Source organism: Nothobranchius furzeri, chromosome 3 (assembly GCF_043380555.1).
Source record: "Nothobranchius furzeri strain GRZ-AD chromosome 3, NfurGRZ-RIMD1, whole genome shotgun sequence".
In the NCBI taxonomy this organism is placed as follows: Eukaryota; Metazoa; Chordata; class Actinopteri; order Cyprinodontiformes; family Nothobranchiidae; genus Nothobranchius; species Nothobranchius furzeri.
This window is the reverse complement of record NC_091743.1, coordinates 81055296-81180558: the sequence shown is the minus strand read 5'-3', so window position 1 is coordinate 81180558 and position 125263 is coordinate 81055296. Positions and strand designations below refer to the sequence as shown.

At 42.4% G+C, this 125263-nt stretch overlaps 5 protein-coding genes across 11 annotated transcripts; 1 reads left to right on the top strand and 4 right to left on the bottom strand.

Moving 5' to 3' along the window:
* Positions 1-4512: 4512 nt before the first annotated feature.
* Positions 4513-41534, bottom strand: plcd4a (phospholipase C, delta 4a). Its single transcript, XM_015957824.3, has 15 exons — positions 41510-41534; positions 41268-41426; positions 29901-30129; positions 29372-29501; positions 27727-27958; positions 27451-27652; positions 26511-26655; positions 24717-24869; positions 22213-22380; positions 11528-11684; positions 11329-11445; positions 10259-10437; positions 10021-10153; positions 6881-7030; positions 4513-5491 (listed from the first exon to the last, which is right to left on the bottom strand). The coding sequence occupies exons 1-15, from the start codon at positions 41532-41534 to the stop codon at positions 5400-5402; spliced, it is 2271 nt and encodes a 756-aa protein (XP_015813310.3). The 3' UTR covers positions 4513-5399.
* Positions 41535-49354: 7820 nt separating this feature from the next.
* On the bottom strand, positions 49355-53628 carry LOC107384527 (CCR4-NOT transcription complex subunit 9). The gene is made up of 8 exons (XM_015957823.3): positions 53464-53628; positions 53054-53233; positions 52012-52127; positions 51048-51157; positions 50864-50973; positions 50630-50728; positions 49953-50044; positions 49355-49839 (listed from the first exon to the last, which is right to left on the bottom strand). Exons 1-8 carry the CDS (start codon positions 53479-53481, stop codon positions 49671-49673), a joined length of 894 nt encoding a protein of 297 aa, XP_015813309.1. The 5' UTR covers positions 53482-53628; the 3' UTR covers positions 49355-49670.
* Positions 53629-60868: 7240 nt separating this feature from the next.
* On the bottom strand, positions 60869-74593 carry rcan1b (regulator of calcineurin 1b). 4 transcript variants are annotated; one of them, XM_015957820.3, is made up of 5 exons: positions 74486-74593; positions 73983-74125; positions 62274-62447; positions 61903-62062; positions 60869-61279 (listed from the first exon to the last, which is right to left on the bottom strand). In XM_015957820.3, exons 2-5 carry the CDS (start codon positions 74085-74087, stop codon positions 61098-61100), a joined length of 621 nt encoding a protein of 206 aa, XP_015813306.1. In that variant the 5' UTR covers positions 74088-74125; positions 74486-74593; the 3' UTR covers positions 60869-61097. The 4 variants fall into 4 exon arrangements, with proteins under 4 accessions (XP_015813306.1, XP_015813305.1, XP_070405688.1 ...); XM_015957819.3 differs by having other exon boundaries at positions 74339-74525; XM_070549587.1 differs by lacking the exon at positions 74486-74593 and having other exon boundaries at positions 73983-74235.
* Positions 74572-103045, top strand: LOC107384524 (chloride intracellular channel protein 4). Of its 3 annotated transcripts, none has more exons than XM_054737434.2 (6): positions 74572-74673; positions 99589-99698; positions 100311-100436; positions 100551-100657; positions 102386-102567; positions 102655-103045. In XM_054737434.2, exons 2-6 carry the CDS (start codon positions 99643-99645, stop codon positions 102814-102816), a joined length of 633 nt encoding a protein of 210 aa, XP_054593409.1. In that variant the 5' UTR covers positions 74572-74673; positions 99589-99642; the 3' UTR covers positions 102817-103045. The 3 variants fall into 3 exon arrangements, with proteins under 3 accessions (XP_054593409.1, XP_015813303.3, XP_015813304.1); XM_015957817.3 differs by lacking the exon at positions 74572-74673 and adding an exon at positions 78886-81354; XM_015957818.3 differs by lacking the exon at positions 74572-74673 and adding an exon at positions 87801-87960.
* A 4814-nt stretch (positions 103046-107859) lies between these two features.
* Positions 107860-112614, bottom strand: urp2 (urotensin II-related peptide). 2 transcript variants are annotated; one of them, XR_008561164.2, is made up of 6 exons: positions 112134-112614; positions 109961-110236; positions 109820-109854; positions 109327-109486; positions 108294-108416; positions 108096-108224 (listed from the first exon to the last, which is right to left on the bottom strand). XR_008561164.2 is itself a non-coding variant. In XM_054737439.2 (5 exons), the coding sequence occupies exons 1-5, from the start codon at positions 112228-112230 to the stop codon at positions 108385-108387; spliced, it is 600 nt and encodes a 199-aa protein (XP_054593414.1). In that variant the 5' UTR covers positions 112231-112614; the 3' UTR covers positions 107860-108384. The 2 variants fall into 2 exon arrangements, 1 of the variants encoding a protein (XP_054593414.1); XM_054737439.2 differs by having other exon boundaries at positions 107860-108416.
* Positions 112615-125263: the final 12649 nt, after the last annotated feature.

Below are 125263 nucleotides of genomic sequence, written 5' to 3'. Positions count from 1 at the left end.
TTGGTCTTAGGTGAAGGGTGAGACAAAGAACGGTTCAGAAGATCTTTCATGGATGAACTATCAAGGAGTCTGAGTACCCGGCCTGGAGGGTTACCGGAGTCCCACCCTGGAGCCAGGCCTGGGGCCCGTGAGCGAGCGCCTGGTGGTCGGGCTTTCGCCCATGGGGCCCGGCAGGGCCCAGCCCGAATCGGATACATGGGCTCATCCAACTGTGGACCCACCACCCGCAGGAGGAACATGCAGTGTGGATCGGGTGGCAGACCAAGGTGGGAGCCTTGGTGGTCTGATACCCGGACAAGGAAACTGGTTTTTGGGACATGGAACGTCACCTCGCTGGCGGGGAAGGAACAGGAGCTTGTGGCAGAGGTTGAGCGGTACCGGCTAGATATAGACGGACTCACCTCGACACATAGCATTGGCTCTGGAACCCAAGTCCTTGAGAGGGGGTGGACATTCTCCTTTGCTGGAGTTGCTCCGGGTGAGAGGCGGAGGGCTGGGGTTGGCTTTGTGTTAGCCCCAAGACTGTCTGCCTGTGTGTTGGGGTTTACCCCGGGGACGAGAGGGTAGCTTCCTTGCGCCTTCGGGTCGGGGAATGGGTCCTGACTGTTGTTTGTGCTTATGGGCCAAATATCAGTTCAGAGTACCCACCCTTTTTGGAGTCCCTGGGACGAGTGCTAGATAGTGCTCCATCAGGGGACTCCATTGTCCTGCTGGGGGACTTCAATGCTCACATGGGCAATGACAGCATGACCTGGAGGGGTGTGATTGGGAGGAACGGCCCGACTGATCTGAACTCGAGTGGTGTTTCGTTATTGGACTTCTGTGCAAGCCGCAGTTTGGCCATAACGAACACCATGTTCGAACATAAGGATGCCCATCGGTACACTTGGTACCAGGGCAGCCCAGGTCGCAGGTCGATGATAGACTTTGTAGTTGCATCAGCTGACCTGCGGCCGTATGTTTTGGACACCCGAGTGAAGAGAGGAGCGGAGCTGTCAACTGATCACCACCTGGTGGTGAGTTGGATCAGATGGCAGGGGAAGATGCCGCGTAAACCTGGCAGACCCAAACGCATAGTGAGGTGACCTGAGGGTGTGTTCCAACTATAGGGGGATCACACTCCTCAGCCTCCCTGGAAAGGTCTACTCCAAGGTACTGGAGAGGAGGGTCTGATCGATAGTTGAATCTCAGATTGAGGAGGAGCAATGTGGTTTTCGTTCTGGCCGTGGAACTGTGGACCATCTCTATACCCTTGCAAGGGTGATGGAGGGGGCATGGGAGTTTGCCCAACCAATCCACATGTGTTTTGTGGATTTGGAGAAGGCTTATGACCGTGTCCCCAGGGGCACCCTGTGGGGGACGCTCCAGGAGTATGGGGTGGGTGGCTTTCTGTTAAGGGCCATTCAGTCCCTTTACCAGAAGAGCGTGAGTTTGGTCCGCATTGCCGGTAGTAAGGGGCTCGACACACGGGAGGCGACAAACGACTGCGATCAGCAACATTCGTCGCTGTCGCTTTTATTACCTGACACACGGGAGGTGACCCGAGGCAGTGGCCAGCGGCAAAGCCGTCGACGCGTTCTGTTCAATGGCGAAATCAAAACTTCCGCTGTTTTGTTCGGCTGTGTCAGGTAGGAGAGAATTAAGGTTATTTAAGCGGTTCAGAGTTTAAAAAAAGCGGTAGATATGATGTTTCATAAGGTGCTGCTAGAGTTATGTGAAATCTTACTTCTGATTTTACTATATAAAACATAATAATAATCAACTTCTCCTTCATAATTGCTCAGAGATGTACGGAGCATCCAGTCCGCTCATTGGTCAGTGAATGAAACCTCCGTTGATTGGTCCTCGTCCGAGCGACAGCGATGAAAAGTTGAAAATATTTCAACTTTCTGGGATCGCGTCGCTGGGTCGCCTGTGCACGACACGTGCACGAGCGCAAAATTTCACACGCACGTTTTTCGCATTTTGCTTAGTAGGAGGGAGACCCGCGATTATCGCTTTATTGCGCTTGTCTCATTGAAAATGAATGGAGAGGCGATGTCGCCTCCCGTGTGTCGAGCCCATAAGTCGGACCTGTTCCGGGTGAGGGTTGGACTCCGCCAGGGCTGCCCTTTGTCACCGGTTCTGTTCATTACCTTTATGGACAGAATTTCTAGGCGCAGCCGTGGTGTGGAGTGTGTCGAGTTTGGTGGCAGGAGAATCTCGTCCCTGCTTTTTGCGGATGATGTGGTCCTCCTAGCTTCATCCAGCTCTGACCTTCAGCTCTTGCTGGGTAGGTTCGCGGCCGAGTGTGAAGTGGCTGGAATGAGGATCAGCACCTCCAAATCTGAGACCATGGTTATCGACCAGAAAAGGGTGGCTTGCCAACTCCGGGTCGGGAGAGAGGTCCTACCTCAAGTGGAGGAGTTTAAGTATCTCGTGGTCTTGTTCACGAGTGAGGGTATGAGGGATCGGGAGATCGACAGGCGGATTGGTTCGGCGTCTGCAGTGATGCGGACGCTGAGCCGATCTGTCGTGGTGAAGAGGGAGCTGAGCCAGAAAGCCAGGCTCTCGATTTACCGGTCGATCTACGTCCCAATCCTCACCTATGGTCATGAGCTTTGGGTAATGACCGAAAGAACGAGATCGCGGATACAAGCGGCCAAAATGAATTTCCTCCGTAGAGTGGCTGGCTCAGCCTTAGAGATAGGGTGAGGAGCTCGGACATTCGGGAGGGACTCAGAGTAGAACTGCTGCTCCTCCGGATCGAAAGGAGTCAGTTGAGGTGGTTTGGGCATCTGATCAGGATGCTTCCTGGACGCCTCCCTGGGGAGGTGTTTCGGGCATGTCCTGCCGGCAGGAGGCCCCCGGATCGACCCAGGACACGTTGGAGAGGTTACATCTCCAATCTGGTCCAGGAACGCCTTGGGGTCCTGCCGGAGGAGCTGGTGGAGGTGGCCGGGGAGAGGACGGTCTGGAGCTTCCTAGTTGGAATGCTGCCCCCGCGACCCGGACCCGGATAAGCGGACGACAACAACATATTTGTACAGGAAGTTCCACTCTAATTGAAGCAAACCAATTTCACAATGGCCTCCACAATTGTAAAAAAAAAAAAAAAAAGATTGACAAAAACCACACCATAGAGCAATAGACCTATTGCATGGAGGCAGTAACAAACATCTGCAAGATTTTGTTTCTTTCAATATTCTTTCCTCAAATATCCACCAGAAGAAGACCAAATCATCAAAATGATTATTTTTACTTTGTGGAAGTCTTTTATTTTCAACTGAAAGTGATAATGCAGTGGGTGTTATCCAATAAATAACAAAGTTAATTATCTTCATTGAGCTATAATATGCATGTCTGTATACAAAAGAAATGTATCAAAACACATTTATACAAACAGGTTTGTAATCAAATCACAAGTACACATAGAGGGGTTTTCTCAGTTGCCACATCTGTCACCAGACACTCATGGAAAACAAGAGAACACCTTTGATGATTATGATATATGTAGACAGTATAAATTTTAATGTAAAAATTTGTATAAAATTTAGTTTTTTCAGTTCAAATGCAATAGGTCATCAAACAGGCCAAGCTGGATAACATAAACAGAATTGAGGACTACCTCCACAGCTCATGGAAAGTGTGGCTGATGCCAAAACAGCCATGATCACTTTAAGTGAAGCATTCTTCATACAACAATAGAAACATATTGAACTATTGCACAATTCCTTTTGAAAGCAATAAGTTATGTTCAGACTGAAATTTAAATGATTAAAAAAACAATTAGATAGATAGATAGATAGATAGATAGATGATAGATAGATAGATGATAGATAGATAGATGATAGATGATAGATAGATAGATGATAGATAGATAGATGATAGATGATAGATAGATGATAGATAGATAGATAGATAGATAGATAGATAGATAGATAGATAGATAGATAGATAGATAGATAGATAGATGATAGATAGATAGATAGATAGATAGATGATAGATGATAGATAGATAGATGATAGATGATAGATAGATAGATAGATAGATAGATAGATAGATAGATAGATAGATAGATAGATAGATAGATGATAGATAGATAGATAGATAGATAGATAGATAGATGATAGATAGATAGATAGATAGATAGATAGATAGATAGATAGATAGATAGATAGATGATAGATAGATAGATAGATAGATAGATAGATAGATAGATAGATAGATAGATAGATAGATGATAGATAGATAGATAGATAGATAGATAGATAGATAGATAGATAGATAGATAGATAGATAGATAGATAGATGATAGATAGATAGATAGATAGATAGATAGATAGATAGATAGATGATAGATAGATAGATAGATAGATAGATAGATAGATAGATAGATAGATGATAGATAGATAGATAGATAGATAGATAGATAGATAGATGATAGATAGATAGATAGATAGATAGATAGATAGATAGATAGATGATAGATAGATAGATAGATGATAGATAGATAGATAGATAGATAGATAGATAGATGATAGATAGATAGATGATAGATAGATAGATAGATAGATAGATAGATAGATAGATAGATAGATGATAGATAGATAGATAGATAGATAGATAGATAGATAGATAGATGATAGATAGATAGATAGATAGATAGATAGATAGATAGATAGATGATAGATAGATAGATAGATAGATAGATAGATAGATAGATAGATAGATGATAGATAGATAGATAGATAGATAGATAGATAGATAGATAGATAGATAGATAGATAGATAGATAGATAGATAGATAGATAGATAGATAGATAGATAGATATACTCAAACTGCTGTGGAAGTGTTTTGCTTCAACTGTGGATGAAAAATCCATTGCAGTATTTTCAATAAAACATGTTCCTGAAGTACACATAATCACAAGAAATATACTGTCCATTTGGGTCTTAGATAAAACAATCTGGTAAATTTTGGAAATGAAATAGTAATCCTTATTACTGACAGTTCATCAGAATCAGAACTCCCAATCCAAGAAAATGTCCATTGTGAATAAAGACAGACCTAGTCAGGTGCTGGCTGTTAAAAACAAATAAAACAAAAGGAAAAAAAAAAGAAATTCCACAGAATCTTTACATAACTCTTTAGTGGCACATTCTCATCTACAACACAATGCTTCAGCAGAAATTGCATCGCATGCCAGAATTGATTGGGTACACTGAAGTCACAATAAATAAATAACACAAAATACACAGAAGAGAAGGAAACAAGTCAAAGCACAACTTTTCTAGAATTGCTCTAATTTTGGCATAGCATCAATTCACTGATGTAGTAATTATCAAGGAAGGTAGAATTCCTCTGTCTTGTACATGAAAGTGTAATATTCTTTCTATCTGGTGGGTGTGTGGAAACTTATTCCAGATCTTTGATCCTGACATGAACGAACAAGGATGATGGAGAAATGCTGGTTCCATCTCTGGACAAAAGGTGAATGTGGCGATATCCTGCAAACACACAACCATGTTTATTATTATTATTATTATTATTATTATTATTATTATTATTAACAACAACAAAAAACCAAAATGAACAAGGGCCTATTCTACACAGCTCGGTAAACATATTTGCCAGACTAACAATAACAAAATCACTACAAAAAACCTGCCTGAAAAAAAAGTGGGCTGAAATACTAAATTTGGTATTTTGAAGACATTTAATTGGATGCAGTAAAGTTTTTTTTAAAGCAGCAATAGCAAATCTGCTAAACAAGCTAACAGTAAACATAACACAGTCACAGAACTCTCACCATCTAACAGAACTTTTGTTTTCATCCCTAAGCCATGTGCGCCTGTTCCCAGAACACCCAACGCCAGAGGAAATGCGACAGAGCTAAACACCAGTTGCCACTTTCTCATTCCAAATGTCTTTTGTTGTCAGTGACTTCAAATGGTGTTTTTATTTTTGGGACTCTTGTAGTTTGTCCTAAAGTTGAATTGGTAGCAGTCGGCTGTTTCTCCTTTGATATTAGTGAGTGGAGAACCTCTCACACCAGTGTTCTGTTGCTAAATACGCGAGCGAGTAATGAATGGAGGACACAGGTAAATGAAGATGTGTGGTGGGCAAATTCGAGAGAGCCACTTCATTAATTATTTTTAAATCTCCACAACACATTTATTTCTATACTATGTTAGAACATTTTTAAAAGGCATTAAGAAATGCTTTCAAGTGACAATTTGTAATTTTTTACCATTAATCTCTGGAAATATCTAATGAAATGTTGTAGTAAATGAATTAAAAGATGCCCAGTTGTTGAAAAATATTGGCAGTTTCAGAACATATAACCGTACAAATCTGGTCTAAAACACATGGACCAGTTCTAAGTCTCTGGGTGACACCATATTGGATGTCATGTTTCCTTCTACGGAAGTCTGTGAGGACAAATGCATTTACTGATTTGTAACAAATGGTTACAAAAATGTCACTATTAATAAATATTGTTGCTTTACATATTTACCTCTTCACTCATTGCCAGGGATGAAAGGGAATCTGATGTTCTTGTTATTTTTCTGGAGGTTGCACTCCCAGGGATTTTTGACCCTAATGGCCATCCGTTGGTAAGATCTTATTTGAACACAAAAAATAATGCTTGATTGCAATGATTTAGGTATGTACTGCCCCCTGCCAGGGAAACTACACACTATCACTTTAAGCTTGTTTGTTTTGCAGATTTGCCATTGTAGCTGCAAGTTTTTTGTTTTCCTAAAATCTCTGCAATGAAAGTGAATCATATAAAATAGAAATATTGATAAAATCCCAACACACATTTTACATATCCTTTAAAAATGCTGCTAATCTAACAGTACAGCTGTTCCCCGGTAGAAAAAAGACCATACCTTGCTGCATGCAGCTAAGAGGAAGGGTATATTGCCCCACAAAGTCATTTTTTGATGTTTTGTCATAATCTTCTACAACAAAGCGTACAATAGCAAGTTCAGGGGCATGGATCGTGAAGTGGAGAGTGTCGTACCACACTGGGTTGAATCCTGTAAAAAATACCAAAATAGTGACTCCAGGTTCACAAAAAAGCAATAAATAAATAAATAAATAAAAAGCATCATCTGACATTTTACATCTAGATCGGAACATTGTTTGTCTGTTCTGAGTTAACGTAAAAACACTTATGCTGAAAACAGGTGCAAAAGTTCATTTATTTCAGCAATTCAACTTAAAAGGTGAATTAGTCAGGTCCATAGATATTGGGACATCAACACAATTCAAACATGTATGGCTCTAAACACTACAATTGATTTGAAATGAAACAAACACAATGTATATCTGCAGACTGTCAACTTAAATTTGAGAGTATTTACATCCAAATCAGGTGAATGGTACAGATATTACAGCAGTTTGCATATGTGTCTTTCACTTGTTAAGTAATGGGACAGTTGGCTACTCAGCTGTTCCATGGCCAAGTGTGTGATATTCCCCCATTATCCCAATTACAATGTGCAGATAAAAGGTTCAGAGTTCTTTTCAGGTGTGCTATTTGCATTTGGAATCTGTTGCTATCAACTCTCAAGAAGAGATCCAAAGAGCTGTCACTATCAATGAACCAGAGAGAAAGCAAAAACATTAGGCGTGGCCAAAACAACGGTTTGGAACATTCTTCAAGAGAAGGAATGCACTGGTGAGCTCAGTAACACCAAAAGACAACTGAAAAACAACTATGGTGGATGACCGAAGAAATGGTGAAGAAAACACCCTTCACAACAGCTGGCCAGATCAAGAACATTCTCCAGGAGGTATAGGTGTATGTGTGTCAAAGTCAACAATCAAGAGACTTCACCAAAGTGCATACAGAAGGTTCACCGCACGATGTAAACCATTAATGAGCCTCAAAAACAGGAAGTCCATGTTAGAGTTTGCCAAACGTCGTCTAAACAAGCCTTCACAGTTCTGGAACATTATCCTATGGACAGATGAGACCAAGATCAACTCGTACCAGAGTGATGGGAAGAGAAAAGTATGGAGAAGAAAAGGAACTTCTTATGTTTGTTAGCATTTCACCAAACATGGTGGTAGTATCATGGCGTGGGCATGTATGACTGCCAAAGTCTTGTATTTGTTTGGGATGTAACTGCTGACTAAAACAGCAGGATGAATTCTGAAGTGTTTTGGGCAACATTATCTGCTCATATTCAGCCAAATTCTTTAGAACTCATCGAACAGCACTTTACTGTGCAGATGGACAATGACCCAAAGCATACTGCAAAAGCAACCAAAGAGTTTTTTTTATTAATGCAAAGAAGTGGAATGTTATGTAATGGCCAAGTCAATCACCTGACCTGAATCCAATTGAGCATGCATTTCACTTGCTGGAGACAAAAATGAAAGGAAAATGCCCCAAGAACAAGCAGGGCCTGAAGACAGTTGCAGCAGAGGCATGGCAGAGCATCACCAGAGATGAAACCCAGAGTCTGGTGTGTCTATGTGCTCCAGACTTTAGACTGTAGCTGACTGAAAAGGATTTGCAACTAAGTACTAAAAATTGAAGGTTTGTGTTATGATTATTATTGGTCCCTTAACAAGTTGGGGGCACATATGCAAACTGCTGTAATTTATACACCACTCACAGTGTTTTGGATGTAAAACCCCCCAAATTAAAGCTGACATTCTGCATTTTGTTTCATTTCAAAATCTTTAATGATTCTCTCTGCTTTTATCTGACAATGCTGCATACATTGTACAATCTGATAGATCATGAAAATGGATTTGATCTGGCTCCTGATCTAATTTTCAACATTGGATCTGGAGTTGCCTGACATTCCCTCTTTTCCTGAAATGGGCCACAGGGACATGCCTACATTTCTTAAGAAACATTCTATAAAATGAATAAAATATTTCTTTGATGCAACTACCGTGTTTTCCGGACTATAAGCGGCTACTTTTTCCCCACGCTTTGAACTATGCGGCTTATACTGAGGTGCGGCTTTACTGAAGATTTTCCTTCACCTGCCAGGGGGCGCTTTAGCAGAAAGTGAAACAGGTGGAAGTCAAAAGTGGAAATCAAAGAAAGTGCTCATTTTAATTTAGCACATGCAAGCAGCCGGCACGACGAAGAATTTTTTTTCAAATCCATACCCCCTCATCATGGTAACTACACGTATGAGTTCATAAGATGCCGCATTTAAGTCGAAGGCCATCGATCTGGCAGTAAAGGAGGGAAACAGTGCTGCCGCAAGTAAGCTTGGCATGAATGAATCCATGGTTCGGCGCTGGAGACGGCAGAACTCATTCAAGCCAGCTTCACCCGGGGATGATGACAGTGACACGGACATCGCCACAGAAAAGGTATGTGACGAAGCTCTTCTGAGGCTGTTCAACTCCGACACTGAAGAAGAGGACATTAATGGCTTTAGTGCGCAAGAGTAAGATGAGAGCGAATGACTTCTTCTGGTAGGCAAGTGTGTTTTATTTACTAACCAGGCATGTTTTGTGTGCAGTTTTTATTTTCTAATCATCCAGGGCTTATTAATGCTGTGTCAGCGCTGTTCTTTTCTTCTAAACATGCATGCAAATTACCGGTAATAACGTGTCAGTTCTGTTTTTATTTTATAACCATCCAGAAATATGAATGCTATCAGTGCTGTTTTCTTTTCTAAACTTGCAGGCACGTTCAACCGTGTTTAAAATTTGTTTTGTTGAATTAAAACAACAACAAAACACCTCTGTGTAGCGTCTTTCTGTCTAATTATCTTATGTTATGGCCATACATGCGCTGTGCGCCGGAGACCTGCATGTGACTGCTGCGCCACGGCTTGTATTTGAGTGTGGTGTGTGTGTGTGTAGAAAACCTTTTTTGTTGGTGCGGCTTATATTGAGGTGTGCTCTATAGTCCAGAAATTACGGTAGTCAGATTTTCAGTAAATCTATGCTACTTTACCCATGTTACTTTAATAACTACATATGTATCCAGTAAAGTCCGTAATTTTGTTTAAAGTGTACAGAGCTTGTGCAAAGACTTGTCTCATACCATTGTTCTCTATATATCTGGTCTCCTGCTTGGCTTGGTCCATTGGAACTCCATGGATCTCCACTCTGACCAGTGGATCAACAATTGAGTCCTTTTTGATGTTGACTTTGGGTAGTTGCTGGCCGCTGATCACCTTCAAGATTCAAGAAACAAGATCAAATGTAGTAAAAATGAAGCCACCAGTGACGACTACTTGAAGAAACTTCATCAAAAAAAATCCTGTTGTTTTGATTTCTACCTGGATGGTGAGGACAACTGGTTGGTAGTCATCTCGCTTTTGTGGCATGTCAGGGTCAAAACGTTTCTCATTGTCTCTCATGAAACTGGGTTTCAGGACGTACCCACACTGGCCATTCTGGCTGAACAACCCATCGTTCAAATCCATTCCTTCCCCAGCAGTCTGGAAGTTCAGAGCAACTGAGTAGGAAAGTACAAAATAGATCATTTTATTTGAAATCATGTAAATCTAATTTTATAATATGTACCAAGAACTGAATTGAAGTTTCATGGGAAAATCCAACCAACATAGAGTAGATTTTAACTAAATGACCATTCAGAAACTAGAAGTAGTAAAAAAAAAGAAACAAAACAAAACAAAAAAGGAAAAGATATTAAACTGCCTACAAGTGAATTTGTTTTCAAAACCTTGAGCACATTCTCATCTTGCTTTCACATGCACTTTTAAAACATTCTTGTCTATCACTGCTCATTTCTGCAGGTAAAACACTAAAAGGATATTATTAGCTCAGAAACCCATTGGGCGTTTTACAAGTGTTTTTTTCTGATATATGGGATATAAATCTAGTTTATCTTGTTTGAATTGCAATGGTCGCAACAAAATTGCAGTCATATGCTAGCTGAAGCTGACTATGTTTTATAAACAGAACTTTTAAGAATTGTGAAACAGCAGAAACTACTGAGGGAATATCGTTTAAGAAATATCACAGGTGAGGTCCAAAAACGTTGGAAGTCTATCTGTTAATTGCAGGTCCAGGTCCATATTACCAGCGTTGCCCCATCTTTGTTACAAGTACTTCCTCCTTCACCTGCTAAAGCAACCATACTGCCAGATTGGGAGAATTACTGGGCTGGTTGAAAAAAAAATGTAACCCCACTTTTCTAATTCTGGGCAATGTGGCAACTGACTACATTTCCTTAGGGGTGGAATATCCCTTTAAAGAAAAAACTGTCATCCTCCGAAATTGAGTTCAATTCAGGACTAACGGTGACATTAAAACACAAAGTTTTGGTAATGCAAAAGGCAAGCTATAAAAGAGAGTAACATGTAACTAATTAAGTTACAGTCACCAATTTGGCATCCAGCATTCCACATTTCCTGAGGATTAAAATTGGAAGAGTCTGTTCGGAAGCCAGTGGGATAAATCCTGGTCAGCTGCCGGGAGTTATGACACACAAACTCTGCTCCTGAAATGAGAATGATATGATAAAATTAACTGGCAAAATATTTAACTTTCTGTTAAGCAAAAATAGAAACAACTGCACTCACCAGCTTCTCGTAAGTGCTTACGGGCTTTGGACTCCGTGAAGGAGGTAACCTCGTAGAACTTGAAGTGGCTCTGGGAGTGTCTGAAGCTTATGAAGTGGACGCTTTTACAGTAAACAACACAGTCTGACAGTTCCTTGGACAAACGCTGCTTTGATTTCTGTAGAAAAACAAATCGTAAAATAGGGCATAAATCAGGGTGACCATATTTCCATTTCCAAAACAAGAGGACAGAAGATCTGTCCCTACCGATGACGTCACACTAGGGCTGGGCGATATGGCCTAAAGTCAATATCACGATATATTGAGGATTTCACCTCCATAATGATAATTGGATGATAACTACAGGTATGCACAGAAACAAAAGTTGTCCACTAGATGGGGCTGTCACATGTATTACCTTGAGTCACATTTTCACGCCAACCTACACACATCTTTTCATTTTTTTTATTATCAAATTCATTGACATGGGAAAAATGATCTCGATAAGAGTCAGAAATTTCGATAACGATATATTTTCGATTTATTGACCAGCCCTACGTCACACTATGGCAAAACCATACAAACCATGTTGGGACCCATTTATTTCCCCAGGCGAAAAGCTAAAATTAATATCAGATTCTGCCAATAAAAAGGCTCTATAACAATTCATATGTAAATATTTAGCATATTTATTGCAAAATCTAATTTTTCGGCTGCTTTAGTGCTGCATCAACATTTTATTAATAAGAAATGATCATACCTTTTGTTTTACTACAGCATCGATAAGCTTCCTCTGCACAGATTATTAAGGTTGCTTGTTTCAGCTGCGAGATTAGGCGATCGGGTCAATGAAAAAAAATGTTTCTCATGGACTCCATGGAAACTTTCAGAGAATCCACAAAAAGTGGCTTTCATATGGTTTTGTTACTGACAGATGTGTGTGAGTTTAGAAAAGAAGCAGATGAGACGGCGTGCCCGACAATTTTGTTTTACGCCTGACAATATTAGAACATGTCAGTAATGTCTGACGTGTTTAGGTTGTTTTGCCTTGGCCCCGAAAACGCCTTGAAACGGCCCTGGGTGTGTGACTGAGTTTTGAAGGTGATCTGAATTGTATCAGATGTATAAATATTACATGTGTATAACTTATTGTTTTATACAGGTATAAACGTATAGTAGAGATAAATCTACCTACATTTTACTTTCAAACACTTTGCTTTGTTTTCTTGTTTTTATTTAACTATTTTACTGTCCTGTCTGTCTGTCTCTCATCTTCCTGCATCTCCTCTAAACTCTCCAGAAAAACTGCTGCTTGGCTTCTTACTTTTTCACCTCATCAGTAACTTTTGAACTAAGCAGATCAAAAGGACCTCCTGACCGCAAAGCGGAGTGCACGTTTCGATGCTGCGTCAGTGAGGTGAAATGACCATAGTACATGATGAGCGGAACGCGTCAGGAACGATTAAAGACAGAATACCAGAGGATATAAACAGATATGATCGATCATGTGTTAATAATAATGTTTTATTGCGCCACCTTGAGAATGCATTGTGCGCCGGACGCAGCGGGCGCACCAATGATCAGCGCTCTGCGTCCACTCCGCTCAACAGAATCCCGCTATGCTGAGAGTCCATAAATATTGTAATATAGGTAGAAACTAGATCTTTACCTGAAAGATCTCTAGCCTCCATAACTCGATCTCTACTCCTGGATGAAAAACTGGACATTTTGATCAATATAGGAAACCCCCCCAGATGCCCCGGACAGAGAGTGAAAAGTGGACATGTCCGGGGGAAAGAGGACGTATGGTCACCCTAGCATAAAGGAAAAATAAACCGATTTCTCTAGTTTTTTTTCTAGTTGTGACATAAATGTTGACCCTGGTTCAGTCAAATCTTTTTTTTGTCACAAAACCAAAAATCACAGTGCCTTCACATCATTTAAATCGAGCTGCCTGTGACCCTTTAAAACTCTGAATGATGTTTCTATAGAGCTCCAGGGGAGGTCGTTTTCTTTCTAGGCAATATCTCATTGTTTTCTATGAGGAGAATTTTTACAGGTTTTTACTAATTTTATTTTAGTCAAAAAATGTGTCACTATGAAAACTCCTGTAATTTATCCCAATGAAACAATCTGTCTTTAGGTCTAATTCGTATGGGCTTTTATTTGTAGCTGTAAGGTAAGAATGTAGTGAAACGTGTCACAAAAACAGCACCGAGGCATCGGCACTCCCTGATTAATTTGGGAAGGTAATGTAAAATTAAAAAAAGAGTTATAACAGGTGGATATGTAAAAAACAATGTTCTGTGTACAGCTAACAACTTGAGCTGTTCACACCCAACTGACACATGTTTAAATAATCCAGAATCAAAATTTTGATGCAATCAGGTAGCCAGAAACAACCAATGTGGCAACACTTCTGAGTATTGTTACACAGACATAGGGAGAGATGTCCAGACAAACTTGGTTATTTGCCATCAGGACGGAGATTTATTGTGCCTAAGTGCAGGACCAAGAGGTATAAAAGGAGCTTTATTCCTGAGGCAGTAACAATTCTCAATGAGAAATGAGTCTGGCGTGGCTATTTTACTTGATTTTATTTCTATTTATTCATGTATTGTTTTTATATTTTTATGGATGTGTGTATTTTTTGTGACTGTGTGTGTAACTGGGCACTAATTCTCATGTCACACGGCAAATCAAATTTACCTGTTGGTACTAATAGTTACCTTGACCTTGACCTTATTTTGTTTAGGAAAGAATGTTACCTCAGTGCTCACTGGTAGATAGACTGTGGAGTGGAAATGATCAAATGAAGGAAAATTGCACAGTCACAGAAGGTTTGAACCAGTGGACCCAGCTGACTATGTCAGCGTCAGCTAATTGTTATTTCAGTCACGAAAACATGATAGGGTGAACCCTTGTGCTGAAAACAAATCCCATTATGGGTGGAAGTGATACTCAACCACGAGGTTGAGAAAAAAAGAGCTGGTGTGCACCCCGGGTAGTTTCCATGCCTGCTCACATCGGAGGTGTGGCACAGTGAAACCAGCAAAGCACCTCTGCATGCATGCTTGCCATCCTTCAACATGAAAGCTGATCCACCTGGTTCACTCAGGTGCCAGGGCATGCCTTCTATCCTCCACCCACATCATCATCATCATCATCATCATCATCATAATCACCTTTACACCAGCTAAGGAGACAGACACATCAGCAACCAGGGCATTGCAGAGCTCACATCACTGCCAGACTCACGACTGGCCTCACCTCTGACCACCATGTTGACTAAAGTCCCAGTGTGACATTTCATGCTTCTCAAATGCTTATCAATAAACATGACTCTAACTACTCAGAGGCTCTTTTACACATTTAATTGGCTGCAGTAGACACAGAAACAGTAAGCAAGTTTAAAAGACCTATTCTCTGATGAAATTTAGTTAGTTTCAGTGTGGGGCATAAATATTAGTAGCAAGAATATTGTTGCATTTCAAAGAACTGGCCTTGTAACTCTTCCAGTTTGTGGGTCACAACGCTGAGTACAATAAAGACCACTGACACTATCAAGGATTTTAATATTTACAAGTTCTATACTTCATCTCTTCCTTTCTTCTCTTGATTGCGTTGTCAGTTGGAATAGCTACATCTATCTCTAAAGCCTTGATCTGATGTTTGTTGACAGTGTTCATTGATTAGCCAGCATTTGTTTGCTCGTTTAGATCAGGAAGTCTTTCTGGATCCTAGCCATGTAATTCTCCACCACCTTTGGCAGTGTCTTTTTCTTTGACTCTGGCTTTAACTTATACTCTAAAATAATGCTTAGTGTTCCTACACAATTTCAGACACGGTTATGGTACTCCATGCCATACTTTGCCAGCTTAATTCCAACTTTTTTATATTGAATTATCTCTAGTTTGACTTTGTATAGGTTGCATTTTTTTATTGTTGCCTGGAATAGTAGATCCTAGCTTGGATTCCTGTCTGGTGTGGTAGACCCCGTCTTGGGTCCTTTCTTGGATGGTAGACCCTATTTTGATAGACCCTTGATAGACCTTACATGATAGGGTCTGGTGTGGTAGACCCCGTCTTCGGTCCTTTCTGGGATGGTAGACCCTATCTTGATCTTGTCTGGGATGGTTGAGTCTAGTTTGAGTTCTGTCTGTTTTGGCAAATTGATTGATATTGCTCTCGTGCTGAAGGCCTGTTCAATAATTTAGGTTTCAATAGTGTCCTTCAGTACAGCCTTTCTTTAGCAACTGGTAGGATTCCTGGACATCAGTCACTTCCTCGATTGGCGATGGTACATGCAGTGCAATTCATAACTGAACCTGAGATCCAGTCTTGTGTCCAGTCTTTTTCTTTTGTGTTAAGCACCTGTTCTCAAACTGCTAATTATGAAATTTAAAGAAGAGACAAACGTTCTTTCAAATGCACACAAAAGCTTTTGTGAGCATGTTTTTTTAATCTTGTGCCTAAAAGACAAAAATTCTAGTAATGCTAAGAGCCCCAGTGAACCTTCTCTGCCAGATTGCCTAAACACCTTCTACATCCACTTGAGGACACAAGGACCATCACCAGCTCCAGACTGATAAGATGTCTTGATGATAGCCCCTTCAGTGACAGTGAGGAGGAGGAAGAGGACCCTCCAGAGGACCAACACATGCAAAGTTGCAGGCTCCAACCACACCTCAGGATGGTTACTAAAGTATGATCCAACAAAAAAAGAAGCACGGTAGGGTCCTTCCTGACCCTCCTATCCATAACAAGGTTTTGATGCCTGAGACATTCACCCAGGAATTCATCGATGTAGCCAATTTCCATATGTATTATTGAATCTTTGCTATTTTGTCCATGGAAATGCTTCAATAATCTGTTACATATCTCCTTGTACTTAGCATCCTGTCTGTGAGTGTTGGACATGAGGTGAGACCCTTTTGTACATGGATATTTCTTGCCTTGATTTTATTCAACTCTATCCCTTCTTTGGCCAGGCCGTTGTTCATTTGGAGTATCTGATTACTGGCAGGACATACTGTGATTAGACATTGTTCTTAATAATCAGGTGGCTCTTCAGGAACTGCCTTACTCTTTAAAGGTACTTGTTTGAGGCAGACTTCGGTGCTGCCTCATCATGATCATCATCTTCCTGTTGGACCCCATTCTGTCTTGAATATCTACACTGTTGACTTTTCATAGTTGTCTGGTGGTTTTCCTCATTGATACTATTCAGCCATGTTGACCCACTCTGAACAGCGTTTTAATATTCTCCCTAAATATCGTGATAAGGTGGAACAATGAGTCAGTGTCCTGTTCATTCTTGGCATTCAGCTTGATGTCGGGTGACTTGATAGGTTCAGACTACATGGGGACACATCAGCAAAAACCTAACCAGCTCTGGAACAGATTAGGTTACAAGCACAATGTTTTGGTGTAACAGACCCAGGTAGGAAGCAAACCAGCTTAATAACTCCAAAAGTCCTGAAACCTGAAGTAACTTTACCAAGCCACTACTCTTGTTATGAAGAAGAGGGACCTGATTATTCTTTGATGTTTTCCTTAGTCTTCAGCAGCTTTTGTTGAATAACCTGTAAGCCTGTTGCCTTTTGTAATTCATGGATCAGATAATATAACTTCAATTAAATGCAAATACCAAGGCCAGCATGTCTTAGATATAAGCAGATCACTCTTGATACATTTTCTTTAGGTTATGAATGAAGGTGCATATTCTTCCATTAAAAAAAGAGTACCTTTCCTTCCATGGACATTTTGAATACTTTAATGTACTGTTGTGTGTTTAGTATAGTGTCACCTACATTTAAAAAGTAATGACTTCCCTCTCTGCACTATGACCTCATGACATAGAAAGTAGGTAGATCACCTTACGCAACAACAGGTGTGCTCTGCCGTTCAAACGTTTCAGTAATTGTATTTTGTTACAGAGAAAGGGAAGACATTTGCAATTCTTTCTGCAAATGTATATTATATTGGATACTGGATTAAATATTGGCCTAAACAACTGATCAAGGGCCTCATTATCCCTAGCAATATAAATGAACTACATCAGCAGTCATGTGATGGCTTAAAGATCACGTGACTTCTTTTTGTGAGTGTTTAATGCCAGTGATACTTTCTTTTTACAAAAACACTGTTTGGGTAAACACTGAAACCTTTTGTAACCATTTTTTAAGTTCAGTAATTTCTGGTTACTCATTTTATTAACTATTTTTAATTTGTTTCATTTACTCACTTAGGAGAAAAAAAAGTACTTTAAACATTATCTGCTTTGTCATAATTTCTTTAAAAAGGGACATTTTACATTTTTAGAGCTCCATCCATCCATTTTCTTCCGCTTATCCGGAGTCATGTCGCGGGGGCAATAGCTTAAGTCATAGAATTTTTAGAGCTTTGTTTCAAAAATATGTGACCTCTGTAAACCTCTTTCTGATAATGTGTACTTATAGAGCTCCGGGAGCTGACGTCACTTCTCCCGGCATGCAACAGTTCAAATCGAAACGGCGCCATATTGGCAGGCAGAAGCCCGCAGCTAGACTATTTGTTATAGTCAGAAAACTCAATAAACGGGAAATATGGTAGATTCCTGTTGTGCCTCAGGATGCCAGAAAAGACGCAGACGACATAGGGGATGAGCAGTAGCGGTTTTAGGCACGGGCAGACAGGGCAGTTGCCCGGGGCGGCAATTTTTCATGACACAAAAGGGGCGCACAAGCGCTGAGTAAAAAATAAAAAAGAAAGAAATCTGCGCCGCACCGAGGTTTTCTATTTTCTGTCATATCACAGTGTCTGGATTGGAAAGAGCAAGTTGGCGCCCCCTGCAGCTGCAGGCGCTCCTGCTGACTGAGAGGGTTCGGGTGCTCCGTGCGTGTATGAAGAAGAGGAAGGGGAGGGGTGCTGCGGGGGAATTCATCTCTGGGTCTTTCCCAAATGAAATCAGCAGGTAGGGGCTGAATCAACTGTATTAACATGGCTAAAGTCAATCACATCTTGATGTTCTTCCATTTAACGCACAAATCATTCATAATATCATAAACACAGGCCTAACATTCTTTCAGGTTTTTCTGAATTGTGTGAAATGGCCAATTAAAAAAAGGAAAAACAAAACGAGTTTGTGGTCACTACCCCATCAAGGTCAAATTGTTTAGTCCAGACTAAAGGAAACTTATTGAGTCAAGAGCCAAACAGAAGAGATGAACATAAAAAGGCTAAAACCACCAGGTTCCCAATTCAGGAAAAGAAAAAAGAAAAAAAGAGGAGAAGGATAAAGGTATGTACGCTCTCATGATGCATGTTTTCAATTTTTTGAACCAGTTAACTGGGATTTTAACAGTTAAATTCGGTCAACTAATTGCTAACAGAGCTAATAAGGCTGAAATATTGAAACGGATATTCAAATGGTTCGAAAAAATTCCTTGAATCATTTTTTTCTGATTCAAACTAGGATTTGTTAAATGCTCGCTGCAGCCTGTGGCCTGCCTGAACAACAACAAACACATCATGTTCACATAATAATAAAACAACTCTACAAGCAGAAGAAAACTCCCTCACCACTAACCATCCTGTTTATTTATTGCAGATGGCTAAACTGATTATTTTTTACATGATTTGTTCTGTAAAAGTTGGCTTTTTTGGTAGTCTACAGTTTTTTATGTCAGTTTAAATTACAATTTCAGAGGCAATTCTAAAATATTTTGGATCATGATAAAGATCTATTGGAGATCTACCCCAACTTTTGGACTGCTCTGCCAGTCACTGTGGCTCAAGTTGAGAGGAGCTTTTCAAAACTTGATCAAGTCATACCTGAGGTCAACTATGTTTCAGGGGCGGCTCACTAACCTGGCTCTGATTAGTATCAATCACTCAGTAGGGGAGCAGATTTCATATGATGACATTATTGATGACGTTGCATCAAGGTTAGGTTTTAATTTTAGTTTGTGTTTTCTGTTCTAAGTGCAATGCTCTAGTGATTATCTTTAGTTTGTTGTGTGAAAATTTTTCGCTATTTAGAATATTTATTATATATTATGTTCATATATTCTTAATATTTAGTTATTGTTTGTTTTTGTATATTTGATTCTATATATTTTGATACAGTATATAATGTATGTTGCTTTACATTCTGACAACTTCATAGTAATTAATGTAAATATGTGCAACTTGAATGTTCAATAGTTGTTCTAATAAAACATGCCTGTTTGTAGAAAACATGCGCGTGTTTGTGCAGTTGGGGTGGTGTGTGTGTGTGTGTCGGGGGGGGGGGGGCTCAAAGGGGGCCTCGCCCGGGGAGTAACTCCATGTAGAACCGCCACTGGGGATGAGCCATCTACAGGATTCCCCAAGATCTGGAGCGCCGCAAACATTGGATCATTGTAATAAAACACGCTAGTGACCGGGCTAAAATGAAACTGTGGGATCCCGAGAGTAAAGATTTTCGCTTATGCAGCGACCACTTCATATCAGGTACTCAAACCAACGTTTCCTCAACTGTGTATGGTATTTATTTGAAATGCTTTTATTACGATTCTTAGTGGGCTTCCTAAACTTATTTTGGCGTGGCTTTTTCTGTCTTATTACTCATAGCAACAAGTAAACATCACGTAAAACGTTGCCTCGTGATTTCTGCGTGCTGCCGTTTACGTGTTTTATGATCACAGCAATTAACCGGCTAAGCTGTATTTAATTTTCAAGACCATGGTTGATCAATTGTCAGATCACACATAAAAAGCACTTTGGATTGCTATTATCTGTCTCACCGAGACAGATCTCAGACAGATCCTAAGACGCTCCTGCCTGACATATTTATTTTATTCACGGAAAAAAATCAAACTAGTGATTTCTCTTGGCGTTCAGTTTATACATTCAAACAGCACAGCACTCTGTTTAAACTACTTACATGTAAATCTATGTTATTTGTGTTTTTGTTTAATTAGTTTCATAAATTATAAATGTCAGGGCATCTCAAATCCGGTAAGAGGTCCGCTCTGACAGCTTCTGGCATTTTTAAAAAGTATTCCAGGGGCATGGAAAGGGTCAGAGATGTTTAATCTATTTAATTTCTGACTATATAAAACGATTTCTTTGGTTTTAAAGTGTGAAGTAAACTCCACCGGAGTAAAATCCAAGCCGAACCCGTTCCTTTTGTTTACCTTTGTTGCCTGCCAACATGGCGTCTACTCTCTGAGAGTCACGTGACGACCGGAGCTCTATATTTCTGAGACTCGTTGTGTTCTTATGTTCAATTGCAAATGAAAACAAGTAAAAACTAGGGGTGGGAATTTAATGTGTTAATTATTAATTAGCAAAAAAATGGAGTGCCTCCCAATTTGGGGCCAGAAAAGTTTTGCATCAACATTTTTGTCCTATTAATCAATAAATATAACCAAGCTGCCCATCCAACAAAGCAACAGAGCCTGGGCTACAAGACCATATAAACCGTTGTATGTGCTCCAAACACAAATAAAACTCCAATCATATGAATGATGACAAATCGCTCTTCATAAATAAAAGAAAGGAAGAAAAAAAAATCTGCCTTTTCACCATTATGTTTTCTAATTGGCAGGAAGCAGACAGGCAGTACCTGTACCAAGCATGAAAAAAAATTTCAGCAGAAGGGGCAAGCATACATCTTGTAACTGTCAGCAGAACTTCCCCTGAACTCTACACTACACCTCTTTATACATTAGCAGTGCGCTGCTGCCACTTAGTGTTCAGTTCAGTACACAACATTTGCAATGTTCCATGTCCATTTACACAACATCAATAACACATATACTAGTATTTACAAATCCCAACAAAGCCCACAGTGGTTAACTTTATAATGAGACCAAACTAATCAAACTGACCTTGTGGTTACAGAAATATACTCAATAAAGTGTGGGTATGTCATCTGTGCCTCACTAACATCATTTTTTTATTAAAAAATTAGCTTAACCAAATTGTCTTTGGTTAAAATGTGATTAACCCAGATTAATTATTTACAAAGCAACTTAATTAGATTTATTATTTAAATCAAGTCCCACCTCTAGTAAAAAGACCAAATGAAATTTTCAGCAAATATTTAGAATATAAATCACCAACTCCAATCCTCCAGGGCAACCTGCATGTTTTAAATGTTTCCTACTCCAGCACACCTGAATCATCCAACCTTATTGAGTCCTGCAGATGCCCGTAAATTACTTCCTCGTTTGAATCATGTATTTTGGAGCAGGAAGTGTGTGAAATGTGGAGTATGAGATCCACATAAGACTGAAGTTGGTGGCCCCTGATTTCAAACATATTGATGCTGAAGCAAGAATACTTCCATAAAATTACGTCAAATAATTTTTGAACTAACTGATGTTAAAATTGGCCTGCTTGCTCTCCCAGTATTTCTGGCTACAGTTAGGGGAAGGCTAAAAAGTGAGCAAACCAGAGAATATTTTCAGACTAACTGTGGGAGAATACTGTCATGTAAATGTCAATCCCATTTCACGACTCTGTTATTTTTAAGTTTTTAATCAAGAGGAGTGCCTTTATTTTGAGTGACCTTAATCTGCCGGAGGTTTGATTTATACATGACTGTCCTTGGTGTGTCATAGTCAGATTAAAGACCACTCAGAAAATTCTGACTCTAAATCAGGATCATTGGTCTGTGTTGTAGATTATTGGTTCTAATGCTCAAAAGTTAAGCTGTACTGCATTTACAAACTCACCTTCATACGGCGACGAACACTATCACGATGTAAATTTTCTTCATCAATTTCTGCTGCCTCATCTTCATCGCTGACCAATCCGGTAAAAGAGTCTCCCAAAATTCCATTACAGTTCTCCTCAAGGCCTCCAATCTTTTTGGCCTTTACAAGAATCTTTCCTTTAAGATCCTGGCAGAGAAGTCCAGATACAATAACATTAATGCCTATGTTGAACATAAACAGCTCTCAATTTGCCAAAATGCTAAAGACTGCCAATACATCATTTGGTATGCCCACTGGAAATGTAGACACTACAGACCTGGGGTCTCATTTATCAAACATTGCGTAGAATCCTTACCAAAACCGTACTTATGATCAGCAAAAAAAAAAAAAAAAACTTACGCCAAGCAGGTTTGTGATCTATCAAACATGGAGTATGCACAGCTGCACGCTATCTCCACTTCATAAATCGGAGACTAACAAGAATGTTTCTCAGCTGCTTTTTAGTCACATCCCGCCCTCACCACGCCCACTTACTGCCATAAGTAGTCAATGCAAAGTGCCTTGTGGATCTCATGCATGTACATAAGCCGGCGACCGTAGATTAAGGCAGATCAAGGAAGCGCTATTTCACAGAAGCAGAAATTGAGGTACTTGTGGGTGAGGTGGAAAAATGAAAGGAAGTGCTTTTGCAAAACAAATAAGAGAAAATCCACGGAGTGGCACAGCGTTGCTGAAGCCGTCAATGTTGTGAATTCTTCAGTGAGATCTGTGGAGGGTATTAAGAAAATGGTCCGATTGGGATTTGATCCCCAGACTCCCAGGTGAAAGTCACACACACTAACCAGTCAACCAAACAGAGATCTCCCCTGCTCAACTAGCCAGGGCACATGATCAATCGGGTCACAGTGACATGACATTCTGTCTCAATCTGTCCCCCTGCTGATATTCTGCATTCCATATTCTGCGCTTCAGGCTGTGTGTGTGTGTGTGCGTGCGTGCATGTGTGTGCATGTGGGGGTCTTGTTCTGTGTGAAAATGAAGCAGTACAAGTGATAATGCTGCAGGATTTCATAATTTTATCCTTCTCAGCAGCAGCACTGCAGGTGCTCTCCATGTCCAACATGTGCGTAAGCCAGGTCCTTAGTCAACATAAAGTTGCGCACATTTTCCCGCTAAGTTTTCTTTCATAAATCCCAACGTTTGCGTGGAAAGTTGCTTACGCAGTTTTCCGACCCCGTTTTGTGTGTAAGCAAGCTTGATAAATGAGGCCCCAGGATGTTCTAAAAATGGATGAAATAAAAGTTAAAGGTCAATCTGTGCTCTGACAAGTAACTGATTACATTTACTTGTTTTATTACTAAAAGAATCACATACATGTGTACGAGATAATTCAAAATGTATTAAAAATCTAAACTTTTACTCAAATGTTTTATTTATTGAGTTTAATTATAGTCACGATTGTGTTGAGAAGAAAAATCAGATCAAATATAAAACACTTCCCACAAATCCACTGCAGCAACAAACGAGCTGAAACACCAAGATAGACAGTAGACTAGATGGTGTCATTCTCTCCCTTATTAAAAGCAAACTAACTAAAACTATTAGCATCAAACCGGTGTGAGCATGGACGTAAGGTTGAAAACTGCTTCAGCTGAGGCTTATGTGTCAAAAAACTTTTTACATGGTCTGAGCCTTTAGAAAACAAAACATCACATTTTAACAGTCACTGAGTCTACCATGACATCCTCTGTAGAACTAAGTATTAGAGTCCAATGTGAATCCATATGTCCAACAGACAAAGTTTGGACTGAACCAGGTCATTTAACATGAAGATCCAAAAACAACAGCAGAACAACAGAATGACTAAAAGAAAAAGAATAATCAAGGTTTTGTATGGTCCGAAGTCCTGACCTGAAAAGGACAGAATGCTGACGGAAGAAGAAGACGAAGAAGTAGATGAAGAAAAAGAGAAAGAGAAAGAAAAAGAAAAAAAATAAGAAGAAACATTTATTTATATAACGCCTCTCAAGATAAAAATCATGAGGCGCTTCACAAGGACAAAAACAAAAACTTAAAAAAATGATTAAAAACAAAAAAGTAAAAATTGTGATAATAAAGGAAAGAGAAAAAAGACAATGAAAAAGAAGGAGGTAATCAGTGGATCCCATGAAAGGCAGAATTGACAGAAAGAGCAGAATGAGGAGAAGTTAGTGATGAAGAATCAACTAGAGGTCAAAAGCCAGCCTTAAAAACAACCAAAGCAACAAATGACCAGAAAGCATCCAGAACTAGGTGGTTGTGCATGCTGATGGATTTTCACTCACAGCTTTTATATTTTCCATTCATTCGTCCATTTCCTTCTGCTTATCTGGAGTCGGGTCGCGGGGGCAGCAGCCTAAGTCGCGAGGGCTAGACTTCCCTCTTTTATTTTTTGTTTAGTAAAATATGATGCCATGATGGAATCCTGTGTTATTTTCTGCTCTTGAGGTTAGGTTAGAATCATTGAAAAACATGTAGCTTACCTCTGGAGACGGCAGCCGACTTGAGACCTTGCCTTCCAATGTACTTTTCAGCAACTTGTCACCAAGGATGTGGTTGAGGTGTTGGGCCATGACTCTCTGTTGTTCAACACAACAGTGGTTTTCAATAGACAGGATGACTGGATATTCTGAGACCTGAAGAAAGTTGACGTTAGAAGCAGGTGATTGGAGTGCAATTTAACACTAAAGAGTATTGTCATGAAGGAAAAACAATTCACCTGTAGCTGTACACGTATAAGTTATGTCTGGTTGGCTTAAAGACTAGCAAATGGATTGACAAGAGGTCATAAAGCCAGAACCATCTGTTGCACACTGACACTTAACCAGAGCAGAGAATGGCATGCATTTGAACTTGGTACCTGCTCACCTTGACATGGGACTGACATGAAAACTTTGTCAGATAACTTCTTGGTGCTTTCAGAATATTTAGTTCATATCATGTTACTGTCCTTGTACTTGGCATTTTCCATTTATTTGGGTCTGGGTTATGGGGCAGTATAGTTCTAGCATGAGAGCCTTGAGCAGTGGTTCATGAACCTTTCAGCTTCGGACCAATAAAATAGAATTTTTCAAGACATGTGACCCCATATATTTCTAATTTGATAATATAAACATGCTTCACCCACATGGTCACCCACAGTGGAATCCTTACTACAACTTGGAAAACCAATAGCCTAGCATCCTGTCCATGGCTACTTCCTCCAGTAAGACCTCTAGGTGTTATCAGGCCAGCCGAGAAATGTATTTCCTCTAGCTGTCCCATGCTACCTCACGGATCTCTTCACATCTTCCTGAAGGGGAGAGGGTGGCAGATGAGGTTTGTGCCCATCCCGTAACCAAAGGGTTGCAAGCTCGAGAGCCTCCAGGGGAATCCTAATGAGTTCCCAGGCCAGCCGTGAGGCATAGCCTCTCCAGCGTGTCCTGGGTCTTCCTTTAGGTCTCCTCTGGGTTGGACATGCCTGGAAAACCTCACCAGGGAGGCGTCCAGGAGGCATCCTAACTAGATGCCCAAGCCACCTCAACTGGCTCCTCTCGATGTGGAGGAGCAGCGGGCCTACTCCAAGCACCTCCCGGATGTCCAAGCTTCTCACCCTATCTCTAAGGAAGACCACAGCCACCCTGTGGAGAAAACTCATTTCAGCCGCTTGTATCCACGATGGCATTCTTTCAGTCACTATCCAAAGCTTGTGACCATAGGTGGGGGTAGGAACGTAGAATGACTGATAAATCAAGAGCTTTGCCTTCTGGCTCAGCTCTCTCTTCAACACAACAGATCAGTATAGCCCCCGTATCACTGCAGACGTTCCATCTTTCCCTCACTCGTGAACAAGAACCTGAGATACTTAAACTCCTCCACTTGGGGCAGGACCTCATTCCTGACTTGGAGAAGGCATTCTATCCATTTTAAACAGGCCATTTACAGGTTTACTAAGGGACATGATCCATAGTCATGGATGGATCTTTCATGGATAACAAACAAGAGTACCAGAATACACACCTTAAGGGTTATTGGGGTCTTACTCAGGAGCAAGATATGGGGATAGGACGCATGTGGAAAAACCTTTTTGTGGATGGGATATCACCCATGTGGCCTGGCTGGACCCAGCCCAAACCTTGCATATGGGCCTGTCCACCTGCAAACCCCCTACTTGCAACAAGACAGTGAAATCTGCCCCTCCATTGACACTGATTTAACTGAAACATTTTCCTTATGTTTAAAGTTTGCAATCAACCAAACATCTTCATGAAAATATCAAACATTTTTAGAAACGCTACCTTGAACGCATAATTTAGCACTGCATTGACCACATCCTTGAAGAGTATTTTTGAGGTGAGTGTGTGCCCGTGATAGACAATGGGCTCTCCATTGGCACCATCCCAGCAATCCACTTCAACACATCGGCAACCACGATTTAGAGCCCTGTGCAATCAATAAAAAAATACTTTGAAACGTGTTTTTCAATCCAAATATTCAGCCGATAAACCAGAATTAATCTTCTGGAACGATTTCATAATAACACTCACTCAATGAAACTCTTACTTATGAATGACTGGAGAAAGCTAAATTTGGGCCACAGTCACAATAAATCACATGGGGGCATACAACCACACCCTGACTCAGACCAACATACAGTGGGAACGGAAAGTATTCAGACCCTCATCAATCTTTCACTCTTTGTTAGGTCTGAATACTTAGGACCATGTGATAATTCAGTTTTTTTTATAAATCTGCAGAAATTTCTACAATTCTGTGTTTTTCCTGCCAATATGGGATGCTGTGTGTACATTAATGAGAAAAAAAATTAATAGATTTTATCAAATGGCTGCAAATTAACAGAGTGAAAATTTGACGGGTTTGAAAAGTTTTTCAAGATTCAAGATCATTTTTATTGTCATTGCACAGGTGTACAACGAAACTGACTTTGGGCTCATTAAAGATTCGTACCCACTGTACAAGGCATTAACTTAGTCAAGTCTAGACTGGACAAAGGCATAAATGACAGACTGTAGGACTTTACCTACGCCTCTAAAATGCCATTTCCTTGTGTTATGCTCTTGTGGATTTTAAATGGAACTTTTAAGTATTCGCTTTTATATTTTGCTAATGTTCAGCACTTTGTACAACCCTCATGTTGCATCTGAAAGTGCTAAACAAATAAAATGGTATGATAGCTTTCCCACAGTCTGCCAACCCATGTAGATCCATCTGTGTTACCTTATGTATCCCTCCACACTGCTCTGTCCTCTGAGCTGGTCCTCCATCAGATATGTGTTGTGGGAGGAAGAGATGAAGTAATGGCACAGCGGCCGAGTCATATCCTGGAAGATGCCCCTTCGCTGTGGGTTGAAGATGGAACCTTCAGATGAGCCGAGGTACATCAAAAACCCGTCAAATGTCATGGCCTTAAGCAGCTTGGCTGGATGGGAACAAGGTTTTATCAGAACCTTCTCACATACCAACAGGATGGAACATCTGTTCATCTTGTGTTACCTGTGTCTGACGGCTCATAGCCTTCAATGAGCTGCTGGGCATGTTGATGGACATCACCCCTCTCCAACTGCTCCTCTCTCAAGAAGTCCTCCAGATCACTCTGAGATAACTTTTGACCATCTGTTGAGTATTCCTGGAAAACTCTCAGAATATCTTCCCGCTCTGTCAACATTTTGTAGAACAGCACAAACTCATCATCCTCCAGTGAACCAGTCTGGGATTTATCCGCCATCTGATGAAAAGAGCATACAGTGTGGTGTAGCGTACCAAATGGCCAAGTATTTCATCAGTATGACCATACATGTCAATCTGACACCGTGGTGCCGATATGAAGTCTGTGAACTTGAGCCAATATTCTTAACTTATCCTGCGGTACGTCACAAGTTCTCAAGGCTGCAGAAGATGCAGGACTTCTTATCTATCCTCTTTGAAAAAAGTTCATCTTCCCTGGCTCATAAAAGGATGTTATAACTTTATAGGTTTATGTAATCATATTTTGTTGAATGGACGATACAGTATGTTTAAATCCAAAGTTTTTTTAATAATGTGTCCAATACTCGGCATGAATTAATGATGGGTTAACATGAATGTTATTACTGTAATGATTTATTTCAGATTTTAAACCACACCAGATTAGTATTTGTTGAATTTCATAATGTTATTCTATTAGTAAGAACACAATAATATTACCATGTTATTGTTAATGATTAATATATTCCCTTCACATAATGTCTGACATTTTACCTCACATTAAGAAAAAACCTCTCTGAGTGTCTGAGTGGAGGAGGGATGTCTGAAGTATTTTGGTAACGCATTTAATCTTGTCAAATTCTGATTTGTCTAAATTTGTAAACACTGGTTAATAAAAGCTAGTTCACTTCCCGGACTAGCCATTTCCAAGCCAGCTTCCCAGTTTGGCAGACCGGGTGAGCAAAGCACTTGGGACCATCCGCTCTTTTGACTCACGTTCAAAGCCTCTTTGCAACGCTTGCAAGCGGCATCAGATGCAACAACTCATCAGACGTGGAACGCCTCACTAGCAGACCCTGGTGGCATCTTATGGCCGGTAATGATTTAATTCAAAGGAAACTGTGACTCTTTGAGATTCCAGGAGCCAATCCATCTGGTGACATCACCAATCTGAACCACCCAGGGCTTCCATCACAGGTATCGCAGATCTGCACACCAGTGTCAGATGGTTTTATGAATAACTGATAGCTTGTCAAACCATACAGACTGATTTTAACACCCAGACATCACAAATTTCTCGGATACTTAACAAGGTTTTGCTACAAAACATGTAAGCTTACCTTCCATCATTTCATTCTTTGTCTCCGTTATCTTGTCAAACCATTATTCATCATAATTTGTTCTGTGTCATCATTAGTTTAGAATATAAAATTAAAGTCATTTTTATAAACTATATTCTTGACTCTGTCTGAATTAATATGAAGTGTGTGTCTGAATGGTCCAAAGAACCTAAGCTCATAATAAATCAAACATTTAAAGACCAATCAGATTGATAATTCATATTTATAAGGAAAATCACACCTTATTGATCATTTAATAATTGTAGCCACTTCCATCACGTTACAGTGGTTTTCTGCTGGATGCTCACACCATCAGGCTTCTTTAAGATTCTCACCATGAAAAGACGAAGAGCATGATGTTCATTCATGTCAACATTCATCATTCTTAGAAGGTCTTGCACTTCTTTAAAGTTCATCCTGCCATCGTTGTTCTTGTCTGCTTTCTTAAACCAGTCACCAATCCATCTGAGAACACTCTTTCAGGAAACTCATCAGGTTAAACTGAAGAAAGGACAGCTTCTCTGAGTTTGTAGAACTACACTGCCCAATGGACCCTTTAATTAAAGGAGCCTGCGAAGGTGAAAAACCAATTGTTTTAATAAACATCAGTATAATTTAGTATCTAATTATATACTTTTGAACATCATGTTATGAATAAGATGCATTACATGGTAATAAATCTGGAACATGCTAACTAACTTCAGCACAGGGCATGTGATCTTATATTTTATGAGAAGAGCAAGGCGTTTTTTCTTGTTATTCCATAACTTTAGTCCCAACTAAATCAAAAGTAGTCTCAAGCATTTCTTTAGTATTTTTATGGTTTGAAACTGCATTAAGTTAAGAACTCTGAGTAAAGGATACTGGTCCAGCTTTTCTCTTTCCCCCATGTTCTCCAGACTCTCTATCAGCTTCCTCATGCCTTTGATCCAGGACTGTGCTTCCTCGGCCGACTCGGCCACCAGGTCCAGGTTGCTCCTACGGCTGCGGAACACCAGCGTGAAGCATCTGTCAGCCGGGAATTCATCTGCGATGCTGAGCAGAACCTCACTCTGATGGCCCTCTCTAATTGCCTCCACATCGTTCACTGAAACTGGATTTAAAACACCAGCAGAAAAAGAGCATGTTCATTCGTCAGTGTTACCCAGACACAGATCGTTGCTAGGGACAAACGGGCAAAAGTTAATAATTCCTAGATTTGATATCTCATTCTCCACAACACAAGCAACCAGAAAAATATAAATTTGATTTCAGGCCATTTCAAAAACCCATTATACCTTAAAGCAGCTCAGTAATCTAAATTACAACATCACAGCTTTAACTTAAAACATGTCCAAAGAAGAAAGATGCCTATTGAGTTGTTGTTCAAAGTTAATTAAAGAGTAAATTAGGACTCACATTCTGATAATCTGGATTAAAACAAATGACCAACATGTTGAGTTGATGTGCTATTGTTGTAATCTGTTTTTAGTTTTCTATTTCAATATTTGTTTGCACTTTTTGTCTGGGGCGACGGTGGAACAGGAGTTAAGTGCTCGCCCCGTAATCGGAAGGTTGCAGGTTACATGTTTGAGCCCCGCTCAGTCTGTCGCTGTCGTTGTGTCCTTGGGCAAGACACTTAACCCACGTTGCCTGCTGGTGGTGGTCGGAGGGACCGGTGGCGCCAGTGCTCGGCAGCCTCGCCTCTGTTAGTGCGCCCCAGGGCAGCTGTGGCTACATTGTAGTTCATCCCCACCAGTGTGTGAATGTGTGTGTGAATGGGTGAATGACTGATTGTGTTGTAAAGCGCCTTGGGGGGTTCCAGGACTCTAGAAGGCGCTATATCAAATACAGGCCATTTACCATTTAATTGTACAGTACTTTATGATTGAATGTCTGTGAAAAGCACTTGAATAGAAAAACTATTCAAAAAGTAACTAAGTAAAAAGAACCAAAGTCAACAGAAATGCTAGGCTGCTGCCACAGACTCAATAGGGTCACCCATAGACATACATACATGGACACTTTGTGTACTGGCGCTGCCTTTTGGAGCTGCCATAGTGGCCTTCCGCCATCTTACATGGGTCTCCATTTGCCCCCTGTGCATTATTTCCATTGAGGAAGGTGCTTACCCAACTAAAACACACATTTCATCAAGCTTTTTCACACAATCATACACAAGATATGGCATGATAATTAAAATATAAAGTTAAACAAAATTAATACAAATATTTGCCACATGTGGTTCATTGGTGTTGTAATGTCCAGTAATGGTCAGTTTTAAGTACAGTTTGACCCTTCAATATCTGGTCGACATGGAGACACGAGTCTGCATGTGTTTCCTTTAATCTGCCGGATTTTGCATCCCTTCAGCTGGAGTTCAGAGCCTTTCTGCAGCTCTGAACATATGATAATAATGTATTGTCAACAGTCAAGGTCTCAAGCTTCCCTTATCGTTCTACAGGACTCTTCATGCCTCTGAATAAAGTGAACACTGTCAGCTCGTAAGAATGAACTCTTAAATATAATGTGAACATTTAAAACTTATAGGTTAATTAATCATTAAAGAATAATTTGGTTGATGAACAAATGTTACATGAACACTAAATGAAATGTTTTGATTAATCTGTGAAATGAAGTATGACATTGATTTATATATGGATCAGTAATGTTTGACATGACAAGGCCATCATCGTCTACACTCTCACAAGGTTCATCAAGGACAAATTAAAGTTAAGTCAAATGCGCTGCCGAGTTATCTTCCCGCTGCGCAAGAAGTTCATCCAGGATGGGAAGCGGGCTGTGATCTCCGTGGATAAACTGGTTGTTGACGGTAAGATCTACAAAGAACGAGGAGTAACAGACTGGCTTTATTAGACAAACTTCAGGTACAACTCCATGGCACAATTTTTTTCCCCTCTTTCCACACTGCAGCACACAACTTGCGCACGCGTACACACACACACACACACACACACACACACACACACACACACCCACACACACATTTAGACTCCATACACAGTCACATGGATAAATAGCCTAAGGCGTTTCATTGCACAATCAAATCACTGTTGGGCTTGCCTTGTTATTGTTATTATTATTATTATTGTTTTTGTTTTATTATTATTATTTATTTATACTTTATCAGCATTAATATTTTTATATTTATGTTGTAGGAAAAAAGAATTATTATTATTGTTTTATTTTTTTTGCTACTATTATTGTTATTTTTTATTAATGTTGCAAATGATAATAATGATTATAATAATACCCTTATTATTTACTCTCCATTATTTACTATAAGATTAATGTATGCGTTTAATTACTTTTTTTTATCTCATACACATGAAGGCGTCATATTATAGCTACACACACATCTATGGGTGCACTAAGGGTTGTCTCATGGAACGTACATGGAGCTGGCTCTAGAGAGAAGACATTAAAAATTTTTGATCAGTTAAAAAGAGTGCAAGCAGACGTAATATTATTACAAGAGACTCATAGATCTGCCACATCTGCAGATGAACTTAAAACACCTGAGTTTCCCAGCATGTTCTCTGCCTGCTATAACTCTAGGCAAAGAGGTGTAGCTATTTTAATACACAAAAACATCAATTTCACAGTATTGGACACAATTTCAGATCCAGAGGGTAGATTTATAATGTTAAAAATATCAATACAAAACCAAAGCTTATTTATTGTCAGCATATACTGTCCAAATATTGATGACCCTCCATTCTTTCATAATTTTTTTCTCTGTACTCTCCGAACACTTGGGCTGTCCACTTATACTTGGAGGTGATTTTAATTTTTGGATGGACACTTTAACAGACAGGCTCAGTACAGCTGGGACTCAGCGCAATTGGCAATCCACTAACATAGTAAAACAGTACATGAGTGATTATGGGCTTTGTGATGCATGGCGATCTCTTCATCCCAACCGTAGAGAGTATACTTTTTTCTCACACGTCCATCAGTATCAATCACGTTTGGATTATTTTCTGGTCAGCAGCTCATTGTTGGCTGACATTTCAGACACCGAGATACACCCAATAGTTGTCAGCGACCATGCTCCGGTTTCTTTAACTCTGGTAAACAAGAAGACAATCCCACCAAGCAAAAACTGGAGGTTTAATACATTACTGCTTAAAGACAAAGGTTTTATTCATTTTTTTTAAAAAGGAGTGGGCTTTATATTGAGAACATAATGACCTGCCTGGAACATCAGCATCTATTCTCTGGGAGGCAGGAAAGGCAGTGATGAGAGGTAAAATAATCTCTGTCTCATCACATAAGAAAATAACAGAAAACAAACGTATTCAGGAGTTAGAAGAAATCGTTAAGTCTTTAGAGGCATCCACAGAAGAAGAGTTACTGAGTAAATTACATAAAGTTAAATTAGAACTTCTTGGAATTATTGACAAAAAGACACAATTTTTAGCACAAAGACTATGAATAGAAAACTTTGAACAGTAATAAATCAGGTAAATTTTTGGCTAGCCAGTTAAAAAATGAATAAAGAAAAAACTACCATATCTGCTGTTAAAGATTCAACCAGGAATATAGTTTATGGCCCTGAAAGAATAAACAACACTTTCAGAGACTTTTGCCAAACTTTGTACTCACCACAGATAAACCCATCAGATATCGAGATCAATGAGTTCCTTGACAGGATAATACTTCCTAAATTATCAGACAGCCAAGCTACAGTCCTGGACTCGCCACTAACATCAGCTGAGCTCCAGGAAGCCCTTAAATCCATGCCTAATAGGAAAGCTCCAGGTCCAGACGGGTTTCCAGCAGAGTTCTACAAAGAATTCTGGATCATTCTAGCTCCAGTATTTTTCAGAATGGTGAGGGAAATCAAAGAGAGCGGTAGACAGCCAAACATTAATTCAGCCAATATTAGTCTCTTGTTAAAACCAGGCAAAGACCCTGCATTTCCTACCAGCCATCGCCCAATTTCTCTTATTAATGTTGATCTCAAAATAATTTGTAAAGCCCTGGCCAAAAGATTAGAGAAGGTAACCCCCTTCATAATACACCCTGACCAAACTGGTTTCATTAAGGGTAGACAGTCATCCACAAACCCGCGTAGATTACTTAATTTGACAGATTTCTCTTACAGTAAAATTATAGAAACTAGTATATTATCTCTAGATGCAGAAAAGGCTTTTGATAGAGTTAAATGGAAGTTCTTATTTGCAACTTTACATAAATTTGGTTTTGGGAACTTCTTCATAAACTGGCTACAAACATTATACAGTTCACCAACAGCACGTGTCAGGACAAACGACCAAATATCAGCTAGCTTCTGTCTTCAGAGGGGGACCAGGCAGGGATGCCCTCTTTCCCCCTCACTGTTTGCTATCTTTATCAAACCACTAGCGGCAGCAATTAGGCAAACAACAGATATTAAAGGGATAGAGTGTAAGAAAATAGAACATAAGATCAGTCTTTATGCAGATGATGTTTTACTCTTTCTCCAGAATTCTCAATCCTCTCTCTCCCATTCAATAAAACTGATAAACTCTTTTTCAAGAGTTTCAGATTACTCTAAAAAATGGTTAACATCCACAGTTCTACCAATTAATTTCTCTTTTGTCAATTTGCATAATACACAATTGGAGTCAGGGAATATCACATACCTGGGAATTAATTCTCTCCCAAGCTGGCAGATCTAACCAAACTAAACTACATCCCACTTTTAAAGAAAGTGGAAGAAGATCTTGTAAGTTGGAAATCCTTACCAATATCACTCATGGGGAGAGTTGCTACAATTAAAATGATGGTCTTACCCAGAATAAATTACTTATTCTCGATGATCCCAAACAAACCACCAGCTGACTGGTTTAAATCTTTTGACTCCTCAATTACTAAATTGCATTAACCAGTATATAAATATTTTGTTATATCATATTACACTTGATTTAGCCTCTGCTTCCACTTCAAATCAATCTCTCTGGGCTCCTGTGATCGGTTCCATCACATAGCGATGATGGGGGACCGTTGATGTTGCCCTGCGGGATGATGTGGGGGTGGGGGGGGTGGGGGGGGTCTGAGTTTGGAGTATCCAGATGTTCCCTGGAGGTGGGTTCACTGGGGGTGTCTGGGACTGGGGGGCCATTGCCCCCCTCTGGAGGTGCTTGAGTTGCCTCGTGGGTGGACTACTGGTGGTTGTGAGTGGGGCCCCTTGGAGGTCTTGGCGGAGCCAATGGGTCACTGCCTGGCAGCTGCATTGCCCCTGGATGGGTCTGGGTGGGGGCCTGGGGGCTCGGGGTGTGGGGGTGGCCGGCCCCGTGTGGGGATCTGGGCGGGGCCTTTGGGGTCGGGTCCTGACATGTATACTGCCGGGAAGAAGGCAGGAACATGCAGCAGTGCCTGGCCCGGGTTCAGGGGCCTCGAGTAGACCTTGGCTCCTCTGCTGTCCCATCACAGGGGAGGGGGAGGTCCAGGAGGGGGAGGACCCAACCTTACCTGGGTGTCCTATGTCTTATATATTCTGGAAGTTGTGCAAATGCAGCGTGCAAAGATATTCTGCTGGGATGGGGCTGGGTTGGTGCCCTCGAACTCCGTGAGGCTCTGTAATGCTGCTGCTTTGGGCCCTGGCAGGATGGTCTGGGGTCTCCATGCCCTGGGTGGCAATTTGACAACAGAGGTGCCTATTGGGGCCAGTGGGGGAGCTGGCTCCCTGGAGGGCTAAGCCCAACCAGCCATTCCTCCCCATCCCCACATATTTCTCTCCTCCTGCTCCCTCACATCAACACACAAACATGCACATAGGACCTTGGGGGGTGGACAAGTCAGGGAGTGCGGGTATGGACCCCATTTCCGCATTCCTGTGGCAACCTGCCCCCAATTTTATTTGCACCTTATACACTTCCACTGATGACATACCACGCAAACACACACTTAGGGCCTTGGGAGTGAGCACATTCAACGGCACTTGGCAGGGGGATTTCTCAGCCTCCTCCCGAGTGCCGGTGCCCACTTCCAATTTTAAACTGCACTTAGACACCGAGGGATGTGGGTGCAAGTGGGGTGGTGCGGTGGCATCCGCTGGCATAGGCCAGACAATGCCCGCACTGCCCGCTCACCACAGCCATGGAATACACCTCATCAACACACAACACTATATTGGAGCAGGCGGAGGGAGATTAGGGGTCTTAGCACACCTCTGTTGTTGCTTGGCTTCCTGGGGCTGGAGACGAGGAGGGAGATCTGGCCATCTGGTTGGGGTTTGGGGTGGTGGATTGCTGTGCTCAGCGTTGGGCGGGGGAGCCTGCTCATCAGCACTCCAGCAGAAAGGGTCAAACTCTAGTAACCGGTGATGGTTGTACCCAGTGTGCAGCAGTACCGGGACCAGAGTGAATAGGGTGTGTATGGGGAGCAGGAGTGGGTGTCCGGCGTGCATTTTTGTAAGTCTTTGGTTGTATGTGCATGTGTGAGCATGAGGGAGGGAGTGTGTGATTGTGTCTGTGTATGACTGTATATGTCAGGTGGAGCCATTGACTCCTCCCATCTCCTGGAACTTCTTTTGATGATATAGATCTTCATCTCCCCTCCTCCTGCCACACCTGGTGTGGAGTGCGGTGCCTTGTTCTGCCTGAGTGTTCGTGGCTCCCGGAGCAGGGGGTTTAAGATTTTGGGCGTCTGCCTGATCAATCCCAGTGGCTGCCTGGTGGGGTCTGGGTCCCTGGGCTCTGCTGGGTCCCCGGCGGGGGTGGTCGCCCCTGGGTCCCGGGTCGCTGGGTCTCGGGCTCGGCCGGCTAGGGGGTGGGAGGCTGCGGGCGTGCCTGTGGGCTTGCCGCTGATATCTCCAGGGACTCTGCCGGCTGCTGGTTGTGGCCCCCCGGGGCGATCGTCTGTGCCTTTCGAGTGGAGCGGGGGCCTTTCTGGTTGCAGTCTCCTTGGGGTTCCTGTGTTCTGGGGCAGCGCCTGGATCTCTGGGACTTGGAGCTCCCCCCGTCTCCTACACATCTTTGGGGGGCGGTCCCTCACACTCTATTGGACGCTCCTATAGAGAAACCTTACATAAACAAGCGTATGTACACACACAGGTGCTCACATGGTGCTCTCAAAATTATGGGCTTGGGCACGTTCAACACATGTCTTAAGGCGGTCGTTGCCACAAAATGCACTGTGATTTATTATCGTGTGATTGTTCAGTTAAACAATGTTGATTTTATATTTCATCATCAGGTTGATGCAGTGATAGCTTGCCCCTGATGTATTGTGTGTCCCTGTTTTTTTCTGCTTTCTCTTTCTGCAGGTCCAGAAGCAGACTCTTGTCATTATTGTTTATGTTTGTGGAACCCCCCTTCCCCCTCTCTTCCCACCTTTTGTCTTTTCCTTTCTCTTTCACCTCTGACTCCGTGTCTGGTCGGAATTACAAAGCATTCAAAAACAATAAAAATAAAGTTTTATTTATCAGGCGTGACATTAAAAGCAGACGCTTTGATGCTCCACCTGAGAGTAAATCTGTAAGGCTTGTTACCAGCATTCATACATCAATTCTGTTTGCTTCACAGTCAGAAAGGACACGGTTAAAAAAACAAAACAAAAAAGAAACTAAGAAGCAGCCTTGACATGCCATCAAGGTTGTTGCAAAGCTGACACAGCAAACGGTTCCTGCAGAACAAAGCTGGTTTTGTTCCGACTCCATAAGAGTCTAGACCAGTGGTTCTTAACCTGGGTTCGATCGAACCCTAGGGGTTCGGTGAGTCGGTCTCAGGGGTTCGGTGGAGCCTCTGCCGCAGAGGTCCACCCCTCAGTCTAGTCTGCAGTTAGTGGGCACAGTCATTGAATGCGTCCTGCTCGGAGATTTCCTACCGGTCCGCTTTGAGGTCGCTGGTTTATGCAGCAGAGTGCGACCTCTGTATATGGGCTGTATAGTATGTATGTATAGTAGGCTGTATGTGTCTGAATGAGACTCCCTACAGGTCCGCTTTGAGAGCGCTGGATAAGCAGCAGAGTGAGACCTCCTTCTCAGTCGGGACCAGCGGTGTGCGTCAGTGACGTTGGGTTAGCGTTAGTGACGCCGACCCCACGTCCACCTCCAACCGCCAAAACGTGTGACTGTCGGTTTGTCGTGTGATTTCTTACGGAATATTTTAATCCATGCTAACTATGTCGGGCAAAAAAAGAAAGTGGTCGGACGAATATGTAAAACATGGATTTACATGTATCACGGAACTTGACGGGAGTCAGCGTCCCATCTGCATGATTTGCAATGCCAAGTTGAGCAACTCTAGTCTCGCACCTGCAAAACTGAAGGAACACTTCTTGAAGCTGCATGGAGATGGGGAATACAAGAACACAACGCTTGCTGAATTCAAGGTGAAGAGAGCCAGATTCGACGAAAAGGCCACTCTGCCTGCTCTTGGATTTGTACCCATCAACAAACCGATCCTCACAGCATCGTACGAAGTTGCTTATCTGATCGCAAAGCAGGGCAAACCGCACACCATTGGCGAAACACTCGTAAAACCAGCTGCGTTAAAGATGGCGAATCTGATACTCGGAACAGCGGCTGAAGGTAAATTATCCCAAATTCCTCTTTCAAATGACACCATCAGCGACAGAATAGAGTGCATAAGTAAAGACATCTTGGCTCAAGTAGTCGCGGATCTGATTTCAAGCCCGGCAAAATTCAGCCTTCAACTCGACGAGACCACCGACGTTTCCAATCTAAGCCAGCTTGCCATTTTTGTGCGCTATGTGAAAGACGACATGATAAAAGAAGAGTTTTTATTTTGTAAGCCTCTTACAACAACAACTAAGGCAGCTGATGTGAAGAAGCTTGTGGATGACTTCTTCAGAGACAACAACCTTTCATGGGATATGGTTTCTGCAGTTTGTACGGATGGAGCTCCAGTGATGCTGGGAAGAAAGTCTGGTTTTGGCGCGCTAGTAAAAGCCGACGCACCACACATCATTGTTACGCATTGCATTCTGCACAGGCATGCGTTGGCAACAAAAACCTTGCCGCCCAAAATGGCAGAAGTATTAAAAATTGTAGTGGAATGTGTAAACTATGTGCGCAATAGTGCTCTGAGGCACCGCATCTTCAGTGAGCTGTGTAAAGAAATGGGCTCTGAATTCGAGGTACTTCTTTACCATTCCAATGTTCGGTGGTTATCCCGGGGACAGGTGCTGAATCGTGTTTTTGCCATGCGTGTGGAATTAGCCCAGTTTTTGCAAGAGCACCAACATTGTCATGCAGATTGCTTCAAAGATTCTGAGTTCATTCTCATTTTAGCATACATGGCTGATATATTCGCAGCTCTCAATCATCTAAATCAGCAGATGCAGGGTGGTGGAGTTAACATAATGGAAGCAGAAGAAAACCTGAAGGCTTTTCAAAAAAAGTTACCGTTATGGAAACGACGAGCAGAGAACAACAACTTCGCAAACTTCCCCCTTCTGGACGACTGTGTAAGTAAGATCGAAGATGTGTGTGGACTTGGAGACATATCTGTACCCATGGAACTGAAGCAAACAATTGCCACGCACTTAGATGAGCTTGTGAAGTCTCTCGATGGATACTTCCCAACAAGAGCATCATATCCAGCATGGGTGAGACAGCCGTTCACGTTTGCTATTGAGACAGCAGATGTCAATGATGAATACCTCGACGAAATCATTGAACTTCAGCAGAGCCAGGTTCAACAGCAACTCTTCAGAACAACAACGCTCTCAACATTTTGGTGTCAACAAATGGAAAAGTATCCAGTTATTGCTAAGAAAGCCCTGGATTTTTTTGTACCATTTGTTACAACATATCTTTGTGAGCAATCGTTTTCGAGGATGCTGGATATAAAAACTAAGAAAAGGAACAGACTTTGCTGTGAAAATGACATGAGACTGGCACTTTCCAAGGTGAAGCCACGCATATCTGAACTGGTCTCTCAAAGGCAACAGCAGAAGTCACACTGAGGTAAGTTGTTTTGAGTTCATGCACTGTGTTGGTTTTGTTATTTGAACAAGGTGATATTAATGCACAATTCATTTCGTGCACCAGTAAAAAAAAAAAAAATCATATTTTATTTTTTACTAAAGAAGGGTTCGGTGAATGAGCATATGAAACTGGTGGGGTTCGGTGCCTCCAACAAGGTTAAGAACCACTGGTCTAGACGCAAACAGTTCCATCCAACCTGTGTGCCTGGCAACATCTCTGGACTGGAGAAGTTGGTGTTGTGGTCAATCTACTGGACCTGGGTGCCCAGAGGTCATCCGACCTCTCTCACCTCCGGATCCGCGAAGAGGGTCTCCGAGAAGGGTGAGGTAGAACACAGTGAGATTGCTTCTGATGCTTTTTGATAATAATCAACTTCATAGCTTAAAGCAAACCAAATTCTTTCACACCCAGAACTCAGCTTTCCTAGATACGAAAGTTCTGTTAACATCGCATTCACACGTAGGCACCATGTACCACATCTCCTCTATCTAGATTCATCCATCACAGAAAATATTAGTTAACTTGTCACGTTTTAATTTTTTGGAAAATAAATTCTTACTTTTACAAACCTGACTCTTTCTTGAATCAAGACAAAGCGTTTACAATCCCTGAATAAACAAGAATCCTAGAATCTTCTGATTAAACATACAAAGACCAAGCAGGTTTATATTCTATATTTATATAGAGTATCACAGCTTATTGGTCATAAGTAGAGGTAATATATTGAGCTCTTAAAGCACCAACTCCTACAGTGTCAAGAACTTCTGATCAAGGGCACCTAGTTGTACCTCCTCCATGATTATTCTGAGTCAGGGTGGGTTAGCTCACTAGAAAAGCAGATGTGTTTTACCTAGAATTCTTACATAATTGGAATGTTTTAATGCCATTATTGAGGTAAGTATGTGTACATGTGTATGTATGTATGTTTGTCTATACACACACACACACACACACACACACACACACACACACACACACACACATACACACACACACACACACACACACACACACACACACACACACACACACACACACACACACACACACACACACACATACACACACACACACACACACACACACACACACACACACACACACACACACACACACACACACATACACACACACACACACACACACACACACACACACATGCATATACACACAAGTAAAAAGTTAAACATCCTGTGTGGTTAATTGTTTTAAACATGAGAATCACACAGTGATTTTGTGAGAGGCAAAAGAATGTATTTCAAATAAAAACAAGAACTATGTGTACTTACACGTGGAGTGGGCATTCCCTGCTTTTTTGGACTTGTACCAGATGGTCATGCAGTCGTCCTGCAGCTTGAAGTATCGCTGCTTTTTCCAAGTACGAGATTTGATTTTCCTCATCACCGTTCCCACGAGCATAGACTGGAGGTTATCATCCCCCTGACTCCCTAGAAGTGAAGATTAAAAAAACACTTTTAACATCAATCTAGTGACCTTTCATGTGTTAATTCTAAAGGTTAGGTTTACTTACGGATGCCGCTCCCTGTAGAAGCCATTAGTTATCTCTTTATGCCATCTAAAAAGCAGAAATAATGCGGTGATTCAATAGCAGCGCTTAATATAGTTGTAACTTGTAACAGACTTTGATTTGACAACAAGGACGTTAAGGTTGAGTTGAAAATACATACACTAAAACTGATATTTAGATATTACACTGGAGAAATGTAGGATCACAGTGAAAAGGAAGCCCACCCTCTTTCAGTTCTAAAGTTTTATGTAGCTTAAAAATTATCTGAGGTTTTAAAACTATTCAAATTTAACCTCAAGTCTAAAAAGACATCCAGTTTGGTCCAAACCATCTGGTAGACAGATGAACTTCTATAGACTCTAGAACAGAGAAGCCCAAACCATCAGCCTTCTACCACTGTACTGACAGGTGATTCCCACCAAAAGTGGAGCTGTGCATTATGGGAAAATATCTCTGCTTTGGTTTTATTGTCCCAGAAGTATTTAGTAATGAAATTACTAAAAATTACACAATTAAATAACGAAACTTTACCAACATGAGTCCTGTTGCCATGTTGTTTTAGAGATCAGAGGTTTACTCCTGGAACTCTTTTAACCAGGCCAAACTTTAGCCATCTTTTTTAAACATTCTGTCATGAACTTTATGTAATCTGCTAACTGAGGCCTAGAGTCAGAGCTTTGGCTCTTATTTATTCATTCATTTGATTGTTTGTTGTCATTTGAGAGGGGACTCCCCCTCCTGAGAAGATCAGCTGTCCTAAATGTTTGTTCTCTGTAGAATTAGGGATCGTTTAGAAATGACTGTTGACCCCTCCCAGATTGAAAGGCAGCAATAGCCGCTCCTCTGGTGTTAACATGTGCCTGTATGCTCCAGAGCAGCAGACTGACTGACAACTACTGAAAAGTGGATAAATTATTATGTTATTATGTTCTGAAGAATAAAACTAGAACTGAAACAAGATGGACTTTATTCTTAACATAATTGTGATTCACATTGAATTCATCAGGATATACAAATGTATTTTACTGCCGAATCTTAATTGGGAAAAAATTTAGGAATTTATTTTACCTTAACAGTTTAGGCGAGTTTGACACAAAGCTGCTGCGTGAGGCTTTCAGGTACCATCTAGCATAATGTAGCCCATCCAGCCTGCTTTGTTTGATGGTGAGGTCAGATGCCTCTCAGCTGATTGGGATGCACTTTTGCTTCACTAATGGGTTTACCAGCATTCTGCGCCACCCTGCACTTTGCCACTTGTTCGGTCATTGTGATGTGCTGCTCCCTAATCTTCTCAAATCCCTGCTGCCTTCACTCATGACCTCTGATGACCATCTGTGCCATTTTAGCTCCTGTTTATAACACCTGGCATTCATTCTCATGTACAATGTAAGCTACTGTAAAAGGTTAGTGTAGAAAAACAAACACAACAAAATAAATGTCCGATGGGCTAAAAAATGGCCAACTTTGGCTGTTAAAAACTCTTTTATATTTCAGACTTCAGAGCCCGGGTTTTTCCCTGACCCAGTAAAACTCTGGACCTCTGAAGCGTGGTTTTCCTAACTTGGTGGATTTTTCTTTACTGTAGTTAACTGGATTGCACTCTGGAGTTTGTGGTACCACTTTCGGTCCTTTTTAACGAACAGGCCAGACCCACGGGGGTGTATTAGACATTGCTCCTTCTCGCTGGATTATGAAGTCATCAAGAGACGAATAACAATCCATGAATATGTAGACCCAGTTGGCAACTCAATTTGATCCAAAGCAAAGTTGAGTTGGGATTTGAAGCTGAAACTTTCAGGAAATATTTAGAACATCTATACGCAGAAGCAATAACATTTTCACAAAATCATATCAAAGGATTTTTAGCCACCTGCTGTTAAAATCAAACTCAACCCTTTGATGCATAACGGTCACTACAGTGGACAGGTACTCAAAATTGTTATTTATTTATTTTGCTGTTAAGCACAGCTGTTGAAGACTTTATTGCATTTGAGCCCCTCCATTTGGACTTCAGTAAGTCAAGCCAACATATTTCATGTTCAGAACGCACGCTGTCCACTGAGGTGGGCATGTAATAAACTATGTGTAAATTAAATGTTACAAAAAATATGTAAACATGAAATTTGTTTCATTCACACCTAAAGATGAATGAAAAATTACATGTGTGAGGGGAGGGGGGTGGGGGGGATGAAAGGAAAAAAAATACCTAGTATGTATTCGTATGTGTATATATGTATGTATATAGATCTATAACTTAATGCTTCTTTCTGTGTAAATTGTTTTCTTTTTCTATTTTTTTTCTCAAATTCATGGGTTGAGATTTTGTCGGCCAACAGGTCCAGGAACTATATTGTTCAATTTCTTTAAGAATCATATGATTATTTCATTTGTATTAATGTTATTTTAGTTAAAAGGGGCAGACAACATAAGTTTTTCTTCCTTCTGTCCCCTTTTCCATTTTGGCTTGCAGCAATTTAGTTCTGACTGTATTTTTATTTTAATGTCAATAAATGAAAATAAAAGATTGAAAAAAAAATTTGTTTAAAAAAATCATGGTTGAAGATTTCATGATTCATGCATCAAAGGGTTCATAAATGGTGTGACTTGTTATTCCCCTTTTACTCTATGACTCGTGTAAGCCACAACTGCATACATGTCGATGGTCACAACAGATGTCATTTTGGGCACAATGCACAAAACAAAGCAACAAAATTGAATTATTTTAGTGTCCGCTAAACCAGTCCAGCCACACCTCAACTGACTACCATTAGATTAGCGATGCACTTGTTTATAATGCATATTTATCTACTTACAGTACATTTCATTACAGCTGGATTTAACTTGGTAACATAGTTAATAATCCAACGCTATCACTGCTCTATTAAAGGGTTTTATTCTGTAACAAGTTCAAACACAGCTGATGGCTCGACATGGCTGAGATAACAGATAAGTCATGGAATGATCTCAGAAAGTAAACTTTATGAATTTTAGATTAAAAAGAGCTCAGGTGCAAAAGAAGCTGAATGTTTGTCTGACCTGCTGGAGGATCATAACCAGTTCCCGGTATTTGATCATGTGACTCGGCCTGATGTGACTGCTGTCCTTCTGCACGACACGATGGAGAGATAAAAGCCAACTGAAGCCTGAGCCACTGATCTTTCTGTCCCTCCCCCTCTCTCTCTGGATCTTTTGTCTTGGTCCTGCTCGGCTAAAGCTGCTCTGAGAGCTGTGATCGGACCATGAAGGGAAGGGTTCAGGTGGACTCTGGTGGCAGCAGCTCCGGCCTCCACCCAGAACCCCAATAATCAGTCTGAAACATGAAGATGCTCTAGTTTTACGTTTAGGGGTGAATGTTTTGTATTTATTCATGTATTTCAATCTTGAAAAAAATAAATTTGCAAAAATGAAAATGTCCAGCATATTTAGTAATAGTCAGAGGTGTGGACTCGAGTCAGACTCAAGTCTTTATTTTGATGACTTCTGACCTGACTTGATAAAATCTATTAAGACTTACAACTTGACTCGGACTTGAACGCCAATGACTTGCGACTTGAATCGACTTGCATCTGTTGGCTTGATGATGACTTGAACATATTTGATATTTTAGCACAAAAGTGGCACGACATGGACAAAAATCATGAATCATTCTTCGTTCTGGGTTTGATTCACTGCTAAATGCTGCAGCACTTTGTTTATAATCAGCTTCAGTTGCACTTTCTGCTTGTTTGTGTCATGTTCTGTGTCCCTTTGTTCCCCAGCCCCTCCAGTTCCCACTCCAGGTTCTCCTTTTGTGTTTCATAGCGCCCTCATTTGTCCTTTGTCTGCGTCTCATTTCTGTGTCTCTTTGTGTTCCTCATGTGTCCCCTGGCCTTCAGCCTTCCAAATATATCTCTGAGGTCCTGTGTTCCTTTAGTCTTCTCCAGTCACCCCTCTGCAGTGTTTATAGTTTCAGCTTTTCATTTCATTAGTCTCTTTTATATGTTTTGTCCCACCAGTCTTTGTAGTTCTCCTTCCCTTTAGAATATTAGGCCCTGTCCACACGTAGCCGGGGATCTGCCAAAACGTAGATATTTTTCTACGTTTTGGCCTGTCATCCACACGAAAACGGAGTTTTTTCACACGAAAACGGATCTTTTTAAAAACTCCGGCCAAAGTGAAGATCTGCGTTTTCTCCGTTTTGGGTGTCTGCGTGTGGACAGACATAACTGGAGTTTTAAGGTCCGCAACGTCACTTTCCGCGACAAAAACATGCTGACATCACGTGTGCGACCTGTGTTTACACTAGCCGGCATCATGGAAGCCCTCAGAGCCGCGCTCTGTCACTACCCGATCCATCAATTGTCCAAGCGCTTTCTGCTTGTTTGTTTTTGCAAGCGGAATTACTGCTCCTTGCGGAAGACCACAGACGAAGGACGAGGTTAAGAACGGGGAAGTACTGTCGCCTACAGGTCTGGCATGTCCTTAACAACGTATTTATCCGGGTACGTGTGGACAGAGTTTGTTTTTAAAACGCGGTGGTGTGGATGCAAGTTTTTGGAGGGGCGGATATTCGTTTTTAGAAAAACCCGGCTACGTGTGGACTAGGCCTTAGTTATGTGGTTGCTTTTCTTGTTTTTAGGTTTTTTCTTAGGTCATGTGAGTTCCCTCCCTGATTACGTATTGCTTTCACCTGGTCCTCTCCCCACACACCTGTAGCTCATCTGCCTCCCATCATGCCCCAGTTTATTTAAGCCCCGTCTTGTCGGTCCATTGTTGTTTGTCAGTGTTGTTTTGTGTCTACGTTGGTCTGTCCTCCCCAGAGTTTTGCCCGTGTCCGTGCTCCGTTTTTGAGCTTCTGTTTTTGTACTTTTTGATCTCCTGATCAGTCGCTGGGTTTTTGGACTTTAGCTTCCTGCCCTTTTGGATTTATGTTTTTTTAGAATCATCCTACAAATAAAAGGATTTTTTCTTTACATCTACTCCTGCCTCGTGTCATCCTGGTTTCTGCATTCTGGGTCCTAACATCCCACAAATCGTGACAGTTTGAGCAAATAAATGAAGCTTTAAGAAGCTTTATTTCTGGAATTTATTTATTATCATTGTCATTAAATAGAAGAAGAAGAAATCATTTCTATAGCGCCTCTCAAGAAAAAAATCACGAGGCGCTTCACAAAAACAAAAAACATGTTAAAATATAAAAAAGCATTTAGAAAATGTTTAAAAATATATTTAAGATGATCAAAAATAGGCAATTGTGATAAAAAAATGTTAAGAAAGAGAGAGTGAATAGGAAAGAGGGAAATCAGTGGATCCTGAGGAAGTGGAATAGGTGAGGAGAGCAGAATAAAGAGAGTGTTGAAGAAGGTCATAAAAAAGCCAGCTTGAACAAGTGAGTCTTCAGCTGCTTTTTAAAGGAGACCACTGAGTCCACTGATCTCAGGCTCAGGGGGAGAGAGTTCCAGAGTCTGGGGGCCACAGCAGCAAATGATCTGTCACCTTTGGTCTTTAGCCTGGTGCTGCACAACCAGTAGGCTTTGATCACTGGACCTCAGGGACCTGCTGGGGGTGTGGGGACTAAGAAGATCACCAATGTAAGATGGTGCTTGTCCATGTAAGGCCCTATAGTCCAGAACCAGGATCTGTAAATGAACCCTGAAGTTGACTGGCAGCCAGTGAAGCTGGAGGAGAAGCGGGGTGATGTGGGTGTGTTTGGAAGTTGGACAGATGACTTGATCATGACTTGAAAATTCAAAGTTAAGAATTTGGACTTGACTTGGACTTCCACATCATGACTTTGGACTAGACTTGGACTTGGTTGTCTTTCACTTGGACTTTACTCGAGAATTGACTGGAAAGCCTTGTGACTTGCAAAGCAGTGACTTGGTCACACCTCTGGAAAACTCAACAAAACCCACTTAAAACATGAACTAGTAATTCATGATACATAAGTGCTGTATCTAATTCCTACATTACAGTGCTGCAGCTCCCTGACTGCTATTTGTCTGTTGTCTGTCTTGGATTTTGGGTTGAATTTGCCCTCACTGCTCAGGTGAACCAGAAGAGAAAGCCCCGCCCCCTTTGGATCTGCTCAGGTAGACTGAAACATCACTCAGTGGGCTGACAGGACATTGGACTTACATGGCTGAAAAGGTCTTCTGATAGCTTGGATGCTTTTTTTTTCAATTATAGTTTAAATGTTAAGATTTTTGATGATGTCATGGTGATGATGTCACACCAACTGTTCGGCAGTTCAAACTTTAGAAAATAGTAGAAAACAAACTGGTCCTGCTCCCACAATGACTTTTATTTTTCATACAAACAGTGCATCAAATTGTAGTTTGGTCTTACTTCATCCATAATATCTCTCGCTGCTGCAGAACTTATGGCGTCTCTGTTTCATCACACTCATACGACACCGTTGTCATGTGTTCATCATGATTCATACTTTTGCACAGCAACAATTTATAGTTAAGTTTTCAATGCATACACTTCTGTGTTTGTGCCTGTTACTTACTGATGCATGGTTACCATGGTGACCCCAACAAGACATTGGTGGTTACAGAGGTGACCTAATGTCCCACTGGCAGCGGCTATAACATTTGTTTTCTCTGAAAACACTGACATTTCGTCTGAGCTGGTATTGCAGAAGCAGGCTGTACATCACCTTTGCGGGAGGAAGATCACGTTGGTCAGATCGGTACTGCTGAAATGTTCTAGTATTGGTTTAGTAACTGTGGAGGGAGAATATCTCGTTTCTGTGCACCACCTTTTAAAAGGAAATGTAATGTTTGGGTATTTTGACCTCGTCTTTATTTGGAATTTGTCACAACTCACTAAACAAACATCTTTATGGTCAACAATAGCAGTGCCTGTTCTAAAGCTGCTGTGGGTTTTTACTGGATGACGACCCCGCCTCAAGCCCATTGGTCCTAGAGTTGGCCTGGAACCACCGTCGGCTTCTCCTTTGTGCCTAAAGGATCATCAGCAGCACAAAGGCAAGCCACCATGTTTTTTCTATCCCATCTAAAGTTACCAAAACTCACTCATTAAACTTTCATCAGGTTGGTTTAGCAGCAGCTCTGTGAGGCCAGCAACACAGAGACTGCTCAGGTGAACAAACAGCTTCCACACACGTCCTCTGGACTCATTACATGCATGCCTTTCAGGGCTGACGACTCTCTCTCTCACATACACACACACACACACACACTCTTCTTAGACTGTAAAACCAACTTTTACAACTGTTTTTTGTGCTCCCCATCAAGGAGCAGAAGCATCAATAATCCACACCTGGAGCTCATCTTACCTACTCAGATTTCACAGAAGGAGCCAAGACTAAACTGATTATGTCAAAACAAAATGAGACCCAGCCACCTCCTCTGACTAGTTTAATGGTTTGAAGGAAAATTTGCAAACTTTCAGAAATGAGAGCAAAAACATAACAAATGCTTTAATTTTAAAGCTTTTTTCTAAAGTTTTAAAGACTTTGAATCAAAATCGTCCCCAACCACACTTGCCTTGGAGCATTTTCACTTGGAGCAGCAAGTGAAATCAGTGTTAAGGCTCTGAAAACGTTCAGTACCATTTAAAAATGCACTGTAATCTGAATTACCAGCTAAAACCAAACCAATTTATTTTTTATGTATAAGAAATAATCAAATGTGTAATTTTTGTACTTTATGACTTAATACGTCAGAAAGCCCTTTGTCGATGTGCTGTGTGGAGGTCTGGCGCCCCCTTCTGGTTAGACAGTAGAACGACAGAGAAACAGGAGCAAAGCCATCTGGAGGTTCAGACCTCACATCTGCTGCATCTGGTTATTGAACCATTAGACATTCCTTCAGAGTAATCAAAGGAAAGCCGAATCACTCATGGCTTCACTGATTCTTTAATATGAACAGTTTAATGTGTTTTCAGACAACCATTACATCCAGAGTCACAGAGCTGTCTGGATAGAGTCCATCGGTCTATTAGAGCTGTGCACATGGTAATACCGCATCAGTGAAAGCGCCGAAGCAGGTGTGAGATCAGAGCCTGAACTACTGAAGAGGTAGCTAACATGAATTCATTAGAGCTAAAGAGACTGCTAGTCTCTCGGAAACATCTCCACACTGAAGGCTTGTTGTCCGTTTGGCAGTTCCTTGCTGGTTGTCCTCATCGGGGTGTAGGGGGAGGCAGAGGGTGGTCACTGCTGGGGGAGGGGAATCCCCCGAGAGTCAGTGACTTGACTCTCCTGCAGGTTCTTCACTAGCTGGGCCAGCCAGCGTTTGGTGGTGGTGTCATCCTTCAGGACCTGAGCGAACGTGGTGTCTTTGAGTTGGTCGGGGAGACACTGCCTCAGAGCTTCTCTGGCTCTGCACGACAAAAATATCAGGAAGACCCTTTCGGTCGTTGATCCACCATATCTGCTCAGATGGGTTTTAAACTGTGATTTGTGAATTTTTATGCCTGTTTTATCAACGTTTACCTGGAATTGTCAGACAGTCGAAGGTAACATCGAACGACGTGCTTCAGCAGGCGGGCTGATGGTTCTTTGGAGAGCTGGAGGACCATTTTACCCTGAGATGTGAGACAAATCAAACATCTCAGTTAAAATGCTAGTAGACACAAAAACAAAGCCACCCAAGAATGAACACAGCTAACGACTTTTACTCAATGACTCTTGTACACGTCTGTTAACAGGTGTGTTGTTACTACGGCGACCCTAATGAGATGCTGCGGTCTCTCTGATGCTTCTGTTAATCTAGGTTCTCGTCCCGCTGCTTTTACAGTTTACAATCTGAATGTACACACAGACTACAGAGGAAACGGAGATATGCTGGATTTAAAGGCACACTTGGCAGTTTTACTTGCTTTAGCACCCTCTAGTGTCCGTTTTGTAGAATCAAAAATGAAACTTATCTCCTCACTGTGTGGTTGTCTTTTTTAACACCTTAATCTGAGTCTCCCCAGCCTTCCTTAGTGTCTACAGGAGTGACTCATCACTAAATAAAACTAATCAGCTGTGTTCATGACCTAAAACATGCTGGAAGCAGACTGCAGCGCCAGGTATGCCAGCTCTATCAGTTTCATTAACCCTGTAAAGGGCCGTTTTAGCACATACTGGCTCAGATATGGCTGTAAGGTGGCAGATCCCCGACTCACCAGAATCATGGCGACATGAGAGAAACGCTCGTATGTTTGGCAAATGTAGGCCAGGCCGGTGTCGTCCAGGAGAATCTTCTGAAGGATGAAAGTAGCAACCTGGAAAACATTCAGGGGTATTGATACAGTTCTTCCTTCAGAAGGTCAATATGGGGAAGGTAAATCTGATGCTTTCCCAGCATTCTGCCAAATAATGGCTACTCAACAAGGAAGAAGACAGTGAAGACAAACTACCGTTTTAGAGAGTTCACTTCCAGACTCCATGATACGAAGACACAAAGGAATAATCTCTGTGGTCAAAAGGAAGTTGATCACTTCTTGCTCATCAGTTTTCACTAGAGCGCCTAAACAGGAAAGGACACGCCACTCTTAATAAGGTTTATCAATTTAGAGAAATTCTGGAGAGAGGGATTCTTACCAATAACTCCCAGGCTTGTGAGTCGGAGGTACTCGAACGGTCGCGTTTTGCTCACAGTGTGTAGAAACGGGTAGAGGAAGAGTGGGATGTGTGCAGCCAGGAAGGCAGACCTGTGGAGGACAGAACTACACCGTTAAAAGTGTTCTTTAAATGTGTCCAAACCAACTTTTCAGTGCAGCAACTGGCTCCACCTCTCTCAGCTTTTCCCAAACAAAAAAGCAACACAAAAGTGATCATTAAATGAATAAAACTGAAGATACTGTAAAGAAAAGACAAGCTAAACACACATTTTTAAATACTTTGAACTGAAGTTAGAAAATAGAAACAATATTTCTTCCTGCTTTTCTGATTGCTGATCGGTTTAGCCGTGTTTCTCATTGGCTCATAGAAGAAGTTACGCATCGTTCTTGTAGTGAATAACTGCAGGTGAAAAGTTGCTTTGCTGCATTTTTTGTGGAGGGATTATCATTCAAACCGAATCACAGGCAAGGGAATTTTTGTAAATGAGCTAATAAACAAATAAGACTTTACAGTCGCCCAGCATGTTTTACTGAGGATGTTTTTCTACTCAACATCCACTCCTCAAACCCAAACCGGGTCTGTATGACCGACTGTACAAGCACCTCCTCCTCCTCCTGCTCCACAATGCTTTCACCCAAAGGAGACGCAGCTTGACAACATTCATCAACACACAATCACGGTATACCCGTAAAGTCAAAATCTCTGATTAATCTGATATAATTTCTACTGTATGCTGTGCGTGTACATCATGCATGACAAAAAAAATCTATGTACAACATATGTTTATGAAAAAAGAGGGCTCCTAAAAACTAGCTAAAGATAATGGCAATTTGCTACGTTCCTTCCACACACACGTTAGCCTGCATCATTTCAGCAGGGCACACGACGGATGCTAAGACTTTTTCCTGCTAGATGTTTAAGATAATTAGAAAAGTCTTGTCACCTAGTCTCTGGATGGGAGGCAACACACTGGAGGAGAGCGAGGGCGTTACACACTCTGTTGGACTGGTGTGCCGTCAGAGTGGGGGGGTTGATGGATGGATAGATGTTCACTATTTCCTACAAGAGACACGATTACAATTACAGCCAGAATATGACAACATATTGAAAGAAACACACAGGCACAATTTAACATTTTCACTTAGTTAGGGCAGAATTTACTTGGAGTTTAATCCCTGAGATTAACATGTTACAGGCTAGATTTTAACCCTCAGTTATTCATGCTGCAGCTCATGGCAGGCTTTAAGGCTCGTCGGTTGGTTAAAGCACAACAACGTTTGAATGCTTCCTTTAGCTGCAACTCCCGGTGAGTAACGTGACGGAATCACAAAATATGGAAAATGAAAAACTCCAAACAGGAGGTCGGAAATTAAGAGTGGGCCATCTCGGTGAACTTCATCTAGGGATTAGGGTAGTTAAACAGAAACAAATATAACAGAAATAAATAATACAAATGAAATGTTCCAGAAGTTTAGGCAAAGTCAAACCACATTATTTGGAACACTGAGATCAGTTTTAACAGCTACACCCAAACCTGATTACGAACACACTAATTAGAATAAAAAAAGCCATCAATAGAACCTGACAACATGAAACAGGCTAAAAGATCCCAAAAAGCAACACAGCATGACCTTCTCTGGGGGAATTCAACAAAAGAACCTAGAACATCTAAAGTTCTGTAGGATGATCTCAATGAGAGACCAAAGACCAAAACAATATCCTAAAATATCTACTTTATTCTGAGGACCGATGAGACAAAAGCAGAACTCTTAGAAAGGTGTGTGACTCGTTCCATCTGAAGTAAAACTAACCACTAAACCATCATAGCAACAGTCAGACAAGGTGGTGGTGGTGTAATGGTCTGGGGCTTCAGCACCCAGACCACCTGCTGTAACGGATGTAACCATGAACGCCGATCTCTAGCAGAAGATCCTGAAGAAGAACCTCTGACCTTAGGTCTTGAATGATGGAGGTTTTAAGCTCACCTGCAGCAGAGCTGCGATGGTCCCGCAGGAGTGCCAGAGCATCGGAGCCAGGTCCGGTACAGACTCCCTCTTCTTGCTAAGCTCCAGAAGGGCATTTTCCCTGGTTTCCGGGCTGGAGAGCTCGTTGATCCATAGGTAGATCTTCTCTCTGTCCACTTGAGCAAGTGCTGTTGTTACAGCCTGCGAGGAGGAGAAACATAAAACACCTTCAAACTAACTTTACACGGTTCGCAATAAACACGCGAGACTTTCCTCTATTCTACTCTGAATCAATTTACAGAGAGAGAGAAAAAAACTTTAAATATTCACCAAACACGATTAGTACCTGCGTTTAAAGAGAACTCTGACCATTACTGAGCAGCTTGTTTGTAGCCTGTTAGCTAACTCAAAACCATCAAATATCCACTTACTGCTCCCGTAGCCAACATCCTGACCAGCAGCGGGGTTTATTCCAACACGCTTTTTAAAAAGCAGTTCATAAACGTAAAATTTTTAATGCATTAACAAAAAAACATTTAGCTGAAATGCACAAGCTACGTTAGACTCAGCGATTAGAAAACCGGAAAAACCCATGCATATCCGGTGTCACGTGTTATCTCGCGATTTGTTCCCCGTTTAAAATAGATTCACCAACCTTTATTTACTCCATTTTGTTTTTACTTCCCGTTGTTCAAAACAACTGTATTGAAAATGAATTGCTCAAATGAATAAAATAAAAATTTATATGACAAAATGTGAACATTTATCGGCGTAAACAAATTTCAACAGATGAGATACAGGTTTTAACGAGAAACATTTTTCGACATACCACCAAAGCACGTTTTGATGAAAACTTTATTGAAAACGAAGAATTACACAAATAAAGACAAAAAGGTAATCCTATCATAATTCAAAGTGGCCGGTTTATATGAAAATGTAGACAAATACAGCTCATTTAAAAAATATTCTTTAGATTTTGTTGTTGATGTGGACGCCGCGTGACCTTCATTGCACTTTTAAGATTAACAAATAAATGTTCATAGTGCACCTAAATTATGCTTCAGTTTCTTATTAACTCAGCTCACAACACACTTGCGTCTCGCTCCACTTTATGCATCAGTACTCAGATTTCCAGGCAGCTGACTGCACAAATCATGACTAAACCAGTGGACCTAGTCATATGAAAAGACAATGTCATTCATCCAGTTCCATAAAAAAATTGCTGCTGATGCATTTAGTCAAAACTACTACAATTACAGATCCCATCATTAAAATAATGAAAAAGGTTGAAAGGCTGTGCTCATAATCTAAATGGGATGACATCTCTCTGCGCCATCGTCGCCGCCATACTGAGTGTGGCTTCGTGGACGCATTGACTGAATAGTTATTTATATAAACTTCCTCGTTAATAAGATGCCTTCTTCGTGTGTAGCTAGAGGCTGCCCCAGTCGTTGCACACTGGAATACAAATCTTTGGAGGTTACCTCACAGGTAAGGCTAAATAGTTATTAGTATATTTGTTGCCACTATAGCATTAGCTAACCTTCTTGTTTTTAACAGATGGCAGACAGTTGGTGTCGTAAACCACCGCCTCTGTTCAAAGATGGTTGCTCACAGTGGACATAAATGGCTTCCTTTACTCCTCTTTCAAACCATGTCCTCTCTGTCCAAAATGTGAACGTTGGCATCCTCGAAAGAGTGACCTTTGTCCTTTAGATGCAAATGAACTGCTGAGTCCTGTCCCGTGGAGGTGGCTCTTCTATGTTGTGCCATGCGCTTGTGAAGTCTACTCAAATCTGTACATTTTGCATGATGCTATGATGATCCCTTCAAACGTCAAATGAAGTTTCAGTGCAGTGTGTATGTGGGGGTTAAATCTTGCAATGCAAGAACTTTGTTATATATAATACACTTCACGCAAATTGAACAAAGATGTAGGTGTAATTTTTTTCTTGTGTGTGTGTGTGTGTGTGTGTGTGTGGGGGGGGGGGGGGGGGGTTCTCGCACAGGGCGCCATTTAGGCTAGCTCCGCCTCTGTTCATGAGTCATCATCAAAGTGTCAATACAGGATCAACAACTGCAGCCGGATTGTGTTTGTTTTCTCCTTTAGATTCCTGTCAGCTCACAATCGAGACACAGTAAATAAATATCTCAGACTGTTTGATGACAACAGGAGGGTGGCTCGTGTGTGGGAGGCTGAGTCCAATCCTGATCATCCGGACAGGGTTGACGTTGATCCTCAGCTGCTGTGTAGCACTTGGCTGCATAGGCGTCATTTTAACCGGGGACGCCGGGGACATGTCCCCGGCAAAATTTGTGATTGGCAGCTGTGTCCCCCCCACTTTCGAAAAAGCCTGCCTTTATTGTCCCCAGCAATTTTTAAACCCCACTCAAGTGTATGGTTATTGTCCCCAGCAATTCTGAAAACAAACTGACGCCCTTGCTTGGCTGACTGGTCGCTATTACTGGGAGGTCGAATGGAGAGGAAACGTTTATATATCACTGAGTTACAGCGGAATCAGGAGGAGAGGAGACACTGACGACTGTGTGTTTGGAAGGAATGATCAGTCCTGGAGCCTGATTTGCTCTGATGTTGATGGTTTCTCTGTCCGTCATAATAACAGACTAACATCAATCTCCTCCTCCCCTGTGTCTAACAGACTAGCAGTGTATGTGGACAGTCCTGCTGGCATTCTGTCCTTCTACAGAGTCTCCTCTGACACTCTGATCCACCTCCACATCTTCAACAACACCACCACACTAACTGAACCTCTTTATCCTGGATTTGGGTTTTGGTCTGGTTCCTCTGTGATTCTGTGTCGAACATAAAACACATCCTTCTGCCCAGAGAAGTTTCTGCTCACTTTCTTTCAGTGTTTGTCAATTTCTCTCAGAAACATTCTCAGATTCATGGATTTTCTAAAGCTTTTAAATGATTCATTGTAAACTTCTTCCTCTTTCAGTCTAAAATATGTGAAAGTTCCAAGATCCAAATGATGCATAAGCATGGATTGAGAAAATTACAATTCAGTTTGGACGTGGCCAGAACTTCCTTGCAAAGGAGATTTACTAATATAAATTGATTTTCTTTCTGGATAGCCGGAAAAAAACATCTGTTTCTATTTGGACGTCACTTTTTGTCACGTTGAAATAAAAATGGATCTATATATATTTATTTCATTTTCCAGACTGATAACTAATTAACTCATTCACTGCTATAGTCAAAAGTCATAATTTTAAATCCAATTGCTCACTGCCAATGATGACTAAAGTCGTCATTTGCATCTTTTTACTGTGTGGGCATCGGAAGGCCCTCCCCCACCACCACCATGAGAACAAACATCTCAGCTCTAAAGCCGATCTTCATTCACGTACGTCACACGCCATGTGATCAGGAAGCAGAAAATCCATGTGTTAGGAGATCGTTTTGGGCCGCTGCTGTAAAAAAACAGTGAGGCGCGAACCAGAAAAGCTTCTGCCGATCACAATTTGACAACGGATTACGAAAGAACGGATAAAGCTCGAAATGTGCGGATTCCTCCTGATGTAAGAGGTGCGTCTCCTCTTTGCTTTGGTAGTTTTGGTGTTGACATCATCCTAGCACTCAAAATTCTGTGACTCTTAAAAACAGTAAAAAGGCTGAATAACGCTGGCAGCAAAGGGCTTTTCTGATCGGTAAACAGCAGGCAGTGAATGAGTTAACAGGGATGTAAGAAAATATCAATATGGCAATATATTGTGATATTGTTTCCTGCACTATTACATTAATATTCAAAAGCTGTGTATCTAATTTTTAAGAATTTACATGCAAACATTTGTGTGTTTTCTTTTCTTTCGGTGCAATTCAAACACTGACCGCTAGTTGGCAGCAATGTGGAATGTGTTTTGTTTCCACCACTGAAATGTAAATGCCTCTGTTACGGTTCAGATACCTCATGTTAAACATGCTACATATCAGTTTGGACTGTTTATTGAATTTTCCCACGATAAATTCAGTCTATAAATATCACTTATATCGTCTGACTGAATGTATCGCAATATATCGTGATATATTGTATCGTCTCCCCTGTATACGTATCGTATCGCCATAATTTCACCAATACACATCCCTATTAATCTCAATACATTTCATCTTAAGCTTAAGTTTTATTTTGAAATATTTATGAGTTATGTTTATAGAAGAACACAAAAACTTATTTCAAATAAATCAAAGTGTTATCTGAAACACGTTTGCATGAATGTTTTGAATAGGAGCTATACATCATGGATGGAGCTGTGTTTTACTGTCTTGTCAGCATGGACCAGAACCTCTGAGGAAGATTCACAACAACTTGTTGGATCCACAGATATCATATACAGATACCCTGTGGACTGGTGCTGCCTATTGGAGCTGGCGTAGCTGTGGGCCACCATCTTGGATGGGTCCCCATTCACCCCAGTACATCTATTTCTAGTGAGGAAGTTGTTTACCCAACTAAAATACACATTTTATTATGCTTTTTCACAAAGTCAGACATGGCTTGGTAATTAAAATAATAATTTAACTAAAGAAAATACATTTAAATATAAAATCCCAACAGGTAGGCTGGAAAAGTCAATAGTAATCCCACGTGATCTGTTTTCAATAGTGCGCCAGTTGTTACAACTGTAGAGTTTTTGAGTGAGGAGGCCCGTCCAATATGGCGGCAACGCTGTAACACTCTTCAGCACCCAAATGGGCCTCTGTGTATTCACGTCTTTGGCTGAATCCATGACATGAAGGTTTAAGGAGGTTTTGAAGACAAAATGGGTCCAACTTGCTGCTAGCATGGTGTACCTAATAAAGTGGCCGATAGCAGCTTTAGTCTCAATGTCCAAGTTTGTAAAACAAAGAAGCATTGCTTGTTTCCTCAGGAAACAGCAATATATGAAAAACACAACACAAAAAGATCCAGATTTTTATACGTTATGAAATAATGGGAAATGTCTTCATTATAATTCGTGTCTGGTCCCATTCTGATGCTTCCACTGAGCTCCATAGCTGACAAGGCTGGTGTCCTTGTGTCAGATCAGCTCTCATATGAATACATTGCCCTCTAAAGCTAGACCCACATTGGTCATTGAAAAAATCTTATCCTTGTGACCTCTGCTTAACATTTTAAAATAAAAGTGAAAATTACCAACAGGCAGTAACTCCTTGTGTCCTTATTTTTCTGCTACAACAGTATGACAGCCCAGCGGGATGGCATGACAAACACACACACATTTGATGTTCAAATATTTATTCTTCACCAACCACGGGCCCTTTTTCTTTTCAGATCAACTCACTAGAATAAAAAAAGACAGTTGCTAAATTGAGAAGCTTCCAACAATACAACATGTTCCATGTGGTGGCTCACAGTGTTTCTTCTTACATCTAATTGTGGCATCAACTTGAAGACAGAAAACCAAAAACGTCATCAAGCAGCTCTAACACAAAACTGACAGTGACTTTGAATGCTTCCACTAACCAGCACAGGTACAATATTTGGAACTGCATGTGTTTAAATATTAGCACTAATTTCAGAACCTTTTGAAGCCAGCAGCTTTATTTTGTGGTCTTAAAAAACAAACCAAAAACACACATTTGAAAACTTTAAAAGGAAACATTCTGGCACACACACATTCACTTTAGACGTCTGTGCAAATGAACGCTTTGTGTTGTATAGGTCAAATGTGAGAGAACACCACTAACAAGCACTGGAGTTACACAGGAACCCATCAGAACAAGCGCACTGAGTCATTGGTCGAAAGTGCTTCAGATACATCTGGTCCAACTTAAACCACTAACTCTTCTAAAAGCAAGACGTCTTCACCACGATTAGTCCATCCTTCAAAACCCCGACAAGCCTTCATCCCCCTGGTGGATGATGTTAAGAGCCAGCTGGAAAAAACTAGATTAGTCCCGATCAAGGAATATTTCATCGATTAAATCCAATATGGCGACAACCAGGTCCTGGCGCCTCATTTGTAAATCTTTGCATAGAATCCTGACCAAAACTTTACTGAAGATGAGCAAAAAATGTAGTTTTCAGACATAAACCACACCACTTACACACAGCTGTGTGCGTTTCCTGCTTTATAAATCACACTTTTTCTAGAAGTGTGGTCAGGTGTTTTTGATTCTGCCTCCCAGGGCTGTGACATACTTGTTGCCTGACCTCGCGTTGGCACATTCACATACTTGCTGCTACACTGCATGCAGTACCGGAGTCGTGTTCCACCGGGGGATACACTAGAGATCTCAGACTGGAAAGAGAGTCGGGTTTGTGCGTACGACCAAAACTAATATGGCGTCCACAAAAGAGCTCACTAACTGGTTAATTTTGAGATCACGACAGAAAAAAAGAGACAGCAGCGGTATCAAAGATGGTGTGAAAGACCTCTAACCATGGTGAGTGTGTCTTGCTCAATTTGGCAACTCCACGTACTGGTTACTCGTATATTGCAGGGTTCGGAAGAGTCGGATTAATTTTGGGGAATGTGCAAAAACGACGCTTTAAACAGCAAGTATACCACAGCCCTTAATGAATATTCTGGTAACCATGGCAACCAAGAGGTTTAGAAAATGCAATTAAACAGACCAATATCAAGATGCTTGTGTTGCAGAGGCATGGAAATCTATTGCCTCCTAGTGGCACAGTGTTGCTGCTGGGGTGAGCGGTTTGTGGTGGAGCCGCAAATCGATCGTGCTGGACATAAAAATCAAGAAGAAAAAAAGATAAGTGGTCAGATCTGAAGGTGGAGGCAAAGAGGAAGATGACGAGGACAATTTTAATTACAGTGGCCAGAGATCGTTGTGAAATTCCAGATAAAAGTTTAACATTAAATGAAAATATTTAATTTACCCCCATGGGGCTTTATGCAGGAAACACCAAAACCTTTCATCATATCAAACAAATATCAGCCATGATTCCTTCTGCAGCGCGTGGTTTGTTGTAAACCGGGGCCGTCTGGTTTATACTGGACGTGCTAGATTTGAATATGAACTGAAGTGTGATATCTTCCACCAGGTGCGTGAGTGGCATGTAACGTAATAGTGGCGTTTTGCCCGCGAGATCTTTTCCAAAAAGGTAGGAGAAAAAAGTAAGTGTTCTATTTTGGTTTACATTTTTACTCTGTTTGCATCGGTAATAACTTACAAGCTCTGTAAAGGTGGCTCCTGATCTCTATTGTTAACCTACTTTCTAGGGTTTGGTGTTGCCATGCCAACACCAACTCTGTTGGGCTGGAGGAAAAAAACACTTCCATCAGGAGGTGGAGTTGGACTCAAAGGAGACCAACGATTGACGAAAATGTTGAGAGCCATGTTTTAAATCTGAGTGGAACTGGTTTGGTGGCGAAAAAAGTTATTCAGGAGCAGAGCCCTTAGCCAATAAACATCAGGCCTCCTTAAATCCTTTTCTGATGATTTCCTGTCTCAGGCTTTAAATGGTTAAATACTGACTCAATACTATGTAACACACTTAAACTGAGGGACTTGCGCCCCACATTTTCTTATAGAAAGTCAAACTACAACAAACCTCAAACAGCACAGTCAGAGGAGTGCTCTCTGCTCAGGCCAGAGATGTTTATGTATGAAGACCGTTGTGATAGGTCAGGAGCAGCAGGGCCAGAATGATTTCATTCATGAGATCAAAGCATCAGGTCAGTGGGAGCTCATCAGCTTCTACTCATCTGTGGCACACCAAAAACACACAGCAAGTTCTCCTTTCAGGACTTCATAAGGAAACCACTTGATCGTGGTCAGTTTTCTTTTAAATGTCACCAAAAACTTGAGCTATTTTCGAAAGAGCAGTGGAGAATAAATATCCGCTCAGGCAGTTTTACACGTTCGATTCAACTTAATGTCTTAAACACTACATGTTATCTGATGGCTAAATTCTTCCAGTGGTTATGGATTTCCCACGACATTTGTGTTCTACTATGAAATGCTCGTCTACAGGACACTCCAGCCTCCTCGGGTGGTTTTAAAACCCCGTCTCAGAACATCTGTGAGCTCATTCTGTTCATGACCAGTTTCTCCAGTTGTCCCAGTGCAGCCTGCTCACTGCTCCACTCCGGGTGTGTAGTCGGGGCGTCGGGTCTGCATGATCTTTGGCCGAGGTGGGCGGGCCGTCTCGTCCTGGTCGCTGGGCGCTGAACCGTCATCGTGCTCGTCGTCCTCACACACATGGACGACCACGCTGGGAGTAGTGGGCGTGGCAGTGTGAAGCTCATACGTTTCCCCTAAAGGTCAAAATGCAGGGGGATTTACACAGAGGAGAAGTCGCTTCTATGAACACTTCAAACTCAAGAAACTATGACCAACAGAGCTGACGGCTCTGACTGGAACCCTGAGATGTCCACTAGATGGTGCTCGTAACACTCTTTTGTGAGTCCAAGCGAGTTAAAAAAGGTTTGGAGAGCCAACTAGTTTCTGAGGCTGAAGTGGATTTAAGAGGAACATTCATCTGGACTTTGCCAGGTTCTACAATTATTTAAATCCACCTTTTTGTCCTCTTCCTAGCTGGGTCTGGGTCCCGGGGGTAGCAGCCCCCGCAGACTCAGGAGCAAGACCTTGAGACAATTAGACCCATCCACCAGAGGAAGGACCTCGAGTTTTCAGTCCGCCCTTCATTTATACTTTATCTAACCTTAAATGTATAAACACACAGCAGGTCATGGTTGTTAACTGAAAAAGGAAGGACATCGTCCATCACACTAATGCAACAACAAGTAGAACCTCCTTTAGACATTCAGAAGAGTCTAAACCACATCAAAGGTTCTGTTCTGTAACCGAGACAGAGTCGGGCGCTCTGATGAAAGGGTTTGAGTTCCTAACTGAAACCCTGATCTGCCATGTGCCGTACCTGGTCCTAGTTTGGAGATGGCACACAGAAGGTCATAGTTGATCACCGGTGTAGCATCCTGAGACTGCTCCCAGCCGACTGGAGGAGAGGCAGGTGGGGAGATGAGGAACTGCTTCTCTGGTTTGGGAGGTTCCAGACGAGGACTCCCAATGTGAACGGACTGGAAGACAGAAGCGCCAGATTATGTTTGAGACAACAGATCAGGAAAGGGAGACCAATCAGAAACCTATAGAAGCTATAAAGAGCTCAACAACAAAGCTAAATTGTATCTTGTAAATAATAACTAACTGGTTACAAACACAAACGATCACACAATCAGTAAAAGGATTAAGGAGTGGGCGTGACCCACAGGACTTTTATTCTGACTTTACCTGAGCAAAGTAAAGCCTCAGCTCTTTTCCTCTGAAGTCAGACTTGTTCAGTCTAAGTCTGGCCTCAGCTGCTGCTAGTGGGTCGCTGAAGCTGATCCTGACACGCCGGAAGGACCGGAAGTAGTGGAACTGCACTTCTGGGTCGAAGGAACGGAACAAGGACTCAAAACTGACCTGGAGACAAGACAAGAGGTCCGACAACAGTTAGATGAGGAGGAAAGGAGCTGCTGGCTAAAGCTGAAGTGAATCACAACTATCAAAAGACTAAACAATGCTCAACTAAACTAAATCAACAGTGGAGTAAGTCTTTATACATTAGCACCTTCACAAAATGATAGTTAATTATTAGATAGGACTTAATTGTAGTGAGATTGGCTTTTAGCTCACCGCTCTAGTCAGATCCAGCATCTGCAACAGATATTCTTAACATTTCCATGGAAACCCTCTTCTAAAGATCCAAATGATCCATTTAATCCTGTTTATTTTCCATCACCACCAAACAAAATGCAATCGAGCTTCACCCATTTAAATTTCCATGAGCAAAAATATGTCATGAGTCACAGAACGGATTTTATTCAAAAGAGGTAAATCGGGATGTGAAAATATGAGCCAATGGCTGAACACTACACACACACACACACACACACACACACACACACACACACACACACACACACATTATATATATATATATAAGATATTCATATATTATAACATAAACACACACTTATGCTTCTGAGATTATTACTATCGCTGTCACATGACCACCACCCTACCTTCCTGAATCAGACACACAACCTACACAAGCCACTGGGTGGAAAAATACAAATTTGTTCATGTTGGTCCATTTTTACTTATAAAACCGATAGATTAGGGCTGCTCGATTATAGCAAAAATAATAATCACGATTATTGTGACTGAAATTGAGATCTCGATTATTTAAGACGATTTCTCAATTAATGTTGATTTTATTTGTTTTTATTCGCTCATAAATTTGCTCATGGCACAATCAGGACAAAAATAAATGAGAATCAAGATGATCACTAAAATAACTCCTGATTCCTAGTATAAAAAGACCAATATACTTACTCACAGTTTATGACCCGAGGGCTATAGACCTTGGTGTAACTCATTTAAGTCTAACCAGTACAGACCCAAATACCAATATCTTGCAAAATAGGGGCATTGCTGGTTTTTTTGTACACTAACGACTAATTTGTTAGAGCTCTGAAGGACCATGGAGACATGGATGAGCCTGGATTGAGGGAATCTGCAGTACAGTGTCCAGGATTTGGACCACTAGAGTCAAAAACATCACTGCTCTATGGACACAATAGGTATTTTAGCTATTCCATATTCAACTTCCTCCTCACTCAGGCAGGAGGTCCTGTACTTACCTGTGCCTCGTGTCGATGGAACACTTCCCGACTGGTCAGGGATGCTACCAGGCAGAAGCGGTTACACTTGCTGGTCTTAATATGCATGGCCGGTGATCCAGGAAGAAAAAAACGTTTCCACCTGATATCGGAGGTCAAGGCCCGACGGGATGCTAAGAGGCTCTTCAGCAGAGGTAAAGAGGACGGAGGTCAAGACGGGGGAGCGTTGCCTTCCCCAGGGTGGTGGAGAAGCAGAAAGGGATTGAAGCTTCTAAAGTTAAAATATATCCGTTTTATTTCCTGGATCTTGTTCTCTAGGAGCACATCTTCTCGGTCCTCACAAGGAACACAATGTGAAACATACAAGTCTGGAAACAGAAAGCCTCCTAATCCCGATGTCAAGGTTACCGAGTCTGAATCAGCTCTTACAGTCCGATCTTCGTCTGTCAGCCTCCTCCAGACACTCTCAGAAAGTCAGCTCAGTGTGAGAATGCAGAATGAAGGAATGTTCCAGAGAATTGGGTGTGGAAAGCTGAAAATGTCATTCAGCTTCCTCTAAGCTTCCCTCTCTCATTCTGCTTTACAGCCATTCAAATGAGGACGATGACGCATTGGCACCAGCCCCCTCCCCCTTTCCTTCCTCCCAGCCTTCCTCATGCCCATTCACTGACAGCCTGTTTTATATATATACATACAGGGGGAGGGAGGGGCGTTTTTTATTCCTTCCACCGACCAACGCTGACGAATCACATAGAAACAAGGGTAAGTGTGAGAGAAATAATGAAGAATGATGACATCAGAGTCAAATGACTCCATCATCTGTTCCTTGCCGCGTTTAAAAATAAATCCTTTGTGCCTCTGAGCGTCTCTGAATTTTCCATTGAAGAAAAAAACAAAAAACAAAACTAAAACTCTGACCCGAGTGTGAGGTCAGCAACTAAAAGAGACAAAGGCAGAAACAGAGAAGAGCAGAGGACAATAAAGATGAACTGGAAAGAATCAGGCATGCTCCCTGAGTGTGAGACAGAGGCGATGAAGATGGAAAGTATGTGCTTTGATAACATGCTTTTATGAGGTATTAATAGCAGAGACGTTTAAGTGGAGGGATGTGTGTGTGTGTGTGTGTGTCTAAGCACAGCTGGCAGGTAGAAAAAATGGGCTGTGAAATACCTGGATCAGCCATTCCCAAAGTCTGGAATAGAGTCTGGATCCAGATCAGGCAGCAAGTCAAACCAGACCCATTTCCGTATCAACAAACTTCTTTTGTGTTCAGTTAAATATGAACAGATTTTAGACTTTTATGGTAATTCTGTTATTATCCATGTCAGCGGTCTAGGACTATGCTGTAACCATGGCAACGTTGACAGCCAGCACTCATAAGAAGCAGCCCTTGTGTTTCAGTCACTCTTCCTCACATTACCAGAACTCAGCTAAGGGCTAAACGGTATGTAAACACATACGAGACTACAAGACTGTCTTTTCTATTATCAGAGGAGCAGATATGAAGGCTTTATGTGATGTTGCTATGGTGATATCTTTATATGTCAAAAGGAAAAAAATAAATAAATAAAACGTAGGCTTAAAAGCCAGGTTTCAGTGGATGAGGACATGCGTGTTGTCCCAGTCCATCACATGTCCCATGAGTAACATTTGCCGAGAGACATTTGGGATTATGAAGAGTGGACATGTGGTAAACTACCATGACTCAAAGCAAGGACATGTAAACAGAAACGTCCCAGTTAGTGCCTAGCGTAGGGCAGCAGCTCATCGAAGGCAGAGAGAAAGAAGCAAACTCACTAACGCTTTTCTCCTGATTTTTGCTCCTTCTCTGCATCAAATTCTCATCTCAACCAACACTAAATATGCGTTGGAACAAACATGCCCATGAAGGGCAGCAGGTTGGCGCATTAGCACCCATTAACATTTGATCCCTGCACAAACAGAAGAACACAGCAGTGACCAAATAGAATAAACTGTTCATCCCACAGTATGGAAATTCATTTGTTACGAACAGAGAAATAAAAATAATATCTCTCATAGTGATCTGCAGGCCTTAAAGGATGAAAAACAAACTAACAACAGGCCCCTTCACGAGACAAGATGGGTGAGTCCATGAATGTCAAGTGACAGTGTGACATAGACCTGTCAGGCTTTTTTGTCAGGGTTACACAATTGTAATGCTCTGAGGGCCACTCAACAAAACGACCTGGAAGTGTGAGGTCCGGTCCAGCGGGTTGGTGCATGCTCGGTTCGGGGGTCACTAAAGTGGGGGGCCGCCTATTGGGTACCGCTGTCCTAGAGTGTCACCATCTATTTTTTTTATCAGAAGCTAATGCAGGAGATAGGTGTAGGAAACTATTTTCATGTTTAGCCTGCATGGAAAAACTCAAGTATAAAATGCAATTGAATGACTAAAGTAAATCCTCAAGGTGAAACGATTAGATCTGATCTTTTCTTTGAACCATGAGACTACATGAATTTTACTATTAAACATACGCTGTCATTAAGGGATTTAGACCTCTAGGGGATAATAGAGGCTGAGGAGTCAAGTGCCCATCTCATAACTGGATGGTTGGAGGATCGAGTCCAGCTCAGTTCATCGTAGTGGTTGTGTCTTTGGGCAAGACACCTAGCCTGCGTGGCCTGCTGATGGTGGTTGGAAGGAATGGTGGCGCCAGTGTTTGGCAGCCTTGCCTGTGCCAGTGAACCCCAGGGCATCTGTGGCTACATTGTACCTCATCACCAACAATGTGTGAACATGTGTGCATGGGTGAATGACTGGATGTGTTGTAAAACACCTTGGGGGGTTGTAGAATCCTAAAAGGTGCTCTGCAAATATAAGCCATTTACCATTTTATGTGTACAGCTAAAATGACCACGAACATATCAGCTGAAGGGGAACTCGCCTTCTTTTAGATTGTTTCAATGTCAAAGAATCCATAAGAAAAAAAGAGGGAAAGGGTGTAGCTTTTACTAGGCATTAGATGTGGTCTTTCAAAATAAAGCTTGGGAACAGCTGGTGTATCTCATTTATATTCAAGCACTTAAATATGCAACAGACTTTTCACACCAGATAATTATTTGATTTAGATTTATCCTATGTTCACTTGCTGACTTTTGTTCATTGATGAATATAAATGAAAATAATGTCCATTATTGAAAGCATTCTTTGTTTGCGGCATTTCTTTTCCACACCTGTGTAGGAGAATAAACACTACACTTTGACCAATAAGATCTAAATTTCTATATAAATATGGAAATTCTGTCTGATTGATCTTTGAATGAAAACCAGAACATTTAGAATTCTTTGTTTATTCAGGAATTGTAAGACACTTCGCATTCATTCAAGAAGAGAGTCAAGTTTATAAAAAGTAAGAAATGTATTTTCTAAACAATTAAAAACATGACAACTAGGAAATACTTGTGATGAATGAATCTAAGTGGATGGAATATGAGGTGTGATGATGTGTGAATGTGATGTTATCAGAACCTCTTGTATCTGGAGAAACTGAGCTCTGAGTGGGAGTGAATTTGGTCTGCTATAAACTATAAGTTGATGGTTTGTAAAACCACATCAGACGCAATCTGTTGAGTCTACTTACCAGCTCGAAGACCCCCGTGGTAGATCCGGAATGCCAGGAAGTCCGTAGACCCCAAAGGTACCGAAGTCTGTAGAAGCAACCGCAGTGCCACTAAACCAGTCTCAGGATGTCTCCAGGTCACAACAGGTAGTTCATTGCATCTATGGAAGGACTCTTAAGGAGTCGAAGGTGGTTCAGCTTTATTCTGAAGGAACCATTTGCGGTCAGCTGTGGCATACAACAGGTTTTTGACAGCTTGTCAAAAGATGCTCTGGGTTAAAGATGTTTTGCCCCGGATGGCCGGTCCGAAGCTTTCTCTAGAACTGACTCGCGGTGAAGTGAGTCCTGTTTTAATAATCGTCATATTTTAATTTACTAACCAATCAGAATTTGACATGTAAAAAGGGTTTTACCAACAAACCTCAGATACAGACAACAGATACAGGAGTTCTGATTTGTGGAACAGAAAGCAATGTGTCATGATATTAGTTTAACCTTGCCATCATCACGTGTCTGAGTGTGTGAGCTGTCAGAGATAGTGATTCACTTGTTAAATCTAACTTTACCCATCATAACATAATAATATTCAACCTCAATAATTCAAGCACAGATTAATCAAAACATTGTTATTATTCTTCAGCCATTATTGTTCATTCAACTATATGATTATTTACTCATATTGTTCATTATAGGATTTAATTATGAAAGTGCATCCATCTTGTCCTGTGAAGCAAAGCAGTCTTAGATAAGAGGGAGCTTGCGAGGGACCTTGGGCAAGCACAGTATCTTTCTTGCCGATTAAAGCCCCAGTTAAGACTTGTCTCCATATGACCCGATACTGAAGAGGTCGACCTGTATATGGAAAAACAGACTATTTCCGGAGGCTACACCTGCCCAAAACCTTTGCACAGTACTGTATGAGTATGTGTGGGTGTTAAAAAGAGCCTGCTGCTCAGTATGGATGCCCATCACTAAGCTGAATAAGTTGACATATCTGTTACAGTATCGACATGTTTAAATGGTCTCGGAGTCTTTGAGTAATATTGAGAAACAAACCATCTTCACTCACTGCCACCAGGTATTTAGCAGAGTTTAGTCAGTTTTCCCACCTTTAATCTGGTGTAGAGTTGTAGAGTCAGGACAGCCTGATAATCGGGATGTGTACTGGTGAAATTCAAGCGATACGATACGTATCACGATACAGGGGAGATGACTCTATATCAGGGGTGTCAAATATGCGGCCCGTGGGCCGGATTCGGCCCGCAAGCGGGTTAAATCCGGCCCGCGAGATGGTTGTGTAGACTTTATTTTCATACTTTACAATGTAGAGTGAAAATAAACTTATCATTGTGAGCAGGTTTTCTCCGTAATGAGTATAAATAAAACAAAGCTGCGCTCAAGGCTCACACAAGAACTTGAATCACATCCTGAAGTTGGCCGCCACTCAGGATGTGACTTCTGATATTGATGTTCTGGTGAAAGCTAAAAGATGTAAAGTAAAATGAGTCAAATATACTTTAAGTGCTGCATGAAACTGATCTAGCCATGTGATCTGTAAACTCTTTGAATCACTAAGGAATGTTTTTTTTATTTGTAGATTTTTTTTTATTTTTTTCAAATGTTCAAGTACACTTCAGGTGTTGTACTACACTGTCCTCAGGCTCCAGCCTTGTTTTATATTGACTGTATTAAAACAAAGAAAACAATCTGAAGTTTTTTTTAATTTACCGGTCCGGCCCACTTGGGACTAGATTTCCCTCAATGTGGCCCCTGAGCTAAAATTAGTTTGACACCCCTGCTCTATATTCATTCAGCCAGGTGATATTAGTGATTTTTTAGACTGAATTGGTTGCAGGAAAATTCAATAAACAGTCCGAACTGATAACATGTTTAAGAAGAGGTATCTGAGCCATAATAGAGGGATGCACATTTCAGTGGTGAAAACAAAACCTAGTGCACACTGCTGCCAACTAGTGGTCGACATTCGAATTGCACCAAGCGAAAAATCCATACACGGCTTTTGAATATCGATGTGATATTGCAGGAGGAAGAAAATGGCAAAATGGCCTGTATTTGATATAGCGCCATCTAGAGTCCTGGAACCCCCCAAGGCGCTTTACAACACAATCAGTCATTCACCCATTCACACACACATTCACACAATGGTGGTGATGAGCTACGATGTAGCCACAGCTGCTCTGGATAGCACTGACAAGAGGCGAGACTGCCGAGCACAGGCGCCACCGGTCCCTCTGACCACCACCAGCAGGCAACGTGGGTTAAGCCCAAGGACACAACGACAGCGACAGACTGAGCGGGGCTCGAACCTGCAACCTTCCGCTTACGGGGCGAGCACTTAACTCCTGTGCCATCGTCGCCCCGCAAAATAGCGATATTTTGCCATATCACCATTTTGTTACATCCCTACTTGATAGTGTGGAGAATTACCTGTCATGAATTTTTGGTTGACATGAAAAACGCATTTGTTTCACGGAGTTACAAAACTATCCAGTGTTTGAGTTTGAAGGAGACTGCAGACACTGTTTTATGTCAACAGGTGGCAGAGTTGAGCTGTTTAATTGTGATTAGAGGAACACAAGTTTTGGCTTGCCTTTAGCACACCCTAGTGTCCGTTTTAACTCACTGTGACCTCGAATCACCATTTATAATCATTTATTTATCCTGCACCATCATTAGTAGTAGAAATATTGTAATAAATAGATATAATAACTATATTTTTGCCTCTGTGTCAAATAATTATAAAGTGTTGTTTCCCTGGCGTTACCCATCTTACCTGGTTTCATCATTAATCAAATATTAAAGGCTCAATAATCAAATCAAATCAAACTTTATTTGGATAGCACTTTTCATGCATAGGATGCAACACAAAGTGCTTAACAGACTAAAATGACCCATATAACCCACATTCCCTCCCTTTCCCACACTTAAAACAATTGTGCCAGTTTCACCCCAATACACAAACCATGCCCAGACACACACACACACACACACACACACACACACACACACACACACTCGTTCACATAACACATTAAAAGACCACAGTAAACACTAGACTGAGCTCAGATTGGATAGGTAATGAAAGACACGCCATCAAGGGAGCCATCTGCCTCGACAGGGGGGTGCAGCTGTGGTTGGGACGATTATTAGATTAACTGATGGACCTGTAAATAAATAGTTTATAAATAAGCTAGAAATAAGTTCCTCACACTGAAAAATAATAACTAATCTCCATGAGACTGAGGACGCGGTGCTAGTGCACGCTCCTATAGCACATTGACACGACTAAATACATATTTTGCAAAATTTTGTGAACATCAATTTATGTGCATTTATTTGTTATAAATGCCACTGTATACTTCTTTCTGTCAGTATTTGCAAGATATTGGTATTTGGGTCTATACTGGTTAGACTTAAATGAGTTAAACCAAGGTCTATAGCCCTCGGGTCAAAAACTATGAGTAAGTATGTTGGTCTTTTTATACTAGGAATCAGGAGTTATTTTAGTGATCATCTTGTTTCTCATTTATTTTTGTCCTGATTGTGCCCTGAGCAAATTTATGAGCGAATAAAAACAAATAAAAACAACATTAATTGAAAAATCGTCTTAAAGAGCAAGTCAACCCCTCCCAGATTCTAACTCCACTCCCACTTCATGTTTGAAAAATGCAACAAATGCTGTTGCCCGGCAGACCGAGAAGGCGGAGCTGCTAATAAATACACACACACACAGGCTCACAACTGCATTGTGACATCATAATGTACCAGTTTACATCATAGCATACCTCTTAGCCAATAGCGGTGGCAGACTTAAATTAAAATACAGTGCAGTTTTTACCTGACAACGGCACAACACTGCCAGTTATAGGCAGAATATTTAAATTTTAACTAAGATGCACTGAAGTGCCAAATTATTGGCTACAAGCGTCTGCAGCACGATTAGACACTCGTTTATTTAGTTTATCAGCAAAAAAAAGTTTATTAGGGGGTGACTTGCTCTTTAAATAATCGAGACCTCAATTTCAGTCACAATAATCGTGAGTATTATTTTTTGCCACAATCGAGCAGCCCTAGTGAGAGCCTTCACAGCTGACGTAGGTTAACAAGGGTGCTGGATAGAAGCACTCCACGCCGTGCTTCCATGTCTGATGTGAGCGAAGGGTTAATGTCATGGTTTTCACACGATCACTGAGCAGTCATGTAATTTGAAGGAAGCATATTTTTTTCTGGTGTTTTGTAATGAAATAAATCACATAATTGTGTTTCTGTGAGATGGGAGGAATTTCACACACACTCAGGCACCATCAGTGATTTTAGAGAACAACTTCTCAGATGCATGAACGATAGGGCTGCAACAAACGATTATTTGGATAATCGATTAATCGGATGGGGTCTCGACACGATTAATCGATTAATCGGATTACATAGGGACATTTTTAAAAACTGCCAGGGAAACGTTATTTTTCTCCTTCCTTCACTTTATTAAACACAACATTATTAGAAAACAGTTCAATAGCAGAAAAACAACATGCCATCACCTAAATTGTCTTATAAGGCGTATAGACAGAGACCCTAAGCTACAACTATCTGTGACCTAAAATGCTTGGTCCAAATTAAACAGCTTAAAGAGCAAGTCAACCCCTACCAGAGTCTAACTCCACTCCCGCTTCATGTTTGAAAAATGCAACACATGCCTGGCAGACCGAGAGGGCGGAGCCGCTAACAAATACACACACACTCAGGCTCACGACAGCATTGTGACATCATAATGTACCAGTTTACATCATAGCATACTTCTTAGCCAATAGCGGTGGCAGATTTAAATTAAAATACAGTGCAGAGTTTTTACCTGACAACGGCACAACACTGCCAGTTTTAAGCAGAATATTTAAATTTTAACTAAGATGCACTGAAGTGCCAAATTATTGACAACACGTGTCTGCAGCACGATTAGACACTCGTTTATTTAGTTTATCAGCAAAAAAAAGTTTATTTGGGGGTGACTTGCTCTTTAAGGGCAATTCTCATCTGTTTTGTTTGATCTCATCTGTAGACATTTATTATAATTGGGGATGTCAAACAACTAATTTTTAAATGTAATTAAACATAGGCTGTGAATTAATCAAAATTAATCACTATTTTCAAAAATGACTGAAAAATACCAAATAAAACAAAAGTAAATGAATGCCATCCTCCTTGCGATGATGCTCTGGGCAACTGCCATAAAGTCACATCAAGAAATGCTGCTGATCATTCCAATGATCCCAAATAGACTCACATTAGGCCACATGAAAGCAACTGAACCCAAAAATATATTAACCAGTATATAACTACACTCACACAACACGCCTGCAGCAACAGTTAGGACTCCTCCCTCCCTTTTAAAAGCATTTTCGCTTCTGAGGACATTGTGGTTGTAAAGCCACGTGCTAGTAGCCTGGCCCCGGTGTGATCAACCAGTTTCTGCGGGAATGTGACGGCGGAACCGGTTCGCAGCGGCGCGAGTCCCCCCCCCCCCCGACTATCTAATAGCGTCGCGCTTACAATTTTATAGACTTTTTTTACGAGCTTAGGGCATGTCTAGCCTGTGTAATAATCCGGGGCTTGGGTGAATCACTTTTGAAAAGTTTTTAACTTACCCGGACACCGAGCTCTCTCCTTCCTCGCTGATGATTCTGACATGCTTGCGTTTAAGACGCTGCATCATCTCCATAGTATCCCCGTGCCATGCTAAGTCTGACCTACAAACGTTGCATGTCTTCGCCTGATTTACCTGAAAATGCTCCCAAACTTTAGAAGTTTTAACTTTTTTGGGGTCTCGCTGCTTCTGCCATGTTCCTCTTACAAACACCTGCCGGCTCTCCACCGGTCTGCGCGCAACGGCGGGCGGGAGGGGGCTTTTGGAAGAGTTGCGCAACACAACGAATCGATGACGCAATTCGTTGCCAACGCTTTTAGTAATCGATTTTCATCGAATTCATCGATTCGTTGTTGCAGCCCTAATGAACGACCAGATCAACAGGAGAGACCTGAGCTTATTTATTGAAGTCTTTGTAGCTTTATCAGCAGAACTAATGGGGAAAGTTATAGCATCAGTGTGGAGAAAGTGTTGCCACTATATTATCAGTCAGACTAGTCCACGTTGGAGCAGCTGGAAGCTCCACGTGAAAAAGGTCAACAGAAGCCCAAGCAGCCTAATCATCGTGATAAATAAGTCAATCTAGGCAAAAGAACAGTCTTACACAGAGTTGATGTAATGAATATAACATATTGAATGACATTAGTATGTTTAAATGTCAATAACCATTAAAAAAAGACCAATGTGTGGGTTAAATCAAGGTATATCAAACAGGTAAATTCAGAAGAGGTCTAGCAGCAAATGTTAGACTATGATCACCTGGAATCTTCTCATTTCTGGTTCCTTCTACACTGTAAAAAAAGTCCAGTGAACTTAAAAAAGTAAAGCAACCAGTTGCAATACAATTTTAAGTTCAGTCAACTTTTTACTTGCTTGTTTGTGCAGTTTTTTCTGTATTAACTTAACATTTTGCAAGTTAAAACGTTCAACTGACTTAAAACTTTAAACTCTCCAAACAAATTGCAAGTTGGATTTTTAACAGTGTAGTTGGACTCTCAGACATGTTTTAGTTATTACAGTAGCTGTAAATAATAATAACAACGTAATACCTCCAACTGATGGGAGGCAATTCACCACCCAGAGCCTTTCATACCTTCAGTCCGCTCTCCGTAAACAGCTCCTCCGGTGCTCTACAGGCGATCAGGGCGTTCGGTAAATCGGTAAACTGGACGTCTACCGTCGCCTCCTCTTGCTGCATGGTGTCAGACCAATGGGTCAGAATCTATCAGGACTTTTCTGGAGACAGCGGGAAAAAACTGTAAGCAGGGTATATGTTGCATTGTATAATTTAAACGTCAAACACAACGAACAGCCTGCTGTTTGTATCGTGCCCGGTAGCGTTAGCTGTTTAAAGCGGAGATTAAACTCTCTTCTACTAAGCCAAGAGGTAAAAGCTCTAAAGCTGCTCCGGTAGAGTAGCTGCTAGCTTAGCCTGCTACTCGCGCTCACCGGTCACGTTAACTGTTCTCCCTCCAAGCACAAAAAACGAAACGTGACTAAAAATGAATACGTGTCCCTGTCCGAGGTGGATGAAGGCGTTGGGACTGTCAGCTCGAATTTCTCTCAATTAAACTTCAAACAGAAAGGTCGATTTACGGTTCTTCTTCTGTTGTTGTTTCCTTTTTCTTCTTCTTCTCCCTCCTTCTCTTCTTCTTCTTCTTCTTCTTTTTCTTCTTCTTCTCCCACGTAGAACAACGGTGCTCTGCTGCCACCTGCAGGACAACAGTGTGACCTACGCTTCAGTGGAAAGAAAAGGAACGACAGCTCTGTGTGGGTCCCATTGGGTGCGTTTTGATTTATTATGTATGTGTTGAGTTTTCTGCGCTGATGAACTGTTTATGTGCATATTTGTATATGTGTATATGTGTATATTGTATAGATGCTTTTAATTATAAGGGGAACAGGACAGGAAATGATGTGCGTTGATGTAACAACCAATCAATGCTTTCTCTATTGAACTTTGACATTTGGAGTTATCCAATAAAAAGGGAGGCAAGTGTAACACACAATGCCGACGAGCGAACAACCAGTTGTTGTGTGACAGGTCTCTTTACTGACATCGGAAAACAAAATACGTGATTGCTTTTTAAGCTCTAACCGCAGATCATTGCCCACTGGATCTACCTACTCAGCTCAACAGGTTATGGGCCCAGGGCGTGTCGCTGCGCCACAAAGATCCAGAGTGAACGACGTTTCCCGGGAAAAGACAAAGCATCACAAAGCAACAGCCTAATCAAGGCAGCTGTGAACATCTATGTGTGAAAGAATACCTCCGGAACACGGAACCGACTAACAGCAAGTCCAGTGAGTCCAGTAGAGCTGAGATGAGTGTCAGACACCATGAGTCGGGGGACAGCGAACGCCAGTACCCGCTGGTCAAGATTACTGTTTGACGGTAATGAGGAGAAATGTGAACTGTGGGATACTACGTTTCTTGGACACTTACGGCTGCAAGGCTTGAAAGAGGTCATGTTAAAACCGAAAGACGATGGGGATGAGCACAAAGAAGATGAGTCAAAGAACGCGGAAGCATATGCGGAGCTCATTCAGTTCCTTGACGGCAAAAGTTTGTCACTGGTCATGAGAGAGGCAGTTGATGATGGGCATAAAGCGCTGGGTATCCTGAGAGAACACTATACCAGCAGGAGAAAACCCAGAATAATCAGTTTGTATACTGAATTAACATCTCTACAACAAATAAGAGGCGAGAATGGGATGGATTACGCGTTGAAGGCCGAGGCAGCCATTACAATGTTAAGAAACGCCGGAGAAACATTAAGTGATGGTTTGCTCATAGCAATGGTCCTGAAAAGTTTGCCTGAATCTTTTAGACCTTTCATTATCCATACCACGCAGAGCGACGACAACATGACTTTGGCCATGTTCAAAAGTTTCACAAATCAGGGAAAGATTTCACAAATCCCAAAAAAGGTTGTATGCAATCTGCTTTTGTTGTAGAATAATCTAGAACATGTTTGAACAGTGTGGCTGTTGTCGTTTTTGAGCTAGAGCAGATTAAATATGGTCAGAGTAGAGAAAAATTGGCTGTAATGGCCCTTTAGCCGTTTCCCGAATCGGAAGCTGCAATCGAAAGCTAACTTCAGCCTCGTCTGCAGCTGTGATGGGAAATCATCTTCACTCACCTGAATCCTCAACCACAGATGCACTTGGAGGTTTTGTTTTCCTGGAAGTAGCAGTAGTAGTACAATAGTATAGTAATAGTATTAGCGGAAATACTAGACAACAAAAACTGGAACGTGTTTCGTGGAAAATATTTAGTGCAGAGATACTTACTGCATTTGTGACGGAAAAACGATGTGGGCACATCTTGCTCCTCATCAACAAATCTTGAGGGAAATTTCCTCTTTCTAGAATATTTCATTTTTTCTTTCATTATTTAGAAAAACAAATCTAACATAAAATAATAAAGCCTCCGTGAAAAACGCGGCTGAAAAAAAAGAATTACGGGTGGTAAAACGAGTACAAACACTGCAAAACAATGTAAAAAATTACTACAAATATCCTAAAATTACCATATACAAACATAAAGTAAGATATTTACCTAAAACATTTATTATTTCTATCAGTAGAAGAGATAGAAGTTGAAAATATGTGTCGAAAACAATTACTCCGCTCCTCTAGGAAGTGCGATCATTTTCTGGTTCTTGGGCAGTGGCTTGCGATTCATTACCATAATGTGTTTTATACCTCTGGAAAGTGTGGAGTCTCAGCTTTCACAAAGCGTTGGAATTACGTTGATTGCTTAAACGGTTGAAGAGTTATGGTAGTTCAAAGTATGGAAGCTATTTTGTGTCAGCACCGACACAACCGCAGTAGAAGGGAATGCAATTTTTTTTATTTGACTTTTGGTTCATTTTCACAGTTTTTAATTTACAGCATTAATTGTTTTCCACAACTGTAAGTTGCATCTTACTACTTAGCTGTTTGGAACTTGGCCAACCACTTTTGTATAAAATATCTTTAATAGTTTTGTTTTGATCTATGTGAAGCACTTTGTGATTTTCTGTCTGTGATGAGTGCTATAAAAATAAAATGTACTTACTTACTAAATAGAATATAATAGATTTTAATTTTATTGTCATTTTAAGACATATAATGAAATATGACAATAAGTGTCAGAAAGAAAAAGACTGTAACTGTATTACAGCTGGAAAATAACAACAGTATGAAGGGTAATGGCCTTTAGGATCGAATACCACTGATCTAAATCATCAACATAGATCCCACTCAGATGACAGTTAGGGGTTTCTCTTTATGCATCAGCCTTATGTACCACCATACCATTTATCAAGTGCATTTCCAAACAGCAGGGGAGCTGACCAAAGTTCACTCCCAGCGCGTCAAAAACAAACGCTTGGTCAGCAATCCTCCACCTCAGACCCCTGACGCCAAAAGTGACCTTTTTCGTTACTTATGTGCGAAAAGGGTTTTTCCCTTTTCTGACTGCAGATCCCAATGCAGCGTAAAACTGACGCGATGGGATGTCCACAGCCAGGGCACCAAACCAGCTCATTGTACCTCACCTTAACCGTATCCTCTTATTTAACCTTCCCCTCACCCCTATCCTAACCTTAACCATCTTGCTAGTGAACACATTAGTGATGTGTCGAACGCTCTAAGAGCCGCCTCTATGAAGCGAACGGAGGGAGCCGCCTCGTCATTGGTTGGGTTTGGACCGAGCCAACGCGAGGGGGAGGTTTCAACTACCAAGGTGGAGGTTAAAAGTAGAGGGTATGTGTAACCTCCCCCTCGCCAGCTGGTATGTTCTAACGTTCCCCTTGGGCGGCAAATACAAAAACTCACAGTCAGACTATGACTGTCAGAGTCAGAATGCATGGGAAACAAACGCGTGATCACAGTGAGAGTAACGTTTCAGATAGCAAGAGGGTTAAGGTTAGGATGAGGGAGAGAGGAAGTTGTAAATAGTAAAACGTTAAGGTTTAGGTGCGGTTAAACGAGCTGGTTCGGTGCCGCATCAGCGATTATCTAATCATGTCAGTTTTACGCTGCATTGGGATCTGCAGTTACAAAAGGGAAAAACTCCTTTTCGCACATAAGTAACGAAAAAGGGAACTTTTGGCGTCTGGGGTCTGACGTGGAGGGTGGCTGACCAAGCGTTTGTTTCTGACGCTTAGGGAGTGAGAATGTGTTTTTACATATAGTACAGGAAAAGGAAAGATTAAAAGGCATAAAACAACAACACAAAATAAAAACAAATAAACCACCAAAGTGGCTATTGCATAGTCATAAAACCTAAAAATACAAATAAGAACATCTAAAAGATGATTTAACAAGAACCAGTTAATGGCTTAAAAGCCAAGTCATAACTATGTCTTCCATCTGGACTTGAAAGCTAATGATGTTTTTTGTTGTAGGTACATCATGTAACCTAATCCTCGTCTAGGACCTCTTGTTAAGTATAGACCCAAATTAAATGTTCCATTTGCTCAAAATGTATTGAAAAAACTAGTTGCATTATGTAGAAATACTTTATGAGAACATTTAGTCAGGATTTAGACCTCAACACTGCACATAAACAGCACTAGTAAGTCACACAGCAACGTTTCCAGAAACGTACATGTACTGTGAGGTTTTGAAAGTTTCATGCTGTGTGTGTAACGCTGAGATGTTTTAAAGAAAATCCCTGTGACATGGTGCTGGTCCCTGGGTGGCAGAGGGATTTAAGCCTCTGGTCATGTGGAGATCAGCTTCCATTTAATCCTCTGAGGAGAGAGAGGTGGAGTCAAAGAGAGGCAGAGGGAAAGAGAGCGGTGGTTTGATGTTTTGCTGTTCTCAGCAGTCCGAAGCTCCACAGCTGCAAGAAATGATTGTATGAAGGCAAGAACATGGTGAATGTGTTTCTCTGACGCTGGGCTTCTAGACTCAACATTAGAAACTGGGAGATTGATTCACATCTTTGTTTTTTGTCTTTTTCCTGTTGTGGACAACGTTTGGAATCTCCCAATCCTCAGAAACACATCATAATTCAACACTGGACCAAATTTGGAAACTTGGATTTCTTTGTTGTTTTTTCTTAACACCTCTGATCTCTGGAAACCATTCCAAAGGAACCTGACATTTAGGAGAAAGGAATCTTTATTTTGAAGATCCAAGCTGCATTAATTCCTAACTAATCTCCATCATTTTCTTTAATGGCACAACCACGCTCTTGTCCTGACCCAGACCTGTCAAATGGAACCATTGCCTGCAGTCCGCTAGGCATTTGTTCAGATCTGGGCACCCAGAGAGGAGCGTGTGAGGAAGTATTAGAGGACGATGATGAGGTGGAAATAGCAGAGGAGGTAGGGGAAGATGCTTTGGTATTTGATGAAGCTGGGCAGGTGCAAACTAAGCTCGAATGCAGAGGCAAAGGTGAAACCGAGGACATGTGGACCGCTGAAGTGGCCCTGTTACCAAATGGAGACGCAGAGGAAGGAGGCAACGAAGTAGAAGAGGGTGAAGAGGAGATAGATGAGAAGAAAACAGAGAATGAAAGTGAGGACAGAAAAAATATGACTGTGTCATCAAAGGAGGCTAAGACAGTTAATCAGCTCCATAGCTTTGGAGAACATAAAGAAGAAAGCAAAGATAAAAAGCAAAACCAGACAACACCAAGTGCTGAAACGTATCTAAGAGAAGAAACGTTTCATAAGGACTCCAGCTATAAAGACCATCACACTTCTGTAGGGGGATTAGTAGGAGGAACACCTGATACTAACACATCTATGGCAATGTCTAATGACACACTCCAATCTGCTGAGACTCTAGAACCAACACTGACCCAAGAGAATATTTCAGTAAATGAACACATCAGCTCTCTAATAAATCAAAACTCAACTCTAGGCAATTTTGGCACACCTACTGTTGCGCCTGACCCTCCTAACAAGATAGCCAGTCGAGATGATCAGCAAACTCTTGAGCATCAAAATGATGTGGAAAGCACCACCTGCAGAGAGACCTTAGACATTACGATACCGCATAAAAACAACGCGTGGGAAGAAAAACACTCCATAGATGAGGACGACCACTTTGGCTCAATGTTACCTTCTTATGCTGAGTCCTCTGAAGAAGTTTTAGAAACGGGAGGCACCAATCAAACGCTAGAACAACCATCACTGGTCTCTGTAATGTTTCAAAAACCATCCCTGCCAGAGAAATGGGAGGAAGCAATAACAGGAGGGCTCATTCAGATGATGCAAGAGGATGGAGAAGGTGTCCTAACAGAAAAGACAGAACATTTAGAAATGATAGAGAAAAATGTTTCCAATCCCAAAACTCCAGACATAGAGAATACTCAAAACCCTGCACTGCAGCATGGGGTTGAGGTACAAAAGAACCAACAAAAAGTCGAGATTTTTGAGTCGGTGATGGAGGAATTTGAGCTCAAAGAAACATCAGAACTTGGCTTAAACCAGACAAGGGATGAGGTTTCATCAAAAGGTAATACACCCACAGCTGGAGGTGGTCGTTTGCAAGAGCATCCTTTACAGGTCTTCAGAAATGTAGGTTGGGTAGACAACGTCCAAGAGCATCAAACGGAATGTTACACTGAAAACATGAAGGAAGAAGGCGCAACAGAGGAAGAAGTGGAGATAGCAGAAGATCCAGTGACTGTTTTAGATGATTTTTTAGAGACAGAGGAAATACAGAATAAACAGCTTGAGCAAGTTTTTGCTGCAAATGCAAACTCTTTGGTTGTTGCCGGAAATGAAACAGAAGTGAAGGAAAACCAGGAGCTGCAGAGAAAGAAGGTTAAAGATGAAAAAGAAGAGAAGGAATACGAAGAAATGGGTGTCAAGCAAACTAAGGAAGACTATGATGAGAAGCAAGTTGAGACAGAAGAGGAAGACAGGAGTAAAACGCAATTTCCAGAAAAAAAGAACAAGAAGGAAATTGCTAAGAATGAGGAGAAGACATTGAATATAAATGGAAAAGTTAAAGGACTGAAACAAGCCATGGAACTTGGGAGTTCGGGTCAGGCACAGCCTCACGGAAAAGACCAACCAGGGAAATCAAAAATGCTGTCGCTCAAAAGAAAAGACAATGTGTGGATTAAAACCGACTATCAGCAGGAAGCACACGAGATGAAAGACTGGAGAAAAGAACTTAAAACTGTCAGGAAGGACACTTGGGAGACTGAGAGGAAGAACGCTGACTGGACGAGGAAGGAAGCAAAGGCAGATGAGAAACGTAAGGAGGACTGGATAAAGGAGCTGAAGTCCGTCATCAAAGATGAATCTCTGCCCAAAGAGAAAAAAGAGCAAGTGAAGAAGAAACGAGTGGTGCTGTTGGAGGACGGCCATTCATACATGCCTCAGAAGGATGAGACGATCCTGGATTCAACAGACGAGGTCAAACTGATCTCTCACATTCCGTTGTCTACGGAGCGTTGGAACAGCCGGACGCTTCAAGATGAGGAATACAAGGTCTCCCTCTATGTGAAGGTGATGAATGACACACACCATCACCACCACAGACATAGCTAAGCTTCAAACTTTGATTTTCCATTAATTTGGACATTTTCCCTATGCAGTGGCATAGTTTGGTGTCTCCTCCCTTTCCGGCCGGCTCATGGGGCTCTGGAAAAACGAATGCAAGTCAACGGGGCTAAAAGGGCTATTTTCTAAACCGCTTTGCCTTACGCCCTGGATCGCACGTTATACTTCTATTTAAATGAATGTAATGATGGATGTTTCGACCACGCCAGTCACATACTTTGAGATTCATCAGTTCGTAAAAATTTGTATGCATGACAACAAATCAGACATCGGTAAGTCGCATATATGACATCACCACAGAACTTCCTCTTCCCTAGCGTAGCCGCTAGTTACCACATGGTCAGATTTATGGTGGTTCTTTCCTCCTGAAGGCAGGACTTGAAGGTTGCTGAACTTACAGCCATTTTCCTTCTCTTTTCTCCGTTGTTTTTAGCCCCATTGACTTGTATTCTTTTTTTTTTTTTTTGGATGGGCGTGATTTAGGCTCCCCATAAAGAAGCTCTCAGCTTCACAAAGGTTGGCGACCCCTGACCTAGACTGTGATTGTGTAAAAATCATAAAGGACTGCTAAAAATCTCAACACACCATTCCTGAATCAGCCATTTGATTTGACTCATTTCATGCAAAAATTTGCCCAAGACAGCAGGATTGTGACTTTAATAGACAAACAGTTACAGTATAAAGGGGGTTCATTACTCATACATTGGCACCCCTAATATAATAAACATGATCAGTTAAGTAATTACAGTTTTTCTCAATCGCTAAAGCACAATTCCTGAAACATTGCTCCCTTTTCTCAAAACATTAAACACTAAACCTCAGCTTCAAGCACGATTTACAAAACCTCTCGTTCCTCTTGCAAAATCAAACTTTCGCCTCAAAACAGTTTTAGCTGTGCTCAAAATCAAACACTACTCTCAAATCTTAAACAAATTACTCAAAATTACATACACCATCAAGCAGTCAGTAAACAATACACCAAAAAATAGAAAGCACAATGTTCAGGGCCATACAATTTGTTTATTGTACCATATACAGCCTGCAGTCCATTGTGCTACAGTGTTCAATGACAGTGAAAAAAAAAATACATAAAATGAAAAACATCAAAGGACTAAACATGTTTTCAATGGGCCTCTTCTTGCACTCCAAGTCCTGCTTTCCTCATTGTCAGCCTATGGACAACAACATGGTCTATGATTGTTGTTCAAATTTCATTAGATATTTCCATTCTTTGTCTTGCTCTTCCTCTTCATCCTCCTCTTTCTCTTTCTTGCCCTCCTCCTCATCCCCCGCCTCGCATACGCACCCATCCTCTCACATGAATTCTTCTATCCATTGTCACACTTTCTCATTCCCACCTTCAACAACCTGTTTGCTCTCTGAACTTGCTTATATTGGTTGTCACATCATTTGAAACAAGTGAAATCTATTTTGACTGATTGTGTTCAGTCAATGACATTTGTGCTCTTGTTATGGGTAAATGTGCCACTTGTGTTTACTGTTATGGATGACATGTACATTAGAGTGCAGAATGTGTTTTAAGATCGAGAATGCATTTAGAGTTTAGCTAAACCGTGTGAAATTGTTTAAGGTTTTGACAACAGGCTCAACAGTTAGCTTAATGAGTTGTAGCAACTGAGAACTTTCTTCAGTCAATGGATTTTAGTGTTAAAGTATAGCAATTGAGAAAAACTGTATCTTTTCAGTGTATTTTTCTAATCCAATGGCACCATCTAGTGGCTGAAAAGCATACCACACAAAAAGTCTGTCGATCCGTTTTATTAAGATGGCGACTTCATGTTTCTTGTTTGTAGTTGCTTCTGTAGCCGACAAACAGAGCTAAAACACGTTGTTTTACAACAATTATTCTCATGTCATGTTGCATTTTCATATATTTATATTTTAAAGACTTACTTGTTCGTGAAAAGTACATCAACTCTGCATCAGCCAAGGTACTTCCTTAAATTTGAAGCACGTAAGCGATAGTCTAACGCTATTGGTTGGTTCTGGTCGGCGCAATTTCCTATTGCACGGAGCTCTGCAGGGCAGGGGGCGTGCTTAACAACACAAAAAAAAGATGTATTGCTTGCATTATATCACAGTACACGATAAGATAATCACTTTTACGAATTTCTGAAAAATCATACCTGATTTCTGAAAGGAGAAAACTCCAGAAAGCTACTGTAATACCCAGCCACTATGTGAATTACAGTCAAATGTACCTTTAAATCTAATCCCATTGGTTTTTGGTTTTGTCAGACATGAACAGACAGTGAGTGAGAGAGAAACCTTATCCTACACTCCTGATCCTATTAGTGACAACACTAGTCACATTAGCAATGTCTCAATGCAAACGACACGGTACTAATTCAAGCATTTGTGTGTCTGTTTGAACATACATCTGTATTTTCTCTAGTATAGCTCTGTTATTTAGAACTAATCAATTCATAAAATAGGGGATTAACTGAGAAGTTTAACTCAAACGGAAACATTCAGTAAAATCTGAGCTTTGCTTCATGCATTTGCACAACTTTTAGTCTGCTAGGAACAACAAAGACCTCCTTTGTCAGGGTCCCAGTTGGCAGCACAGACAGATGGAGAGAATGACTGGTGCACTTGTCGCTGCATGTGTTTGAGTTCTAAAAGAGATCAGAGGAGGTTTCATCACTTGCACCAAGACTAAAGTCCACACACACACACACACACACACACACACACACACACACACACACACACACACACACACACACACACACACACACACACACACACACACACACACACACACACAGAAACACTGTTTGCTCAGTGGCGTGCCAGGCTGCAGGTAGCATACAACGCTAATCTCTACATTCTCACTGTTTAAGCTGATTAGCCTGTTTGGTGCTGGGAGCTTTTACTAAAGGGGTGCAGCTAACAGCATGAACCCACATATTATTAGTTAATTCAGCTACACTATGACCACTGTTGTCAGATCAACAAACTCAAGGTTCATCCAGTAAAACCTAATGAGTTATCATCATGCTTGGCCGATAAAAGGGCTTCTGTGAAAGTGATCTCTCCAGTAGTTTTGTGCTATGGCAATTTTGAGAAAATCTTGGAGGCACACGGGGTCCTGCCTCTTTTGGCTTAGGAATGATTCCAACCTGGCCGAAAGTTTATGGACAATAAATGCTTGTATGAATCTCACTTTCTATTTAACTGGCAACAGTGGAGGATTTAAGTGCCTGCCCACTACATGGAGTGTTGCAGGTTCATACCCCACACATGTTGAGTCCTTGGGGAAGACCAGCTGGTGGTAGTCGGATGGAAATGGCAACACCTAGTATTATGGCAGTCCCACCTCTATGGGTTAGCCCCAGGTCAGTTGTGGCTACTAATGCCAGTGAGTCAATGTTTGCTTGGGTGAATGACTGTTTTGTAAAGCGTCTTTAGGGGTCGAGGATGGGGGGGTTCTAGGGTTCTAGAAGGTGCTAAATAAACACCGGGCATTTGCCATTTGATTATGAGTCTTGTCAGGGAATTAAAACACATTAGTGTGGTTACCATGGTGACAAAAATGTGCCAGCTTGAACTTTAATTCTGAACTTGGCTCTCCTTAAGCTTGGTTTATGCTTGACGCGTCCGCGAGGTCTGCACCGCTCCGCGCGGCAAAATTGCGTCATTTTATGTTTATGTTTATGTATTTAGCAGACGCTTTTGTCCAAAGCGACTTACAAGTGATAATCGGCATTTTGCCCTTGAGGCTAACAACAATAGTAACAACAACAAATTGATATCAGTCATGGAGAGGAGGGAACAAGGAGTGGACAGTAGAGAGGAGGGACGGGTGCAGACAAGGTGCTAGTTAAGAAGATGCTCTCTGAAGAGCAGGGTCTTCAGGAGTTTAACAACCACGCCCCTCCACCGCGCTTCCACACGGCCCAAACTTTCCGCACTGCGCACCTAGGAAATTTTCTAACCATGCGGACGGTCGGACGCGGAAAAACATGGCGGACTGGCAAGAACTAGTATGGCAGAGGTTCGTAAATACAGACATTTGTATGATTCAGCTCTCAGAGATCACCGTGATCAACATGTTGTTAATAATTCTTGGAGAGAAATAGCTCGCACTGTCGGAAAAGACGAGGACGCTGTTAAAAATGCTGGAATGCCATGTTGTAAACAACAGTAATCCGCAAGCCGCATCACCAAGCGGAAAGTGAATGCGTCAAGCATAAACCAAGCTTTAAGTCTAGTTTGTCTTTCTCCATCAGCTCGCGTTGCACACAAGCAATGATGGGAATGTTTATCACTCAGACTTTTCTGTTGCCTGGGGAGTGCTGCGAAGCTATTCCCCACCAGGACAACAGAAGGTGTAGCACTTTTCTGGGGGGGTTCTACCATCATTGCAGTCACACCTCTGGTCCACGATAGTGCATTTACTTTATCGTATTGGTATTTCAGAGACTTTTTAACACACACATCTGTCCCTCATTCTCCTTCACCTCTTCATTCGGTTGGCCACCTCCAAATCCCCGTTTCCCGCAATTTCTGTCTGCAACTTTGTACTTCTTCAGTGAAGGATTGTACAAAAGTTCATATTGTCTGACTTCTTACACCTCTTACTCATCTTCTTCTCAATCCATGTGTGTTCGAACGGGAGATTTGCATCATGGCTGTGCAGTTGTCAAATCAGCAGAAAACTGCGTGATGCTATCATGTCAATATGGACCAAAATCCAGTGTTGAGAAAGGTTGTTTAAAAAACGAACTAGTTCAAAGTTCAGTTCATACATTTTAAAACAAACTAAATTGTTTCTTAGTTCATAATTAAAAAAATTTTGAACTAAGTTCAGTGTTCCAAAACCAAACTAGTTCACAGTTCTCTTCTTCTCTCTCTCTCTCTCTCTCTCTCTCTCTCTCTCTCTCTCTCTCTCTCTCTCTCTCTCTCTCTCTCTCTCTCTCTCTCTCTCTCTCTCTCTCTCTCTCTCTCTCTCTCTCTCTCTCTCTCTCTCTCTCTCTCTCTCTCTCTCTCTCTCTCTCTATATATATATATATATATATATATATAGTACCCGTTCAGTCCACATTCATACCCAGCTGCAGTTTTCACCCTACAGTATATTCTCAATAACATGAGGAAAACATTATTTTAGTGGGAAATTATTAAAACATCTTAGGAAGCAGGCTATGGTAGCAAACCCAAAGCGCAATATTAAAAGCGCAAAACATAAAAAAAAGTATAATCTTCAGTTAAGTTCCTTTTCAATTTCTCTGAATGAACTTTGACTTGTTTCTCTAAAGAAAATGAAAAGTTCAAGATCTTGAGTCACAAAGTGCTTGAATAAGTATAAAACCGTCCGTCCATTGGATTTTGTCCTCCATGCTTCACGATTTGATGTCGTATGAGTGGTGCGACTCCATGACTCCCATCCTCCACACAGCATAGACATAGAAGAGTAAATGCCGCACCAACCACTACTGCCTATGTTTGGCCGCATTTGCGGTTTCTACTTTTTATAAACTCTATGGTTAACAAGATGTTTTAACTAGGCTTTAGCTCAGGAAAAGCTCTGTGGAGATCTGGAGCTAGAAAGCCAAAAAAAACTCATTCATAAACCCGTTCACGGGCGCCAGGACAAATGCAACGCACTCACTTTTACGTTCGTCAGGCAAAATACGAACAAGTTCAGTTCATGTTCACAAGAAAAAGGAACAAATTCACGGACTATCATTCAGTGAACGCGTTCGGGCACAACACTGCCAAAATCTCTGATCAATGTTTCCAGTACCTTGTTGAATCTATGCCACAAAGGTTTAAAGTTCTGAAGGCAAAAGGGGTTCCAACCAGGTACGAGCAAGGTGTACCCAATAAAGTGACAAGTGAGTGTACGCACACTCCACCTTTCCCTACATATCTGAGTTTATGACACTCCTAACAAATGCATTATGCTATGTAATGAGCCACGATAGCAGCAATAGCTCCCATTGGGAAGCATCTGGATGTTGGATTCCTGCATGTGTGTGACTGCAGACATTCCAGGGCAACCCACTCCATGGGAATAAAAGAACAACTGTTCCTCCTCTTGTCCCATCCCATTGGCTTTTAGTGAGTAACCAAAAATAATCAACAACTTTTTGATATAAATTTTGGTGAGACGACTGAAACCTAATGACTTCAATGTAGTAACTATTTACCATGTGCTAGTGTAAGGTTTGACCACAGGATTTCAAAAAATCTCTCTCTCTCTCTCTCTCTCTCTCTCTCTCTCTCTCTCTCTCTCTCTCTCTCTCTCTCTCTCTCTCTCTCTCTCTCTCTCTCTCTCTCTCTCTCTCTCTCTCTCTCTCTCTCTCTCTCTCTCTCTTTCTCTGTGGCCTCTCTCTCTCTCTCTCTCTCTGTGGGGTCAGTGATGAAATACCAGACAAGGAACAGGCGGATGGACTAACAAGCAGGATGGTGTAACTGATGGTCATGATTATGGGATGAGGTTTTTTACCTTTGGTCACCATGTCTTGGTACGATACTGCAATAAAAAAACTAGGTTTTCCATCTATTGAGCTGTTTGTGAAGGTAAGCCTTGTGTGTATTTTCATGTCATTGAGGGCTTATGTGTTTATTTCATGAAACAGCATCTAATATTGAATGTCCTCTAATTTTGGCCTTCATAATGTATTTTCTTAAATTACTGATTTTCATTTCAGGGCTGCATGGTGGCGCAATTAGTAGCACTGTTTTCTCATAGCAAGAAGGTTGCGGGTTAGAAATCCGGCAGCAGCCTTTGTATGTGGAGGTAGCGTGTTCTCGTTCATGTGTGAGTTTTCTCTGAGTACTCTGGTTTCCTCCCGCAGACCAAAAACATGCATGTCAGGGAACATTCTCCATGGGTGTGTCAGTCAGTCACTGCGACAGTGCTGCCCTCTTGGTCCACCACGCAGGCCCTCTTTTGGGCATATATTTCACACAGGAAGTGTGAGTGAAGTTAGACTGTTTCCTCCAGATCCCAGACCTGGCTCCCTGCCAACACTTCAGGCGGTACTCTGGGACTGTCAAGTAAAGAAAGGTAGACTGCAAACTCCAAGATGGGGAGAGGTCCTATGTGGGGTGGAAGGAGCAGAAGATTGTCAAGAACCTGTTTGTTCTGGTGAAGAGGGAGCTAAGCCCGAAAGCAAAGCTCAGTTTACTGCCTGATTTAATTCCCATGTATAATCATGAGCTTTGAGTAATTACCATCGACATATAAATAGTGGACAATGGGTTTCTATTGGCTCCACTAACACGTTTTGGAAGAAAAATGGGAGGTGGCCACCACCGCCATTTTGACGGTGTCACAGGCTCCGTCAAGCCCAGACAATTCCACAAAAGGGAAGAGAGGTGGAGCTGAGGGTGGGGCTGTAAGGCTGGGATCAACTGACGACACCCGGTCGAACTAGCTACAAGCTAACCTGAAGCTAACCCAAAGCTAACACGGAGGTGGGAGCTAAGCTAATGGAGGTAGCAACCTAGCTACAACCGGAGTTAACTGTGCACAACACCAGAGCTTCTGAGTCATAGATACGCCGGGCTGACCCGGTAAAACCGGGTGGAACACAGAGGTCTCCCGACAACTCCACAAGCCGGCAGCCGCACAGCAGATAAGCGCCGCTGCGATCTGAGATGCGCAGAGCTGCTGCTGGGGAGAACCAGGTGGAAAGGTTTCCATCCCAGAGCTCCACAAGCCGACAGCCCACGCAGCAGTCAGGAGCCGCGATCAGGCAGAGATGCGCCGAGCTGCGGGGAGGGGAGAACCGGGTGGAGAACATCGGTCTCCCGAGAGCTCCACAAGCCGATAGTCGGAACCCAGCTCCACCAACATGTTATATTTCAACCCATTTTCTAAAGTGCAGCATTATGTTAAATGCACTGGGGTTTACCCTATTACATTTAATTTCATGGTTAAACAGTACATGTTAAAATCTAAGCTCAGCTCGCCAGTGACTTAAAATACATAAATATAATTTTACTTACCGAAAAAAATGATATAGAGACACCTTGGATGCTCCAATAGTGCAATTAATGCCACAGCAAGTCATTTTGTCCAACAATTGCACTAAAAATATCCAAAAAAGAATACACAAACACAGAGACTCAAAATCCTGGAACAGTTTCCAAGCCAGACCGAGGCTCTACTGAGGCCTTTCCACGGAGCTAGCTCTGTGGTCAAGTGGGTCTGATGCTCATTAATTATACAGAATTTTAGGCTTTTAATACACTTAAACAGAAGAGTGAGAAAAAAATTCAGAGTTGTCATGAGTGTAAACTAGATAATTTAAACCAAAAACATGTTTTGGTACCAGGCTGTAAACATGTTTATTTCTGCTGTGAAATTGGTATTTTTAACATGGGAGTCAATGAGGATTTGCTCGCTTCTGACACCAGCCCCCAGGGGATGAGGGTGGAACTGCAATTTTTGTCACTTCCTCGCTGGCCTCAATTTTTCACCCGCATTGTGGGGGCTTGGTAATTACCAACTCAAAATTGACCAAAAAAAGTTTTCCTTGCAAAGTGGCCCAACTTAGTCTTGTCACGTCTGGGTGGCAATTTCTTGACCCACGACATGCTGAATCCAAACACGGAGAGCAGGAATGTAAGTAAAAGGTTTTTATTACTAAATAAGGAAAAAGTAAGAGACGGGAACCGACGAGATGCAGGACTGGCAGCAGGAATCCAGGAGAGTTTCTAAGGAGGGAGACAGAGTGAATGTAAGGCGGAAAACAATGGGAACTTATCTGGAGACTGGTCTTACTGTTACTCGGTAGTAGTAATTGCACGGGAAGGATTGTCGGGTCCGGGTGAGCTGAGGAGATCCAAAGGTGAGGTATAGGTTGTCCAGAGTGTAAACTAGATAATTTAAACCAAAAACATGTTTATCTAAATATTTTCTACAGTTTTATTTCTCGTTTTACATGATTATATTTTATTACTTGCTTTGCATGTTGTATATGATTATATTTTAGCACAGTTTTATTATTTAAATTATTATTTTACTGTTTGTATCTTTTTATTGTATTACTTATTTTCTAATTTTTGTCATTTATATTAGCTCTTTTATTACATTTTTACTCATTTTAATCCAGTGTTTCCTCTGTGGGGGCCCTCTGCCCCGGGAGCGGTGGTTGACTGTAGCTTCCTGGGCGCTCTATAGGTGGGGGTCTATGCTTCCCCTCCACTGAGCGCCCTGACTTAGTGTGAAAGACCTGATGCTGCCGGGACAGACGGCTCCTCTGATGGCGTTTCCTTGCGTTACCATACTTGGCTCATCTGGACTCAGCCTAATATAATTTTTACTTGTGTGTGTGTGTGAGTCTGTGTGTGTGTGTGTGTGATTGCATATGTTTGTTAATGTTTTTAACCTGTTATGGGAATCTGGGGTCATTTTGTAAAGCACTTTGAATAACACTTTGTTTGAAAAGCGCTTTAGAAATAAAATTTGATTGATTGATTGACAGAGGTGGAGGAGCAGGAATGGATGTTGGTTGGTGAGCGGCTGAGAGCGGGCGGCCAGGGGATGAAGCAGTGCGTCAGGTAAACTGAGATCCGGGCTTGTTCTGGAGCTGGTGATGAGTTGAGAGGAACCTGGAGGGGAGCAGGAGAGGGCATCAAGGGATTTACTGGCAACAGGTTCACAAGAATACAAAAACGAGTTTCAAGGTCAGGCTGAGGCTGAAGCTACCCAAACAGAGTAATAATCCGGCGTGGTGATGTGTCGCACTGCTCCTTAAATCCCCTGGGCCTGATGAGGAGATCAGCTGCAGCTGGAGCTCTCAGACACGCCCACCTGTGGAAACAATGCTCAGAGGGAAAAGCCAGGTTACTTGCAGTCAGCTCACCACGGACCATGACAGTACCCCCCCCTCAACGGACGCCACCCGGCGGCCGAGCAGAGGAGGAGGAGGCGGAGGAGGAGGAAGCCCGAGAGGCCTCGAAGTCCCTGATGAGGTCCGGGTCTGTGATGAACGAGCGGGGAACCCATGAGCGATCCTCTGGACCGTAACCCTCCCAGTCCACCAGGTACTGGAAACCACGGCCCCGGGGGCGGACATCAAGGAGGCGACGGACAGGGTACACCAGACCACCTCCGACGAGCCTGGCCGGCGGAGGAGGAGCAGGAGCAGGACACAGGGGGCTAGAGAGGACAGGTTTAATCAGGGAGACGTGGAATACAGGGTGGACCCTCATGGATGGGGGCAGAGCCAAACGGACGGTGGCCGGACTGATGACATCAACAATGGGGTAAGGACCGATGAACCGAGGAGCCAGCTTCCTGCTAGTGTCCTTCAGGCGGATGTCCCTGGTGGACAGCCAGACCTTCTGCCCAGGGGTATACACCGGAGCTGGTCGTCGGTGTCGATCCGCAAGGCAGCGGTTACGGTCTGCAGTCCTCTGCAGAGCCGCCGTGGTCTGGACCCAGGCACGCCTGGCACGGCGAATGAACTGGGGAGCGGAAACAGGAGGATCTTGGGTAGACGGAAAAAGAGGAGGCTGGTAGAGGAGAACGGTTTCAAATGGAGACAGGCCAGTGGATGTAGACGTATGAGCGTTATGGGCGTACTCTACCCAGGGAAGTTGGGAACTCCAACTAGAGGGGTTGGACGAACAGACACACCTGAGCATGGCCTCGAGCTCCTGATTCATCCTTTCGCATTGTCCATTAGTCTGTGGGTGGAATCCAGAGCTAAGAGCGACACGAGCCCCCAGGTGGTCAGCGAACTCCTTCCAAACGCGGGACAGGAATTGGGGGCCATGGTCAGACAGTATTTCAGAAGGAATGCCATGCAGACGGAAAACATGTTTGATCAGAAGTTGGGCGGTTTCGGCAGAGGATGGGAGTGCTTTGAGAGGCACCAGGTGACAGGATTTGGAAAAATGATCAACTACCGTGAGGATGACAGAAAAACCATTAGAGGGGGGTAAACCAGTAACGAAGTCTAAAGTTATGTGAGACCAAGGGCGAGTGGGTACAGGCAGAGGGTTGAGGAGTCCGGCTGGAGGTTGGTTACTTGATTTGTTACGGGCACAGATGGAACAGGCGTTGATGTACTCACGGACATCTTTAAACATGGATGGCCACCAGAAGGTTCTGCGGATGAGAGCCAGGGTTCGACCGACCCCAGGATGAACTGAGAATCTTGCCCTGTGGGCCCAATGGATCAGATCACCACGAACCCTGGTTGGAACGTACATTTTATGAGGAGGACCGGTACCTGGATCTGGTTCAGTTTGTTGGGCCTCCTGCACCTTTCTGGTGATGTCCCAGGCCACAGCGCCCACGATGCAGGATGGTGGCAGGATTGGGGTGAGTTCTGGGTCCTTGTCAGGTGAGTACAAACGGGATAGAGCGTCCGGCTTGGTGTTCTTGGAACCGGGTCTGTAAGAGATAAGGAATTGGAAACGGGAAAAGTATAGGGACCAGCGAGACTGTCGGGGTTTTAGTCTCTTTGCTTCCTTCAAGTATGCCAGGTTCTTATGATCGGTCCAAATAATGATGGGGTGTTCTGCTCCCTCCAGCCAATGCCGCCACTCCTCCAGAGCTAATTTAATGGCCAGTAGTTCCCGATCTCCGACGTCATAATTCTGCTCGGCAGGCGTGAGGCGACGAGAGAAGAAGGCGCATGGATAGAGACGGTGATCTGAGGGAGAGACTTGTGAGAGAACCGCACCGACACCAGAGTCTGAGGCATCAACCTCCAGGGTAAACTGGGCGGAGGTGTCGGGACGAGTGAGAATAGGTGCTTGGGTAAACTTGTTCTTTAAGTCCTGAAATGACTTTTCAGCAGCAGGAGACCAAATAAAAGGTTTGTTTATGGAAGTGAGTTGAGTGAGTGGAGCAGCAGTCTGACTGTAATTCTTAATGAATCGTCGGTAAAAATTAGCAAAACCCAGAAAACGCTGCAGTTGCTTACGTGTAGTGGGAGTAGGCCAGGAGAGAACTGATTGAATCTTGTCTGGATCTGTCTTCAACCGCCCGCTCTCGAGGATGAAACCGAGGAACTTGACCAATGGAACATGGAACTCACATTTCTCTGCTTTTACGTACAGGCGGTTCTCCAGGAGGCGTTGAAGAACGGCTCTGACGTGTTGGCGGTGTTCTGTTGGGGATTTGGAAAAGATCAGGATGTCATCCAGATATACCGTAACAAACTGATTGAGGTAATCTCCGAGGACTGAGTTGACCAGGGACTGGAATACGGCAGGGGCATTTGTGAGACCGAAAGGCATGACCAGGTATTCGAAATGGCCTAAAGGAGTTTTGAAAGCAGTCTTCCATTCATCACCCTCTTTAACACGAACGAGATGATAGGCATTGCGCAGGTCCAGTTTAGTAAAGATAGTGGCGTCTTGTACAGGTTCAAAGGTTGAGGAAAGTAACGGGAGTGGATATCTGTTCTTAACTGTAATCTGATTGAGACCCCTGTAATCTATGCAGGGCCTCAGGGAACCATCTTTCTTGGATACAAAGAAAAAACCTGCGCCCAGGGGTGAATTGGATGGTCTGATTAAACCGGAGGCTAACGATTCTTGTATATAGGTGGACATACAGATTTGTTCAGGTTTAGACAGATTATATAACCTGCTGGATGGTAGCGGGGCGCCCGGCAAGAGGTCGATGGCGCAATCATACGGTCGGTGAGGGGGCAAAGAGGAGGCACGGTCCTTACTGAAGACGAGGGAAAGGTCGTGGTACTCCTCTGGTACTCCTGACAAGTTGGGAGGAACCGGTGGATTGGGGTTAGGTGCAGAACTGGAAGGTGAAGCAGAGCGAAGGCAGTTGGTTAAACAGTGAGAACTCCAAACGACAACCTGAGACGTTCTCCAATTTATTTGGGGATTATGGGTGACAAGCCAGTCATGTCCAAGAACTACAGGAGAATGGGGGGACGGAAACACAAAAAAGGAAATACTCTCCTGGTGGTTTCCTGATACCAGTAAATTTACAGGCACAGTCTGGTGAGTGATGGTGGTGTGTGTATTTCCGTCCAGGGATGATGCTTTCAAAGGAGTTGGAAGAGGAATAGTGGGGATATCCAGCTTCTGAACGACTGTTTTATCCAGCATATTGCGTTCACAGCCTGAATCCAACAGGGCCTTCAACATACAACTGCCTTGGTTAAACATAATGGCACAGGACAGAGTACAGCGGGATTCAGAAGTCTCATTAGCACCCACCAGTATTCCCGGAACTACTGGCGGACCTGCCCCTTTTAAACGCAGGGTGCAACTTGAGAGTCGGTGACCAGGTTGACCTCAGTAGAGACAGAGGTTAGAAGCGAAGCGGCATTGTCTCTCCTCTGGGGTTAATTTTGTTCTGCCTCTCTGCCTGGGCTCGTCTCCAGATGGCGCCGTAACTTGTGGCAGAAAATCTTTGGTCTGGGTTAGCGGGGGAAGGGATACTGGAGAACCCCTAGAACGTTCCTTGAGACGCTTTTCTATCTTAAATGCTAAACTTATAAGCGATTCAAGGTCGGGGGGTTCTTGGCATAACGCCAACTGATCCTGGAGACGATCGTTTAAAGCCTGGGTGAATGCTCCGAGGAGTGAACCGTGATCTAAATAGGAAACCGCTGCCAGTGTGCTGAACTCTATCGTGAAATCGGCTACGGTCTGATCTCCCTGATGGAGATTCCACAACTTTTTTGCGATTTCAGCTGGGGACTCAGAATGGTCAAAAGTCTTGTTAAATTCGGTCAGAAACCGTGAGAGGGAACCACTCAGAAAACCGGCATCATGACTCCTAGCCTCGGCCCAGTCTAACGCCTTTCCTCGGAGTAATCCGATTATGTAAGAGATCTTAACTGAATCTGAGACAAATGCTTCGGGTGATCTTTTAAAAGCCAACTGACAGCTAAACAAAAACCGTCGGCATCTGCCGAACTCACCGGAATAGGTCTCCAATGGGAGAGAGCTGGGTATCCGGAAGTCGATAACAGGAGACGGAACCGGATGTGCGGACGGAGGAGAAACAGGAGGTGGCTGATCAGACGGTTCCGGGGGAGTTAGCTTACTAGCAAGGTGGTGCAACACGTTGCTCACATGGAGTAACCGTTGGTGGGAGTCAGACACCTGTTTCAGCAAACTATGGATGGCGTGTTGATGACGGGAGAGGGTTTCGGAAACGACAGGCGGGAAGTTAACGGATGAATTGGATTCTGCAATGGAGTCAACTTTTGGCTGGATTATTCTGTCACATCTGGGTGGCAATTTCCTTGACCCACGACATGCTGAATCCAAACACGGAGAGCAGGAATGTAAGTAAAAGGTCTTTATTACTAAATAAGGAAAAAGTAAGAGACGGGAACCGACGAGATGCAGGACTGGCAGCAGGAATCCAGGAGAGTTTCTAAGGAGGGAGACAGAGTGAATATAAGGCGGAAAACAATGGGAACTTATCTGGAGACTGGTCTTACTGTTACTCGGTAGTAGTAATTGCACGGGAAGGATTGTCGGGTCCGGGTGAGCTGAGGAGATCCAAAGGTGAGGTATAGGTTGTCCAGAGGTGGAGGAGCAGGAATGGATGTTGGTTGGTGAGCGGCTGAGAGCGGGCGGCCAGGGGATGAAGCAGTGCGTCAGGTAAACTGAGATCCGGGCTTGTTCTGGAGCTGGTGATGAGTTGAGAGGAACCTGGAGGGGAGCAGGAGAGGGTATCAAGGGGTTTACTGGCAACAGATTCACAAGAATACAAAAATGAGTTTCAAGGTCAGGCTGAGGCTGAAGCTACCCAAACAGAGTAATAATCCGGCGTGGTGATGTGTCGCACTGCTCCTTAAATCCCCTGGGCCTGATGAGGAGATCAGCTGCAGCTGGAGCTCTCAGACACGCCCACCTGTGGAAACAATGCTCAGAGGGAAAAGCCAGGTTACTTGCAGTCAGCTCACCACGGACCATGACAAGTCTTAGAGATAGGGTGGGGTGCTCGGATATCCGGCAGAGACTCAGAGTAGAGCTGCTGCTGTAATGTCATCATTTACCAACACAAGTTAATCGTATTTGAACTCTGGCATGAGTAAATGAAATCTTTCAAGGAACGCCTATGGACCTATTACTGCAGCTCCGGTATCTACAATGGGATGCAAATGTTTGGTGGGGCTTTGTTAATCTTTATAAATCATTGGTTGATGATGAACGGCATTTCAGTTATATACAAGATATAGGAGACACACAGTGAAATGAAGTTTATAGGATTTACTGAAAATGTGCAATATTTGTTTAAACGAAATTAGACAGGTGCACAAATTTGGGCACCACAAAAAGAAAACAACCCAATGTAGTGTTTAGGGTCATTGTCTTGTGGAAAGATCCAGCCCTGGTGCAGCTTCAGTGTTGTCACTGATTCCTGGAAAGTAGTATCTAGATTCTGCTCATATTGAGTGGAATCCATGCATCCCTCAACTTTAACCCTCAGGCTTCATTAGGGACATTTTAGTTCATTTGGACAGTTTTTGCTTTTCTTTTTGTCACCATTTCACCCCCGTTTGTGCATATGGTACAAAATCAGAATCAGAATCAGAAAAAGCTTTATTGCATTGTTGCAAAACCCCTCTCTGGACAAATTTTGAAAAGACCAAGGGAACACTATGAAAAAAACACCCCACTATACAGTACACTTTATCGGACAAAAACGTCCCATTGACTTCCATTCAAACCACAGTTTTTGATCCTGTAACATTTGCAACAAATTATCATGTTTTCTGTGATATCAGGGTTTCATTTTGGAGAAAAGTAGTCAAGTTTATGATTTTTACTGTTCACCACCAAAGTCAGTAATTTCCCCATATGTGGACCAGGCGAGAAAGTCCACATATTTCTTTAGATCTTCTGCTGTTTGTATTGAAGTCAAAAGGTGAACCTGAACTTCAAAGTATAGAAAACAAAAACAAGTAGTGTGTTTATGCACTTGTCTGGAGCTACAGGTAAATTAAAGTGAAGCCTGATTGTTAAGATTGCCAGTCCATGCAATGGCCACAGCCCCACAGCATGATGGTACCACTACCATGTTTTACTGTAGGTAGTGTAACGGAACGGAAGACTGTTTTTTCCCTTCTTTGCTCAAGACTAGTCTGCATGAGATAAGTCTCAAGGTCTCATGCATTCCTTCTAGCCTGCTTATTTTCAGCTCAACAGAAGAATGAAGAATGAACTCTTTTCTTTTAATTAATCAAAGAACTCCATTTTAATAAAGCTAATCCATCAAAGTGTTAGTCAATAAATAAGATGTGACCGACCTGTGAAATCAAAATATTAATTACCTTATTATAATCCTATAGAATATAAAGGTACTGTGACTTTAAGGGTTCCAGCAGGACTCATTTCACGTAGCGTTAAAAAGACATAACACATTCCTTTCACTGATCCAATCAGAATCTTACACATCTGACGGAGGCGTGGTTTTGACGGTATTTGGTAATTTTTCATTTGACAATAAACCATAACATCCGAAGTATAAAACTATGCCACGTCAGCTCTAACGCCAGTTCAAAGCGTTCCAGAGAAAGTGACGGAGTGGCCAATCCTGATCTAAACCCTTTAATCGAAAGAACTAACGACAAGCTGAAAAATCCAGTCGCTATTCCAACAGCGGCAGCAGTTCCTTTCAGAACAAAAGCTCAACCATCCGGACCCAGGCTTGGGTCTCACCAGACACCAATAACTTGTCGTATACCCGGAAGTAACTCAAGACGGGTTTGATCGGAACCGCGGCTTTTCCTACCGGCGCGATTCCAGAGAGGGTCCACTGGACCTCGATATTCCTGATCTACAGAGGACTTCCAGCAGGGTAGGTAGATCAGCATGATGGTGTCTCATGTGTTTCTGAACTTCTGAACAATAGCTTAATGCGAAAACAACACCTTCAGTTTCCGTCAGAACAATTGCTTCTGCGGATTTGTTGGTTCTGATTTAACATCACAAGTCATCCATTCACCGTCTCATCCATTTTAGTTACACCATACATTTAGTTTTGAAGTCAGTCTAGTTTAATTTGTTAGTAATTAAATTCTTAACTTTTAAACTTGACTCTCTCTCTTCTGTTGTCTCTGAGTGAATACGTAGCGGTTATCTAATCCCTGCAATAAAAAGATCCAATCTTCTGGTTTAAATAACCCTGCGATCCGTAAGGTGGATTTCATATTTCCTATGGAACCCCACGCCTTATGGCTCATTAAATAACTGTAATTTATTTCATTACAGTAGCGTGTGTTTTTCTTGGAATGCTGTGTTCTTCTTCCTCCATGCATAACGCCTCTTGTTATGTCCAAATGACTCCGTTTTAGTTTCATCAGTCCACAGCTCCTTATTCCAGAATGAAGCTGGCTTTTCCAAATGTGCTTTAGCAGCTCTGTTTGTGCTGTGGGTAGAGAAAAGGCTTCCTCTGCATCACTCTAACATACAGCACCTCCTTGTGTAAAGTGCACTGAATAGTTGAACGATGCACAGTGACTCCATCTGCAGCAGGATGATGTTGTAGGTCTTTGGTGCTGGTCTGTGGGTTGACTGAATGTTCTCTACTCTTCTGTTCATATGAAATTTTTCTTGGTCCTCCACTTGGAGCATTAACTAGAACTGTGCCTGTTGTCTTCCATTTCCTCAATATGTTCCTAACTGTGGAAACAGACAGTTGAAATTTCTGAGACAGCTTTCTGTATCCTTCCCCGGCCTAAACCATGATGGTGAACAATCTTTGTTTTCAGGTCATGTGAGGGTTGTTCTGAGACCCCCATGTTGCTGCTCTTCAGAGAATAAATCAAATAGGAAGGAAACATACAGTCGACCCCCTTAAATTCTCTTTCTCATAATTTAATTCACCTGTGTATGGCGGTCATGGGTCACCAAGCTTACCAAACCATTTTGAGTTCCAATAATTAGTTCTAAACATTTTGGAATCAATAAAATGACAACAGTGCCCGAATTTATGCACCTGCCCAATTTAGTTTAAACGATTATTGCACTTTCTGTAAATCCTATAAACTTTGTTTCCCTTCTCAAACATCACTGTGTGTGTCTCCTGTAGGCGATATTTAACAGATCTTTTTAATCACAAAAACCAACGATTTATTCAGGAAAATCATGAAGATTAACAAGGCTTTCACACATCCAAACTTTCACATCCCACAGTATTTGTATGGTTTACTAACAATAAAGACCTTTATTCTGTTCTGATCTGTGTAGGCAGGAAGTGATGGAGAGAGCATTGGAAACTGTCCTTTCTCTCAGCGACTTTTTATGATTTTGTGGCTGAAAGGAGTGATCTTTAGTGTTACCACAGTTGACCTTAAACGGTAAGATTTGCACGTGCGCGCGCGCACACACACACACACACACACACACACACACACACACACACACACACACACACACACACACACACACACACACACACACACACACACACACACTGTATGTCTCTATGTTAGAAGAAAAGGCTGTTGCTGTCTGTTTAGAGCTGTCACTGAAAGGCTTTTATTGACTTGTTTATTTTAAGGACATATGCTCATGTTGGGGGCTGCACAGTGGAGCAGTGGTTAGTGCTGTTGCCCTGCAGCAAGAAGGTCCTAGGTTCACATTCCAGCTTGGGGTCTTTCTGCATGTTCTCCCTGTGCATGTGTGGGTTTTCTCTGGGTGCTCCGGCTTCCTTCCACAGTCCAAAATCATGACTGTCAGGTTGATTGGTCTGTCTAAACTATCCTTAGATGTGAGTGTGTTTGCGTGGTTGTTTGTCCTTTGTGTGATGGACTGGCAATCTGTCCAGGGTGTACCCCGCCTGTTTGCCCGTTGGCAGCTGGAGATAGACACCCTGCATTGACAAGCGGGTTCAGAAAATTGATGGATTGATGGAGCTTGTGTTAGCATTTGCCACAGTAACCAGATGTGTTTTAACTTTGTTTCGACAGAAAACCAACTGACTTGCAGGACCTTGCTCCAGGGACCAATCCTCCTTTCATGACTTTTAATGGGGAAGTCAAAGTTGATGTCAACAAGATAGAGGAGTTCCTGGAGGAGAAGCTTACACCACCATGGTAGAAACAAACCAAAACAGACTTATAGTTGATCTGCGTAATCTGTTTTGAAAGCTTGTTTAAAATGATATTGCTTGAATGGACCTGACCAATCTACATACACACATTCTCCAGCTACCCTAAATTGGCTCCCAAGCATCCTGAAGCCAACACAGCTGGTATCGACATCTTCTCCAAGTTCTCGGCTTACATCAAAAACCAAAGAAAAGACATCAATGATGGTGAGATAATGTCAAGCTTCTTCATCACGTTACACTGTCCAATCTCGGGAGCAGAAGTTGCTTAGGTAGTCAAACAACTACACAGCGGCGGAGCCCCGGGGGCGGATGATAATCATTCTGGGTATCTCAAGGCTATGGATGTTGTAGGGCTGTCATGGTTGACACGTCTCTGCAACATTGCGTGGTCATCTGGGGCAGTTCCTGTGGAGTGGCAGACCGGGGTGGTGGTCCCCATCTTTAAGAAGGGTGACCTGAGGGTGTGTTCAAACTATAGGGGCATCACACTCCTCAGCCTCCCTGGAAAGGTCTACTCCATGGTACTGGAGAGGAGGGTCCAATCGATAGTTGAATTGCAGATTGAGGAGGAGCAGTGTGGTTTTCGTTCTGGCCGTGGAACTGTGGACCAGCTCTATACCCTTGCAAGGGTGATGGAGGGGGCATGGGAGTTTGCCCAACCAATCCACATGTGTTTTGTGGATTTGGAGAAGGCTTATGACCGTGTCCCCAGGGGCACCCTGTGGGGGACGCTCCGGGAGTATGGGGTGGGTGGCTTTCTGTTAAGGGCCATTCAGTCCCTTTACCAGAGGAGCGTGAGTTTGGTCCACATAGCCGGTAGTAAGTCGGACCTGTTCCCGGTGAGGGTTGGACTCCGCCAGGGCTACCCTTAGTCACCGGTTCTGTTCATTACCTTTATGGACAGAATTTCTAGGTGCAGTCGTGGTGTGGAGTGTGTCGAGTTTGGTGGCAGGAGAATCTCGTCTCTGCTTTTTGCGGATGATGTGTTCCTCCTAGCTTCATCCAGCTCTGACCTTCAGCTCTTGCTGGGTAGGTTCGCGGCCGAGTGTGAAGCAGCTGGGATGAGGATCAGCACCTCCAAATCTGAGACCATGGTTCTCGACCAGAAGAGAATGGCTTGCCAACTCCGGGTCAGGGGAGAGGTTGTTCCTCAAGTGGAGGAGTTTAATTATCTTGGGGTCACGAGTGAGGGTAGGAGGGATCGGGAGATCGACAGGCGGATTGGTTCGGCATCTGCAGTGATGCGGACACTGAGCCGATCTGTCATAGTGAAGAGGGAGCTGAGCCAGAAAGCCAGGCTCTCGATTTACCGGTCGACCTACGTCCCAATCCTCACCTATGGTCATGAGCTTTGGGTAATGACCGAAAGAACGAGATCGCGGATACAAGCGGCCGAAATGAGTTTCCTCCGTAGGGTGGCCGGGTTCAGCCTTAGAGATAGGGTGAGGATGTCAGACATTCGGGAGGGACTCGGAGTAGAACCGCTGCTCCTCCAGATCGAAAGGAGTCACTTGAGGTGGTTTGGTTATCTGGTCAGGATGCCTCTTGGACGCCTCCCTGGGGAGGTGTTTCGGGCATGTCCTGTTGGCAGGAGGCCCCCGGGTCGACCCAGGACACGTTGGAGAGGTTACATCTCCAATCTGGTCCGGGAATGCCTTGTGGTCCTGCCGGAGGAGCTGGTGGAGGTGGCCGGGGAGAGGACGGTCTGGAGCTCCCTAGTTGGGACCCGGACCCAGATAAGCGGAGGAAGACGATGACGACAATGAATATAAAATCAACCAACTAGACACAAACATTCAGGAATAAAACCTTTGATATTGTCATTTGTGTCACATCTATGCTCTGGCTTTCTCTTGTCATTGACTTTACTTAATTCATTCAATTTTTGTTTAGATGACGTAGTTTCATATATATTTATATTTGTTGCTTCAGTCTTGGAGAAAGCCTTGATGAAGTCTCTTTGGCGCCTGGACAGCTTCATGAGAACTCCTCTGTCTGAGGAAATAGATGCTGATGCATCAGGAGATGTTCCAGAGTCCTGCAGGAGTTTCCTGGATGGGCCTGAACTCACCCTGGCCGACTGCAACCTGCTACCTAAACTACATATTCTGAAGGTTTGGTTGAGAAACGGTCTTAAAAAATATTCAGTGCTGCTTGTTTGCACATCTAGAACTTGACCACTTTATCTACATCTTTTGCAGGTTGTATGTCAGAAGTATCGGAGCTTTGAGATCCCTGCAGAGATGACTGGTGTGTGGAGGTATTTGAAGTGTGCCTACCAGAGGGAAGAGTTCACCAACACCTGCCCTGCCGAGAGGGAGATTGAGCTCGCTTATGTAAATGTTGCAAAACGAATCATTTAGGAGCAAATGTGGAGAATAATTGTAAAGAAATGATCACTCAGATAACAAAAAAGCTACATTAAAGGAGTTAGCCTAGAAATAACAGAGACAACTAGTGAAAATGAGGGCAGAAAAGAGGGAACTGGTTTACATGAAATAGAAAAGTTGGTGCAACCAGACACACATAAAAAGACTAAATAAAAATATAAAGTAGAAGGGTAATAAGTTCTCATAGACTAGATTAATCTGCACTGATATACTTTACTGATTCTACCTTTATCTGTGCAAGGAGATAAAATAGTTTTGCAAATGTTACCCATTATTTTTATTATTACATTTGTTTCATTTTTCCATATTAATCACCAAATAGTGGCCGAGCGCCACCACTCCCCACAGGGATGGGTCAATGCAGAGATGGGATCTCACCAGTGTGATGATGACTAATGGGATTCGAAACTCTATAATGGAGACAGAGTTTATACCAAATGTTTCAAAGGCACTTCACAACCTACAGAAAAAACAACAAGAAGGTAAAATAAAAGAGCCTAAAATATTTACATAATTTATAATTCCTATGTATCAATTATAATAAAGGTTTGGATGTGTTTAGTGTGTACAGGAAAGGTTCTGGGTGCTCTGGAGATTTGAACTGCTAAGTTGTGCTTCCTCAAAATCCCATTAACGTCAGGTAACAATTAGGTAGACTTTTGAAAAATGAGCACCATTCAAATGAATTGTACTTTGAGCTGTAACTGGTGGCCTGAACCTTGCTTTCTTCTGATAAGATTGTCTAAATCTAGATTTACTGAATTAATTTTATTTTCCACCTGTAAGAGATGGAGTGTTAATCAGCATTTTGATCAGTCACCTGTGCAAACCCAACGTTCTGGCCTTATTACTCGTCAGTGAGATGATTCTGTAATAAAATATTGTTAACACGTGGACTGTCTTTTCGTGTGTAACGTCCAGCGATGGTCAGTTTTCTCCTAAAGACTGACCTACATGCCATTGGTCACTGGAAGATTCTCTAAGTTGGATTTCACATTCTACCTTCCAACAAGCAACAAGGTTCTGCAAACCTTGCTGACATTTCAGGAGGAACATGTCAGCCTGTGTTCCTAAACAAAGCCTTCTTCTGATAACACCGCAGGATTCCTCATGCCTCTGAATAAAGTGGCTATTTTCAGCTCATATGAGTTAATCAGTCGTGAAATGGAATGAACAAATGTTACAGGAAATGATCAATACTGTTTTGATTAATCTGTGCTAAAATTACTGTGGTTGAAATGAAACATTTGGATATTATTATCAGTAATTTTAGATTTAACAAGTGAATCATCATCTTCACTCAGATACTAGGTTCATTCGAGATAAATTAAAGTTAAGTTAAACGTCATGACTCACAGATATTTTCTTAGCCACAAATTAGAACATCCTGTATCTGAAAGAGGCGTGACGTTCTGAGGTTTGCTTGTGAACACCCCTTAACATGGCACGTCCCGGCTGGCCAAGAAATCATAATATGAGAATATTTAAACAGAGCTCACCAGACGGTGAGTCAATTCTAGAGAAAGCTATGGACATGCCATCCGTAGCGAACCCTCTTCAACCCAAAGCCTTCGACAAGCTAAAAGCTGCCTACAGCTGACACAGCAAAACAATTCCTCCAGCTATTCAGAAACAGCTGTTCTAGACGCAAACAATTTCATCTATCTGCTGTACAGACCTGGTCGTACTGCGGTCTTTTCTACAACTTCTGTACCTTGGGGTCACCCCCCCGACATCTCGGATCTGAAAGGGAGTCTCCTCAGGGGTACGTAGAACACAGCCAGATTGCGTCTGATACCGTTTTGATAAGAACCAACTTCATAGTTAAATGCAAACCAAATTCTTTGAACACCCAGAACTCAGTTCTCCTAGATACAAGGTTCTGATAAACACACACCATTAAATCACCACACATAACATCATATCCACTTAGATTCATCCATCACAGTCCATTCTAACTTGTCTTGTTTTTGATTTGTTTAGGAAATAAATTTCTTATCTTTTAAAAACCTGACTCTGCCTGAATTGAGACAAAGTGTGTTTGATCCCTGAAAAGCAAAGAATCCTAGAATCTTCTCATTAAACATCCAAAGACCAAGCAGGTTGATATTCTATATTTTTATAGAATATCTCAGCTTATTGGTCATAAATAAAGGTAATATATTAAGCTTAAAAGCACAACATTTACCCTCTACACGTGTGTTAACATTGTAGTGATTTCATAACGCTACAACATGTTACCGTCTCTTGTCTGTTTAACAGAGAAGTGAAGTTTTTTAACAAGCACCTGGATCCAGTGTTGGGAAAGTTCGTTTAAAAAACAAACTAGTTCAAAGTTCAGTTCAGATGTCACAGAGTGGTAATGTTGGTCTTATTTGTTTGCATGTTTTACTTGTTTTAATTCTATTGTGCATGTTTTTATTGATGGTGTGTATTTAGTTTGTTTGGTGCAACATTGCTTTCCGTTCTGTGTTAATCACCCCAATAATCTACACCTGTGGCAGAGTGTGGCCTGAACTGCCAATTAATGAACAGACGCAGGCAGGAGGCGAAGGTGGACAGGTTTTATTTAAAGGGAGGAACGTGTGGACCAGTTGAGACAGCTGGGATGGCGAGGCAGAGATGCACCCTGGACGGTGTCTTGAGGACACATGTGAGAGACATAAGGGACCCCCTTTCGTCAAACTTTTTGACAGGTCTATTGTTCTTTGACCTTTCCCACCATAAATCAAATTAACAGGTGTATTGTTCATTGACCTTTATGCCCTTTCCCCTCACCCCAGCATAAATCAAATTGACAGTCCCGCAACTTCTGAAGATCTACATCCATTGTAGACACTCAACTTAGGGGAGGGACAAAAAAACTCAGGGCACTCACCAGTAAGGAATAGTTATTTCCTCACTTACACAAGAGACTCTGCTGTTCTGCTTACTCCAATCTGCTACCTATTAACCAAATACTGAGAACAAAAATGAATAAATAAACTCTAAAAAAACAACAACAATGGAACCCACGTCTCAGCTCTAGAGCAAAAATCCTGCCGACGATGCCAAATGTGGCGAGGGGGGCCACCTTATCAATTTAAAATTCAACGCCACCTGATAATCAGGAACCAAAACCAGCTGAACCTAAAGACACATTAGTTCAGTTTTACAGATCAAGCTTGAGACGGAGTTCCATTCCACATATGCGGAGATTTATTAAAGGGAAATAAAATGAGTTAAAATCATCTATTAAAAATACCATGCATCTAACAGATGAAAACTAATTAAAACCAAATCAACTTAGGCTGAGGCTGACTAATGGGACTGCCTAAAATAGAGCCCAAAACTTAACTCTCTAGACACACCACAAACCACAAGTCATTTCACCCCAATCAAACGTGCATGCATTCGGGGGGTGAAGTGCCTCTGGAGCACACCATCCGATGGGACCACCACCAGGGCTCGACCACCACTGTCAGCTCACAGCCTGAATGAAAAGAAAACAAAGAGCACGGTGAGAATCCAAATCCAAATACCCCCCCCCCCCCCCACACACACACACACACACACACACAACCAGTCTCTTGGCCTGAGCCTCAGCCATCCTTATAAGCTCCCGTGCTGACGACAGCCGCCGGCTGCCGGTAGGGCCCGCAGCCCTTCGTTGAAATACCCGCACCCACACCGGGTGTAGGTCCTCCGCCGATACTCGGTCCAAAGGAGCGAGAGAGAAAAGCCGCTCCCGATGGTCTCAGCCGATCCCCCGTTTAACCAGCCCGAGCAGCGGGGTAGAGAGGCCTTGGAACCAGATGATGGGCCAGCACCAGATCAACAACAGGAAAACAGGGATCAGATGGAACAGTGCAGAAAAGCAGCAGAACAACAGTCTCCCGTGGAGACACACCCGTTCCTCGATCTGGAAGACACATTAATTAGCATTACCCTACAGCCGCAGCTAAGTGGAAAGAGGAGCGCAGATGTACATACCACTTCTATGAAGCACATAGGATAAAGAGAAGCCTTCCGTTCCTCTGGAAGGACCACATGCAACAACTCCTGCAGCAGGAACAACCCATAAATACTAGACTCCATGCAGCTACTGCAGCGTTTCAGATATTACTCACGGTCCGACACGCCGGAGTCCCGTACACAATTACGCTTCACCAAGGAAGCGGAAGTTGAGCCAAAGCAAAGATCGCAGTGGCTACACCCCAGGCTCTATTTATATTAGCACCTTCCCTCAATGATAGGTCGTCCAATTACTTGGTGGCAGATGACTAATATCACTACAATTATGTATTTCTTCGTCAAGCTGACGCAGTGATAGCTTGATTTTGATGTATTGTTGCTGTGTTCCATTTTTTTTTCTTCTTCTCTCCTTCTGCAGGTCTCGAAGCAGACTCTTGTTCATTATTGTTTATTTTTTGTTGATCAACCCCAATCCCCCCCCCCCCCCACCTTTTGTCTCTTCCTTTCTCTTTCACCTCTGTCTCCGTGTCTGGTCGGAATTAAAAAGCACAATAAAGTTTTAAGTATCAGGCGTGGCATTAAAAGCAGACGCTTTGATGCTCCACCTGAGAGTAAATCTGTAAGACATCAATTCTGTTTGCTTCACAGCCAGACAGGACACGGAAGAAAAAAAAAATTAAATAAGTGCAAAAACCTTCACCTCTGTCTTATATTTAGGTCGTAGCCTTTCACTCCATACTATCAATAGTAGTTTGGTGTATATTTAAACAATATGTAGGAAAACATCCATGCATGTGGCCCAAGTCTGTCTGTCTGATCTATTATCAGCTTACCAGAAGCAACACAGCATCAGAGAAATTCATTGATTTTGTATCCAGAAAAGGATGTGAGCATCTGCAGAAAGCTTCGTCCATCATTGAAAGAGGGTTTTCGTTTAATCCGTGCCTACTAAGTTGTAAACCTAAATGGAATTAGACATTGGCCTTTATCAAAGTTTTATCAGTTTCACTAAAGGAAAGAAAAAGTATGCAAAAATAAGACTTTATTGTCAGCACACGTTTGTCATGATAGAGTAAAAGTTTATTATAGGGATGGCACACATAAAAAACGGATGCTTTTGTCTTCTGATGGAGAGATGGTTAGCGGAAGGGTCTGTTCATGTGCCTTCACCACAAGCACACTTCGTCATCTTTGATTGGTAAGTCTTGTTAATCACTGGATGAAAAAGTTCAAGACAAGACCGGCGCCGGTTTGAAGTTGGAGGGGGACTGTGTGCCCAGATACCACAGCAACCGTCTCCTAGCAGTCGGAAGGCAAAGACCAGACAGAGGCAGGGCATGGCCTGAAGGAAGGATGGACAGGTGGATGGATCTTACACTCGAACCAACAAGTTATGTCAACAGGTCGGTGCCATGTAGCCATTAATTCTGTGGGAAAATAAATAAACCTGTTCAAATGTCTGCAATGTGCTTGAAGCAAGTTTGATTGGCACTGACATGATTTCAAAAGTACTATAATGCGTGATGGTTGTGTGACTAAATGTTTGTGACAGCGTGATGGGATGGAGGGGCAGCAGCTTGAACACCCTCAGTTTTGGGAACAGTACTTCCAAAAGCACACTGTGGGAGAGAGAAAACATCATGTTAAAGTTCTCCAGACTCTCCAGACTTCAACGGTAAAGTTTGTTGATTGTCAAGAGTTACACTCATTCAATTAAGGGGGGCCAAAAATCACTGGTGCACCAAGAACTAGAAGTGACCCCCATCACAGCTGAGCTTCAGACAACAACAGTTTGGGTCTTATTTCCTGGTATTTGGACATCTCACCCCGGATTGGATAAGAGTTTCATCTCCACAAATATTACAAGCTTGGAGGAGTTCTGCTGTGCGTTGGTGGTGCTAATGCTAACGATTAGCTTTGACTAGTTGGGGCGTTTGCTGTTTTTTGTATGACGTTAAAACAGCCTTTCCTGTCTTGAGTCAAGATGGGTGAGTCTGTGAACAGTGAGTGTGACATAGAGCTGTCAGGCAAACACTATTCTCACCATATATGTTCTCCCAGAAGCTAAGCCAGGAGATAGGTGTAGGAGACTATCTTCATGTTTGGCCTGCATGAAAAACCCAGACTGGCCAATTATGATCAGAAATAAGATTTAAAAATGGGTTTTCAGTGTTCCACACCTTTAAATCAAGGGTGTGACTGAGTTGGAGTGTGATTTAATTGGTCACTAGAAGAAGGAGAAAGTTTAAGCATGTCGCCCAAGGACACCACAACTGAGACAGACACAACCTTTTGGTCACGGGACGAGTGCTTAGCTCCTCTGCCACCTATTTGTGGATTAACTAACGCAAGAATGGCTTAAATGTAGAATACAAAAGCTGTTTGGTGGCGATAGCAAAACACTGTGATCTATTTTATAGAAGTGGGTAGGATTTTATTCATTCATAACTTCCAAAAACACCTTTCAAATGTACAGAACTGTTCCTTGAAGGGAGCATGAAAAAAAGTTGACTTTAGATTCGGCTGAACCTCTTTTGTTGGTCTTCTTGGTCTGCGGAGGGAGGGACTTCCTGTAGCCTCGGCCCGTCAGGCTTGGGAGACCGTCTGAGCTGGTCCTGGATGCAGTACTGTCAGCTGTTAGTGTAGCAGTGGTTGACTGAACCTGCTCCTCTGCAGCTGGTAGCCTCAACTACATTAAAATAGAAAGAATGAATACTTAAAACTACAACTTGGTTCCAGGGTTCCACGTTTCCATGGTGCCATGGTACAAAGGTATCAAGGTACAAGAGCATCAAATTTCCAGGAAACAAAGGTATCAGATACTAGAATACCTGAACACCAAGGTACAAGGACACCAGGATACCACGGTACTGCTACTAGTGTAACATACCCAAGCCATTTGAAACATTAAACTTCACATTATGAAAAACTCAGAGCTAATTGTCATTGTACTTCTTACATATTACTATGTTATATGTTAAGCCTGAATGCTCAAACACATAAACCCTGAATAGCAACTTACCACTTTAGTTTTCCTTCCTGAAAATTTCCCATTTGCTAAAAGAAAGAGAAAGATTTAATAGAAAGTGTTGTTGCAGATGTTATGAGCTGATTCATCGGAAACATTCATTAATAAGTAAACTCAGAGCATGACTGGCATTACCTCGTGAAAACATGGTGATTTGTGAGCGCAGAGTGCTGTTGAATGTCTTGTGCAGCTCCTCCAAGGCTGAGATCATTCGGAGTATCTTGGTCTGTCTGCTCGGACCCCTTGTGTCTGACTGTATTTGTGATGCCCCAGACCTGACTCCAGATGTGATTGTCCTTACAGCTGTTCTGTCCGTGGTTTGTGCTCTTTCTGTACTCAAAAGCCAACGTTTGATGTGACGACTTGGATTGAGTTGGGCTGATTTAATTGGAGCAGCTGGTGCAAGGTGATCTGTTGATTGGAAAACAAAAACAGAACACTGTAAGTGCTGAAAACGTTTCTTTGCTTTAATTGAAGTGCTAAATGATAACTGGACTTATGATCTAAAAACAAGAAGAAAACTGCGATCTAGTCCGGTGGTGTTTAGCATATTATCACCACCTGTGCAAACAGACCCAGAAGTTTAAAATGGGGTCATTTTATTTATTTTTATTTTTAAAGTGATTTTTGTTCACATTTTGATTCAGTGTTTTAAAGTTATTACAGGATAATAAACATGTTCTAACTGAAGCGTCTCACATTATTACAACATATTCATATTGAGTTATTGAAAATAAATAGTTCCAAAGTAAACATGATTTTTTTTATAAACCAAACACATTTGGACTCCTGTCATCTTTTCTCTGGCGTTGGCCTAAATCCTTCTCTGATGCGTCTGATCAGGATCACCTGCAGGCTTTTTAGTTGCAGCTGTGCCACGTCCCTGTCTCTCACCTCGTTTTCCCTCCAGATAAGCAGGCGGTCCATTTTTATGTACTCTGATTTACTTTGTCAGACCTCTTGCTTTTTCTGAAAGCAGGTTGAGTCTATTTGGTTGTTAAAGTTTAGCTCAAGCCTTGTTTGCTGCTGGGCCTTCATGTGGCTCACAATCCCAGCTTTGTTTCTGTTTAGTTTAGGAAATGTTTGAGTTATTGGTTTAAATCTTTGTTGTCATTTAATTGACCTTACTGAGCTGGGCCATTCAAAATTGACATTTTTTATTGTTTGAATAGTATTATTTTATTACCTAGTAAGGATTTTAAGATTTGATTAAGTATGATTATTTTTAACATGTTAAACTTTTAAAAGCAATAGATTATATTTTTCAGAAGGAATAATTTTTATTGTTTGTATAATAATAGCAATAATAACAACAAAACAAATAATAATAATAATAATAATAATTATACATTAGTATATAAATAGCATGTAATAAGCCAGTTTTGCTGCGTAATTGACTGTGTTCTTTTATTTTCCATGAAGGAGGTGCACTACTGTATTTTTTCATGAACACATGTTTTGACTTTTAGTGAAATATGAAAATAAATAAATTGTTGAAACAGTGAACCTTGTATGTTGCATTGAGATAGTCCTGTTTTACATTTGCTGGAGTTGCACCTTCTTGAGTTTGTTCAACTAAATATTCAGATGAACACACTCCTGATGAGGCAGCACTGTTTACTGGAAATGTGAGGGTTTGGGGTAAAATGTTGAAGGTGATGAAATTAAAAGGAATGTATTAAACCCACATTCACAACTAACCATCTGGGTAACAGCAAAACTGCATCTGCAGCTTCCCACATAATTACAACATAAAATGAAATAATCAGCCACTCGTGTTTTTGTAACTCTGAACAGGACGGTTTGCGTTGACTTTTCTGTTAAACTGATTGATTTTATTGTTTAAATATCTAAGGGCCTTATTGGCAAACTTCACCAGCTAGTTTTGAACATACTTCCTGTGTCCAGTAATAAGAAATGGCAAACAGACATCTAAAGCTGAAGCATTTTCACACACATGTGATCATTATTACATGACTGATGGTCATCCGTTTACAACCCTCTGGTGCAGAGGACCATGAATACTTGTTAAGCTGGTGATCATGAGTTTATGTCCAGTACTTTTTAAAATGTTATTTCAATAAGCGACTTGATGTCAACATATTAGAAATAAAAAAAATTCTGTTGTATCATTTAATTACCAGATAAAAGACTCCCTGTTGCTGTTTATGTTGGTTCTTTACTTATAGTTCATTCAGCTGTCCTTTACGCAGTTTAGGAATGAAACACAGAACTCGTGTTGACAACAGCGTGGACTCTACAAGCAGCTGACTTCTTTGTTCTGTGCTGTCTGTGTGGCTGACCTCACCTTTCTCAACAGGAACCATGTCCACTTCCATTCCCAGAGTCACCACCACGATCAAAGCTGCCTTGATGCCAAACAGAAGTGCTGTGCTGGTGAGCATTGTGAAAGTCGTAGAGATGAGGAGTGGCGTGGACTTGGCTGGCAGTTAGAGCGACTGTAGAGTTTCAGGTTGGTTCTCAGGTTGTTCTGGTGGACAGGTTCTGTTTGGTCCTGCTGGTGCTCAAGAGATGCATCCAACTCTTCAGAGTGATGATGATATTTTACAAACCAAAATGGGTGATCAGTGACACCACAACAATTCTCTTCAGCAACGACAGGTCAAGCCGTTTCTAAACTGTTTCCTTCTTCTTCCACCAGTACACTGGTGGTCGTCAGTATCCTCTAGCTACGAGTCTTCTTGGTGCGTCTGATGTCCCTTGAATCATATTGAACAGATGCGCCTCGTGAAGAAGGCTTGTCAACAGTTGAGTTCCTTTGCCTTGGGTATCCATGTCTTTATAAACCAGAGTCTGGTCCAGAACGCCTGACTGATTGCTCAGCGCAACCAGTGACAGACCTGAAGCATCCCTAGTCCCACCCCTCCCCGCTGAGTGGATGGGTGACATTTGGGGAGTTTGGCGACGAGCTTTGTGTGTTTGTTGTCAAAGCTATCTTTTTGTGAATGTGTTCTGTGTGTTTAGGCCTGTATTTAATGTTTGTGTGTGTGTGTGTTGTGTGTGTGGCCCTGGCTGTATAAGGGGTGATAAGGTAGCTCTTAATATGTTTGCTCAGGGGCCACAGAAAGAGAAAGGATCTCTGACGCATGAGGGTCTGGAGCCACAGCAACTGCACAGAGCTTTCACGCACAACATTAGAACACACAAAAACGGCATGACAAACTCTTAAATAATAAACACACACCATCCTGGGGTCTTTCTTAACTTTGAGGAAAAGTTAGGGAAATGTGCACATGCATGTTGTAAGAATATTTGCATCAATGTTCAACAGACAGACAGACAGAGGGACACTTTAGCCTTCTTTGTTGCTCTTAGTGACAACTAAATCCTCGGAGCATAAAGTGGACAGCATGATGACGGGTTGTCCCGCTAATATCTTCTAAAAATTCACACCTTCTTTCTCAAACCATCCATTTGTCTCAGGGATGAAATCGAGAGGAGCAGTTGTGAGAGTTGGTGTGTGTAAAAGTACAAATTGTGTGTCTATGTCAGTTGCTGGGTGAAGAGGAGCCAGTCGAAGAACATCCATTCATTCATTTCTGCTTCCTAGTCGTCTCAGCTCAGCTTTGAACCTAATTCTTGTGTGTTTCTGAATGTCAAGTGTGAGAAAGACGGGAAATTATTTTGTTGACTGTTCCTCAAAGGCATGTGTCTACAACCTTCCAATAGTCTCCAGTCTGACTGACTCATCTTTTCCCCAACCGTCGAGCTCTGGCACAGAACATCTGACTCTTGGTCCTCTGGTAAAAGGAAAGAAAACTAATCATTTACCAGCTAAAAAAAATATTAAACAAAAATTTTAAACTTCACTTGGCACAGATGAAATTAGAAATGTTTAAAGGATCATTCCATTCATCACCTTCTTGGCCTGAGTTCAGGTCACAAAAGTAACAGAGGATTGAAGGTAATATTTGGAGGGACTCCTTGGGATCTTAAACAGTCCCCAGGCCAGAGATTGCTCTCCGTCTCTTTCCAATCGGATGTCCAACCAGGAGTAATCCAAATCAAATGTTCAAAACATTTTGGGTGGTTCCTCTCAACATGGAAAAGCAAGAGCACATTTACACCAAGATGAATGGAGAAAGGCAATGTCAGCTGCTTATAGGCAACTGCTCAATAATTCATCCCATCTCTCGCTCTGCCTCATCATCACTCATCTACAAGATACCAAGGTATTTGAAGTCCTTTGCTTGAGGCACAAAAATTATTCCTTGAACCTAAAGAAGTATTTCACTGTGTTGCAGTGACGGCTCGTCATAATTGGCGCAGGGCCCCACCCCACCGGTCTCAACGGGAAAGAAGAAGTCAAGACAGAGGGCCAGTCCCAATATTCACACTGTGCCCTATGGTCTTCTGTGACGTGCACTTGGAGGAAGTGTGCAGTAAGGCTTCGAGTGTGTGGTACACAAGTGTGCAAATAACCGCCAAACTGGGACAGTGTCTTCATCATCTTTATCAACAACTCACAGACAAACAATTAATCGTCCTAAAATGAACTACTTTCATTAGAAAAACACTCATTTTCAGAAAAGGCACCAGTGGATTGTGGGTAATACCCTTCACCCAAGCCTGCATCGATGTGGCACCTCTCTGTGTTTACAAACCAGTGTACTGGGAAACCAGACACATCGTTCCCCAGCCAGACAGCTTAGCTTTTACAACTCATTCAAAAATTACACATTTCCCTTATAAATTTGAAGTTTGAGGTGTGAGTCTAGTAACAAACGGGGCCTTTATCAGACACTGATAGTCAGCCCTCACTACTCTTGAGTTAACATTCCTGTCAGGCATCCTTGCTTCATGCTAGGTCCGGTTCAACACCAGGTTGTGATCAGCTTTGTCTTTTTTTACTGGAATGTCCGAAACATGGGTCTGATGACTTGATCAAACAATGATCATTGATAGACACAGGCTATGCACGTTTCTAAGTTAAAATGTATTTGTGAAGCACCAGTGTCAGAATCTTTACAGCAGTCCTCCTACTAAGCAAGCATGCAGCGACAGTGGAGAGAAAAACTCCCTTTTAACAAGAAGAAGCCTCCAGAGGATCCTGGCTCAGTATAAGCAGCCATCCACCACGACACACACACACACACACACACACACACACACACACACACACACACACACACACACACACACACACACACACACACACACACACACACACACACACACACACCAAATAGTGTTTCTGTGGCTGCATGAATTGCAATTTCTTAGTAAATATAGCATTTTTTATGTAGAGTTAATAAAAGCATGTAATGCAAAACGTCATCAGGCAGTACACTGTCCAGCCATCTTCATTTGACCGAGAAACAGTGTGCTCTCCAAATTCTCTGTTCATAACCATCTCTCCATAAGCCAGCCTCACCACCTGGGGAACCGTCATAACAAAGTTCCTCTCCTGCTTCAACTCCACTCAAAAACATTGGCCCAAAACTGTTTTTATCACTAAAGAAATATCTCCAAACTGCGAAGGTTGGTGTGAAAACATGAACTTGAAATGGTTCTCCATGCCTTTATCTCCTCCCGTCTGGATTACTGTAACACACTTTTCACAAGTTTTAACAAAAAAGCCCTTGACCGCCTTCAGTTGGTCCAGAACTCTGCAGCGAGGCTCCTAACTGGAGCAAACAGAAGAGCACACATCACTCCTATTCTAATGTCTGCGCTGCTTACCCGGCCCGTTAACTTTAGAGTTCATTTTAGAATCCTGATTATAATTTTCAATGCTCTACATGGTCAGGCTCCTCCCTGTATTACTGAACTGTTAAAGCCTTATGCTCCAACCTGAATCCTCAGGTCCACACACCAGAACCTTTTGGAAGTTCCAAAGACCAGATTAAAATGTCGAGGTGATCGCTCCTTCCAGACTGTTGCACCCCGACTCTGGAATGATCTTCCATTATCCTTATGTGGTGTTGACAGTCTGGACACTTTTACAAAAAACAGCAAAAGACCCTTTTATTTAAAGCTGCTTTTAACTAAACCTTTTATTTTCTTATTTTGAACTCAAAATTTTAATCTTTCATTTTTTATGAAATTTTATAATTTTACGACTTAATTATTTCTGTTAATCTATTTCTGTTTTGAGATCATTATGACTTTGTTTTATTTTGTTTTGATCTATGTGAAGCACTTTGTGATTCTATGTCTGTGAGAAGTGCTATATAAATAAAATTTACTTACTTACTACAACAGAACACTTTTAGCATCATTGAACCACCTTTTTCAGAACCAAACAGCCATTATTTGTTTTAACCTGCTAGGACTTCATCAGCCGCTAACCAACCCATCAGCCTTCAGCAGAAGCAAACTTCTATACCAGAGATTAACCTCAGAGCAGCTGAGCTGTATTCAAGGGACCTTTAAATATTCCAGAAGACCAACATTGGAGACTGAGGGGACTTAACCACTCCTCAGTCTTGTCGAGACCGACTTGGCTTTGCCAGTTGGATCTACCAGGAGCTCTCATCACTGGTACAGTACTGATAAATTAATCAAAGATCACTAAATTCAGCCAGATTATTCTTGTAATCCCAGACTCACATCTTTCCTAAAATACTTAAATAACCTCTTGAAAACATCCACGATCATCTTTCATGAGAGTTTGATTTTTGTTTCAATTCATATTATCTTGAATAATCATTTACCTTCAGTTATTCTGTGTAATCATTAGTTGTAGAAAATAGTAATAAATAGATTTTCATAAACTGTATTTTTGCTTCTGTGTCAAATTAATAAGTGTTTGTTCCCTGGCTGCCCAAAGTACCTATTACTAGAGTCAATCGGATATTAAAGGTCCAACAATTATGATGACTCATAGTTTTATGGAATATTATACTTTTTTTGATACATTTGATATTTTATATGAAATGTAAACATTATTTTCTTTATTTAAGTGAATCTATAATTAATTCAACAGGTAAAAGAGTAGTACCACATTGAATGTTAAAGAAGGTAAAATGATATTAGCAGGAGACTAGTTGATGGTCCAGGCTGAGCAGATTCCTGAATTAAAATAAAATGCTACAGGCTCTGATAAAGGGTGTTTGTTCCTATATTCAGATATCCCAGACCAGGCATGTTCAAAGTGTAATCCATTTTCCAACATTATATCACTGCCTTGTACCACTTCTCTCTAATTCCATTATTTCTCTGCTGTTTCAGCTGTTAACTTGGCTTAATGAACTGACCTGAATTGGAATGTTTATTATGTGAAGTGCCTCGAGATGACTCTTGTCGTGATTTGGCGCTATATAAATAATATTGAAAGAAAACTTTATTTTATGTTTGTCTCGCCAGAGCTACACTGATGTTCTCCTGAGCTGTGGTTGTCATGGTATGTGTCTGCGTCTCCCCTCTTGTGTCTCCTTGTGTCCTCGTTTCGTCTGTAGGTGCTCCTTTCGTGTCTTCTAGCGCCCTCATGTGTCATGTCTGCGTCTTCCTCATGTGTCTCCTGGGTTTCCCCATTTGCCCCTAGAACTCCAGCCCTCTAGGTTTCCCTCTTCAGATCATTCAGTCATCCCCAGCTCAGTGTTTGTGTGTGTGAGTGTATGTGTGTGTTAGTGTGTGTGCTAGTTTGTGTGTGTGTGTGTGTGTGTGTGTGTGTGTGTGTGTGTCCTGCCCTCAGTCTTTAGGTTTTGTCATGTTCTGAAGGTGGAGATGGCAGACCATGTGTGGTGGTGGGTTTCAGGAGGCAGAAGAGCAGGCAACGGATGAAAAAATAAAAATGGGTTAATTGTAGAACGGGAGCGACAGGACAAAACGAGCATGCACAAAACAACAACAATCCGACGACGACAGCAACAAGGAGGGAGGTATAAATACACAGGGAAATCAGGAACACATGGGCAGAGTAATGAGGGACAGGTGAGAACAATAAGATTAATCAAGGCAGGAGAGACACAGACAGGGAGGCCGGGGTGGATCATGACAGGTTTAGTTTTGTGTTTTAGAGTTTTAGATTTATTTGCCCTCCTCTGGTTCTGTTTCCCCCATTTAGATAATTAAGTGGTTAGCAGCAGTGTTGGCAGCATTAGGCCACCACTGTCACATTGAGGGGAAGGTTAGGACCCAAAGTGCCGATTACCCAGACGACAAGAGGCAGGAGATGATGTAAAGTGAATGTCTTTTATTTTGCAGGACGAACAAAAATAAACCCAAAGGCAGCAAGCCAAATATCCAAAAATACAAAAACCCTGGTAACAAAAACAAAAGCTCACTTAGAGCACCAAAAGCTACATAAGCTCACATAGAGCACGAAACAATGCTGACAAACATACAATGCACCGACACAAAACAGAGACAAGACAGGGCTTAAATACACAGGGAGGAGTAATTAGGGGAACAGGCAGCAGGTGTGTGGAGTGAGGGCTGGAGGGAAGACAAGTGCAACAGAGAGCAGTTAGATCTGCTCGTAATAACTATTTTTCTGCTATCATTTCAGAGCATCATGGAGACCAGTCCAGGCTGTACAGCACAATCAACTCCCTGCTACTGTTAAATGAGTCTGATGGTCTAAATCCCACTGTTGCTTTATGCACAGAGCTACAGAGCTTTTTCCTTAACAAGATCCTTGGAAATGGATGAGAAGACTGCGGGCTCAAAAATTGGCTGCATGTTTAGATGACGTGAACGGCTGGCTGGCATTCAACTTCTTAAAGTTAAACTAAAATAAGTCTGAGTTTATTGTTTTTGACCCCCGCAACCACCATGGCTCTCACCCTGTTTGTGACCTTTTAACCCTCAACCCCAAACAGTGTGTGACAAGTCTCGGGGTCAAACTGGATGCTGAACTCACAATGGCCTCGTCTCGTCTCGTCTTCCTCCGCTTATCCGGGTCCGGGTCGCGGGGGCAGCATCCCAACTAGGGAGCTCCAGGCCGTCCTCTCCCCGGCCTTGTCCACCAGCTCCTCCGGCAGGACCCCAAGGCGTTCCCGGACCAGATTGGAGATGTAACCTCTCCAACGTGTCCTGGGTCGACCCGGGGGCCTTCTGCCGGCAGGACATGCCCGAAACACCTCCCCGGGGAGGCGTCCAGGAGGCATCCTGACCAGATGCCCAAACCACCTCAACTGGCTCCTTTCGATCCGGAGGAGCAGCGGTTCTACTCCGAGTCCCTCCCGAATGTCCGAGCTCCTCACCCTATCTCTAAGGCTGAGCCCGGCCACCCTACGGAGGAAACTCATTTCGGCCGCTTGTATCCGCGATCTCGTTCTTTCGGTCATTACCCAAAGCTCATGACCATAGGTGAGGATTGGGACGTAGATCGACCGGTAAATCGAGAGCCTGGCTTTCTGGCTCAGCTCCCTCTTCCCCACGACAGATCGGCTCAGCGTCCGCATCACTGCAGACGCCGAACCAATCCGCCTGTCGATCTCCCGATCCCTCCTACCCTCACTCGTGAACAAGACCCCGAGATACTTAAACTCCTCCACTTGAGGTAGGACCTCTCCCCCGACCCGGAGGTGGCAAGCCACCCTTTTCCGGTCGAGAACCATGGTCTCAGATTTGGAGGTGCTGATCCTCATCCCAGCCGCTTCACATTCGGCCGCGAACCTACCCAGCAAGAGCTGAAGGTCAGAGCTGGATGAAGCTAGGAGGACCACATCATCCGCAAAAAGCAGAGACGAGATTCTCCTGCCACCAAACTCGACACACTCCACACCACGGCTGCGTCTAGAAATTCTGTCCATAAAAGTGATGAACAGAACCGGTGACAAAGGGCAGCCCTGGCGGAGTCCAACCCTCACTGGGAACAGGTCCGACTTACTACCGGCTATGCGGACCAAACTCACGCTCCTCTGGTAAAGGGACTGAATGGCCCTTAACAGAAAGCCACCCACCCCATACTCCTGGAGCGTCCCCCACAGGGTGCCCCTGGGGACACGGTCATAAGCCTTCTCCAAATCCACAAAACACATGTGGATTGGTTGGGCAAACTCCCATGCCCCCTCCATCACCCTTGCAAGGGTATAGAGCTGGTCCACAGTTCCACGGCCAGGACGAAAACCACATTGCTCCTCCTCTATCTGAGATTCAACTATCGATCGGACCCTCCTCTCCAGTACCTTGGCGTAGACCTTTCCAGGGAGGCTGAGGAGTGTGATCCCCCTATAGTTGGAACACACCCTCAGGTCACCCTTCTTAAAGATGGGGACCACCACCCCGGTCTGCCACTCCCTAGGAACTGCCCCCGATGACCACGCAATGTTGTAGAGACGTGTCAACCATGACAGCCCTACAACATCCATAGCCTTGAGATACCCAGGACGAACCTCATCCGCCCCCGGGGCTCCACCGCTGTGTAGTTGTTTGACTACCTCAGCAACTTCTGCCCCCGAGATCGGACAGTCCATCCCCAGGCCTCCCAGCTCTGGTTCCTCCTCGGAATGCGCATTGGTGGGATTGAGGAGCTCCTCAAAGTATTCCTTCCACCGTCCGACTATAGCCTCAGTTGACGTCAGCAGCTCCCCATCCCCACTGTAAACAGTGTGAGCGAGTTGCTGCCTTCCTCTCCTGAGGCGCCGGACAGTTTGCCAGAACCTCTTTGGAGCCGATCGATAGTCTTTCTCCATGGCCTCACCAAACTCCTCCCACGCCCGAGATTTTGCCTCGGCAACTGCCACTGCTGCACCCCGATTGGCTATCCGGTACCTGTCTGCTGCCTCTGGAGACCCACAGACCAGCCACGCCCTGTAGGCCTCCTTCTTCAGCCTGACGGCTCCCCGAACCTCTGGTGTCCACCAGCGGGTACGGGGGTTGCCACCACGACTGGCACCGGCCACCTTACGGCCACAGCTAGCAACAGCCGCCTCGACAATCGCAGAGTGGAACAAGGCCCACTCGGACTCAATGTCCCCCACTGCTCTCGGGACGTGGTCAAAGCTCTGCCGGAGGTGGGAGTTGAAGACAGTCTTGACAGGTTCTTCTGCCAGGCGTTCCCAGCAGACCCTCACTATGCGTTTGGGTCTGCCAGGTCTACGCGGCATGTTCCCTTGCCATCTGATCCAACTCACCACCAGGTGGTGATCAGTTGACAGCTCCACCCCTCTCTTCACTCGGGTGTCCAAAACATACGGCCGCAGGTCAGATGATACGACTACAAAATCTATCATCGACCTGTGACCTAGGCTGCCCTGGTACCAAGTGTACCGGTGGGCATCCTTATGTTCGAACATGGTGTTCGTTATGGCCAAACTGCGGCTTGCACAGAAGTCCAATAACAAAACACCGCTCGAGTTCAGATTAGGTGGGCCGTTCCTCCCAATCACACCCCTCCAGGTCAAGCTGTCATTGCCCACGTGAGCATTGAAGTCCCCCAGCAGGACAATGGAGTCCCCTGATGGAGCACTATCTAGCACTCGTCCCAGGGACTCCAAAAAGGGTGGGTACTCTGAACTGATATTTGGCCCATAAGCACAAACAACAGTCAGGACCCGTTCCCCGACCCGAAGGCGCAAGGAAGCTACCCTCTTGTCCCCCGGGGTAAACCCCAACACACAGGCAGAGAGTCTCGGAGCTAACAAAAAGCCAACCCCAGCCCTCCGCCTCTCACCCGGAGCAACTCCAGCAAAGTAGAGTGTCCAACCCCTCTCCAGGTCTCGGGTTCCAGAGCCAATGCAATGTGTCGAGGTGAGTCCGACTATATCTAGCCGGTACCGCTCAACCTCTGCCACAAGCTCCGGCTCCTTCCCCGCCAGCGAGGTGACGTTCCATGTCCCAAAAACTAGTTTTCTTGTCCGGGGATTGGACCGCCAAGGCTCCCGCCTTGGTCTGCCACCCGATTCGCATTGCACCGGACCCTTCATGTTCCTCCTGCGGGTGGTGGGTCCACAGTTGGACGAGCCCATGTATCCGGTTCGGGCTGGGCCCGGCCGGGCCCCATGGGCGAAAGCCCGGCCACCAGGCGCTCGCTCACGGGCCCCAACCCCAGGCCTGGCTCCAGGGTGGGACCCCGGTAACCCTCCGGGCCGGGTACTCCGACTCTTCATTTTAACCGCCATGAAAGATCCTTCGAACCGTTCTTTGTCTCACCCTTCACCTAAGACCAATTTGTCATGGGAGACCCTACCAGGGGCACTAAGTGCCCCAGACAACATAGCTCCTAGGATCATTAGGGCACTCAAACTCCTCCACCACGATAAGGTGACGGTTCAAGGAGGAGACTCACAATGGCCCCACAGATAAACTCCGTAGTGAGGTCTTGCTTTTATCAGCTTCGCCGCCTTACTCGCCTCAGACGAATCCTGAAACGGAGGCATTTGGAGTCAGTCATCTACGCCTTCATTTCCTCTCGCTTGGACTACGCAAACGCCCTCCTCGTTGGTGTTCCGGTATCCGCCCTGAATCGGCTGCAGGTTGTCCAGAACGCTGCTGCCAGGTTCTTGACGAGTACACACCGACGTAGCCATATTACCCCTGTCCTGTCACATCTTCACTGGCTCCCTGTCATTTTCAGAGTGCAGTTTAAGTTACTGACCTTTGTATTTAAAGCTCTCAACGACCTGGCACCTCCCTATCTCTCTGACCTGCTCACTCCATATGTGTCCACGTGCACGTTGAGGTCTGCTGACCTTTTGCTGCTGTGCACGCCGCGGATGCGATTCAAATCGTGGGGTGAACGAGCATTTGTCCATGCTGCCCCAAAGCTATGGAACTCATTGCCCATTGGAGTTCGGCAGGCTCCATCTCTGGCGGTTTTTAAATCTCGTTTAAAGACCCACTTTTACGCTTTGGCTTTTAGACAGTGACTCGTTTTAGTGTTTTATTGTATCATTGTTTTAATGTGTTCTTAGTATTCATCACGTTTTATCTGCATTTGATTGGGATTTTTATCTTCTGTTTTAGTTCTTTCGAATGGTTGTGTTTTGTTTTAGCCTGTGCATACACTTTGTTTGAGATAGAGACACATAGACACTTTGGGCAGCTCCCAGGCCGCATTTTAAATGTGCTATATAAATAAACTATGCTATGCTATGCCAACATTAATGGCTGCTAACTGGGATTGGAGAAGTAGGGAGATCTTTAGAAAATATTTGATAATTTGCACTTCCTCGGTTGTTATTTTGGTGGAGTTTTCCTTTTATTTGATTCAGGAAACACATTATAGCTGTTTAAAAAACCTAAATATTCTAAAGTTAGTCTTTCTGTGATTATTTTCCCAATACAATAAACACCTGAGTAACCCAAGGATGCCTCCCAGTGTTGTTTTTCCAGTCAGTCACCTGTAGAGGGCAGCACATCACTACAGATCCAACCCTTCACACTGAATATAAATGCTTTTTATTGTTGCAACAATGTTTAGTCTGGCTTTTGTCCTAAAACTTCCTAATTAAATATGTTTACATAGAAAATTACAAATAAAAAAACAACAATAATATTTTTAGTTTCACAATAAAACTTAAGATTTGCAAGTTCATCTTTTGGAAGTGTTGAACTTAAATCACACCCGTGTGTCTCACACAGCTAAGCTGAGTGTTGAGATGGTCTAGGAGAATATATGTAACACACAAGAGGAAAAACCAAAGAAATCCCAAACATGTATGATTCTGTCTGTCCTGGAAACTCAAACATCTTCAGCGTATGAGTGACACGATTCATTCAGTCCCACAAGAGCTTGTTTCATTTACGGAACGTGGGCTAATTAAAGAACCTGGTAACTTCTGCACCACAATACCAATACAGAACCAATAAAAGATTACATTTTTTAAATATTATTTTACAGATTTATAGTAATTTCTACAGAAAATGAAAATAAAGTAATATAATACATATAAAACATAATGTTTAATTATAATGTTGTTGTAATTGATTCAAATTTATTTCTGTCTTGATATAAGTAAAAAATAGACTTATTATAGGAGGTAGAAAATAAAGTGTTGAGAAATTGAATGAAAATATAAATAATTCTTTCATGTCCTAAAATGTATTAAATATTATAAAGGTTTAGATCTACCAGATAAATAATCAGTGTGTGTGTGTGTGTGTGTGTGTGTGTGTGTGTGTGTGTGTGTGTGTGTGTGTGTGTGTGTGTGTGTGTGTGTTCTTTGCTTCCCAAGCAATTGTGGAAGATAAAAATCTTTTTTCTCTGGTCGTCATATAATTCTGGTTTATCATCTAATGGGAAATAAAATTAATCTGTTTTTACCTTTTAAACTGATAATTTAAACATATAAATAAACTGACTTGAAACTGAATTAAATTCTGCTCTGCACAACTTTGTGTTATTATCTTCATTTCAATGTTTAGCTCACTACCTTACATACGAATGTTTAAGGTTTATCCAAATTATAGCCAGATCTGTTCCCAATCTCTGTGTGAATGAGAAAAGAATCGATAAAATATATTCATTCATTCATTCATTCATTCATTCAAAATCTTAATATATGTTCTGAATCTGAGTCTCATCTAAATCAAATATTAAAATTGTGAAAGTTGTAGATGAAATCCAAATGAAGACTACTGTAATATCTTACCAAAATAAAAGGACAGTGAAGATATCTCCAGGATAGTGCAGGCTTCCTTAATGACCTTGTAAGTTCAATAAAAAATGGAATAATTTGTCAGAGACAACTGAGGACAAAATAACCATGAAAACCTTAATTATTTAATGTTGAGAACACTCAAACTGGCGTAAAAGGTGGAAAATGTCCATGTGTAAATGTATGATTTCAAAAGAATAAACCTTTTACTGTCAACATGCTAAATGTGAAGAAATAGACGACCCTGAGGCCGATGCCATTAATTCACAAGAAAACTTTATATTTTAAAGTTTAAAACGTTATTTTATAGGAGCTAAATCATAAACACACAGATTACAGCCAGCCCTTCCTCCAACCACTTGAGCTTCAGTTAGGCGTCTTTGTATTTTTGACAAAAAAAAAAAAGGAGTGGACAACCTGACTGCCACCTACACTTGCCAGCAAATGAGCAGGAAATGGCCAATGGTTGTGCTTTACAACATCCTTAATGCATTTGTGCTGTGGACCCACACTGACCAAGAGTCGAACTCAACCAAAAGCACCAAGTGGAGGAGCACATTCAGCAAAGGATCAGGCAGCTGCAGTGGTCACCAAGCACTTCATCCATTACTCAGCAACAAGAACATCAGCTTCATCCTCAGCCAACCCTGTCCCGACATCAACAACAGCCACAACCCCAATGAGACCCCTGATTCAAAAACAAAGAGGTGTCAGGTCTGCCCTCGAGAGGACAGAGAGACCAGCACATTGAGCTTCACCTGCAAAAATACAGCTGCGAAGAATACACTGTAGAAGTGTGGCTTTTGGCAGAGGTGTGCACTCGAGTCACATGACTTGGATTTGAGTCAGACTCTAATCAATATTTTAATGACTTCTGACTTGACTTGATACAATCTATAAAGACTTACGACTTGACTCGGAATCGAAT

Excerpts from the sequence above, each read along its gene's own strand:
- plcd4a (XM_015957824.3), bottom strand. The coding sequence starts at position 41,534 with ATGGCTTCTACAGGGAGCGGCATCC. Across the intron at positions 24,870-26,510 it reads TGCTAAATTATGCGTTCAAG|GTCTCAGAATATCCAGTCAT; the intron begins GTAGCGTTTCTA and ends AACTTTCTTCAG. Across the intron at positions 7,031-10,020 it reads CAGATATATAGAGAACAATG|GATTCAACCCAGTGTGGTAC; the intron begins GTATGAGACAAG and ends TATTTTTTACAG.
- LOC107384527 (XM_015957823.3), bottom strand. Across the intron at positions 51,158-52,011 it reads GCCTCCCATCCAGAGACTAG|GTCTGCCTTCCTGGCTGCAC; the intron begins GTGACAAGACTT and ends TGTCCTCCACAG. Across the intron at positions 50,729-50,863 it reads GAAGTGAACTCTCTAAAACG|GTTGCTACTTTCATCCTTCA; the intron begins GTAGTTTGTCTT and ends AATGTTTTCCAG.
- rcan1b (XM_015957820.3), bottom strand. The coding sequence starts at position 74,087 with ATGCAGCAAGAGGAGGCGACGGTAGACGTCCAGTTTACCGATTTACCG. Across the intron at positions 62,448-73,982 it reads TTACGGAGAGCGGACTGAAG|GTCAGTTTTGAGTCCTTGTT; the intron begins GTATGAAAGGCT and ends TCTTGTCTCCAG. Across the intron at positions 61,280-61,902 it reads CATCTCCAAACTAGGACCAG|GGGAAACGTATGAGCTTCAC; the intron begins GTACGGCACATG and ends TTTGACCTTTAG.
- LOC107384524 (XM_015957817.3), top strand. The coding sequence starts at position 79,063 with ATGGCACAACCACGCTCTTGTCCTGACCCAGACCTGTCAAATGGAACC. Across the intron at positions 81,355-99,588 it reads AGGTCTCCCTCTATGTGAAG|GCAGGAAGTGATGGAGAGAG; the intron begins GTGATGAATGAC and ends TGATCTGTGTAG. Across the intron at positions 100,658-102,385 it reads AAGAAAAGACATCAATGATG|TCTTGGAGAAAGCCTTGATG; the intron begins GTGAGATAATGT and ends TTGTTGCTTCAG.
- urp2 (XM_054737439.2), bottom strand. The coding sequence starts at position 112,230 with ATGCTCACCAGCACAGCACTTCTGTTTGGCATCAAGGCAGCTTTGATC. Across the intron at positions 109,855-109,960 it reads AATCACCATGTTTTCACGAG|CAAATGGGAAATTTTCAGGA; the intron begins GTAATGCCAGTC and ends TCTTTCTTTTAG. Across the intron at positions 108,417-109,326 it reads CAAGAAGACCAACAAAAGAG|TGTGCTTTTGGAAGTACTGT; the intron begins GTTCAGCCGAAT and ends TCTCTCCCACAG.